Source organism: Clupea harengus, chromosome 8, assembly GCF_900700415.2.
Source record: "Clupea harengus chromosome 8, Ch_v2.0.2, whole genome shotgun sequence".
In the NCBI taxonomy this organism is placed as follows: Eukaryota; Metazoa; Chordata; class Actinopteri; order Clupeiformes; family Clupeidae; genus Clupea; species Clupea harengus.
Genome location: NC_045159.1, coordinates 2,002,325 through 2,146,503, shown reverse-complemented (window position 1 = coordinate 2,146,503; position 144,179 = coordinate 2,002,325). Strand labels below are relative to the sequence as shown.

At 42.4% G+C, this 144,179-nt stretch overlaps 2 protein-coding genes across 4 annotated transcripts; both read right to left on the bottom strand.

Annotated features, from left to right (window-relative positions):
- Window positions 1-17,738: 17,738 nt before the first annotated feature.
- Window positions 17,739-20,030, bottom strand: LOC105893207 (protein transport protein Sec16B-like). 2 transcript variants are annotated; one of them, XM_031572788.2, is made up of 9 exons: window positions 19,937-20,030; window positions 19,753-19,834; window positions 19,503-19,617; window positions 19,317-19,417; window positions 19,123-19,228; window positions 18,836-18,973; window positions 18,136-18,684; window positions 17,967-18,033; window positions 17,739-17,869 (listed from the first exon to the last, which is right to left on the bottom strand). In XM_031572788.2, exons 4-8 carry the CDS (start codon window positions 19,376-19,378, stop codon window positions 17,986-17,988), a joined length of 903 nt encoding a protein of 300 aa, XP_031428648.1. In that variant the 5' UTR covers window positions 19,379-19,417; window positions 19,503-19,617; window positions 19,753-19,834; window positions 19,937-20,030; the 3' UTR covers window positions 17,739-17,869; window positions 17,967-17,985. The 2 variants fall into 2 exon arrangements, with proteins under 2 accessions (XP_031428648.1, XP_031428650.1); XM_031572790.2 differs by lacking the exon at window positions 19,753-19,834 and having other exon boundaries at window positions 19,960-20,023.
- Window positions 20,031-24,426: 4,396 nt separating this feature from the next.
- Window positions 24,427-133,120, bottom strand: fstl4 (follistatin-like 4). Of its 2 annotated transcripts, none has more exons than XM_031571451.2 (16): window positions 132,878-133,120; window positions 128,385-128,520; window positions 123,226-123,259; window positions 88,393-88,635; window positions 58,009-58,199; window positions 57,594-57,714; window positions 41,239-41,405; window positions 38,692-38,812; window positions 37,678-37,839; window positions 35,873-36,007; window positions 34,872-34,898; window positions 33,898-34,016; window positions 32,941-33,090; window positions 32,096-32,203; window positions 29,736-29,845; window positions 24,427-29,569 (listed from the first exon to the last, which is right to left on the bottom strand). In XM_031571451.2, the coding sequence occupies exons 2-16, from the start codon at window positions 128,508-128,510 to the stop codon at window positions 28,864-28,866; spliced, it is 2,520 nt and encodes an 839-aa protein (XP_031427311.1). In that variant the 5' UTR covers window positions 128,511-128,520; window positions 132,878-133,120; the 3' UTR covers window positions 24,427-28,863. The 2 variants fall into 2 exon arrangements, with proteins under 2 accessions (XP_031427311.1, XP_031427312.1); XM_031571452.2 differs by having other exon boundaries at window positions 123,226-123,256.
- Between the last annotated feature and the right edge of the window lie 11,059 nt (window positions 133,121-144,179).

The following is a 144,179-nucleotide window of genomic DNA, read 5'->3' as shown; positions in this document are numbered from 1 at the left end:
TGAGCCCATGTTAGATATATAGAAAAGGATTGCCGAACACACAAGTATGAACCACATCTAATAGAAAAGTTTAGAGTGGCCGCGAAATTGAGACGCCATGAAGAACTTGTCTGGACAAGAGTGGGTCACTCTCCTCCATCTCCTCTCTGCCGAATGACATTTGCTTAATATCTAATCAATCTTGAGCCACGAGGCGCGAGTCCTCTCTCCCTATCTGCGAGGAGCCCTAACGCACTAAGAAGTTGTGTCAGAGGAAAATGCTTCAGTAATCGCCTCCAGAAACCATGATCAGTGGGCGACTGCCAGTCCCGCAATGATGATGCGTTCCGCTCTGAGCACAGCGCCACGTCTCCGTCCTCAATGAGCAGGATTCTGTTCCAGGCACGCAGGGCGGGGGATGACAGCAGATGTTGGCTGTCATGGAAAATATTAATCAAAGCAGTGAATTACTGTGGAAAGACTGTGTAATGATACCGTTGGATGGATCTTCAGCCAAGCCACATTCCCAATACTGATTTGCCACATAGTCAATGCTGTCAGTAGTTCACAGATAGATAAACAGCCCTGTGAAAAAGCACAAACCACAGACCAATTCTCACATTTCACCACACTGTCGGGCATCGCTTTCCAAGTGATATTGCACAGAGATAGTGAAATGGAGTGAATTGATGAGAATGGTAATTGAAACGTTCTAAGGAGGTTATAACTTCTCTGACAGGGTACAGTGATATATCACAAACATATTGGACCAGTTCTGCAATAGTAAAGTTTCTCACTGGTTTCATTACTTTCAAGTAAATGTAAGGTATGTGAAATTCTAAAATTAAATATCTAAATACAATATAATGCTGAAAATAAAACATCTTCCTGTAAAATTTTAAGAGTAAAAAGCTAAAGGGTAGTTGAGGTGGGAGATAGGGTGTTGTTATGGTAACCATAGTGGTCACTGCGTTGTTGCTATGGTAGTTGCTAGGGTAATAATGGTCACTGGTGATGGTAGTTGCTTGAAGTGGGGTTTGCTAGGGTGTTTGTATGATACTTGTGGGTATAGAGAGGTCATGAGTGAGAGTGAGGCTAGATGTGATGAAATAGTGGAGGGAGGACGCAGAAGAGAGAAGAAGTTTCAAGTCAGAGAAGGCTGGAATGAAAGTGATACAGTGTGGGGCTAGATGAATGGAGTAAGAGAAGAGTGCAAAGACAGGGGAAAGCAAACACCTAGACAGAGGGCAAGTGAAGATGCATATAGTGAAATAGAGAGAGTGGATGAACATAACGTCTGGGTGAAGAGTGAAAGATTAGAGTATGTAAAGTGCCTCTTACCAATATACGTTAGTTTTACAGTTGTATTAAGAGGGACACAGAGAGAGGAAGGAGCCCTTGACATTGGCACACATTGCAGTGCACACTATTTCATCTTCTTATACTGCAGAAGCCAAGCAAACCAATCATCTGTAAGTATGTTAAAGTAGTCTGTGTATGTGTTCAGTGACCCCAAATTGGGCGCCAACCTGATGTTGTTGTGGATGTAATATATGTAGGTGAAGGAAGGGTACACGGAGACAGAGAGAAGGTACGTCTATTTGCCGTTTACTTATGACTCGAATGCCGGTATACAGATAGTGAAGTGGCCCATACAGATACCGTAATTACCGTAATACTATGGCCAACATTACCGTAGTATATGTGAACTACTACACTCCTCCCTCCTAGATTATAACCTATATAGCCAGACTACATACTTCATTGCATTAGTCATTCCTTAAACTACATATGCAGGGTTCAATTAACAGTAACATACCCTAAACTTCATAATCATAACAGTAAGCAGTCCGAACATAATTACTGACTAAATAAGTCATTATCTCTACATGAACATTTAGAGATTCAGTCTTTCTGGTGCTGTTCGCTGTCTTTCAGGATAGCGGCGCTCAGGTTGAGCTTCCAGAGATGCATCAGCAGCTGTATCTTCTTGCTCCGTGCTTTCTGCTTGGTCCTCAGAGCTTGCTGTGTAGTCCAGGAAATCGATGTCATCCATTCTGCTTGGACGTGTTGAAGCTTTAGATGCACGAAGGTGATCCACATGCACCTTGACTTGGAGTTGACCTATTTGTACTACATAGGTCAGAGGTCCTTTTCTTTGCAGAATTTCCCCTGGAATCCACAGTTTCTTAGGATGTCTGAAATCTCGAACTAACACCCTCTCTCCCAGATTAAACATCCGGAGAGGTATTGCCCGCTTGTCATGAGCCTTTTTCTGTTGTAGCTGATGCTTGACCACCACTTCGGATATGTCCGGCTTCAGTAATGACAGGCGAGTGCGTGGTTGTCTTTTCAGGAACAATTCAGCCGGGGTGCGTTCAGTGACTGTGTGAGGAGTGTTTCGATATGTGAACAGGAACCGAGCAAGCCGTAGATGGGGTGACACAGACTGTGCTTCCAGTCGTGCCCAGGCTTTCTTGAAAGTCTGTACCGCTCGTTCCGCTGCTCCGTTAGACGCAGGATGGTAAGGTGGTGTGAGAACATGGCGTACTCCGCTATTCTTGAGAAACTGCTCAAACTCCGTCGATGTAAAGGGAGGGCCATTGTCTGACACGAGCACCTTTGGCAGACCATATGACGCAAAGAGGTTCCTGAGAAGATTTGCAGTCTTCTCTGCTGTTGTCAGTTGTGTAGGCAGGACTTCTAGCCATTTGGAATAGATATCTACTACCACCAGGTAGTGCTGCTTGTTGATTTCAGCGAAGTCCACATGTATCCTTTCCCACGGTGTTGTAGCCCATGACCAAGGATGAAGAGGTGCTGCAGCAGGTCTGTTCAGTGTAGTCTCACACGCTGCACACTGACTCACGTGATTCTCTATCTCTTGGTCTAGTGCAGGCCACCACAGGAAACTTCTGGCTAATGCCTTCATCCGTGTCATTCCTGGATGTCCCTCATGCACATCTGACAAAAGACGCTGCCTGAACTTCGGCGGTATAATTACCCTTGACCCCCAAAGAATACATCCCTGGTCTGTAGACAACTGGTCCTTCCTCAAGTAAAATGGCTTGAGCTCTGGATTAGGCACAAACTTTGGCCATCCTGACAATGTCAGATCCAGGACCTTAGAGAGGATTGGGTCAAGTCTAGTCTCTTCTGCTATGTCTTTGGCAGACACCGGCAACTGCTCAACATGGGACACACAGAAGGTTTCATTCTCATCTGTGCTTTCATCAGCGTCATGCTTGCATGGAAGACGTGACAACGCATCTGCATTGGCGTGGTCACTGGAACGTCTATACTGGATGTCATAGTCATATGCCAGTAGGATTAAGGCCCAGCGTTGCATGCGGAGTGCAGCAAGAGTTGGAACTGCTGATTTGGGGTCTAGTATGGTCAAAAGTGGCTTGTGGTCCGTCAAAAGCACAAACTTCCTTCCATACAGGTACTTATGGAATTTCTTGACACCGAATATTATGCTCAATGCTTCTTTTTCAATTTGAGCATAATTTCGCTCACTTGATGAAAGAGTCCTTGATGCAAAAGCAATTGGTTGCTCTTCACCAGAGGGTAGCACATGCGAAATTACTGCACCAACACCATATGGACTGGCGTCACATGCTAGCCTAAGAGGCTTCTCTGGGTCATAGTGTGCAAGACACTTACTGTTCAGGAGACGCTGTTTGCAGGCTTTGAATGCGTCTTCACATTTCTCTGACCATGTCCATGGTGTGTCTGTGTGTAGCAGCTGGTGAAGTGGATGCAGTAATGTAGATACATTTGCCAAGAACTTTCCATAATAATTAAGCAATCCCAGGAATGATCTTAGCTCTGTAACATTCTGTGGAGCTGGTGCGTTTACTATGGCTTCTACCTTGCTTGCTGTTGGGTGAAGTCCTTGTGCATCAATTCTGTATCCGAGGTACTCCACTGAATCTTGCAAGAACAGTGTTTCCCCTAGGTTTACAGCTTTTGGGGGGGGGGGGGGGGCGGCACGGTGTGCGGCGCGGCGTGGCTTGGCCACCGACACAAACGCTTAAAGGAATCATGGTGTTCATGTGTTTCTTTTAATGACAGCAGTCAATATAACAACTAAACATCGGAACATGTCTTTTTATGACAATTATCCACAAAGTATGCAGCTTTTGTCGCTGCAGTGGTGTATCTTTCTGGGCTTCTAGAAGAAAAAAATTGAGATATTTGCGGCCTAAAATTCCTGATTTCGCAGGAGCTTTTCCAAAAAGTTGCAATGACAGTTTTTATTTTTAGGTTTTTGTTGCAATGAAATTGGCAAAACAAGTGAAAGTTGCGATAAAAAGTTGTGAATTGTCCCCTTTGTAATTATAATTGAGTTATTTGTTGAAAAATAATTGATTAATTAGTAAGTTTTCTTGCTCTACCAGTTAACAGAAACACCACAGCGGTATTCACTGTAAAAGCTGCTACTTTAGCTCATTCAGAAATCTAGTCAACAGCTCCCTCATCTAGCTCTGACAACTTTTTTTCTAACAAAGTTCTGCTGAGAATGACAGCGTTCGGTTTGACAAAGTTTTGTATGAGGATGACGCCGTTTGGTTTGACAAAGTTTTGTGTGAGGATGACGCCGTTTGGTTTGACAAAGTTTTGTGTGAGGATGACGCCGTTTGGTTTGACAAAGTTTTGTGTGAGGATGACGGCGTTTGGTTTGACAAAGTTTTGTGTGAGGATGACGCCGTTTGGTTTGACAAAGTTTTGTGTGAGGATGACGGCGTTTGGTTTGACAAAGTTTTGTGTGAGGATGACAGGTTTTTCTGAGACTGAAGCCGTTTCGCCTGAGTCTGACTACTTTTGGTCTGAGACCTGACGCCTTTTCGTTTGAGTCTGACACTTGAGTCTGAGATCTGAGGATGTCCTAATATGAACACCGTACAGGGGACAATTCTTACGATTTACCGTCGAGGGGCACCATTGTGTCTCACATACATTCCTTGTATGACGGCGAGAGAGCACGAAAAAAATACAATTAAACAACAGTGTCTAAAATACACGCTGTCTGAAGTGATTACTCGTTAATTTATAAGATTTAGTCTTTAGAAGAAAACAAACTTTTAATCACGATGAATCTAGATGAATGAATTTCAAAATGTGAGATTAATTAGTTAAAGAGAAAAAAAAAGTTGTGTTTATGAGCACCGGCTTCTAGCTATCGGCTCCGCTGCTTAAGAGTACAGCAGCGCATATTTTCAAGTGTAACCATTGAACGGGTCCCGTTTAACTGCCACAAGAGTTGTCCATCTTGTAAGTTTAACTGCCACAAGAGTTGTTCATCTTGTAATAAAGATCTCAATGAGGAAACACGCTGTGTTTTTTCTATTTTCACTGCATTTTAATATAGCCTATAAATAGTGAATTTTAATATAAAAATATTAATGATTAATCGAAAATCGATCGTTGATTCTCCCGACGATCGATTAAGACAATTTAATCGAATGCCCATCCCTATTCCCCATACTTCACCGGCACCAGGACCTTCCCCAGCACAGGTATGATATCTCCTGTGTATGAAGACAGGTGAATGACAGCTGGTTTTAGTGGGCAATTCTTCAGTTGCTCCTGATAAAGGGACTCTGGAATCAAAGATACTGAAGCACCCGTATCCACTTGCATTTTCACTGGTTTCCCAGATAACTCCATGCTGACAAAAATGCCGTCTTTCTTTCCTTGTGCAGTGTATACTGTAAACAATTCCAGCTCATCGTCATCACCATCTTCTGAGTCATCCGTTTCCCTGGTTGCTATGACCATTTGCGCTTTGTCACTCTGTCTTATTTTCTTGCAGACTCTTTTTAAATGTCCAACCTTGCCGCATCCATGGCATGTTTCAGTGCGGTAGTGGCATTCAGTTGGTTGATGGTTATCTTTGCCACATCTATAGCACTGCCATTTCTCTGAAACCCGTTGTTTTCCTCTAGAATCATCCTGCCGGTCGTAACGTGAACTTTGACCTTTCATGTGATGTCGTCTTTCACTTGAAGTATTGAAGACTTTGTTAACTGCACCTTTTGGTTTCTCAGCATGTTCTCTCAATTCTTTCGTGTCCTTTTAGGCTAATTCTAGAGCAAGTGTAATTTCACAGGCCTTTTGGAAAGTGAGTTCTTTTTCAGAGAGTAGCCTTTTGTGATACCGCTCCCCTAAGAGGCCACATACAAACTTATCCCTGAGTGCATCATTGAGAAATTGTCCAAAGTCACAAGTGCTCGCTAGTTTCTTCAGTGCAAGGATATATTCAGAGACTGATTCATCTTGCTTTTGCTGTCGTTTGTAGAATCTGAAGCGTTCCGCTATCAAGATAGGCTTCGGCTTGAAATGCAGTGACATGGCTTTCGTGAGGTTATCGTAAGTCTCCTCACTGACTTTTTTCGGTGCAACCAAATTTTTTAGTAATCCATATTCGGTCGGACCCAAAACACTCACGAATACATCAGCATTCTTCCCTGCATCAATGTCATTTGCAGACAGCCATCTTTCAAACCTTTCCAAATATGAATCAAAATCTTCTTTCTTACGGTCAAATTGCGGAACCTTTCCGATATATGCCATTTCTGCAGTTGTAGTCTTATTTGAATGTCTCTGAAACTTTATAATTCCCCCTCTTTCAATAAATCCTTCAGTTGACTTCCCTTTCAGTTAATCTCCGTTTTTCTTTGTCAATTTAAACCACTTCCTTTTTGTCTTGACCACAATTTTCACTTTTTGTTAGTCACTCACCACAGGAGGGCGCTCTTGCGCTTTGAAATGTTGTGCCTTGCTTAGCATCGAAAACTATTTCAGCAGCTAGCACTTACGGTTTCTTCCGAACCAGAAAACATGCGAAATCTTGCATTTAGGATAAGGTGACCAGATTTCTGAGACTAAATCCGGGGACATTTTCAGTTCAGACACGTTAACACCTCCAAAACATGTCATGTTTTTGTCTTTATAATCGAAAAACGGGGACACTGACTGAGCCCTTATTCATAAAAGCAGTTGATCTTACCCTTGCTCTTGTAAATCGCAAGGGGAATGTCAAACAAAGAGTTTTCTTCTTAAAACTAATCACAAAGTGGCTGAAATGAAGAGTAGTAAAGGTAACAACCTTTTGCCAGATAATAAGAACCAATATCAGTGATAAAAACTTCGTTGACGTCATGCACAAGCTTCCTTGCAGTAGGCCTAACCTCTGTGTTTGGCTGATAAGTGGGCACGGATGGGTGACAGGTGTAGGTTTTTCCAGCATAGAAAATGTTAAGGCCATTGAGGCAACTGAATGCATTGTATTCCTATATTGTGTGTGAAAATCAGCTGAAACTATGAACATACAGATCATGCCCATTGACTCCAGGATCTTTGGAATTGTTTTTAGGTATTATTATACCAAAAGTGATTTAAGAAACAAACAAACAAAAAGATTCAAAATACAATTTCAGTAAAAACTGTAATTAAATCCAAGCAATGTCAAGGTGAGGGAGGGAGATCTGAATAATCTAAAAAATAACAAGTTCTGTGACACACTACCAGTTGACATATTTGTTGATAAAGAATATGTGAAGTTAAGGTGGGGAAAAGACATTTCATTAGTGTCTTTTAAGAGATTTTTAAGTAATGTAGGCCTACCATTATTCTAGGCTACCTGTAATTGTCTATCTATGTAGCCTAAGCACATGACTCATTTAAAGATTTTAGCACATTGAAACCCACTGCTTAAAATTGAACTGGTGAGACTGCTTCCACAGAACTATCAAAGTTCAAAGTACTTTATTGTCATTGTCACACAAACAAGCGGGAAGCGCAACTGGATGTACGGAAAGCGAGTTCAAGGAGTATTTTCTTGCTTTCAAGTGGTTTAATTTATTGACAAGTTGCCAACTACCTCTCAATAGCAACCCAGAATAATTAAACTGAAATGTCATAGTACTGTAGTTAGTATCACTGCTCATGTTAAAAAGTTAACAAAGTCAGTTAGCAAGTAGAGCTGTGGCTGACACCTGACCGACAGATAGCTGCTGCTTAACACTCACATTGTTGCAAATTGTAGATCATAGGCTACATACATACAGTGCCCTCCGCAATTATTGGCACCCCTAGTGAATATGAGCAAAACAGGCTATAAAAAAATATGTATTTGCTGTTTATCCTCTTGGTCTTTCACTCAAAATATTCACAAAAATCTTACCTTTTCATTGAAGTAAAACTATTGAAAGAAAAAAAAACTGTTGACATTAAATAAATATTTTTCCCCAAAACATGTGTGCCACAATTATTGGCACCCCTTAATTTAATGTTTTGTGCAGCCTCCCTTTGTCAAGATAACAGCTCTGAGTCTTCTCCTACAATGCGTGATGAGGTTGGTGAACACATGGCACGGGATCTGAGACCATTCCTACATGCAGTATCTCTTCAGATTCTGAGGTCAACGTTTGTAGACTCGGCTTCAGCTCATCCCACAGATTTTCTATGGGGTTTAGGTCAGGGGACTGTGATGGCCATGGCAAAACCTTTATTCTGCGGTCGGTGAACCATTTTTGTGTTGATTTTGAGGTGTGCTTCGGATCATTGACCTGCTGGAAGGTCCAACCACAGCCCATTTTAAGCTTACTGGAGGGGGCTGTTAGGTTTTCATTTAATATCTGCTGGTATTTGATGGAGTCCATGATACCATGTATCCTAACAAGATGTCCAGGGCCTTTGGAAGAAAAACAGCCCCACAGCATCAAAGATCCGCCACCATACTTCACATTGGGTATGGGGGTCTTTTCTGTATGGCTATGTTTCTGTCTACGCCAAAACCACCTTTGATGTTTGTTGCCAAAAAGCTTTATTTTGGTCTCATCTGACCACATAACTCGGCCCCATTGAAAGTCTGACTTACATTTGGCAAACTGTAGGCGCTTTAGTTTGTAGTTGATTGACAGCAGAGGCTTTTTTCTGGCAACCCTCCAAAACAACTTGTGGTGATGTAGGTGGCGTCTGATGGTAGTTTTGGAGACTTTCTGACCCGAAGACTCAACTCACCTCTACAATTCTCCAGCTGTGATCCTTGGAGATTTTTTTTCCAGTCGAACCATCCTCCTCACGGTGCGTGGGGTCAATGTACACACACGTCCGCTTCCAGGCTGATTCTTAAAATCTCCTGTCGCTTTAAACTTCTTAATTATTTCCATGATAGTGGAAATGGGTATTTTCAACTCTTTAGAGATTTTCTTGAGTCCATTTCTTGATTTGTGCAGCTCCACAACTTTCTGTCGCACATCGTCACTGTGTTCTTGGGTCTTTCCCATAGTGATGAATGACTAATGGAATTTGGCCTGTGTCACCTCATATTTGTACGCCAGTGGAACAGGAAGTCATGGTTGACCTCTTAAGAGTTCCTTATCAAACAGGTGAACTTAAAAATGTAAAACATGACTGGAAATATACTTCAGTTAGATTTTGATTATAAGATTTTTCTAGGGGTGCCAATAATTGTGGCACACATGTTTTGGGGAAAAATATTTATTTAATGTCAACCGTTTTTTTTTCTTTCAATAGTTTTACTTCAATGAAAAGGTAAGATTTTTGTGAATATTTTGAGTGAAAGACCAAGAGGATAAACAGCAAAGACATATTTTTTTATAGCCTGTTTTGCTCATATTCACTAGGGGTGCCAATAATTGCGGAGGGCACTGTACATATAATCGCCTATCCCAATGCTATCCTGTCTTGTACTCGATTTGCCAGAGCTAGCTGGCTGAATGAATGAATGGACGCGATCTCTCTGAACAAAAAAAGTAGAAGCTAAGGTCAAAGATTCTACCGCGCTGCATATTCCACCAATCAAAATACTACAAAGACGAACATTGTAGAACATCTTTGAGCTCTGAGCTAGAGCTTGTCCCACTGGCTGCTTCTTTTTTTTAAATTTGTATCCCGGGTCTGTTGTTGGTCACAGTGAAAACCGGGGACATTTCCGGGGACAGCTCCAGCCGGGGACAGGCCACCAAAAACGGGGACTGTCCCCTGAAACCGGGGACGTCTGGTCACCCTAATTTAGGAGAAGTTATACTCATCAAACATGTTTAGTTTTCATCACTGATGTGGATTCACTTCGTTACCTTGTCGCCACTGTAATATATGTAGGTGAAGGAAGGGTACACGGAGACAGAGAAAAGCTAGGTCTATTTGCCGTTTACTTATGACTCGAATGCCGGTATACAGATAGTGAAGTGGCCCATACAGATACCGTAATTACCGTAATACTATGGCCAACATTACCGCAGTATATGTGAACTACTACAGTGGAAAGGTTATTTTTTGAGTTTCTCGTTTCTCATAGCCTTTACAGAGATTTATACTATTCCCATCCTGTAGTTACATTTAAATTGTGCATACGGCGATCTAATGGGTAAGGCAAGTTATTGTGGTATACAGCTAAGTATTGTTGACATTGATCATTGGATAAAACCCCTTCTCTCCCCTTATGATGAATTTATTTGGATGCTAGCCAGAGACGGGAATGAGGTCAATGACTTTGGGCAGTAGGAAAAACTACAAACCAAACAGTCTACGTTGCATCCTTTACATTTTTTATTTATGATGAAAAACTAGTGAGTCAACAACTTTCCTAACAAAGCCAAACATCAAGCAAGTGCATCACAAGACATAAGACAGCTAATACGTTATTACTGACTAGTCCAACAGAGAGAAGGCCAGCTCAGCATCTGACTTGCATCCATCAACGAATAAAAGCCAGTCCGAGACTGACTCTTGTTCGGTTATTCTCTCTTTTTCTCTTCCTATCCTCCGACAATGTCTTCCTTTGTTCCTTCAATGCCTCTGCCATGATGTCCATACAGCGAGTACTGGGTCTAGTTGTTGTTGTGTGAAGGGGTGCCATAAAGCATTACGTAGTTCTCGCAAGATGTCTCGCACCCTGTATCCTATTTCAGGCCGCCAGACTTGACGTCTCTCACAATTTTTTTCTTTTTAAGAAAAATTAGCCAATCACTGTTGAGTGTTATACTGTGCTGACTAGACTGTGAATGAGAACAAATGTTCCAGTGGATGTGTACAGGAGGCCCGGGAATGTTTGTCTATGAAAATATACAGTAAATTGTCAGTGGGCGGGCAAGGGACTTCAACCAGATGCCAGATATTGCTTTAGTGCACAAAAACAGCAATGAAGTAAAAACTTTTTCTACCCAATCCTATGCTAAGACTGCATGGTAAAGTGTTGCTAGGTTTGCAGATTTACAGAGTTAGCAGTTGACAGACACAAGAAATCAAAGTCCCACATAACATCTAGTCTCAAATTAAAGTTATTCTGCAAAGTTAGGATTAACCGATCAAGTAGTTGTCATAAGTGTCCAAAAACACAATAGCCAGGTAACTAAAAACCGAGAGATAATGAAGAGGCTAATCAGTGTGGTGTTGTACATGGGAGAGCAAGAAGTGGCATTTCGTGGGCATGATGAATCTGCTCTTATTCTGAACAGGGGTAATTTGTAATTTTCTTGTAAATGCCAGATAGTCATAGATTGTTTCCCCTCATTGAAAAAGAGGAGAATGCTACTGTTTTACAAGTAAGTTGGGCTGTAGCTGTATAAATCTTTAAAGTAACACTATGGAACTATTTTACCTTAAATAACAGCTTCAAAATCATTTTGGTGGTACAATAACGTTTAATATGGAGAATGGCCTCTGTGCCACTGCCATACCAGGGTCCGTAGGCTTGGAACTGCGCTATGTAAGTTTGAAGAGCCGCCCGCTAGGGGGGCGTGAGAGCTACGTTTTGCTTTATGGCAGCACCTCGCAATAACAACTACACCCATCCCACGAGCTACAAGAGGAAGCTAGTGCAGTATTCTCAGTATGAACATCATGGCAGAGGCACCAAAGAAACAGAAGCAGACATTGTCAGATGAAGCAAGGAAGAGAAAAAGAGAGATCAACCGAGCAACATACCAGACTAGAGTCACTATCGGAGTAGCTTTTACTCGTCAGCAAGAGCAAAAAGAGACAAGAGGATGCAAGTCAGATGCAGAGCTGCCGGTCTTTCTGCTGGACTAGTAAGTAACTTATTTGCTGTTGTGGTGGGCCGACTGCACAGTGGTTAGGCCTCTCTCACCAGCCTGCTCTACACACCTGTGCAGCCCCACTCTAAAGCCAAGCTATGGCTTAACTAGTCATGTAATACAGGCCAGTCAACCGAATGACAGAGATGAGTTTCCAGAGAAGACAGAAACAAAAACACACAAGCACAGCAAATGAAATGATTCAACCCAAAATGATAAATAAATCAGTGCTGCCAAATCAAATCACCAAACACAATCCTTGGGTGTAAAACCAAAACATCAAACTATAATAATAATAATGGCAGGAAAACTCAGCAAGGCCCTAGCATACTTATCACTCCGGGATAACAACACAACAAAAATAAATAAACTAAAATTACTCCGACAGTGTGGTTAGTCAAACAGTACAGTGAATCATATAATCATACGAACAAGACAAGTTTATTGATGGTCGAAATCGCACACGCACTTACACACCACAAACATACAATACACAGAACGCACCGCAGACACGCCACAACTACACCATACAGCCTGCCTGGAGCACGTCAGATGTTTAGTTCGTCAGGTAGCTCCGTTGGATTAACCAGACGGTGACAGTCAAGCAGTGAAAGCAAGCAGTGAATCCAAGCAGTGTAGCAACAAGCAGCCCACAAATAAAGCAGCGTCGCGTAGTGAGAATGCAGCACAAGATGGTAGCAGACAAACGCAGCAAAGCAGCAGCCAACAAGCCTCTGTAACGCTGAATGTTAGTTCTAGTGCCAGGAGACCGTAACAGTCCATACACCTCCACCGGTCCCGGATAAGAGCTGGTTATGGAACGTGATGTATCCAAGATCCAACTCCAAGTCTCTTAATGACTTCCAAGAACCACAAACTAGAAACACGCCACACAAACAATCTTTCCCACGAGCTCAACCAGCAGACAACGGTCCAACCCTACTATGGGCTGCCAACCATGTAACTGCAAACACCTGCGTGTTTAAATAGGCCCAGGCTAGTAGGGACACGGCAATGGTGTGGGTGGAGCTGCTGATTAGCAGGGATCACCCTACCACACTGTCTTGCTTTGTCTTGTGTTGCACTTGCTTGATGTTTGGCTGTGCAAGAAAAGTTGTTGACTCTCTAGTTTGTCATAAACAAAGTAAGCTCATTTCAACAGCGCTAGGTTGAGCCGCAAGCAAGACATCTCGTTAGTGATGTTAGCAAGCTTGTTATAACACACTTTGTGACTCCCTCCCAAGCACAGTCAGACAGCAAATGGTTTCCTCTAGCGGTTTTTAATGAAGTCTTCATCTCCACATCAAACCGTGAAAACTAAGTAATGCACAGTATCAAACACATAACACATAACGTTAGCCAGTTAGCAAACACAGCATTAAAAATAACACAAAATGCAAGTAAATAACAGACAAAATACCTCGTTGGCTGCATGCTCTGAAAGGTGCTCTAATATCTCTCTTAACTAACGTACTCTTAGACATGTGTGTAACTAAGACCACATTTACACATAGCCGGGTATTTACAGAAACGAATATTTCTGCTTATTCAAAAATAACGTCGTACACACAACATCGTTTTCCAAAAAGTTTCTGTTTACATGAACCCGCATAAATACGCCCTTCTATGGAGGGATGCAGTAACTCCGAAAGAGACAGTAGTGATGAGCGCGACATTCGGAAGTTCTCATGCCATTCGTCCGGGAGGACGACTTCTTTCTCAAAGTTTTCCCACCAGACAGCAGTTTGCCCTAGTGGGATCCAAAACCGTCAACGGCAACGTTGGCAGGCAATGTAGCCTATGTCTTGGGAGTGAAAGCAGTAGAAAGACTACCTTAAGACTACCTTAACAGCATCCATGATCAGTAAGCAAACTAACTGTCAACATAGGACGCTCACATGATGTGATGCATTTTTAGTTGCATACTGTGACGTTTGAGAACCTAAAACTCCATTTGACCTAGTTCACACGCAAACACAAAAACGGAGTTTTCAGAAATCTCCACTTTGGAAAGTTTTTTAGAAATGATCGTTTTCCGTGATAAAACCTCCGTTTTCGTCTAAATGAAAGGCCAAAACGCATGAAAATATATGCGTTTTCCAATCGTGTAAACGGGGTATGAATCAGCTTGCTTCTCTGTGTCTCGCGCTCTAACCAGCAGCTCAGCTGAGGCTCCAAAATAAAAGTCTTATGTGTTATTACACAGTCATGCTACATAAAAATACAAAATATTATAACTATTATAGTGGCAACAGTTACACACTTGGACATCGATGCTGGTAAGAAGTGCTCTCCCGTCAGCTTCATTGTAATGTTATTGTGATAGCTATGTTGGCTAGCTTGCCACCCAAGCTCCACTAGTGTCAGGATATTCCAGGTTTTGTAAGGAATTTAGTTGACTAGCTATTCTTTGTCTGTTAGCATTCCCTTACAGCCAGGTGTTAGCAGCATACTGTGTCTGGTTCAGGTTTCGTTAGCTTAGCATGCTACTTGTGTGCCGTGATTGTGCAAACCTTTGTGCAGCAGTATGTGTGTATATATTGAGTATATATATACTGTATATATATATAAACAGCCTATTTACTTTTCGCCAGTTAACCGTATGATGGTAACAGACTTGTGTGATATTTCTGAAACTGGCTGCTCATTCTCATCCATATACACACAAGCAGTTTTTTTTTTATGTTTGAGGAGTGTGTATAGCCTATATATTTGGCATGTACACTAATATGTTTACTCCTTGACTGATACATGTATGAATTACCTGTTTGCTTCTGCTTCACCTCCCTTCCCTCCTGCCCGCCCGCCCCCCTCTTTCTACCTCTCTACTGAGCTGGCCTCAAGCAGATGGGTCTCCCCTTTCTGAGCTCTGCTCAAGGTTTCTTCCTGTGAAAAGGAAGTTTTCCTTGCCACCGTTCCCTATGTGGTATGTACTCTAGGGGGTTCAAGCCTTGGGCTCTATGAAGTGCCTAGAGACAATGTCAATTGTTACTAGTGGTATATAAATGAATAAAATGGAATTGAATTGAGGGTTATACTGGCCTCGGTAACAGTGTTTAATTACCTTAACCCTTCTATTGTCCTTAAGAAAAGTAATACCTATTACCTTTGGGTCATTATGACCTGGGATTTTAATTTATTTTATAACTCTCCTAAATGTTTAAGTACAGCTTTACAATTTGGCACAGTGTTGCAATTATTGAGTAGAATTCAACTAAGAAGATGTTTGCAAAGTCTGATTTTGTCTCGTATTTCAAATATGTGGGAAATGACCAAAGGTAACACTGTGATTCAGTTCCCCCAAAATAGCACTAATATTGTTTTTAGACAGTTCAGATGATGATATTCATGAAATGAAACCATCTTGTCATAAATCCAATCTATAGCGTTGTTGTTTGACTGAACCAATTATAGCATTTCAATGTTCAAAATTGGTTAGAGCAGAAGAAAACACTATTGAACATATTTGATCCATCCATGAACATATGGTCCTGGTTCTGTAACATCCACTTATATATGGACAAGCAGGGTAGAGTGATGGCTGACTGAATGATTGGGATTATACAGAAATAAAGTTTGTACAAGGGATTTGAGAAAGGGGGTGGGGGGTGTTCTTGACCAACTAGGGCATTTTGGAGCTATATGCACATTTACACCAGATAAAGTAGATTATGTAAGGAATAATCCACAATGGGGTGTCCATTTATGGGGAAATAACAAATACCCATTATAGGCAAATGGCACCCAATTAGAACCTGGGAAAGTGTCAATTGTTGTGACGTGAGGCTACATCATAGTTGTTTGCTTCAGTTTATAATTTTTTCAGCAAAGTCTTACCACCTCTGATTCTCTTTTAAGGTAGACAGACCGATGCATCCACTGGTCTCCCAATGCTATCTCTAAATTGAGTAAATTGAGTAGTGTCTTCTACTCTCATAATTGCAATGATAAACATCACTGGAAACATCAGACATGGATTGGTAAGAACTTCACATGCTAATATAATACAAATAGGCATAGGAGACAGAGTGGTATCACCAGCATGCTGGAGAGGTGGTCCATGGAGCATCTCTGCTAAACTCTCAGTGCACACATTTTTGTATACACTATAATTCCTGTCGTATTCACATTATGCTTTCCAATTGAAAACTAAACACTTATCAAAGTTAAGCCAATCAGAATATTCTGCTCACTTGTTCCAAGACAATGGTGGCTGTGTCCGTGTGTGTCTGAGACCCTTTTTACAACTTTTCAGAAGGTTTCACCTGTCCCTGACTGTCTGCATTCATCTCCCCTATGCAGAGACCCCTCCATTAATACTTGGCGGTCTTTGTCACCCTGCACCTGCAGATACGGACTGCACGTATGCCCTCTCTGCCTGACCTCACCTGACACTTGTCTCTGCACGTAGGCCTTCTCTGCCTGACCTTTATTGACACTTTGTTTCTGCAGAGTTGCTTCATGTTTACCACACCACTGTATCACAACCATTATATTTTCCTAAACTAGTAAGATAGCATGCTAAATTTGCTTTCCTGACATTGACCACACATTCCATCACCGATTTCTATCATTTTGCAAAGTTTCGGGTCACTATGACCCTGGGAAAATGGGAGGAGTAAATCAACGTTTGGTACTACACTGAAACAAACTGCCTCTGCGCCTCTGTAACTAGGCAACTAACCTTGCCATGGAGTCCCCCAATCAAGTCTTCACAAGACCAATCTAAAAGTGAAGGCAAGATGCAACTAATGCAGACAATTAAATTAATATTTAAATATGTCAATAGCTGGCAGTGGCTGTGAAAGCTCCACTAGAATATTCACTAGCAAACTTAAAATATAGCGTTAAAGGTATAGTCTGGTATTCTAATCCAATACCTTTGTTGTCAAACTGGTTCAGCAAATTGGTCATCACGGTTCTCTGGCTGCCCTTTCTTTGCGTGTGCTAAGAAAAACCCTCTGATGTTCCTTCACATCACTGGCTCTCTAAATGTGACACAAACATGATGGCTCGGACTGGGCTATAAACAATTACAGCCGATCTACACGATGCCTCAGGAGCATGGAAAGGAGGTGTGTCATTTGATTGGCTATTGAGCTTAAATATCGACAGTCTCCAGAATCACAAGCTCAACCGTTTAGCTATGAAACACATAATAGAGACTTGTGTTAGCAGAATATGTACTCATATCATGTCAATTGAAGGCAGCTTGCATTTCAACATGGCAGAAAAGACCTGTCATTTTCAGTGCGACGAGTCATTTCAATAGGCCATTACTTGAGATGAAGCCATTCTACTCTTCTAACAGACAGCCTCTTGTGCTTTAGTATGTAAAAAGTGGCAAATATAGATTTGACCTGGTCTTATCAGCGGCTGCCACTCAGCTTTAAGTGCCACCCTGTGAAATATTGTACATTGATCTTTTTTTTTTGAGTAGCTTTCAGTCACAAACCAAGTTCTTTTCCCTAAATCATCAAATACATTTTCCTACATAAAAAATCCTTAACTAGAAATGTTTTATTCATACCGTTCTTTGCTACACCAACACTAATCCTTCTGAGCATGATGCTAAACGCTAGGCTAACCTCTGTATCTAAACATTATGATTATTTGGGCCCTTTAGTCAGGCATGCATTTAGTCCATCAACTTCAAAAGAGAACAGAAAACTTGTATACATCTATAGGATTCAAAAGTATTATTTATTGTTTTTGTTTTATTTATTTTGAAGGTCAGATCTAAATGTGTCCTTCAAGAGTTGATTAAAAACAGCTGAGCTGGTTGGGTTTCCCAGGAGCCATAGGGAGAACCTGGTTAGAAACTGGAGGAAGCATGTTGCATTAACTTTATGTTCATTCATATATTTGAACCCTAAATCAATCTATAAAAAGAGTTATTGGGGGGAAAAAAATTCTTACCAGTGCTGGAAAAAGAAAGCTAATCCTCTGCCCTGCTCCGACAGCCAAAACAGGCAGTCAAGAATCGCTGCAACCAAACATAGCAATGAGTGTTAGGCATCTGTAGACACCTACAGACCCAATAAGACCAGCTAAAATCACTTTCACAGCTGTGGACATAAATGCAAACCTTCTTGGCAGATGACTTCTTATGAAGTCGCCTGTTGTTCCCTGGGTCGTTCGGGCAGGCTGAGCTGATGTCCTCTTCAGAGTGCCTGAGATTATCATGGACAACAGTGAGGATTGAGAAGCGGTCCTGTTTGTCTTCTATTTCCTGCTTTTCTTCCTTCAGATGGTCGATCTTCTGAGTTTCCAGCTTCACAGGAGAGACATGACTGGTTGAGGCTGCTGGACTGCTGACGACCTCTCTAGGCTCCACACTCTGGGCCTCAGGCTGGCCCTGGGGTAGAGCAGGAGGAATGTCCTTCTCAGCAGGAGACGCTCTGGGCACCTCCAGCCCACTGCTATGAGCTGTGCCCAGTGGCACCACCTCCACCCCCCCACTGCTATGAGCTGTGCCCAGTGCCTCCACATGCTGTGGCTGATTGGGTGACTCTAAACCTTGTTGAGGCTCAGTCGGGTCGTCGAGCCCTAAATCTTTTCCCAGCCTCTTGAGGCTCGTCATCCAGGGCGGTTCAGTCCATTCTCCCTGCATCTTTGGTGGTAGGATGGCACATAGCTGTAACATAGCATGAAACAACTCATTTGAAAAACCGTAACAAATGGAACAGCAAAGTGAGTTTCACAATCTCCTGAAATACAAGTATTCTATTGAGGAGTTGTTAAAAGCATCCCATTTCGCAGAATAAAAAACTGAAAGATGACCTTACCTTCAGGAGATTTGACAGCACTCGTTGATTGACGGATGCAGACACTAAGAAAGCTCTCCCAATGGCCTCCGCATATTTTAAGGCCTCTGCAAAATGTCCTGCTCCAAACAGTCTCCTCGCATACAAAATCTTGAACATCTTAAGGACAAGAAGAAAAAGCTCAGTACATTTAGGACATGATGTTACACCAAATTCTATTCATTATCTTATGGTATGAACATCAACTTTGGCTCAATAAGATGTTCATATGACTGACATAATGGATATACTGGGGTCGAAAAACTTACCTGGAAGTTTAATAGATAAAGTCCATTGCGACTGAGAGACAGACAATATTCGTACAATTCTGTTTGCTCAATTGCACGGTTGCACGCAAACTCCTCGAGCGGTAAGCTGTAGCATAACAAGGGGCAGATGTGGTTACTTTATAGAGCAACTCATGATCATGTTTGCATGTATGTGTATTTCATACATGACTTACCTGAGGTCTCCTCCAACAAGAACTAGCCTGGCATTTTTCCCTGGTTCCATTTGGAGAGTCATGTAGCAGGCATGTGCTGACTGAAGGTGTCCTTTTGGACGCTGGACAGGATAAAAATGAGGTCATGCCATCAAATAATATGCTTGAGGTGTGGTCTGACTGAGCTTAGTAAAAAAATTCACATACCAAAGGTGTCTCCCATCTTTATAACGACTTCTTTTAGAAAATCAGAATGGATTGAATTAGCCAAAATCATGGCCAAATGAGGGCGCCAGTCTCCAAAGGCCTCATTTCCACAGTTCTAGACAGAAGAAGCTCAAGTTAGGGTAATAAACTGTACCACTCATCATTACATACAACATACTAAATAAATAGTGTGCAACCTTATATTGCACACTCACACACACACACACGGTCCTGAATAGCAGAAACTCACAGTGGCAGCTGCTGGAAATTCACCTAATTGAACCTGGTAGAAGGTTTTCATCGGATCGTTATTATTTAGTCCGCTGATGAATCTAAAAACACAGATAAAGCAGACATTATGGAGAGCCTCTCCAAAACTGCACCAAATTGTTTCACTGTTTTTTCAGCTGATCAAAAGGCAATACTATCCTTACCCACTGATAGCCCTGCCACATACTGATTTATGAATTATGTTGTCAAGAATGAAGGCGTGCACCCAGTAGCCTCGCATGATGGCCAAGTCCAGAGCCGCCTACAAGACATTATAACCATACATCAGATAGTTTAAATAGCCATGTTCGTTGCAATGTGTATTGATCCGTCTATTCCAACTAAAATAAGATGTAAAGGAATAGCATGCCTTTCTCCTTCCAATGATGAGCAGATCTATGAGGGTGCAGATGCCTCTACTACAGTCCTGTGCCGCTAAAGGTCCAAGCTTGTTTCTGGGCAGCCATCTCTTTACAAGTCATCATGTGGATCTGAATGTTGTGGATAAGGACACATTCATGAAAATTTGTAAAGTTTTGGAAAAACATGACTATGTTTAGATCTTTCTGTCTCACATATATACACACACACCCAAACTAACCCCAACAACATTTTCACAGCCACGCTTCCTGCACAGCAGTGCCAGGAGGCTCCAGACCATCTCAGCTCCCACTTGGTCTTCACGAGAGGGATCTACAACGCATCGCCGCCATTCCATTAGAATGTAACGGTACATCTCCTTCCGGTCAGTCTCACCTCTGGAATGAATGAATGTGTGAAAACATTGTTAAGATTGTTAACATTGTTAAGATCAGAAAAATGTCTCAAAACGCACAATGAGTCGAAAGTAAAAACATGTTGGCAGAACTCACTTCACAAGTGGCCCAGGAAAAGCCACATTATCACAGTCGTTCAAGTCTTCACGCAGGATCTGTTGAAATGTCAGAAGCTGTCTAATTAATGACTGAATTTGTGTGCATTCCACCACACTTCATGAAGACCTATTGCGTTGTCAGGATTTTCAGGAAAGGACCCAATCGCAGACCAGATGCAGAGACAGTTCAGGGTTTATTCACAAAAAGGGAAAAGCACAGAAGATCCAACGGCAAAAACACAAAAATCCGAAATCACAGAAGACCCAAAATTATGAGTACAAAACAGGCAGAGCGAAAACACAAAAAACATGGAAGCAAGGCAGAGAAGGAATTCAGGAAAGCACACAGCTAAACAGGACAGAACTCTCACCATGCTAAAACTGACAAACACGCACGCGAAGCGCAAGACAGACTGAACTTAAATACATAAGGGGGAACTAGACAACAAGACTCAGGTGAAACAAATCAGGCAAACAAACAGGGTGAAGTTCGGGAACAGGTGAGGGTAAAAACCAGGAAGTGGCAGAGGGCAGGTGGGGGCGGAGTCTCAGGACAAAGACAGACAACACATGGCCTGACAACACAAACACAACAAGCACCTGACAATATAAACAAACAGGGGAAAGCACATGTCAGGAACAAGAAAACACAAAAGGAAGGCAGTACAGGATCCTGACAATTGCCTGGTCTAATCTCTTGGATATCATGCCTTCACAGATTAGCGATGAGAAAATGACGACTAATATGTATGACCTCTACATAGGATAATTTAGTCCACACACTGCCACTGTTCATTTCAACATTACTGGCGTCAGCACTTGCTAGCTCCCCATGAAGCTGGTCCTCTTCTTCATCATCTGATTCCTCAGATAGAGAGTCCAAGTCATAGGTCAAGTCATCTGAAAGATAATTATATGATTTAAAGATCAGTAACACCACCCATGGATTCTTTTGCTCGAGAAACATAGCACCAGGATATGCACCAAGGCAGTATATACTAGTATCCAGGGAAATGAACTAAGGAAATCATTCATCAAACATAAAGATATTGTAGACATGGGCAACCTCATCTGTGAGGATGTCAAGGTTTTGGATGTGTTCGAAGATATGTCCACATGTTTTGTTGTCCCACGACCACCAGACGAGATGGGACCTGAAAATAAAGAAGCACAGGACTATTAAATTCATTTTGCACACACTTGAGACAATGATTCTAAAGTTACTAGATATAACTGACACGATTAGTGTGAGATATCTGACGGGGAATTCTCACCCGTTACATTAGCCAGTCTGTAGACATGCTTACCCTGTGTCAAGTTCCTCCAGTCTTGAGGGGTGAATAGGTTCCTTTTGTTGAGAGGGGTCAAAACAAAGCTCAGTAGTCGACATTTAACTGTAGACCTGTTCAAACCTGTTCTATGAACATTATATTTACACTTGACGTGAGTCCACTACTTTTACTCATCATATATCACAGAGATAAACCTTCAAGCACTATTGTTCTTACCTGGTCACTGTGCTGGGTCTCAGTCTTGGACTCGGTGAGGATGTCTCCCTCAGTTTTTTACCTCAGAAGAGGCCTCCAGCAGGGCATTAGCTCCCTCTGCCCCACAATCCATGTTGAAGTTTCTCACCCCAGTAGGATTGATGATAATGCCACTCGCATTGACCTTATTTTCTGTGTTAGCCATCATAGGCTAATTAGCGATGTCGTTAATGTACACACCACAGAAATACGTGTTATTTTTCCAACAGAAATGAGGACAACCAGTTAGACGCCACTTTATATTGTTGTCCTCAAGTTCGAATAATCACCACCTGATAATGAATAAAGCTTGACATTTATAATGTGCTGTAGATAAAATGAAATAGTCATTTTAAGTAGGCTAACCACCTTACTCGTACATCATTAATGTATCGTTTTTGGTTGATCACTTAACTGATTTGCACTTAACATTGGATATTAAAATAACCTGTTTACATTTCCTCTTGCTCAAAACAAAACCAAAAATAATACCATAGACCAGTCCAACGCCAACCAGAATTGCCGAACCCAAAACCAAATTAAGACAGCCTACGTTGCCGAATGGCTGATTGTCATTGATGTTATTATTACTAATGTTTGAGTTGGCGTAATAGGTCGCGCAACTTATTTTAAACCACAACTTTGCGCGGAGTTCATTTTCAGCACCATGGACAGCAACACGTTGCTGAAGTTGGCAAAAAAAAGGTTTACATTTCTAACGAAAGAGAGAGGGGAGGTGGTTACCTGTAGTGTACGTCTAGCAAGAAACTGATAACATTGGTAGGAAGCGATTTACAGTCACAGCATGTAATAACATGCCCCCCCATCCACTAAAGTTGGTCCCTTTTAACTTATATAGCATCTAAAAGGGTGCTGGTTAGACAACAAATTACCCCAGCCAACCTCTGTTCTGTAAGTATAATGAGAAGATCAAACACAACATATTCCACACGAAACAAACATCAGTGACATCAGAGGTCAGACTGAACTCACTACTCTGAGCAGAAACAACCACGACCCAGTTCAGAGCTTTGCAAAGTTTTGCAGTTGTCTGTCACCTTATAAGCTCACCCAAACCAAATGGGACAACACAATTCTATCTCTCAGCAGATGAAAAAGGAAAATTTCATGTACACCCTCATAGGTTGCCGAAGTAACTCAAAGGGATCAATTAACTAGAATACAAATTTTAGGATTGTGTTGCTAAATTCTTGTAATAACATTCCCTGTTTGGGCAGAGGAGTGTATTTATTTAGTCTAGAAACAGGTGAATATTATGCAAATATTTAACTCATTATTGCCAAATTATTAGATATTTTCCGAATGGATTGCAATGGAGAGTGCCTTTGCAAGTACTGTCATAAAGCATTAACTGAAACCGAATTAGGTGTTGACATGTCACTGACTGACATGTTTGTTTTTCACTGTTCTTTGATTGGAAATGGGTTTGGTAAAGGTAGCGGCGATAAGGAATATAAACTCAAGGCACTCAGACCTCGATGAGCCCTGACAGTATGTGTCAGTCTGGCAGGAGGTAAAACAACACTGGCAGCTCTGGCCCATAATTCAATACAGCTCCCTGTTGTTTTGAGTAATGGCTATGAGTTCCTGACCATGTAAACAACAGCGGTGATGATTATGGATTATTTCCCCTGGGTGACACCAAAATATTCGCTTCAATGGTGTATGTCTCAGACTGATTTATGTCAGACTAGGTATTGTATGAAGTAGGTAGGTAGGTAGGTTAGAAATGGTATGACAACAAGTGGGGTTTTTAAAATGTAAAGCCTCTTGGGAACGCTTGCCACATTGAAATTTGAATGGTTTTAAGCACTAAAGATATGCATGTAACAAGTGACGCTTGTCATGAAGTCAGTTCCCCCATGTTTATAAAATAGTTGAAATGCCAGAGGCCTAGAAGAAGAAGAATCCCTCAGTAATCCTCCTATTTGGTTACATCAGCTAAGTGAAACCTAGTGATAAACTACACATCTTAAAGAGCTGTGAATTAAGTTCACCCTGAGGGCAGTCTATGCTGATAGGATATCACATATAATTATGCCAGTGGCTTCTGGTTATACGTAGGTATCAGCAGTACCATCATACTTATATTGTGTCTATATTTGCCTTCCCTATACTAGTGTTTATACTAAACCTTTTCAACCATTTCCAGTCTGGTCTGATGACATATTGCAGTATACTAGCTCTGTATAATCATGAGACTTCATTCAGTACAGATAGAAGAAAGAATGGACAGAGTCTATTTGATATTTTATTGTAAAACTTGAGGAGATAAAAGAAACATTCTGGGAAACACCATACCATACAATATAATTCTGTTTGGAACTTATCTGTACAATAAATGCTACAACACCAGGGGTGGTTCAGGTTCATTGGGTAGGAGGTAAAGACATTTGAGTGGGACTTATGAATATCCAAGCTTAATAGTCAGTAGGCAAGTAGTTTATTCTATTTTTGAAACACCAAAATTGTTTGTGTGATTTAGTTTAACTGTACAAGAAAAAAAGGCATGTGATAAAACTATAAAAGTCTTGAGGGAAATGGTATTCTTTCATAGCCAAGCACTGACAAGTAAGATACTGACCACGTCACGTTTCATAAATAATTTTTCTCATTCCTTGACTACAAAACAGCTTGACAATTCATTTCATGATTTGGTGAAGATTCTTCTAACTGCCCTTAACTGAGGTATCAACAACTACTTTGGGACTGAAACAAAAAACACTTTGTAGAAAAGGCTGATGCTACCCATGGAGTTCTCACATATAAACAGTTATTGCCTTAATGGTGACGATCTGTTGCATAGAGATAGATCAGTACACAAACAGCAAAAAGCCTTTAAAGGATACTTTTTACAAAGAAGCACTTGCTCATCAGTTAGGATGCCAGGGCCCCAGTTTGGATAGTGGCCATACTTGGTTTTGACACTGTTTGTCAAAAGTGAAAAACTGTACATGTCTACCTGTTTGATTATAGACCAAAGCATCTGCCTTCCACAGGTCTGTGTAAATCTCTGTGGAGATTACGGTTTTAAAAGTAACTGGAGAAACGATAAGATTGAAGTTAAAGAAGGTCCCTAATTCTCTGCCGCGTTAAACCAAGGAAGAATTTACAAAATCTCAGAACACAAGTAAGCCTAATAAAAGCTAATTGTGAATGCAGTTATTGCAGATGTTTTTGAAGTTTGAAGTCTTTTCAAATGTATGTTGCCCCTACATAGTCAAACCATGTGATGTTTCTTATGTCACACCCACTGACTGAGATAAGATTACGTGCTTTGAAGTGAAATGACCATTGAGATAAGCAGTTTGAAGAAATTATTTATTTTTTTTCCAGTTTCTGTTTTTCTATGAGCACTATGAGAACAGTAAGACTACAAAATAAAGTGTCCTCAAGTATGTGCAGTGAGTAATTGCAAATGCACTAGATCCTCTGTGAAAGTAGATAGAGTCATCCAGCGCATAAAGTCTTGCACATACTCAGGCGGGTGACTCAGAGGCCTGTTTACTTGTGTAGGCCTTGAGACTGCTCCTCTCAGTGTTGACGATATTCAGGTGTATTTTAAAACGAAGTGGAGCTATGAGCCATCAGTGGACGCAGTCATTCTTCATCCTGAAATGACTTCCACTGTGTCTCATTACACCAGAAAAAGCTTGGCCTTGAGAGAGACCCCAGTGGCGATGAAGACAAATGGCTGTACAGTCAAATGTGACTGAAAAGTATGCAAAACTGTCAGAAACAGCTCCCTCCCTCTCTCTCTCTCCCACTGTAGATGTTTTGTAAAATAACAGTTTGTGTTAAAGGGGCTGATACCTGTAGTATGCATGCAATGTTTAGTAAAACTGCACCCTAAATAACCAAGGATATGACTTAATAAGCGAAGGAGTATTTCAAGAACAGCTGATGGGATTTCATTCCATGGTTGGCTGGGTTTAGTATCCACATTCAATTTGATCTGGTTGGTAACACTTTCTACCTGAATATTCATGTGTCGTATTGAAAGTAATTTATGGTGTGACACAGCTGCACAATTAATGGAGTTTATTGTTGTTAACAAAACATTTCCCTCGTTAACCAGAACACACAAAACTCATGAATGAAATCTGTACATTTATCGTTTTTTTTATTGTGTTCTAACAAGAATAATTTATCTAAAACAGTGACTCTAATGTTTACACATGAACACATTCAGGTAAGCAGCGGACCCCTTGATCTGCCTGTCTCAAAAAGATGGAACATGGGAGATTGTTCTGAATGTAAAAATGGTCAGGGAGGCTTCCTGAAAAAGCAAATATATCAGATGCATATGCTAGTATGATCATCCCATTCTCATCACACCTCATATGAACATTTATTCTAGAATACTCTGTGTGCCCTGCATGGTGTCCCTGTCCCTCTCGGGGCATGCCCTTTCACCTCAGGCGTGAGCGTGTGCAGGCTAAAAGCTAAGGCTCTGAATGCCTCTACAGGGATCAGGGAGTGAGACTAACAGTAATCCACATAGCACTTTTAACAGCTTGGCTCTGTCATGTTTCGACGTACTGTATTATGGATCTCTGTCTAATTAGAGTGGTCTCTCCATTAGATGAAGGAGATGCGAGGTTTGACCGTAATACCTGTCTTTTGGGTTTCCTAACTCTGATTAAGGTCTGTCTCAGGACTGACTGACTGACTGCTCACTCTGCATTCAAACTGTATGGTATTAATAGCTGTTCTTTCAGTGAAAGGAGGAATTTCATACTTTCATACTGTGACTTTTAACAGCATTTGCTTTTGTCTTCAAACATGCTAATGTTGGATTTCTGAAGATAAATGCTATCTCATTATAATGTTGCAACAGAGATCCCTCTACCTGTGGTGCTTGCCTAAGCTGATTACAATAATCTAACTTTTGTCTGATTTCATAATAGGCTTCCTCAAAGCTTATCCCACTTATCCTTTTTGATTTGGTACATTAGCTGAGATAAGATGGGAAGAAAAATATCTTTCATTTACTGAAACATAATTATTGTTATTGTATGGCATTCTTCGGAATCCATAGGTCAACAGGTACTTAGGTGTACATTTAGACTCGGAGAGCCTGTCAGATTAGAGAGAAAGCACTCAGCCTGTGGGTTGACCATTTTAAATGATTGATTTCATGCAGTAACACTGAATGTTCTTCACGCAGGGGCTGGACAATAGAGAATGACTGCGTTACAGGTTTCCCAATGTGTGATCTATAAGGAGGGGCTGAGTCACACAGGCAGGAAGTGTGTTTGAGCATATTACATACCTTGAAAATGTCCTTTTACTTTAGATGATAAATCAAAGAAACCTTAAGGTTTTCTGGGTTCATCAACCTCAACAAAATAAACCTTCAGTATACCCCAACAGAAACAAATTCTGTATGATCTTGCTAGGCTTCCATACATTTCCATTCACATGAGTAGGGACTGTGCAGTTGTTATTTTTACAGTATCTGCTGCTGAAGAGAGAAGATTGTGAAAGGAGTGAAGGTGGAAAGGAGTAACACAAACACTTCATTCATTAAGTTACTCATTCATCATTCATTCATTCATTCATTCATTCACTCATACTACAGGGAATGGGTATTCTGTGTCAAGCGTTCCATTCCTAGCTCAAATCTGCAATGCCTTGACCCTGGGGGTCAGCACACTGCTAATGAGGCTTAAACCCATGGCTGCTAGCTCTGTTGCTAATGCCACTGGAGGGTTTCAGCGACGAGGTGTACACCATGCAGCTCTTTAAGGAGCTTGGCTCCGATACATACGCACAAACTAAACTACTTCAGACTAAGTGGATTCGGAATTACACAGTCACTCTGGATCCGACAGAATACCTTTGATCACTTAGGGGATTACTGGATCATACAAGTTTTGTGTGAAGTACAATCTCCCAAAGCGAGATCACAGAGGGTGAAAAAAACAAAAACATGTTTACATCTTGTTCATTTGGTGCTCCTATAGCGTACTAATGACGACGGGGAGTGCAGTCTTTGGAATGTCAATGGAACTAATAGAGCACAAAACTGGAGACAGGAGACACTCAGAGAAACCGGTCACTACCATGAACATGTGCAAAAGGCGTACCAACTGAAGGCCATGACTTTAAAATAATGGACTGCAGACTTGTGTGGCTGACCGACAGGTTTCTTATGCAGTAGTGACTAGTTGCAGCACAGGGTGAGCGACAGACATCTGGAAACCAAACAGCTTTAAGACAAAAAAGTGAGCATTGTGCATAGTTAATTTTTCGAAAAAATGTCACCGACGACGTTAGCTACCCTCTCTCTTGCAACAAACGGTTTCTGCTGTGTCACGAGGAAGTGCAATAATGAACATTTCTTGTTATTGGAGTGCGCATGGATCACTGTTGCACTGTAGAGCACTGGCTCACCCTCTCCCAGTAGAAAGATCGTTACAGGACTTCTTAATGCTTGTTTTTTTCGTTTTGATTACTCTAAATTATTTTATGTTTGTGTACTTTTACAACAGTAACACACACACACACACACACACACACACACACACACACACACACACACACAAACACTCTCACAACACACACGCACACACACACGTGGTCTTTCCTCGCGCTCAGTCCAGGGGGTTGAGTCCTCTTGTTACAGTTTTCAGTAGTTCAGCCTGATCGCAGGTCGCCTGGGGTCTCATACCTCACCCACCCACACCACTGTGTTGCCCCGCTTGACGTCTGACACCTCGCAGTGCAGGCTGTTCAGCTTGCCGTTCAGCACGAACAGGGACTCGGCCGACGGCGTGACCAGGTACGGTCCGAACAGCCCGCTGGACGCCACCACGCGGTTGGCTCTGCTCCAGGGCCAGCTGTGGGGGGGCAGCGGCTCCTTCAGCCCCCCCAGCACCACGCTCCCGCCGGCGGACAGGTCGGAGAACAGCAGGCCCGTGCCGGAGGTGGACGTGGCCACCGCCGCGTACTGGTTGGACTCCACGAAGGACGGCTGGAACACCAGGTCGGACACCTGTGGCGAGGCGTCCAGCTCCGGGCTGAGACGCAGCTCGCCCTGGAAGGACACCGTCTGGACCCGGATCTTCCCGCTGCGCTCGTCCGGGGTGACCACGTAGCGGCCGTCGGGGGAGACGTAGGGCTTGCCGGTGATGTCCAGGTTGTGGCCGATGACCGTGTCCGTCACGCTGTCAATGAGCAGCTGAGGCATGGCGGCGGCGCTCCGGTTCCGGCCCTGACACTGGATGAAGTAGTAGCCGCTCAGGTGGGTGTAGGCCATGCTGACTGGTATGCAGCTGTAGTTCTTCAGGCTGATGCTCTTGACGCGATGGAAGGTCTCCAGGTCAATTTTATGCACGGCAGGTTCAGATTTTAAGAAGACAAAGCCAAATCTGGAATGATAAAGGTCAACAGGAAAGGTTAATTGCTTTTCCTGTCATTAAAGTACATTAAGATTTTCATTATGACCGTAATTTGTTCATTTCCACTCCAAGGCGGGATTTGGCCGACGCGGGTAGGCGGAGGTCATTATCGGCGGAGGTGAGTGACACCTCATACCTGACGTGTGTGATGATGAGGTTGGTAGGAGGCAGGAAGAAGTCATCCACCCTCTGGAACGGCGTCCGGAAGACACGATGCACTTCTCCCACACTCGCTTGGGTAATAACCTACATAAGCCCAGAAACAAACAGAAAATCAGCAGTGAGACCCAAAGTCAAAGACTGCAAGTCAAACGAATGGCACAGTCAATGTGAGCTCCACAGCCTGTCCTAAAATTCACAGGTGACCCTAACCAAGACAAGCACCCATTAATTTACATATTAGCTCCATATTAGCTTCAGATAAGGTCAGATTAATGGTCACACGCAATAACTCTACCTCAGTCTTTGCGAGAGGCTAATACGCTGTGGTGTCCATGAAATGTGGACGTTATGAGCAAAATGACGTAGTCTCAGGAGCTTCCGTCCGTCTCAGATTTATCTTGGCCCGGCGCATCCGAGGGCTTGACAGGGGCCTTCTCCCGCAGTGGCGTGGCAGGCGCTCCATCACACACACCTGACATTGTTTAGGCACTGCCAAGGACTGCTGCGCTGTTTATGTGGCCACTGTGAGGCTCATTCATCACACAACCTCGGAAACACGGAGAGGTCCATCGCTTTCGGCTCATTGCTCATTAATGCCACAACGAGGGGAGACAGAGGATCAGAAGCTCAAAAAAACCCAAGAGCCATTAGGGCACGGCATTTATATCTGCATTTAAATGTTTATAGATGAGAAATCTTAAAAGCACGGCGGCCTCTTGGTGGTCCCTCGCTCTATGGAAACTGTTCTCTTTTGATGAATCTTTTCGCAGCGTCTCCTTCATGATTCTACCCCAAACAGCTCTGCTTAACTGCTTAAGAGCCCTACTGTAATGGCAGCCTTGCTACACGCTGTAAGACACCAGGCACTCCTAATACCATCTCAGCAAGTCATTTGGGGTCCCTCCAGTGGTACATACACTTATAATCTGTCAAGTTAAGCTTTTTGAATTTAAGCTAAGCTTCTGCAGACATTAAATCTGGCAGCAGGCTTGTCTAAGAGCAGACCGTTGTAGCGTGTGCTATACAACAGTGGTATCAATAACACGATTTGTGGGGGCCAAGTGTTGTGGTGAAGAGCCTCTCTTGAACCTAGCAGTGCCGCCTGCCCTGCACCGCTCCAATGCATTAGTCATAGCATGGGGACGATAGTCAGCGCACGGTAAAGAGATTGCTGCTTGCCCGATTTTCAGACCTGTCATTTAGTCTCCCGGGGTCTCATCTCTTGAAATAACAAACGGATGTTGTTTGGTGTGCTGGCGATAAGGAGAGTAAACTTTCCCTCCTCGCCTTCTTATCCAAACAGTAAAGGCCGCTCGCTTACCAAACCTGCAGTGAGGAGAGAGCAGGCTATCTTTAGCCCGAGTTCATTTTCCCCCTTTTCATTTGTTTAATCTAATGAATTGACAATCACATTCCGAACGTTTAAACATGGAGCTATTAAACTGAAGAGGTGTTTGATATGGCGCACCTTGAGTCTCCCGCTGCCTGTGGTGCAGATGAATCTCCGACGAACAGGTCAATTACTGCCTTTCCAAATGATAATGGCATTATCAAGCCATTTATTTGTGGTGTGATCCATACGCCCTCTGGTCTAATATGTGGCTTTCCCCTAAAATTGCTTTCTTGCATTTTTTAAGCGAATGGTGCCCTGCGCCGTAATTATTCATTACTATCGAGTATTCCCAGAAATGAGACGTGTTAAGAGCCGCTGAACGGAACCGTCTTAACGTGCCAAAAGGTATGCGGCCCGAACTCTTACCACTGTTTCAGAGAGGAATTTAAAGCGAGTAGTATAATCTCTTCTCTTCTTCGACGACATGGCTGGCGCCTTCTCACTCGCTGCTTGCTTCTCACGCTTGAGCGGGCCAGAGCGAACACATTGGTATGACACAGGGAACAGATACCTGACGGTGGCTGCAAAACATTCCCCTGCTAATAGGATGGTCTCCATCACAATGAGCTTTGCAGGATGCGCACCTCACACAAACCCTAATGGGATTCTCTCCTCTGAAAGGAGTGGATAATGAATGTTGTGTCTGTCGACAATTTTGCCATTACGCGATGAGGCTGAGTGTCCTCTCTCCTGTGCCTGTTTTTGCGGGGGGTGCGAGTGGTGGTATCATACCTCCTCCCCATGCTTACCCACCAGTCAGGGGTATTAGTCCCTGGACAGAGTAAAACCCATCCACACCTCCACAGTCTTTCCTCACCTATCTGGAGACATTTCCATCCTGTCTATTTCGAAAACATATTTTTCACGCACACACATCTACATGCTCACACTGACTCACACACACACACACATGCACACACACACACACACTCATCATGTACCTGCAATGTGGGATGGGATTTCTGTAGGTCGCCCCAACTTAATACCCACACTTGGTCATGGGACTTGTCGTAGAATAGCTTGACAGGCACAGGGTCTGTCTCCACTGCCTAAGAGGGGATAGAGAAGGACACGCACGCACACACACACACACACATGAACACACACACACACACACACACACACACACACACACACACACACACACACACACACACACACGCATCAACACACACAGAAATAAGAGACAGTGGGTCAAACTGAGCTTGTGCCCAGGGCACAGTCATAGTCAATAGACAGCACAGAACACAGTAATCACTGGCTAGCTGCTGTGGACAGGGCCTAGCACAGACAGAGTTCCTGTGGCGTTTAACAGAGGAGCCAGTGCAGTAATGGGAAGATAGCCCTCCGTTTTACACAGATCAGCCATTGCCTGTGACAGGCTTTCCTTAAAGACGCACAGTATGGTTGGCCTCTGACCTTGTATCTGTCAATCAAGTATCTGTCAGAATATTTAAAAAAAACATTCAGTCAGGCATGTGAATGACTGCTGCCACCCTCTGCACCTAAAAGCAAGGTGACAAAACACATATTGAAATAAAATAATAAATCATGAATAAGATGGAGAGAGACAGAGAGAGCGTAAGAGAGAGAGAGAGACACAGACATCACAGCCAAGTACATCCCTTTTTTACAGTTTTTTTCCTTGCCTAACTAACCCATTTTTTTCCTCTTTCACTTTTCTCTCTTATTTGCTAAAAGGCTTTCACTTGCTCATGACTGACTCAAGTGTGAACTGACATCTCTGAGGGTAAGACCGTGCTTGAGGAACAGGATTAATCCCCACCTGAACGACTTTCTGGGCTTGCGTGTCAATAATCAGCAGGCGGTTCTGGAGAGGCTGCGTGACGTAGACGTACTTGTGGCGGACGTTGAGAGCAGAGGCCCACACGCAGTGCTGGGGGGAAATGCCTTCACTTTTGGGACACATCTCTTCCTGTCAGAGGGAACCACCAGAGGAGTATTACGTGTCTTGCTGCATACAGTATCAGTAATGACACATGCAACTGTACAATGAAGGATAGCCTTTCGATTAAAATATATAAAAAATCAGGTTGACTTGCAGGTATTAGAATTTTTATTTATTGTTTTAAATAAACCATTTTTGTGGGTCAATTCAAGTATTAAGATGTCCTTGGGGCAGGACAGCGGTATTCACTTTTTTTTTTCAGTGTATCTCAAGTCAGTTTACACCTTTGAGACAACGTTTAGATGCCACATGGATCAGAGCAAATGCACCTCACAGCATTTACAGACTAACACATGGCTTATTGAGTTTCTATCGATCCCTAATTCACTTACAAAAGCTTGTGAGACGTAAAACCTCCAAGAGATCATCCAAAAGGGTGATATCCTCCATTGTATTACACCTGACACAATACACCAGGGCATAATACTGCACCAGGTTTCTTAACACTCCATAATATCTCTTGTGAATACTGCTGAATAAAAAGGCAGTGCTCATTGTTCAAGATTATATATGGATAAGCTGAAATGAATTGAATTTTATCAAGCGTAATTACACTGAATTGAATTTTGTAATGAAAATGAATGGATTCAAATAGATTCCATTCAGGAGTGATGCATATGTCTTTGAGAAGAGAGACCCACATAATGAACTGCACATCCCTACATTATTTCTGCTTCTCAGCCTGTCATGTCTCCACATATATAACTCTGGTGTTAATTATGTTTTCAGCATACTATTGAATGCTAGCACGGACATCATGTCAGACACACTTACATAACTGGCCACAATCCTCTCGGAGCGCTTTATGCGCCTACGGATCTCGCACTCGCCCGGCTGCAGTATGGTGACCCCTTCATCGGAGAACACGTAGAACATGTTCCCCACACTCAACCCTGTCAGAGAGAACCGGCACAGGTATCAGCCCCCCCCGTCAAGCAAACTCAAAACACAGCACTCAAAAAGCACAACGGCATCAGATAACAACCTGAGACTGAGCCAGAGTAAAACAAGAACACTTGTCTATCACCTCTCTGAGGAGGACAGCTAATTAGAACACACGCCAAATCTCACCATGACAAGAGGGCAGCGGAGTTGCCACATTGTCAAAAAGCACAAGCAGGCAGCCAATCAGGCACCGTAATTATATATATGGCGATATACTGTATATGTGTGTGCTTGTCTTCAGTGGTGTGCTTAGTGAAGTATTGCAACACCCTCCCCACACAGATGTCTTCATCAGCTGTCAGAAACTAAAGCTTGCAGATGTCGGTTCAGATTTCTTTGAAGCGTGTAAAGCAGAATAACGGGCCAAAACAAAACAAAAAGTTTGAAAGAATAGAAATGATGCCCAGAGCTCAATAAAACTTTGTTTTTGCAGCCCTCTCCTTCTGTGTAATTACCCTCTAAGTTTTAAGATTCTTTTTTTATTGCTTGTACTAAGGATCCCCAGGCTTGTTTTTGGAAAGGGTGTGATAAAACGACACCCTTTTTTTGCTAAATGTTCCAGCCGAAAGAATTTCATTTACTTCCTCTTTTCAAGCAATTGCCCCTGAACTCCAACTCATAGAATATATTAAAAGGCAATCCCCGTAAGTGAAGGTGGGCGCAACAGAAAGAGAGAGAGAGAGAGGGAGGAGAGAGAGAGAGAGGGAGCACTTAAGTTACAGTAATACCATGAGAATAATCAACAGACGTTGAAGCAATGCAGTCATTAATTATACCAATGACACTGGATCATTTATCCGTACCTTCCTCTCGCCAGAGTATATTTGCAACTGCAGCAATGTCAGCATACCAAGAAAGAGCACAAGAGAGAAATACAGCCATTTTTAGAGAACAAACAAGAACATTATGTTTACATGCATGCTTTTTAGAGATCCGAAGTTTGTACAGGACACAGAAAAGAGGGAATATAGTTAAGCAATCAAACAAACTGTGTTCCCTCACTGGAATGCAGAGGTAGTAGGAAAATATACTATTCTCAGTCTATTAATACAGATATACTATTATACTAATAATACAAGTACAGAGCACACTGAAAAGCACTGCCCCCTATTCTCAATCGCTATATTAAATATGTGGAAGGCATCCAGCTGAATCCAAATGGCACATGATGTAATATTCAAAACTTTGACAAAAGGGGTAGCATATTTAAACTTCCTGAGTCTCACATAATATACTCTCTGTCTTCACAAACCTCTTGCTCTCTTGCAATCATTCCTTGCAGCTTGACTGAATGCATTTTTGAATGGTCAATGACTTAACATAGATGTTGCCAAGAACGGATAAAAAGTTGTTGCCAGAATCACTTGGCGTGATCCTGAGCTTCCCTTGTCAGCGACTAGATTAAACAGATCATAGATGTAGCCTGAAGGTGACCAACCTTGAGACGCCTTTATAACCTGCTGTAAAATCCCATGAAATACTGAAGGGGTTAAAGGTGCAGTCTGGCAAATGTTGTTGATATTTGAACTCAAATAAAAAAAAATACAATTAAAACCGCCAATTCAATTACACCCCTCTATTCTGAGCTCCTAAAGCAACACTTGGAATTGTTTATGGCTCAGTCCGAGCCACTATGTTTGTTTCCCCTTTACAGAGCCAGGCTGTCTTTGAGAGCGCACACTCAATGGACTGCTACTGGACCGTGAGGAGCAATTTGCTGAATTTTGACAAAAAGGTATTGGAATTAGAATCACAGACTGCGCCTTTAACACATTTTGAGAGGCATACAGAGCCTTCCACATACGTGTCTTTCGAGCAGAATCCTCCACGAATAGGGAGGAGATGTCTTCGTCCACGCCGACTTCATTCTTGGCAATGCAGGTGTAGGCCCCTGTGTCCTCGTAACGCACGCTCCCAATGTGAAGCTCACTGCCATTTGCTGGAGTAGGGTAGAGTAGAATATAACAAAACAGTATGTTTAAAATGAATTATTCACTCTCGAATCAAGATGACTACGATGCTGAAGTTATACCCAGAGTAGTTGGTGAGGTAGTTTTGCCAAAAGTTTCTTGTGTATATCACAACCCCAGGCTGTCTTCAGAAATGACACTTCCTGTGCTGTGTTTGGGAAAGGGTCCATGTATCAGATTTAGTCTGACATGGAGGGGTGGTGGTGGTGGTGGGGGTGTGGGGGTGGGGGTGTGAGGGGCGATGCTGAGACAGGAAATAATCAAAGCCCTGGTGCCTGCGCCCTTTTGTGATGTACGGCATGCCCTCAGATCCACTCCACAGCCTGTGTTACCTTGATCATAACACCACAACCTTCACAACACATCCACATCGGAGGACACCCTCTATCCGACTGCACTTTCACATGTGATGTCAAAGATCACGCTCAGGTCCCTATCTTTCTCTCCCTCTTTCCCTCTCTCCCCCTCTCTCCCTCTCTTTCCATCTCTTGTGCTTCACCTTCATCCTCTCATATCTATCTCACCCTATCAGTCTGCTGCCTTTGATCCCTCTTCTTGATCACGATCTACACTATCTACTCCAGGAATGCTGACTGGGAGCTGATGGATGGCTTCCAAGTTCTTGGATAGACTCGACTGAGCCTGGGCTCACACACTAATCAAACATTCCCTAGCTCATTACCTGTGGTCACAGTGATGGATAGATTATTTTTTTTGCAAAATGTAATCAGTTACTGATTGCAAATGACATGGATTCATCAAAGGTAAAAGAATTCACAGGATTACTCTAAGGAGCGTATTTATCTGATTACTTTAAAATAGGTTGTTTGATTGATTGATTGTTGCCCAAGGAAACCAAAACTGTCTCTCTTAGATTACATTATTCAATTTTTTAAGATAGAATAAAGTGTTGGCACTGTGTATAGGCACATGCATAGACAAGTAATGATCAGAACACAATAGAATCATTTTTTTCAATAAATGTAATATACTCTATTTGTGATTATTATAATCTTAGTTTCACTTATATTAGTATTTTTGTGTAAAACATTATCAGATGATTTGTAAGCGAACTTTTCCAAATGTTTATCTCTGTTCTCTATACATTTGTTTTCCCAGTGACAGAATCACATCATGAAAAATGTTTTCATCTTGGATAGGTTTTCTGATTGAGTAAATTGGGGAGGGAAAATAACATTGGAAATCCTAGTGCAACATACACATTCTATTCGTATTCGTGAACACATGCTTCCAAATACACCTCCAATCAGGGGTTTGATGTGAAAAGGCTCCTAAAATTGAAATTCCCTGATAAATGTTTGCATGACTGCTTACACCAAATTTGACCTCGCTGTCAGCATATGTATTCCCAAAACATTAGTGGTGTCTCATCAGTATGTTCCGATATTCTGAGAGATTGCAATCAGCTGGCAAAACCACAGCACAAAAAAGGGCCATCATTTACGATACCTCAACATGAGGGGTCACAAAGGACAAACGGTGCTTTAACCATACCTCTTTGCTGTGACATAATTACCCAATCAGATGGTCTGAGATGGTTCCCAGGAAGAAAACTCCCCCTTGGCACATCATGCAATCAAGTGGGAAAGCAGTTCAGAGGAAGAGCGTTCTGACATACCGACAAGGGAGAGCTGCTTGGAGGCCCGTGGCTGGAGGTCCATGCCGTTCTTCAGCCAGGTGATCTTGGGGTTGGGGATGCCCTCCGCATGGCAGTAGAGACTGGCAGCCACCCCGGGCTCCTGGGCCTGAGTCTCGGGGTACACCAGAATCACTGGGGGCACTGAAAGAGAGTGAACAGGGTGGGGGGGATGGGGGGGGGGGGAAACAGGGAACATGTGCAGCTTAGAATTCTGTTAAAAGTGAAAAAAAAAACATAACCTGAATATGAACGATTGTCAAGATTTCATGAGAATATAGTAAGGCACGACAGGTGGCCTTTGTTTCCTCATCTTCCAGGTGTGTCAGTCGATGTGAGCCTAACGTGGCTGGCTGTTAATTGTGTGGGAAGATAACCTGTTTCCTGGCGACATTACTGCTAGCGCTCGCCTCAGAGCTACCAGGTCCTTGCTGCAGCTGTATCGCTTTTCAATTAGCCACAATCCCCCGTGAAAAAGCATAACAATCATGTATATTGTTCTAGTTAATTGAAAATGTTTTCCTCTATTTTTCCTCTGCCTATCTGACAGCAGAGAAACAAAGCTCTGAAATTGGATTATTATCTTTGATTCAGTGGAGCACTGGTGGTTCTGCTGAGGTCCTTATTGAAGAGCAAGCATTGGTAATCACACCGTTCAGCAAAGGGAAAAAAAATCTTATGCAAATGACTTTGTGAAGCTATACGCTTTGATAACTGTAGACAACATGCCCCCTATTTTACAGCCACTGGTTATTTGATGTCGCTATTGGATTGAAATAAACAGCTTATAGATTGACTGAACTCAAATTTCTTGTCGATTCCCTGAGCTATGCACTTTGCATATTTTAAGATGCATGTGGGTTTAGAAATGGGCCTCCAGTGACGTGTGCTGCTTTTGTCATGTAACCTACAAGGACAAGTGGCATATGTAGTTTTGACTCCAGACAACAATGGTGCTCGGTTCACAGGAAGTGTTAAATACGCGTCTGTACTAACCATTCACCTGGAGCACATGGGCCTGACTCAGATCTTCGTAGCCGTATGCGTGGCAGCTGTAGTTGCCCATGTGGATGGTCGTCACCTTGGTGATGTAGAGGGAGCCGTCATCGCCAAAGTCCTAATTGAAGAAGAGAGGAGGGAGAGAGGGAGGGAGGGAGGGGTGTGATGAGAACAGCACTGTGGGGAGTCACAGGGAGCAGAGCCCCGCGTGCATCACCGGCCTGATAAATAGGAGGGGTTAAAAATATACCGAACATTACGGTGATGAATGAGGTGAGTTGTTGTTTTTCAGGATACGCAGCTCACTCGGGCTTTCAACTCTAGCTTTCAGCGCTGGCTTAGAGGGATTAAGACACTAAATAGCACTGTCCCACTAGGAGAGGTGCCGCTGAAGAGGAGTGTATCTGCAGCGCTGCGTCCGCTAATGTCAAATGGATAGCAGGCTTGTTGCTCTTGCTGCCCTTTTGCAGAATCAATATAAGGCCTACGGTGACGACTTCATTTTCATCAAGTGACTGATTCAAGTTCACTGAGAGCAAACCAACAGGTTGGGTTTCTATGCCAACGATACAACAACAATCTGATTCTGTTATACAACAATCTGATTGTTAAGGAACATTTGTTTTCAATTGTTGCCTTGCAGATATGCAGAAGAAAATGCAGATAAAAACACAGCTATTTTACACCATTTGTATTAATAACTTAGTTTGAAAACATCACTCAGGATGGAACAGAGTGAATCACAGGCATGCATTTGTATCTTTCACATGACACATGACCTACCATACATAACTAACAACCAAGAAACATCATACAAGTAAACCAAAGAATGTTTTTTTGTCTTCCCTGTTTTTCCTTCCTGTTTTATTGTAGAAGTGGGTCGAAATTCACTACTATTTGCAGTGATGGTTGGCACCCGAAACACTGGCATGGTAATTAAAAGCGTTATGGTTGTTAAAGCTGTTTTAAAAAAGTATTGAAATGTTATGAAGGCAATACGTTTTACAAATGAGTGTTCACAGCTCATGAATTATTGGTTCTGAGTTGGGATTTATTTGCATTTGATGATGTAACTTTTGATCTAATCTTTTGACCTGAAAAACCTGCCGGAAATTCAGTGCAGCATCTGTTGTGCGTCTAACTCCTATTCTGTTTCATCTCCCTGAAGTGCTACCCAGAGTGCAATCAAACTAAAAAAAAAACACACACACACACACACACAAAACAATTACCTTTGGGGAGAATGCTATTCAATATGTAAAATGCCCCAATTTAGCTGTAGACAAATAGGTCTGCTTAAAAAGAGGCGCTTGGCTGTACATGAGGTTAAAATAGAACATGGTTCTATTACACCTCCCGGCGCTGAAATTCTATCACTCTTTAATGTACTCATTGATTTTTAAAACAAGACCATTTTCATACAAAACGGGTCATTTCAGTGGGTAAATACAACTTATCCGGGGCAGCAAATGGTGATTGAAGGGTTGTAAACTCATTCTACCAAACGAGCTCTTACTGAATGCTCGTTCTACCAAACCCTACTCCTGTATGAAGCAGTGATAGTGGAGGTTCATACACTGTGCTGGTGACATGCATCACAGATTTGTTTATATAATGAGAGTTGCTACTCAAATTGCTTCGAAGAGGCTGTTAGATGTTTCACTGCCACTAATATGCTTGTTTGTACTGACCGCAAGAATTAGTTTAGTTTTCTGTTATTGTGAGTTAGTCTGTTGTTGCAAGACTTCACAGGCATTTCATTAACATGCAATTAGGGGATTCTAATCAGTTGCTGGATAAACAAATCTACACTCTGTGTCAGTATCGCAGGTGAAGTAAATACAAGCGCTCCATAGTTCATTAACTTCAGCCCATTCCCAACCATGCCATGCTGGGATTTACAAATCATTCGTTCTCTTTTTTTGATTTTTTTTTACATGGTTTGTGGTTTTTGAAAACAGCATGAGTGCTGGCTGAACTCCTGAGACCAAAATCATTTCATTATTTCCAATTACAACAAATGATCCACACCAGACGGGGAAACAAGGCTGGCTGTTAATTGGAAAATGAAAGTGTGCAGGAGAATATGATACAAACAGTTTGTTCGTGATTGCCACCATTTGTATAATTTTTTTTGTTGAGGTTTTTTTTTGGTGCACCTTTATCTCGCTGTATTGTTTATTTGTTTAAAATCAATGACTCAGAACTCCAGCTGAGACTCACGTTCCAGTGTATTATCAAATATTCAACAGCCATCAAATGAAAAAGAAAAGCCATTTCTGAATTACCTTACTTCAAAGTTTGCATGTTTAAAAACTGATCCTGAACATTTCACCTTGAGAAAATAACCTCAAGCTCAAAACAAACACACAAACCAATAAAAAACCACCATCAACTTTCCATTTAGGTACTTTCCAAAACAACCTTCATGTGTTAACATTCAATCATGTCCTTGAATGATTTATTATGTGTCTGAACACTGGCACTACATACTCTGTCTAGAATATGAACAGCTTAAAAGAGCAAGCTTAAATTGGAACTCACATTAATATCTTCCAGATCCAGGAAGTTAAGAATGATCCCGTTTCTTTTCCAGATGATTGGCGGGCGCAGCGTGCCTTGAATGGCACACGAGAGGACTGTGCTCAGGCCCACTGTTACCGTGGTGATGCTTAATCTCTTATCCTCTGGAAGACTGAGCTGAATGACCTCTGTTGACAAAAAAAGAAAGCGGAGACGAGTTTGAGCAAGCCACAATATTGCAAATTTCCCATAATCTTGTATAAAAACCTGAGCTATGACAGTAACACACAAAAGACCTCTACTAACTCTACTGATGCTGACACACAAATTATGCCACTATGATCTAAGATGTGCCGAAAGGACCTTTAAAAGCAATTTAGGGATACAAACACTGTCATATAATACCTTATGACACTGAAAGAGGTTTCTGTCATCTGAATTTATCTATAATAGGTCACCTTAATATATCTGCAATTGGTGCAGAGAGGAAAAACCCCTGTCAAATAACCTCTCCCATGTTGAAGAGACATATATCATTAGGATCAGCAGTATTTCAATATTTCAATTCATTATTAATTTGTTCACTTTTGTAATGCACGTCAACAACCAATATCCCAATGAGCTTCGCAGTGCCCATAATAAATGTGATGGGGAACAAGGGGAGGTGGGTAAAGACGTCATAAATACGTCTTCGTGGTCCAGGGTCAATACCAGCTGGGCGCTCTGAAAATACCATAACTGGTTCAATAAATAATGATCTCCGCCATCTGACAACACTCTAAATGGGGCCACCTCGGTGTGCAGCAGTGTGGAAATTCCATTCAATCATAAACATGGACGAGCCTAATACTGTGGACGCCAATGACATGAGTTTCGAGGGTTTTTTGTTTTTCCTCTGTTGCCGTTCTGGGTTGTACATTATTGTGACAAAAGGCTCAGTCTTCTAAGTGCCATTAGAACAAGCACCGAGCACAAGCAACATGGTTTGGATGGCAGACAGAAGATATCTCATTTGCGAATGCTCTGTATTGTACATGGAATGGAAGAATGGATGAAATGAATACGGTCTGCTCTACAAGATATTCCTCTTGTATAACGTCTCTTTCTGTGACACGGAGGAGACAATCCTCAATTGAACAACTCCGACAAAAGCACCTATTCAGATTTAGTCGAAGCTTGAACAGCATTACATTACATTACTTCTTCTTTTTTTTAGCAGCCATCCCTTTGTTATAACTGAAGAACTGATGTGTTTTTTTTTTCACTAAATACTTTCAGGAATACTTTGAGACAGCCTACTTCTGCTGCTTGAAATCTGTGCTCTATCAAGCTCATCTAATCGTACTGTGAAGAGAACCATAACAGTGGTGACAGTCTACTCAGAGACGCAGACAGCAGGTAGAAGCATAACACATGAATGTGTGAGATGTTACAGATTAGTAGTGCTGTTAAATGCTGTAATGTTCGTTTCTCCCCTGAATCTAAACTGAGGCATTGCTGATGGGCTTCTTTGTGTGTAAAAGTGTATTCTGCATATGGATTCCTCTGAACACTGAGACAGACTAAAATATGCAGGAAACCGGTGAGAATTTGCTATAGTCGCTGGCAATGGTGGCAACTGGCTGGACGTTTAAACGTGTGCCAGAACTGAGATAGAAGATAAAGGAAAAGACACAGATATACTCTCACTGTGTAACATTATGGTCTACACCACTGGCAATCAGACAGACCTGATCTCAAATCTACATCTACAATGGCTTGTAAACACATTTATCCGGAGGCAGTTTGAGAACCAACTGTCCCTCACTATATAAAGACAAAAACAATATCTAATACCTCTCTGTTTTGTAAAAATACCCCGAGGTGAGCGCAGTGCAGCATAGACTAATGTCCCTCAGTGCTTTGAGATGGCACCAGGCCGAAAAGCAACCACTGTGATTGTTTACCAGCCCACTACACTTGCCATGGCCTCCTTCGCCGAGAAGCGCCAACAAATTACAAATCCTCTGACGGGCTTGGTTCCCCTTGTTGGGTAAGCTTGACACGGCATTATCTACTTAATGACTCTCACATCCCCCCTCGCTCTTTCCAAAAATAGCCCTGTGTACCCCGTAATTGACTTTTCTAGGTTTTTTTTTTCTCTCTTCTGTCTGCCATAGCAAGACAGGGCAACGGAGTCACGTCTGGGCAGAAAGGAACAAATACGAATGCCGAGCACGGGCGCTCCCTCAGCAGGGAAAGCTAACAGTAGCTTCTGACTGTGCCTCAGAGCTGAGCCCCCTCCACCCCAACACCAAACCCACCCCCCCTCATTACGCAGCCCCAGACGTGCTTAAATAAGACATCCCTCAGAACAAAAGGAGGAGGAAAGAGGTGGATGGCTGTAGGCAGAGGACCAGGGATGAGAGCGCGGGGAGACGCACAAGGTGCATTTCTGATTCCGTCTCCTTGCACATCCCTCCCACCCAGATGCTAATGACACGGTGATGAAGTTTTCAGTGTGTTGCCTGAGACACGCTGGCACTCTGCATTATATCAGCTGGCATGGGCGTGAATGATCTAGGAAAACGGAGCACGGAAGGAGACAGCTCTAGCTCGTCCTCTCGTCTTCATGCGCTGTGTTATATATATATGTAATGGGGTCCACGTCTGTCTTAATTACATCCTACGCCAGCTCCACCTACAGACTGAAATAGTTCCCTAAGGCACTATGTGTATGGCAATACGTATGTGTTTGGTTTTAATTCCACAGGACCGAAAATGAGCACAGATAATCTCAACCCTTAGCGTAAAACTGGAAGACGGTAAGATTATGTAAATATAGTCATAATATACATGACATACTGTATTATACGTCTATATAAACGGCTCATGACTGATAGGCAGAATATGTTCCTGTGAAAATTCCCGTAGCAGTCAGAGAAAGGTCAATAGCATCTGCGTTATGTACACTTGTGATTGTTAGAGTCCTGACAACCAGTGGCCTGCATAATTAAGACCATTTCTTCTCAGGGAGCCTCCTTCCCAGCTGTTAAGACAATGTAGCGTAATGAGAGAGGCGCCACAGATGCAGCACTTGCTGCTGTGGTGCAGAGCAAAACAGACCAGAGTCATTTTTACTAATACGCCCACTCTATTTTTAGATTAACTTCTGTTTTAATACCCAGAGAGAAACACTTTGAACAATGTACACCCCCAGCCAAGTGCACAAATACTGAAAGGGGTTTTTTGTCAGTAATTTCAAAGTGCCATGTTGTTCTGCAGAATGAATATGGGAAGTTGTATATATTTGTCTGACTGCATTTTTTTAAAGGTCAGTTCGGGTTGGGAAGAAGGTGTGAATACAATATTTAATCTCACCCAGTCTCACCCCATCACCCAATCTCACCCTTCTTTTTGCACCCAAATACCATAAATCCGAAATTCTGAGGCGCATTTGAAAACACTTCTTCTCTCCTGTTGGTATTTCCTCGCTATGCAATAGACAGACAAGGCCACAAAGCGAAAGATGTCCAAGAACTCGAGATGAAATTAAAAATCAAAGGCCAGAAAAAAAAAAACAGCTCGTCTCCATGTTATTACCTTTGGATGCTATGTGAGGAATATGACTGTCGTCAAGCTAGATTGGAAGCAATTCAGAGTGTGCGAAGGGAGATGGGCAATCAGCAAGGCCCTCATTAATCACACTGAAAAGAGCCCCCTAATCTTCACCAAAGGTGTGGGAGAACCGCACAGTTATTCTAAATAGACAGACTGGCTCCACCGACAAAATGATGTTGAAACACTGGTCACTGTGAGGAATAAGAATAAGGGCTGAAGTGCTTGGTAAAAGGGAAGAATACCTGGAAGAAAAAATTAAAATAATGACCCAAAATCATATAAATCACTATTTGAACAAATATCTATGCTAAACAGGAAGCTGTGAGTCTGAAATGACACCTTTTACATGCTACTTTCCTGGTTAATTTGCATGGCTTTGTAATTGCGATCACACAAAAAATAAAACACCTAACTTTAGTTCCACTATTTAAGGAACGTGTCATTTCTCTCCCGGTGGATCACATTAACCTGCTGGGAGACAGAGGAAAACTACATGATTAATTCTCTGCCTCAGGGTTGAGGGAATGTTTACTAAAACAGGTGCAGTCTGGAGCCCTGGCCATATTTAACCTGTGAATTATTTTAATATGACATGAAAGTCATATCTGTTTGTTTAAGCCACAGTATTAATGTTGGAAATGAAAGGTCAAGTGACCCATTATAAATCCAGTCAGCCATAAACAACAGTTTAGGCACGTGCAGTATGCTGTTCTATTTAATTATGGTTTCAAAAATTAACCATAAAAACATGGCAATGGCTACTGACCCCGATGCAGGTTATGTAATAAATAAATAAATAAATAAATAATGCTGTTTTACCAGACAGTGGGGAAATTGGCATGGTGTGATGTTCTGTTGAACAAGGGATGGGGACATGGGAACACATGTACTGTAATCATAAACAACACAATACATAACAACAGCAAATTGCAGAGAAGTTACACTTATAGCCCAGTATAATGCTTACAGACAACATATGGGTTCTTGTTGATGTTGGCCAACTTAAAAAGGCAGTGATGTGGTATTTTTTCCAACCACCAGATCATTCATTCATAATAATCCATTCATGAGCATGCACAGTCAAACTCAAATATCTCATTAGGTTAATAGCTATGCTATCATTCTTTTTTTTTGGCACTCTGGCTCCTGGAATGCATGATTCATACCTAAAATAACTGTAAAAACAAACGGTTATTCAACTATATATATATACTGTAGGTGTGTGTATATAAGCGAAGTTATGAGGCACAGGTTTTTTGGTGCCATAAATTAGCAAGATAGCAATATTTGATTGGTGCATTAGATGTTGATGTAGTCTGATGTTACCTAAATTAGTCAGCTTGCTAGTTTTAGATAAACTATGAGATTGATCAGGAATAGAATAGAATCAGGAATAAAGAAAATGTGTTCTTTGTTAAATAAAGTTAATTGAAGTACCTGTTGTTAGCCATTCATTTGTGGTGAATATCACACTGTCAAGGCGTATTTACTTCACGTCAATGGCAAATCTGGCAGATTTTTTAAATGCTTTAAATGCAAATTGATATGTGTTTAATTTAAATTAATGAATCATAAAGCATGTGATTAATTAGCTTGAAATGTAATCGCTTGACAGCCCTAATTTTAACATATATTATGATAGATATTTCTATATCTATTTCTATAATTTTACAACATATTTGTCTTGTACTGATACACCGTCTATTGAATAAATCACTTGTAGCAAGAACATCATTAGTTCAAGATAAATTATGTGTAACATCACAATTTATTGTTCAACCCTCTGCCGTTGAGAAAATGCTGTCTAGACACCTACTGCAGTTGTTTTTGATATTCAGACAGTAGTTGAAGATGAATTAAACCAGCACATGAACAGAAATGCAGTACTTGTCAAAAGTGGTTTCTATGACTGGGGCTTATCAATACCTGTATTAGGAGTAGAATATTTAAGTAACAGAATATTGGAATATTTCATGTGCCCCATGCTGGGTGAGTCAGTTATTTCAAGTTTTTTGATCATCCTCAGAGTTAAGCTCCCCAAAGGGAAATTATTCAAAGTTTGTACATTTAAAATTTTCGCTTTGTTTTAAGGTGTATGCATTATTGACACACTAGTTCACTAAACTTGTGCAGTTATCGACTGTGAAGGGTCTGGGTCTGTGAGGAGGCCTGATGTTATCCAATACCAGGAGTTGAGCAAGATTAGATTGCTGTGGCGCTATTTTTAATGACAGCTATTTTCTGGAGCTGTCTTCTCCTCTAGTCAGTGACAGCTCTTTAAATTGGTGTGTTCAGCTGTTTGGGAGGCCAGTCTCCAAAGTACCCGTGCCAAGAGAAGATTCTGTTTGCCCCCTTTCTTTTGCTTTCTGAAATAAACGGTTGTTGGTTCCATGTGGTGATGCTGTGAGTACCAATACTGACCCCTCACAAACCAAACTAAAGCTTCCCAGTTTTTGGCGTGGTTCTCTCTTTAATTATGTTCAGAGAAGATGGGTATCTAAGTCACATTGAATTTGAATGATTTTTTTAAGAGGATGACAGGGCACTATATCTGTAAACTAGCTGGGCATGGGGTTGCGGTTCTGGTATTTTGCTCTCTGTTCCTGATCTCCGAGAGGATTGCCCTCTCCTGTGCCCTTTGCCTGGGCAGAATGTTGTGCTGCCTGTAACACAGGGGAGACCCTCAGGGAGGAGGAGGGAGACTCTGTGGGGATGAGGTGTTGCTGCTGCACTCATTTGTCAGTGGGGCCTTGGATGCTGCTGTGGGATGCAAGTGGTGTGGGATGTGACACGTCAAGACTTGCTGACCTGAGGCTGGTACTCTGTGGATATTCTGCCCATCCTTCTACCCACATCTACCACAAATGAGCTTCACGCTGTGATATTGTTGGGTCACAACAGCTGGCCTAGTCAGCTATAGTGTCTACTCAGTGTTAGGAAGCAACATCATGTTCTGTTAAACATTCTGTATAATAACTGCTATGCCATGTAAAGGTGCCTAACATGATCATGATCATTGTAACCACTTAGTCAAGGGAGCTGAACTTGGTCACTAATATCAGTAATTACATTACTTTGCCATTCCTAAAACATCCTCAATTTCCCTCAACAATTGGTATCTCAGCAAGCCTTAAATTGTATTGTTAGAATGTGAGAGGATGATCTTTTTGAATCCATCATAGGGTGCAAGGACTACACTTACAATTCCCAGTGTTGATACAGCAACAGGACATTAAAAAAACCAATTACTGTAAATACAATTTATATTCAGGATGCTCAAAGATGCAGCATTTCATCACAAATTTTCATTACTCAATCGGACAACCTTCTGAGGATTCCCCACACTCACAGGCCATATACAGAACATGCAAAGGTATAACATAATCTATAAATAGGGTTGCGTAATAGTAAGTGCTCCCATAGATATAAATCCTTCAATTGGGTCCACTCTCACTATAGCAATGGACCTAAAATGTCATACATAATGACCTTGTTGGAATCTATTTACATATTTTGACCTTGTTTATTTATGGCTGGGAGGTCACCCTGCACATCTTCAGGGAAGTGAAGGCACTCAATGATAGGACACCTATTTCCTTTTCAGATGATAAGCAAGCCCTGTAAGAGGGGGAGATAAACCGTAATGACAGCTTTAGGGCGTTCCATTGACTTTGGTCTAATTCCTCTCGACCTGTTTCACTTCATCATCATAATGACTCAGTGTGAACTTTATGGTGCTAATCATTTTTAAGTTGTCCTCTGTCTCCCAAGGGTCAATAAATGACTGATTTATACATGGCCAGAGTAGACTTTGTTATAAATATGTCATTAATTAAGATTGACGTAACCTTGCATGCAAGTTATGTGGACACGTCGAGAGCTTTCCCACCTGTCTAAAGATGTGAGTGGTCAGTGTGCTTTTCATTTTGAATGAGCCTGAATGAGCCATCAATGAATTATTATTTAAAATATTACAGATTACAAAAGTTAGAAACAACATTGATCGGATTCTGGGTGTCTTTCTACTAAAGCAAGTATACTATCTTTGTAATAACAGCTTGCATCAGGCAGAACCTGACACAGATGTCAACCCTTCAGCCAAGCCATGGATCCAAATGTCTAGACAACTCTGCAGAGGCACATGGTTGCCGGGCCTTGGGCGTTGTGACTGCCGGGTCACGTGTGGCCCCTTGCGCCACGCTCCCAGCTCCCTGGGTGCAGATGGCAGAGCCGAGGCCCAGACGGGCGAGCCACCGCCGCAGCGCCAGGCGCGGGGGCCAATGGCCGAGGACAAAAGACAGAAAGGGGAGAAAACAAGCGTACATTCGTGCTGGCACGGCCAGGCTGCTGGAGCGTGTCTGATGTCTTTAGTCACAGGCCTGCGTGAGGAGAGGAGCTCAGGCGGAGGGAGCCGTGGGTGTCAGACTGATGGAAATGTTGAGGGGAGTTCAAGACGTTCAGCACGGAAAGGGAAGGGAAGGGGAGGGGGATTGGGGGGGAGAAGAGTGAGGTGATGGATATGAAGAGAAATCCCATTTCCTTCTTTCTGTATCCCACAACCATGTTTAAAAAAACAGCCAGGGAAACATACAGAACATGGCACAGCCTTTCAACAGAGGGATTTTTCATCTTCAAACAAGAAGCAAGAGGAATATTTTAGACTGTAATTTATAACCTTCAGAATCGTGACAGAGATTGTAAATTTTCTCATGGAATCTTGACAATCACTATGTGGCTTTACTAAAATAACAAGAAAGACATCAATAAAACTTGATCGGACACAATTGGGTTGTTGTAAAATTTCAGTACACTTTCACATTAAAAACTACAATCTATTTTTTTCTTACCTGTCTGTCATGATGCGAAATATGCAACCTACTGTCACAGATGCAGCCCTGTTACACGATTCATTTTCCTCTGCCCCCAGAGCAGTTTAATCAACGGTAACAAGCCTAGCCTCTAGACATCCAGACACAGACACTCTGCTGACCTCTAGCCAGAGGAGTTTAACAGAACCTCGAACCAGCTTTAATGTCCCTCTCTAGGGAACAATCAGCCCTTCATCTTTTGCAACAAGGAAAAATTGGCAGTTACATTGTACGTTCTCAGCCGCAAAGGAGCAATGGCGCAAATGTGTGCGAGTTAAGTCGAGAACAACAGTCATCTAGCAGCACGACGTGTCGACACCTGGAGCAAAAATTATGGGTTTTACAATTAACGAATCCACAAGGGTGCAGTACAACACCCAGCCATGAGGAAAATTAAAATAAAATGGCTCTTAAAGTGTTCCCGAGGACAAGTTGATTAACTCGATGAGAGCCTTGCCTCGAAGACATAAGTGATATATTAAAATTACAGACGAGATTCTGTGAAGCTTTTGGACGGTTTTCAGTGTGGGAGCCATACTTTACCCAGGTCATTTGTGAGACTGCATAAGAACCACTGAGAACCAGCTTCAGTGTAAACACAGACATACACTACTATAACAGACCAGTTATAAGAAGTCTGAAACAAATGCATGCCTGCTCAGTCAAATTAAATAATCATATAATAATATAATAATACATATAATATAATATAGAATTAATAAACAAAAAGAAGAGAAAAAGAGGAATCGTGTCAGACCTTCAACAAATAACTTACTAAAACTATACAGACATTGTTTAGTTTGTATAATCACCCATTTTGCCTGAAATGTGACTGAGTTGGTAGTAACGTATTGCCATTGTTGTACCTGACCTTGAATCCACATATACTTGGGAAAGAAATGCTTTCGGAATTTCTGTTTAACCATCCAAGCAAAATCTTACTTTACACAAGTACGCATCACACTTACAGTTACCATACGTAATGTAATTAATGCAGGCACCTTTATCAGTCACAGCATGCCCCCAGAGTGCACCCCGCAGCTTCACCTAAAAGCATTGTGAGTCACATGTGCACACGCAGCACAAACCTGAAGCTCATTCTCTTGCTGTGTAGACAGTAACTTTTCCCAAGGAACCAGTTTTATCAGCCCCAAGAGAGAGCTATGCTTTCACTCTTCTCCCTCACTACCATCCTCCCAAATTCATTCAAGTGGCTGGATATTCTAATACGCTGCACAGGACTATTCAGCGAGACCTGAACTCTCGCCTTTGCTTTGCAGCATTGGCCACCACAGCACACACACTACAACATATACAAACAGATTAACTCATAGCCTCTCATAGATCACAGAAGTATTCTACAGCACAAGATTGCTCATTAGACAGTAATAAGGCCACACATTCTGCTTCTGTTACAGTGGATGAAGTGGATTTTGACCAGGGCAGAACCAAGCCATCCTTCCCCACTGTGACGCCTCTCTTCAAATCAAACTGCGGCTTTATGAGCCACCTGTTGTGCGCCGCTTTTTCATTTAACAGCATTGCTCTTTGTAGTGTAACACCAGACCACACAACCTTCAACACTCCCACTCAAAGGCTTTGCATGAAAGCAATGCATTATAAATGAATATGCATGTAATTTTCAGGAGACTTTAAAAAGATTTAATAGACGTGCTTAAGTCTGCAGCATGCTGTTCAAAGATGTAACAGACCCCTCCTGATTTGTATCCATTATTTATATCACTTTTTAAAATCTATTTATGTTCCTGATTTACAGCTCACTCATTTACAGTAACACATAAATAATAATCAGTTACCATCATTATCAGCATGACATCAGTCATCCAAATACAAGCAAGATCATGTCTTGTCTCAGTCGGGTGCTTAATTCATCTGACTATAGCCATGCTCTTTTTAGCAGCTCTAGAATGTTCTCTGAGTAGAAAGACCATTTTCTGTTTGGTCATAAAAATATTGACCATATTGGAGACCCGTCCAGCACAGCTGTCAGAAGCACAGGGGCACATCAAAGGCCATCTGTTTGTCAAAAAAAACCACACCGTACTTCAGTTGTGCTCCATCTGATCTCTGAGCGGGTAAAGGCCTGAGGTACACTTCTGCAGACTCGGCTTTGCGCAACACAGATACGCACATGCGCAGTCAATACGGACACAACAGATGATGACATTTGCGCTATCCGCACCACACGGAGACCATATTCAGGCTGTGTCCGCAGAAGTATACCAAACTGTGTGTGATCCATGCGATGCAGGTCTGTGAAAATGACCGTGACAAACCAATTTATTCCCAAGTAAACAACTCCCTCCCAAATTGAGCAAACACATTTATTTTTCCCCTTGTTGAGGGTCACACCGAAAGGATGACACTGGAAAGATGACATATTTTGACTGACACATGAGACGAACACATGTGCACTTTATGTACAGAGGGACAGATCATACATCACCGTTTCGCCTATGAGGATAGTCACAACACAAATGGACAGGATACACCAGCATGTACGATGACTTGTCCACAAATGTATGGGTCTTTCACCACTAGTGAAATGGACTGTGGTCCATCTGTTGTACAGCTCATTAGACCAGTGCTCTGCCTTTGGATACTCTGTGGGCTATAGATCAATCACCATATACACAGGACACTGTTTAGCTTGTGAAGCCCAGCAGCCTGGAGAGCTCGCTAATAACACTGGCAGCTACCATTCATAGCTAAAAAGCAATACTGGCACTCTGTCACAAACATATGGATAAGTGACAGAAAGAGAGAGGAAGGTAAGGGAGAAATAGAGAGAGAGAGAGAGAGAGAGAGAGAGAGAGAGTTCACCCCTCTATGTTATCTTAGAGCTGAAGTCTGTAGCACACAGGGGGGGGCGGGGGGGATCACTTTTCTTGAAATCTGCCATTTAAGATGTTTATAGATGTTGATCATGATTACTGTACTTGATGAGGTCTGAATGGAGTAGACAAGTACTCAGTATTTCAAAAAGAGAGGACGTCCCTACATTACTATTTAAATATTGGAGCGTTGCTCTCCTGGTCTGATACCACCAACCTACCAGCTCAATTTCTACTGTACTTATAGTCAATTAATATGTAAAGCAGCACTGATTCATAAGTCACCGTTCAGGATTCACCAGTCACTGACCAGTGGGGTGTGATTCAGGCGAATTAACGGTTTGGTTATGGCAACGTCAAAACTGCATGTCCTTTAAATAAAAGCCCAGCACCATCTAACGATCTGAGAATCATTCCTACTGAATGTCAAGTGGCAAGCAGAAAGTAGTTTACTTTGGAAATGCTGATAAAATTTCATTCATCAAGCCATTCACTGACTCAATTAAATGTGTCCTTTTTTCCTTTAATTCTTTTTTTTAGAGCACTGTCTATTATTGACTCAGTGTAATAACAGTGTATTGACATTTTCCGTTGCTCGGTAACAAGACTTGTGTGTAAGAGGGCCTATGGCAATGTAACAACACTGGATGATTATAATGAGGCCTAGTGTTCATCTAAGTATCTGTGCTAGTTTGGAAAAGTACAACGCCATCGAGTCACACGAAATGCAGTGAAAATTAAGGGAGAAATAAACGGCAAGGCTGAGAAAAACAACATAATAGGTAAATTAATTCTTTACAGCCCTGACACAAAACAGATTTAGGTTCAGCAACATACTGAAGCCCAAGGGGCGAATACTTTTATCTTAATGCAAAAATCACACCACACCACCTTCTGCTGCAGTTTTATGATCTGGTAAATCGACATTAAAGGTAAATCGACATTAAATTTCAAATTTCTCTCTATTCTTATTTTGACTAGCATATCGCCATCAAGGACCTATTATCAGTGACTTAATTTCACTGGTTACTTATTATTTAGTAAGAACTATGAAATTACAATTGAGTTTATGAATGAGTACAACTTCCTACAACTCTATTTCCATGCCATTACACAGTTATTACTGATCTGACAAGTCTTTCCAGTGAGGTGTTTACAGTTGGTGATATCGGCACATTTTCACGCCGATTTCCCTGCGTCTGCTGCCTGCGTCACACCGACGCGTATTTATCCTGGCCTTGGCGTGAAGAGGAGGGTAAAGCACTGATCTCTCTCTGGGGCGGTTTTTCGCCGATCAGACGAGCGTTTTCATTGCGGCCCCGTTGCGCTCCCCTCTGATGAAGGTGAGGATGAGGAGGACTCGGCTCCCTCTCCCGCTCCCCACATACACGCACTCACGTTTGAAGTCGGAGAGGAGCAGGGTTCCGCAGAAGACCCGAATCAATGGAGGCATGGTAATGAATTATTTCCTCGTTTCAGATAGAGTCTCGAGGAAAGATAAAAGACGACCACATGCTGCCGTGCTAACAGCTGGGGGCCTCAGTGTGGGTAATAGTGCGCCGGAGCTCAAGGACTTGTGCCGTTTGGTGTGGAAGGAGCTGCGAGAGGGTGGTGCGCCATGCCGATGGTTCACCAGATTCATCAATAGAGCAAACAGGAATTCTGTTAATTAGATACAGCATGAAACAGGAACAACTCAAGATTAAAAGATACCTAAGGTACGTAGATAACTAAGAAGCAATTAAAATACGTTACGACTGACATCTACTATGTGACATTTGTTTCGTTTACACTGCTATGTTCTAAAACGAATACTGGTATACTGTTTGACTAAGTTGTAAAACATAAACCAGATATTAATGACTTCAGCACACTTTCACTGGAAAAGATCACTGTACAGATCAGGATCATCTGAAGTGGATCTGAATTCATATTTGGGGTACTGAGTCAGAAGTGAGCAGGTGACGGTTAGGGGGTTTATGTATTCACTGGTGCTCTATCTCTATAAAAACACACTGCTTTGAGAAGTGTCTCACGGAAAAAAGAGATTATGGCAAGATTGCAGTGGCTCCTCGTTGCCATGGAGACAGTCCTCGCCAGCCTTGCCATCATATGCAGAAGTGAGTAAATCTTTGGCTTTATACTGTGTGACAGCGGGCCATATGCAGGAGCCACAGAGGACATGTGTATGCTTGCATGTGTTCACAAATAAGGATGCTTTCTCTCTCGCTCTCCCTCTCTCTCTCTCACTCTCTCACACACACTCACAAACACTCAATAATGAAGACAAATGAAGCACGAGTCCTCGATGTGGTTCTTTGCCAATTGTAAATAGCTGACATGCAGAATTACCATATAGGCCGTAAAACCTAGAGGAAATTCCAAGAGCAGTTCAGATTACCAATGGGAAAGAAAAGGCACACCAGGCTCCAGTCTCTGGACAGAGAGAAGAAGTTTCTTGAGGAGACTTTAATTTGAGCAATGAAGGTGTCTCTATTCATCACAGAGTGTGTATGTATGGAATGAAGTAAAGCCCAAGTGTGCTGTTATTCTCAACCACGTCATTTCAATTGGCAAAAACACAGAAAGGCAATGACTTTGGGTGACAGACAGAACCATTGTCTTCAGAGCGTGGGTGTAATTGACTCCACCATGGCTAATGTAGTAATTTGCATCCCTGGGAGACCTGTGATCTCCTTGTGATAAGCATACCCTTCTGCTGCCCCGCGTTATCTGCCCCTATGGAGGAGATCCATCATGGCGCGACAAGGACTGGCACGCAGCGGACCCCCCCCGCAGTGCCCTTCAGAGCCACGGCCAGCCACAGACCACCGATTCTAATCCCCCCCCCCCCCCATCACCACACACACACACACACACACACACTACCTCTCTCTCCTCTGTGGCCCCCCCGCCCACCCCTGGCGCATCTCGCTCAGCAGACCTTTCCTCCCCAGGCCATTGCATTCATCCCCCCGCCCCCCCCCGTTCCCCTATTCTCTTGTCTTCTCCCCTGACCTGTTCTCCACCACCGTCGCTGTTTCTGCCACTTGATTAATTAAGCCGATCTGCTGACGGTGCTTGTCAGTGCAGCACACCATGTCCTTATAATTCCGCCATTAACGTATGCCGTGAAAAACAAATAGACCCTCGCGAATAAGAGACTGGCCGACATGTCACCCTGCCGTGCACCTGCTCTTCTACTCTCCTCTTTCAATTTCCCTTTCTTTTTCTCTTTCCCGCTCTCTTTCTCCTCTCTATACCTTTCTCTCTTTCACGGTCCCTCTCTATCGTATTCCCTCTCTCTCCCTCATCCTCTGTCTCTCTCCCTCACCCTCTGTCTCTTACTCTACTTCACTCTCTCTCTTTCTCTCTCACTCTCTATCTCTCTTTCTCTGTCTCTTCTCGCTTACAGATAAATGCAGCATCCACCTTTACAGCCATCTCTGCTACAGTACAAAGACTCCCAAATGTAATGGGTGCTCGCGGCATTTGCAGCAGGCACTCAAACCCACACCACATCCCCGCACACACAGACACACACACACACACACACACATCCAGCCCCAAGTCTTTTTCAGGCCGCTGATATACATGTGAGCTTTGCGGAAACTCTTCCCCCCTTCTGATAACAGAAATCATATTAATGCAGCACAATCTAATCCACAGCCCTGGCCTGGCCTGGAATGCTGCGGCTGTGCATGTGTGTTATCAGCACAGGCCTGAGAGGGAGTTCAGCTTTATCTCTGAGCATCCGCTGGCCTCACAGCAGGGACGGCCTGAGTGTGCATCTTTTTTAAGCGCCGTTCCTTCCACAAGAGCTACGAAGAGGGTGTTCCAGCCTTTTATTTCTGGCCCGCTAAATCAAGCTATTAATATGAATTGACATTAAATAAATGTCACACGCTTGCGTCAGAGCTGAAGGTGAGTAAAACAAATTCCATTTCCGTATTGATCCCTTAGCTTTCTGATGGCAGAGGCTAGTGTGACGTCTTCTGTCAGATTCTTACAAATGCTAGTCATCCCATCAGAGCTTCAGTGCTTCTGCAGGAAATTAAATGAATGATTATCATAATCTATAAAACTACTTCTACTGTGCAGGACTGAACAAAGCTCTCCTCTGGAACCCAGTCGAAGTGGAGCATTTTGAGAGCCACATACGCATTACTGCACACCACAAAAGAGACACCTGAGCTTTTTTTTGTATTGGATCTGCGGTCCCTGGAGTGAATATTACACATTTCATCTCCCAGGATCATAATGTTCTGACATTCACACATGATGAGGTCCTCCAAAACCCTACAAAAAACAATGCCCCCCCCCCCCTCTCTCTACAGTCCAGCCTCTAACCTTGAATGGGGAGCAGTACTGTTTTATGAGTCCCTGCCCACTCCTTCACCTCTCGCATTACCACCTTGTGGCGCTCTGTGTGTATGAGATGATAGCAGAATCACGGCGGCCCATCTGGCCGGTGGAGGAGGAGGAACTGTGTAATGACAATGGCGATTCCACTAAAACCAGTCATTACGGCAGTTAATGACCGCCAGGCTTAATGGACCTGTGTTCTTTTTTTTTTTGCTCCTATTGCTGAAGCTTTGAGAATGGGCGCACATACCAGCACTAATGGAATGATTTATCTACTCCGTCGAACTGGACATGCACGGTAATTGCTGGCGTGCTTTCGATTTGGAGGATGAAATTGTTTACGTTGCTCTGAACTTGGTGCCAGAGGTGCAAGACACTAAGAGGGCATCAGGATTTTGGTAATGTTCAGGGCAAAGTCTGATCACAAACCATCAGATCCCATCACATCTCACGGTGGAGCCGTGATTTGGCTGCATTAACCCAAACGGCCAGGTGCTTAGAGGGACAGCACAGGTGTCTGGAGATAATGAGAACTGGCATGGCGGACTGGCATGGCGGACCTCCGCTCAGCCTGGGTGGGATTCATACCAGGCCTGACCAGGGCCTCAATGACGGTGAGGGGATGGACAGAGAGAAGAGAGAGAGAGAGAGAGAGAGAGAGAGAGAGAAGGAAAACAGCGAGACTCACGGAAGGCGGTGTAGAACTCGTGTAGCGTGAGGTGGCTGTCGTTGTTGTAGTCGTCATAGCGGATCAGGTCCTGCATGGTGCACTCCAGGAGGCTGTCCTCCAAGTGCTCCTTTGTGGATATCTGTACGGACACATAGCAGCACTCTGTGACAAGGGTACATGCAGAGCAGGTACTATGACACTGGAAAAAAAATACCCTCTTAGTATTATTCCATTCCCATCATTCCTATCATTCACATGATATCCTCAATAGCAGCTGCACAGTGCAGTGCAGTCTGCCCTTCAGTGCAGTATCTGGCCTATTGTTGTGCATTTTGGCTCCATTGAATGAGGTCAGCCTTGGCATGGCGTTCACACCCCCTAAATGCTCTGAACTACCCGCGGTAATCCAATTCTCACTTCAGCCCGTGCCCACCTGTGCCAGCTCCTCGCTGCCAAGGCGCCCATCCCCGTTCAGATCCAGGTATTTGAACATGGCGTCCACCAGGGCCCTCTTCTCATCCATGCTATTCCCGTAGCCTTTGTCCTTGCGCTTGACGCCCTTGAGCTGCATGTCCAGAAGCATACTCTTCAGCTTGTTATACTCTGTCATTGTGCATGATTCACCTGGAAGGAAAGAAAGGCAAAGGACTTTAAAGGGACAGTATGCAACAATTTGCGACTTTTTGAAACAAGCAACCAGTGCTGGGATCATCTTGTAATTCATTTTCATGGTAAATAATCATAGAAACAGATCATAAGAACAGATAAAACAATGCCCGATGCAGTCCTGTGGTCCGGGTTGGACCACCCAGGGTAAATCTGCAACATCTACATCGTACCAACTATATTGCCAAAAGACATGAGTTGTCATGCTAGCAAGCCTTTTATCAGTGCCAACTGTGCTGCTGCTGGTGTTTGTAAGGGTTTTGCATGCCTTTTCAGTAGTTAGATTTTGCTAGTTTTCGACCAAAACTCTTTATTGCTGCTCTAAATAGATGCAGTTAAACTGCATGTGACCTTCAGGGCCTCCAGCCAGGTAGCTGCCTGTGGCTGCGGCCTCCTCGTGCGGCAGCTTGTTGAGCCTACAAAAGCTTTGCCTTTGAATTTGTATCTGCAAGACACTGACTCAATGCAGGGGGTCCAATTAATTACCTGTAATCCCCCGATTCACGTGAAGACACAAAGCAAACATTCTCATTTCCAGACACACGCCTTTGTTGTTTTGTTTTGGATTATTATTTTTTCCCCTCCCTCCCGGATCTCTTCCTCCCACTTATGGCGGCTGGACGATTATCATTCAAGCACCGCCTGTAATCCCACATTACTACACAAGACTGTCTGTGATAAGTACACGGAGAGGGGGGATGCAGCCATGATTAATCAAGTGCAACCGGAGAGTTTATTCCGTACGCGAAATAAAATTATGCAAACATGGGCCACCCGCTGGGAGGCCCTTTAGGGCTGCATGAACGCGGGAGATCGGTGTACAGCGCCGGAGTGATGGTGCTGAGAAAGACAGATAGAGAGAGAGAGAGAGAGAGAGAGAGAGAGAGAGAGAGAAACACAGGAAGTGGGAGGCGTTCTTGTGTATTTCCATGAAGTGATAGGCATAGACAGCATGAAAGACCCGGCTGGTATGAATAAGTCATTAGAGCTGTCCCCCATTCGTTCTGAAGAGCGCCGTGTCCTCCCACTGTGAGGAGCGGTCCGGATCGCAACGTCTAATTCTGCTAGATTTCAACACTGATTACAACTAATGAATACAAAAAAGGGAGCACATGTGCCGGAGCTACCGAACCTCAGTAGAAATCTATCATCCCCATAATACATTCTAACATTTAACACACCCATCAAACAGTTGTGAGCTCTAAAAAAAAAGAGCTTAATATTGGATAGTGATATCCACATAGACGTTTGATGATCTGCATGACCCCTGGTTAATGTCAGAATCTGGTCTTCAGTGCAAGTTAATCTGCTAACGTTTATACGCCATATTCATACACAGACTAGAGCCCTCTTCTTTACTCTATTACATGACACTGTTCATTTCAGTGTATTTGGATGTTCAGTTTCTGATCTCATAGTGATCCATCACTGATAAACATGCCAAGTCAAGGGACATAGAAGGGCATTCAATGTTCAAGTTTTCAAATATGATCAGGAGGCGTATACATCAAGTCAGTGCCCCTGTGGAAGATGTCAGTAGTTAAAGGACTTGAGTTACTCTGACAAAACATGAGTCAAGTGTCTCAATTATCCTCCTCTTTTTCTCTTTTCTAAAAACTCTAGTAACACCATACCTTAACTAGCCACCCCCCCCCCGCCACCCCTCTCGCTTTCTCTCTCTCACACACTCTCACACACACACACACACACACACACACACACACACACACACACACACATACACATGTTCTGTTTTTAATACACAATGGATAGCTCAACAGGGTCTATAAAAAATACTGTTTCAATGCTGTTTCTTCAGGGGAGCCAAGGAAAGAGTGTGTCGCTGATGGACTGTGATGAATCACTGTACAGAAGATGATGCATTGAGGCACTTTATTTAGAGTGTGAACATGCCAAGGACTCAGTCCTTTATGATAAGACTCTTTAGAGATTCAACGTTTTTTGTCTTCTTGTCTCATTGTTGCCACACAATCACTGTAGTTTTCAGCTCGAAGAAAATGTAAAAAAAAACTCATAGGTTGTTATCTAATATATGGCGTCCCATGTTGGCTGTCAGCATCTCAAATCTTGTCTATCATTCTGTATTCAACCCCTTCACAACAAGTGAAGTAGTATAGTGTTTTAGTAGTATACTCACACATCGTTAAAACAGTTTAAGCCACTTGGGAGATTTCCCTAGACAATTTGACATTCAATTTCCATATAGTCCATTGTTAAACCACTGCAATAGGGATAAATAAGGATTTAGCATGAGATCTTACACAGTTTAACTTAATGTTGTGGGTTAGTAACCACTTCTTTGTGGTGACAAATGACATAAGGTCATAGACCACCCAGTGCAAGGCAATAGTAGATCACTCTCTTCTCAATACATCTAAACATAAGGTGAATCAATGGGACTCTGAACCTGTTCTTTCCCAGTGACGAAAAGCTCTGGAATCCTTCCAGGTGTTAATGAACACTATTTGCAAGGGGGTTTACCTGTAGAATTTGGCAGGCTCGTTTTGCCAAATGACTGGAGCCTGATGAAACACATTGTGAAATTGTCAGTAACATTGGCACGATCTACACTCATTTAAGCTTAAAACCATTCAGTAATTGCTCCAGGCATCTGTTCAGAGGGGCCTGCCTTGTATGATACCGTAGGAGGTGGTACCTTATGCTTCCAAACGAGAAGCAGCGAGAAAACGAAACCTCTAAACCTATTTCTTTATCTCAGGTTATACAAAACATAAAATGGCATTTGCTGGCTATTGAATGTGTATGTGTTCTTCAAAATACTGTTCCATGCAGCAGTTTTTGTGTAGACATCTTACATCAAATTGAACCCAATAAGAAAGACTTTTTTTTGCATGTTATTCTATTTTCCGTCTCTGTGTCACCCTGCCCAGGGTATTCCTGTTTTTGTTTTCCTCTCTTTGCCCCCCCCCCCCCGACAAGAAGTAATAGAGTGGTATTCTTTCGGTCTTTGCCACTCTGTTCTGTAGCCTCTGGCTGTGGTTGTATTCTGTGCCAACCGAATCAGATTAATGGGCAGCAAATTGTTTGGATTCAAAGAGCCCCACACACACACACACACTCACACACACACACACACACACACACACACACACACACACACACACACACACACACACACACACACACACAGCATGGGTGAAGCAAACTGGGTGAAAGTCAGGGGAAACGATTCTGGCTCATCTGAGGGCTCGAGCCACTCCACTCATTCAAGCGAGGAGAAGACAATCGCGATAAATACACTCTCGAAGAAAGCAGACTTCCCCGATCGCTCGCGCGCCCTCTTCGTGTGTCTGAATCTCATTATGGTACTGGACAGGAGAGAACGAGGAATAGTGCTGAGGTAGGAGCACAGAGACAGTCATTAGCCACATGCTCTGCCTCCAGCACCTCGGGAGGGTGTAAATGAGACCATAGTGGGAGATGAGGAGACGCTGGCAGAGCAAGGGAGGTGCAACGGCTTAGAGGGCTGCTTTTAACCCCCCCCCCCCCCCTTATTTCTCCTGCACCTCCATTGCCACTGCGAATCATCTGCTGAGCTGTCTTGACAAGGCGCAGGTTTGAGATTACCACAGCGCTTCCTGTCTTTATGGTGGAAGCTGAGCGATGCTTATGGCAGGATGTCAGGACAGGAAATTCTATTAATCTGTGTGCGCACAGTGGACATGTCCTCTTTATCGGTTTGATGATCCTACAGTTCATGCACTTGATCCGGCAAAGGAAAACTAAACTTGAGTTCATAATCTTACCAAGTAATAATGACTTTTCACACCCAGTCAAAAAAATAAAAAAAAACCAAGACAGCAACAGTGGAGAAAAGTAATAAGAGAAGAACAAACAAAAAAGTAAACCCCATATAGAGATCAGAAGATCACTTACCCTAAACCCCATATAGTATCAGAGATCAGAAGCAGCACTAACAATATTATCGGGATTGAAGACTTGACAAATATCTGGGCCACAGGTCTATGAAACAGTCTCATACTACTGGAGTAATACAATTAGGTGTGCTAAATCACAGTTATCAACCCATAACTACCACTACTGTACCTCCTGAGTCACACTTATTCTCCTGATGACAGTCACGTGGTAACTACACCTCTCCTGCAGAAAGGATCCCAACCCAAAACATTCCTGACGCCGGCGCCCAGCTAATAGATTACGAGCACAAGTCCAGGCGCTGATTACATTCTTAGCATCAATTTCTCCCAGCCCTGCAGGGTACTGTAATATGCGGTACTCTCCTTACCTCTGGCGCTGGCTCCCAGAGCCGGTCCTGCAGTCTCTGGGGAAGAGCTGTTTAAATTGCCTGGGTAGCAGCTTTGGCAGCCACCGCGCCGTTCCAATCTAAAGCAGCCCTTCTCTAAACAAACTGCCATCATTAGCCTCTGCTGTGTAAGTGGTGACCTTGTCCCGCACGTGTGCCTCCGAGAGGACAATGCAGGTGAGGGCAGAGATGGCTTTTAAAGAATCACCACTGCGAAAGTGAAACATGGCCATGTTTGGATACGTTGTGTCCTGGGGCGTTTTACATCGGAAGAGTGACAACGCTACACGTCGGTTATGGCACTGGTCTGGCAGCGAGTCAAAGTCACACGGTCGTTTTTGAAGTAATGGTCTGCAAAGGTTTTCAAAATAAATCATGAAAAGATGAAACATAACTCTTACCGGCTAATGGCAGTGTGTTCCTGAAGAGGTATTCTAAATTAGCTTTATGGATTTTAAGCATTATGTAAATCAATACTCAACAAGGAAAAACAGGTGTTTTTCTTATTTCATGGGGCAGGTTTGCTTTCATTCATAATTATGCAGCAATGCTGTTATTGAGTAAGAGTAATTAGCCATAGATTAGTTTGACATGATATCTCATGTTTAAGGCTGCTGTGACTAATGCTGGCACTTTCTGCTCATTTCTAACAGATTCTGCCTGTAGACGCTTTGCAGCATAATTTATGCAAAAGTAGGGGCAGGGAGTGACCCATGTCTCTTTGGAAGTTCCTGATTAGGTAATAGTGTCAGATGATGTTGAACTGTGGTTGCTGCTTAAAAAACTAAGACATCCCAGAGACGTTTTGATTTGTCAGAGAATCTATTTTCACACTAGCTCAAATATTCCCAAAGTATTACTTATGTCGATTTAATTATAGTATTTAACATTTTCAATATATAAAATGGTAGTGGAATCATTTCCACACAATGATCTATTATCTTTCGATCAATTTATCTCCAACATAATTCCAACCATGGCACAGTCTTTGGTATTCATTAAATAAAAACAGTGCAAAAAACAATATGAAGCCTCAATCTGCAATTAATGGCTGAATGAAAACCATTAACCAGAGTGCACAGGAAATAACCGGTTGACAAACGGGGGTGGGGGGGGGGCGGGGGGGGGGGGGGGTGTATGGTCAAAGACATTTTGGAACTTTTGGCAAAAAGCAGCCCTTGTTTAGTAATTTGTCCCTGTGCACTTTTACACAATTACCAAGGGCAGGGGTGTTGGTAAGGGGCAAAATGGTAAATGGTGTTGCACGAGACAAAGTTTGATTTTTTTTGTGAAAATTAAAGCTTCAAGCACGGCGAAAAACTAAACCTGACTGTTAGTCAGGCATTTATAGCCATACATACCAGCCATACATATCACAACTTCACTGCATTTACATTTAGCAGACGCTTTTATCCAAAGCGACTTACATATGTGCGACTTACAATGTATACTCATTTTACATTTACACTGATGGCACACTGCACATCAGGAGCAATTAGGGGTTCAGTGCCTTGCTCAAGGACGCTTCGACAGGGAATCGAACTAGCAACCTTCTGATTACTAAACGACTTCTTTACCTCCTGTACCACTGTCACCTATTTGGCATGGAATCAGGCCAATCACTACCACATGTGAGCCCAAACCATATTGAAAGCTGCTAAATTGCCCTGAGCGTGATATCTCTCATTGAAAAAACCACCTCACAAGATTTTATCTAGCAGTGCTTGGCTGGACGTAGCTTATTAAAAAAAAAAAAAACTCTGATTCTAACCTCCTACATTATCATCCATTTACATTTCATTTACATTTAGTCATTTAGCAGACGCTTTTGTCCAAAGCGACGTACAAGGGAGAGAACAGTCAAGCTAAGAGCAATAAAAAGCATGGTGTAACAATAAATACTACTTTACATAAGAATTAGAAAACAACGACCTAGAAAAAAGGAAAAAGAAGTGCAGGAATGTAACTGCTGAAGTGCAAGTTAAGCGCTAGTCAGGTGCCAGTTAGGAAGGGAGGTGCTCTCTGAAGAGTTGGGTCTTCAAAAGCTTCTTGAAGGTAGAGAGGGACGCCCCTGCTCTGGTAGTACTAGGCAGTTCGTTCCACCAACGTGGAACTACAAATGAGATCATCCAAAACTATTCCTCCCAGGTTGCCGTCTGAGCTGTTTAGACCGGGTTTATCCCAATCCTCTAACCTTGCAATGATATCTGTGTACTTTGTACTCAGATTAAATCAGCAGTAAGGGGTTTTGGTCAAAAGCTAGCAATCTAACTACTGAAAAGGCATCAACAGCACAGTAAAATGATAAAATGCTTGCTAGCATGCTAATTCGTGTCTTTTGGCAATATAGTTGGTGATGTCATGCAGTGAAAGCTTTTTTTTACATTTTCGGAGGGTGGTGTGACCACAGAACTGATCAGTGCATTGTTGGAATGACAGGTGTGTTTATCTGGCCTTCACAAGAATATATACCATGAAAATTACTTTGAAGATGATACTAGTTGCTTGTTTGCAAAGACGGCAAATTGTTGCATACTGTCTCTTTAGAGTCGACACATGTGACAGCAAATGTTTTCATTAAAGTCACACTTATTATGAATAAACATATGATGATCATAGACATATTACCATAAGGTGATATGACAGATATTGATGTTCAGTTGATAGTGACACATTTTCCTGCAGTGCAGTTCACTTGCTAACAGAAGCGACACTTCTCACACCACTCTGACAAAATTAGCAACCCCTCTTCACAGAAATGCACACTGGGGTCTCTTTATACACCATACGTGTCACTCATAGTGCTGAATCATACTATTATGGTCTCAGAGGTCCAACATATTGACTTTAAAATGAATGTATTCCTTCTTTCTTCTTCGCCAATTGCCTATGCCTCCTGATTACCATTGGGCTCTACTCACTATATTAACAAGCACTGGAGAGAGAAATGCACTCCAAAAGATAATCTATTAAAAAGAAAAACAGCAGCATCATCATCATCATCAGCAGCAGCAGCAGCAGCAGCAGCAGCAGCAGCAGGGACAGTTGAGATCCCTCTAGAGCTGGAGCTGCTTCTGCAGCCCTCCTGATCACTCAGGTGACTAATTTGAGCACAGTGGAGAAGTAGAGTCCATTTACAAAAGCTCATAATTAAAACCCATAGAAAAAAAAACGTCTCTCTTTCTCTCTTCACGTTCCCTGTTGGTGTCAGGGGGGAAGACATGGCAGGAACAGGGAAACAATGACCCTTTGCAGACAGCTCTCGAGGATAGATGAGAGGGAGTGTTGTAAGTACACATGTATAATTATCAAACCTTGTACTGTATTAGACCACAGGGGATGGGACTTACACTGCAGTACTGTATGTGAGTTTAAATCTTTTCATATGGGCCGACCCATATTCTGTTCTGTCCTGCTCTTAACACAATACTGGGCACAGATTTTAATAATCCTTTAGCGATATCATGCAGACAATCTGAAGGAATTATATATTCCTCTAAGAACAATGTCTGCCATACCTGATGTAATTAAAATGTCACAAAATGGCCTCTTTGTTATATTAGGAGTGAGAGGTCCGCACCTTTAGCATCGCGTTTAGTCTTGGGTCAGGCAGTGGCTGAATCATTAGTGGAGTGGACTGTAAAATAATTGTCTCAAAAAAGACAAAGAGACACTTCTGCAAAGGGTGACTACATTTTCATAACAATACTGATAGAAGCTTTCAACATTCTCCATTTCCATCGAAACCATAGTTTAATTTACAGTAACTGCAGCAAGGTGTGGTTCTGACTGCATATACTGCTGAATTTTCAGATGTTCAGGGCTCAGTCTGACAACTGACTCTATTTTTTCAGTGATTTGTTCTGTTTTTATTAAGATAACGGCATACGTTTTGCCTCGAGCACAAGACAAGTCCCGTTTCCATGCGATATAAAATGGCGATGCAGATATCAACTACCAGTATCTACATAATCATGTCACGCTTCTCCCCTGTGTACTTGAGTTTCAAGGGAGGCTGTCACTGCATCTCTCTCTCTCCCTCTCGCTGGCACTATGGCGTCCCCTCTCTCAGGCCTTCTGAACGATCAGTATAATTAATCACCAGGGAAACAGACAGTCTAAAAATATAGCCAATTACCACACCAAACAGAAAATTAAGAATGTAGTATCACTTAGGTCCTCTTGGGGAATGAAAATGGACAGAAATTAATAATTGTCATATTAATAATTCATCATGCCACGCATAGCAATCCAAAGAGTAACTAATTACATGCGACTCAGTGGCACAACAACATGTAGTACGCTTCTACATTTTCATCAACTTTAAAAAAAGGTCTTCCATCAGTACACACTAAAATGGGTTTAAAAACGATGTTTTAAACACAAAATCTATTTTTAAATATGCCAGTAAAAAGACTACTTTCTACAATTGCCTTCAGCTCACAAATACTCTGCCCCCGTCAAATGTTTTCAGTTGTCTGAAATATCTCTGTCAAAGTCAGGCTACTAGCACTCAGAACTCCCTCATTTAAACTTTGTTAAGGTGTTTGCTAAAGGCAAAACAAGCGCAGACACTGCCCTTCTAGGATGTCAAGCCTAGCTAAAGAAAACAGGTAGTGATATATACAGCCCTGTGCTATGTAATCAATTCTCTGGAGAGGCTCTATGATACCCGAGTTATGTGCAGTAATTCATCCATTCACACTTATCAGCAGGGCACAGAGCACAGCCTAAGAGCAGAGAGGTCTATTTTATGACCTTCAGTTGGGTGGGCAGTATGTGATCCTCACATGCCCTGTTAACCTCATCAGTAGTAGAAGTAACCTTTGTAGTTCACCACTCTAATAAACTAAACCTAATAAAGGCTACTAAAATGAGAAAAAAAATACTTCCTGAAAATTGTTACCATATAAAAAGCAAACTGTGAATGTAATCTTACTTAGTTATATGGTCAGGTGACTACACCCTACACACTGTTTCTTTGAGAGTGTGATTCAACTTGGCGCGGTATAGTGTGAAAATAACGTATTAAACTAACTATATTGCCGACCATCTTATCAAAGACATAATAGAATGGGGGAACAAGGCAAATTGAGGAGAAGACCATCACTTGAGACTGCTTAAAATCTAGCTGACACTGCTAAAATTTAATTGGCAGTATCTCTAGCAATATTTTACATGAAATGCTGTGTTAGATGGCTAATTTATCTGTGCAGTCTCATTGGTTTTCCTCTCATCTGCTGAAGGAAGTGATGTAACACATTAGAGGCTAAAATTAAAGAACTGTAAAAATAATTGGAGTTTTAGCTCAGGCTGCCCTCACAAGACCCGGCATATGGGGCCTGGAGATCAAAGAGTTTAATCTGGTCGCTGCCAGGAGAACAGGTGTGTCTGCCAAGGGTCGGCTCATTCACACTAACGTCTTTGTTCCCACGGCACGGGAAAACACTGCTGGACCACCGGTATTATGGGAATACACCATCAGGAGACATGGCCATTCAGAAGCCTAATTAAAGAGTCATTGTTCAAGTGCAATACTGATCGACACATCCTTAAACCTTCAGTCTGCGACTTTGCTCAACTGATGGTCTGAGTTGGTGTGCCTCTCTCATTGGTTCACATGGAATGATGGAAAGATGAATGATGGATGATGGAATACTGGGTTGAAAATACAAAGACTAAAGCAAAGATTTCAGAATAGTAACCAAGATGACAAAAGTGTGACAGTTCAGCGAGACAGACGGGAGTGGGAATGTCACCTTACGTTACAACATAAACTTTTAAATAAACAATAATTCTCTTAATAAACAATTACAGAAGAAAAAGAACAGAACACATGTCCATCCCTGGAGGAAGGACGGCCCAGGATGGGAAAAGGCAGAGAATAAATTCACCGCAACCTCAGGCCTGCGTGTGTGTGTGTGTGTTTGTGTGTGTGTGTGTGTCCTGTGTCGCCTCCATATATGCACGTGTGTGTTCCAGTGTTTCGTGTGTGCCATTAAAACCTGACAATTATTACAATTATTATCATGAGAAGATTAACATAATTGTATGCACTGTATTATAATCGATGATTGTGTACGATAACAATGAGTCACTCTTGATATGTAATTAATAATTGAATAGGTCGGTTAACCTAGCTAGCCAGCTAGTTAATGCTAGCTTATGAAGCTGCATAAACAGATGGCAGTATCTATGGCAACATGGCTTATGTGTGCTAACCCTAACCCTAAGGACTATTTGTTATTTTCAATACACGTCACAAATCAGTCAGTTTTAACAAAGGACTGTGCTCTGTTTATACATATTAGAGGAAACTAAGAGCTGTGATCTAAACTCACCGTTCTCATCTCACTTGTGCGAGTTCTCCCTTCTGCTCAGGCAGCTGCACCTTTCAAACCGGCACAAACTGCGCAACAGAGCCACTGCCAGTAACCAGTCACTTTATGATTTAATAAGGGGGTGACTCTTTGACTTTGCCTTTGTTTTTTTTTGTTTTTTTTTTTGCTGTATGCCTTCCGATCCAAAATTTCAATGGCGTGTGTCTGGGCTGTCGGCTTGCCAGAGATTTTTACCCCAGCCAGTAAATAATGTAGCTCTCTTGGAGCCTTGCTTTGACCCACAGGGAATTCCCCAGATGTCTATGCACCTGGTAATACATTTTAAATGCTGCCAGTTGTCATGCTTGCTTGCTTTAATTTACAATGGAAGTAAACAGGTTTAAACTGCACCTTGTTTGGTGCAGTGTTATCAATCCTGGGGTAATAGTTGCCTGTTACCGAAGGGTAACTGGTGACTTTGGAAACTATATATAAAATATATAGACTTTATATATATATATTATCCCTGTCTAAACAAAAACAAATCTGAAAAATGTATTGAAAATGTATGAATTGTCATGATAAAAACTGGACGTTTCCTCACATCTTGATTCCGAAATGAGTGCTTCAAAGTAAGCACTGAATGAAATAATAGACTTGCCTCACATCAGACAGGCCACACAGGGCCCCTGAGTGTCATCATGAATTATCGCTAATCAGATCTCAAATTTTCATCAAGAGTGAGAACGTGACACTAATAGAAAGTTTATTCAAAACCATTAAATATATATTTTCTGCTATCATATGAGCATTTTAATTCACCTCTTATCTCTTCAAATTGGACAACATTAATTACAAGTAAAGTGATTAAGTTGTTCTTTGTGCAGTATTCTTAATATGTAAAATCTTGATTATGATAATTATTTTTAATAGGTATTAAACAGTTCAAATTAATTTCCTTGGTTTGGGGCCCTTTTGTCTATCCTTTTTTAAATGTTCCCCTGGGTTCGTCTTCATTAAAGAAAGACATGAGTTAAGAAAAAATGGATGAAAGTTGGAAGGGCCATCCCCATCTGCAGAAAGCAGCCCATCAATCTCTGGCTAAGTACACTTGTCTAGAGCACACACACAGCACCAATTAAATTCAAAACAATAGATGTGTCCATGCACACACACACACACACACACACACACACACACACACACACACACACACACACACACACACACACACACACACACATACACACACACATATACAAACACACACACACACACACCTTGGAGCGCACCTACATACTGTATAAGCACACACAAACAAGCACAGCACCACATCCACTACTAATTAAGTACCTCCACAGATCTCAATCCTTAACACTTTGGCAATTCTTTTTTTTTTTTTATTCAGGACTTTCAAAATGATTGCATGTGTATTCACTGAAAGAGGAACATTAATGATGGAAGACATATTTCCGAGCGCTGCTTATTTATGGTCTAACTGTATTGTCAGGTGTTGGACGTGTGGTGCCAAACACCCTAATCGGTGAAGAGGACGGATGACCTAGGCTTCAACACCACCTCTGAGTCACTGACATGAAGCCACACCTGGAGGGCGTCTGGAAATCAGAGCATTCCTGACTGTTTGGCATGGACGGCTGCAGCTCTGCCGGAAACAACCAGGTATCACAGCACCTGTCTCCCTGGCTGCTGTGGAACCAGATGCTTCTGTGTATTGCCATCGTGTGAAAACAGGACACTCTGATTGTGACCTTGATTCAGTGATTAACAGCTCAACTGGGAGCCATTGCTGTGGGTTGTTGAGAGTTGTGACTAAGCTGATAGGTCAGATAGACAACTAAACAAAAAGGTCAACAAAAGGATGATGATATAGTGGTTATATAGCGACTCAACATAGGACTACAGCTCAATCAGATCCTTCAGGCGAAGCTGTAGAATGCTGTTTCGCTATAACCACCACGACTTTCACAAAACACAATACAAGCTCCATTGGTGTCTGAAGCACTTGCAAATAAAGCCACAGACGGGCAGCGGAATGCTGTCAGCGTTTTGATGGATCGCTTTTCCGCATGCATTGTAATTCATTCAGCTACCTGCAAATGCTCTGTTTCTCCCACGGCTACCGCTGCTCTTTTGAAGGATCATCATGCGCTCTCTAGCATACTGTCCTCGGGCTCCTGTGCGGAATCCTATTCATCAGAGCCCCTAATGAGCAAAGCCTACCCCTGCCCATAGCCAGCTGAAGAATTGGGAGATAATCCTTAAAATCCACTGAAATATGCTACAAGATCCCAATTACCCACCTGGAAGGTTATGGTTAATAAATATCTGTCACGTTAAATTAACTTAGCAAACATTTGTTCGAACAAGAAATTAAGATATAATACGGCTGCTGAAATATTAAGTACTGTATTATACCATACTAATATTAGACACTATACTGTAAATTGCTGGGGTGGGCTAGCGGAACCTCCACGTGGGACTGTTGTGTCCCTTCACTCGTCAAAACAGGACATATGCCTGCAAGAATGACGCTAACACAGGGTGCTTCATTGCATTGTCTTCGAAAACAGGGACAGAGACAGTAACAGGAAACTAAAGGATACATTTGGTTGCTGTTTTGGGCAGCACATCCCAAGTCAAAAGTCTCCATAACAGAATCTCAACAACCACATCTCTCATCCATGGAATGTTTCAGTACAGAGAAACACACATACTAACTTTAACATTCACACAAAGAGGTGTTTTGTGTGAACATAAAACATTAAAACACTAACTTCCCATTGCAATACTACTGTGCAATATATAATGCATTAAAAACTGTGATAATTTGAAATTGATGGTGAATAAACTACTGATTTCCCCAGTCAGATCAGCCTTGGCACCCAGTTTAGCATTTAGCCTGTAATCATCGCTGCTCGCCTGCCCTCCTTACGGAGCCCCGTCCTCCTAGTGTGACAGGTTGCCACATGTTCACACAGCAGCTACACACAAGGCTCCAGAGTGCAGAAACTGCTTTCCTGCCTCTAGACAAGGCTGCAGGGAACACGCCAGCTTTCTCTCCTCCTCTCTCGTTTCAAACGGCTCCTGTCTGGCAGCCATCTTTGTTCTGGGAGGCCGAGAGGCTCTCGGGTGATGAGCCACCTGCTTTCTCTTTCTGCCCATGGAACTGGACAGGAGGGCCAGAGGGAAGAAGGGAAGGAGATAAAGAGGAGTGCAGAGTAGTCCTTCTTTGGATCATTTATCATTTATTGGCCAAGTGGCACACATGGCATGACCTGGGGTATTTCCAAATGCACGTTTTAAAAACCTAAATGGAGGCTTGAACTGACCAACTGGACTGATCCTGCTATTTACTCTTGTTATTAGTATGAATCTCATCTCCAAATGATCACCATATCTGGCAAGGAACAGCAGCTTTACAATATCAAGACAAATAATGAAATTCTGGAAAGTTCAAATGGAATGAAACGTCACTGTAGTGTATTTAGTGATATATTTGGAGACTTTATTTAAAATTCTATAAATCCTAAATAAAAATAAATAAAGACTAACCTAAAAACAATTTCTCCAATTCAATTCCACACAAATAATGTCTCACTTTAACTGGATTAACATGAGCCATTTTAGGTCACACATTATTTGGATGGTCCCCTATAGACAATCGACAGATGCTCAGATTGCAAACAAACCATCTGGTGAAACTGTTAACTACAATGTATGGTTAATGTTAGGGATGGGTTAGGGATTGGGTTTGGTTAAGGTGATGTTCAGTGAACAATTAGAAAGATTGAACTTGAATTTCAACAAACCATCTATTAAGTCCCTGTAGGCGGACTATCCAAAGGAAGTGTTACCCATTTTTTATTTTTGTCGACCTATAGCCAAGGGAGTATGAGACAATATGAACAAGACAAATGCATACAACACAAGTTCAGGAAGTGTGCCATCAATTGAAACCTTAGCAGTGTGCCTAACTCAAACAGACAACAAAATGTGGGGTCCTAAAAAAGTGGTCTTGTGGCTCAGCTTGTCCTATGTTAGGGAAAGGTTGAGACATCTGAGAACAGTTACTAACTACTGTTATCATCAGATTTAAATGTATAATTCTAATAATATAATTTTAATACTTCAATCTCCCATTCTGCTGATTTTATTGGTGATCATTAAATTAATATTATTACTAATTTGTCGACAGTTTTGAAACCTGAAGATGGTTTGACCAAGTCTCTAGGGTTATGAAATAGACATGCAGATCTTAAATTGAAAGAAACTTTTATTCTTTTGAGGAACATCCACAGATTACTTGTTTTTCACTGCCAGTTTAGACTTTTAACTGAGTGTTTGGCATAAACTTTTTAGCCTATAAGCATAACGTAACAAACAAAAACTAGGGCTACAAGCACATAACTATGGGGCCCCTATCTGTTTTTCTTCTGTACATGGTATGAAAGGTGAAAATAGGAAATATAATGTCAGCTGTTCTTTGATGCAACACTTATTTAAACACCAACTTTTTGACTTAACTTCATGTAAACATGAGGGGGTAAGAGGAACCACCGGTCAACTGAGCCCCAAAGCTCAGGCTCTTGGGGAAAAGTGCTTAGTCTAGCAACCCAGAGCTACACTTCTGCTAATTCACACACATGTTTGTACACACTGCCAGTTCATCAACAAATCTGATACAACTTTTTAAACTGAGATAAATTACTTTTGATGTGACACTGACTGTACCGTTGGACAGGTAAAGAACTGCTTTTTGTAAAAAATAAAAATGCTTACTGTACCACTTCATCCACATGGTCCTTTCTTCCACAGCGAGATGAAAATGGACAATGCAGACTAAATTTAGGGTCACATGACAAAAATGGTGTAAGTTTGCCCAGACACGTGGGGCTCATCTGGCTCATCTTATCCCACTCTTCCCTACGTCATATCATAAATGGTAATTAAGGCTACAGGTAATCATTAAGTCAGTGACAAGTGATTGTCAAGAAATACACAATGGTGCACTTCATGTTTAATAATCATTCAAAATGAAGGTGAGTGCTAAAGCACCTATGCGTAGTTGAGAACCGTGAGCGAGCATGTTTGAGTGCTTCCCTGCCTCTTTCTAAATGTAGTCCATTTGATCTGCTGTGATTAACATGTTGCGTTTGCAAGTCTTTCATGCACTTGCCTTCAATTCCTCTGATAGCCCTGATAAATCAGCATTTTAAATGCAATGCTTCATACAATCATTTTCAGTTTCAGAAGGGAAATTAAAATTCCTAACGTAATGGCAAGGTTGGCCTTTCACAGTAATTGAGGCTTCAGGGAGGGTAATGGAAAAGAAAGAGTCTCCATAGACCTTTAAAAAGAGCATTTACAGAACTTCATTTTCTGTGGACAATTTTTTTTCCTAATCTAAGACGCTTGAAAACAAATGAATGTCATGAAATTGATTTCTCACAAGGCTTGTTTTTGTACAGTAATGTTAGGGACATTTCAACACACATCATGTACTCATAAAGAGCAGACATTTTCTTTTCAGACACCGGATATTGTACACTGAGCTTTTTTTTTTCTTCTACGCCCTTTGTTTGAGAAACCATCTGGACGGTCTCCGCTCTTCAGCCCGTAATACTTCTGGTCGGCTACATGTCTTTAGCCTTATGGCAAAACCAACAGGCTCGTGCAGGCTTGTTTTCCAGCAGGTGGATGCTTCACTTTGTCAATTTCCCTCTCGGCGGGTTCTAAGTACCGCTTGTCATTACGGTGGTTTATTACAGCGATTAGTGCCATAGCAGAGGGGCTGTGAATTTAGGATATGAAATATTTTAAGGACTCAGCTTTAGACTTTACTCAGCACATTAGAACGCCACTTGGGTGCCCATTGACTGAGAGCTAATTACCCATATTTGTATTATTTGATATAATCACAGGAAAGAGGGAGGCGGTTGTCTTTGTCTATTGCCAACCAAAGGAAAAATAAATCTCACCAAATAGCCTTGAAAAGTGTAATGGCTGACTCAAACACCTAGCATACTTAAATTCTTTGAGAATGAAAAGGGCTTACACTGAAGCCTTTGTGTTTCATGCGGTATTTTTTTCACCTACTTTCAAGGGGTTTGTGTCATACTTCACTGCTTCAAGTAAAAGGTGTCAACACACAATAATATAATTTAAGTAAATTAAAAACATCTCAGTTTTTTCTCACTACCAGAAAGAAACCTTGGCAACCTCACAAAGTGTAATGTTCCAGGCACAAAACCAACAGCTGAAATTCTCACCCATTTTAAAGCCTTAACCTTTACCGTTTTAATTTTCACCAAAAATAATAATAATAAAAAACAATATATATATATATATCCGTCAGGGGAGCAAAGTTGTGTGCCCAATCTAAAGCAAAACAAGGTCAAAATCTATCTAACAAATACAAAACCGTATTAGAAATATAGATTCAGCATTAATCAGGTACTCATCACGTAAATATTCTGTGGCTTTGCTGGGGTTTTATCAACCATAAATGGCAATCATGCTTGGAGTGGGAACGGGCGGAGTGGGAGAATGCATGCGAGTCTCAGGTAGCAATGCGCCTGCCTGAGAGCACGCCTCGGGTTCCCACCAGCAGGGGCCCCGTCATGTGACCCCCGACCCAGCAGGGGGCTCAGCGCAGGATTCAGGGCCTCTCCCCGGGCATCGCAAGCTGATCAAAGACGCACCGCAACACACAACCCAGCCGCTCTACCAGCCGCTCTACCTGCAGCTTTGGGTTAAAAGGAAACCTGGTGCGGAAAGACCCTGTTTTGAGACAGAACGGCATGTACACCTTCTCAACAGGCCAGTCACTTACTTAGGATGCACTAAGTGTCTGGCGGACTGACTGCAATGCAGACTGTTTTCTGAGTTTCTAGCACGATATTCTCATTGCATCATGTGGTTGTTACGAAATGCCTTAATTGCCCCTACACAGCCCCTGATTGGTTATTTGGCATTTCAACTGTGAATTGTGGTCTATTGCTCTTTAATCGCCCCGGCTGAGGGGCAGATTTGAGTGGTCACTTGTCTGCGCTCAAGAGACACACATGCAGCAAGACTGACCAGAGATTGGAATATTATTAGAATATTGGTGATCATTGTAAGGCGGAATACACTCTGCTCATGATAAAATCTACAAAATGGATACCGAAAATTTCCAAAGTCTGTCAAGAGGGTCAAATGGCTGATCTCACTGATCTCATTCCTTCTGTATGTCTTCCTCATCTCATCTTTATCTCATTCATCTCAAGTTTGGGTTTATCTCATGTATACAGGTCCAATGTATGTGGTCATTTAAGTACATTTGGTCTAACTAACACCCAACCTGTTTATTCAATTGTTATTATTTGCAGTTGCTATTTACTCTTCTTCTCATAATTTTTTTACCTTAAATTCAGTTTGACTGATATTACAATATTTAAACTTAACGTTTATTGTATTAATAAACTGTCCATTCATTAATCATCCATGTAACTCCTCGTGTGCCATGCCATTACATTGTGCTACTAGTTTATATACTACTTGGTAATACTTGAGGTCAATTAATAATTTCATGGAGTCAGACTTATCATGGATTTCTGCAATATTTACCACTCTAATGCGTTCTACAGTCCCATAATGTTCAGACCATAAACCTTACAGCCTGGTGTGCTTTTCCATCTTCAGGAACATTTTGGCCATTTATTTACATTCTTAACCAAAAGGGTTGTTTGCATTTAAAGAAAGGTTGTTCAAAGGTTACTATCTTCTAGCCTCCACTTTAATTGGTTTCGAAAATGAGTTTGTCCACGCGTCGGGTGTAATTGGAATTAAACACAAGCATAATACAGTGTGAAAGGTGCCATTCCTGCTGTTTGATTAATTGTGGCCTAGAACATCTGTGGTGTTTCATTAGATTTTATACTTTCATGCATAAATGGGTTTGTTTGCATATGTGTTGTGTGTGTGTGTGCGTGTGGTGGAAGGTGTGTTTGAGAAAGAGAGAGAGAGAGAGAGAGAGGGAGGAAGAGAGGTGTAATATCTCCATGTAAGTGTTATATTATTCATAAGAGATTTATGGAGCGCTAGCTTGAGAGTAACTAAGGACACAGTTCTCTCTTATCTTCATATCAATTTACAAGTTATATCCCTGTCCTGAGAGCTCCCCAGAGGGCCATAAAGCACATTATGGCGTAATATGATATGAATTACCTTAAACCGATCATTTAGAGCTAGACGACAGCTGTAATGACACAGTGTCCTACGGAGCTGGTCAGGATGAGAAATATGTTAGTCTTACCTGCTGTTGACATTTACTTCTGATGCCCTTACCTGCTTGTAAATCTGTAATTAACATTGTTGATCCTGGTTTGCCTCTTAATTAAATCACTGGGATCTGCAGGACAACTCGGAGCAGCTATTGATAATGGCTCCCAATTAATTGCACTCTTGTACCATCGGTCTAGTTTTTGCCACAACGCACCTGTTAGAGTAATTAAGCACTGAGCCGATGTGCAGTCAGTCACATAATTGTCTGACTGACTCAGTCCAGGGAGGAAATCATGTTTATTCTGTTCCTGCTGTAGTTTGTTTCAGCCTTGGTCAAATGTGAGGCCAGTCTCCACCAATCAGCGCTAAGTTCCATCAAGCCTGAGCGTGGAAAGCATATCTGTGTGAGAGGCAGTTTTATTATGATGTTACCGGCTAAAAGCCATTTCTCATGCCTCAGAAAAAAACTCTTTGTGTGTGTGTGTGTGTGTGTGTGTGTGTGTGTGTGTGCATATTCTTTGCAGCACTGCACCACCAGGCAAGTTGTGCAATGGCCTGTTTCAATGAGTCTGCTGCCCGGCACAGAAAATGACTAACTGTATTTTCACAGATTATTGCAGACCCACTGAAGCCTGGTTTGGGGGGGGCACCTCTGGGATAAGGATTCAGGTTAGCGGGTGTAGCATCGATGCAGAGTCAGCGTGGGTGGAGGGGGGCAGGCCTGCCCCGGGGGTGTGGGCAGAGCAGAGGAGAGCCGAGTTCAGGCCTCGGGGCGGCCAGGAGAAGTGGTTCAGAAAGAGGCTCCCGGTGAAGCGCGGTCCAATTCTTTTTTTGTGCGCTATTAGCAGGAGGCCGAGCAGAAAAGATGGCCCTGTCCTCTTTCGGTTTTGATGTTGCAGCGGGGAGGGGAGGGCTGATTTTCCTGTCATTGGTTCTGCTTTTTCACAGTCAGGTCAGCCTTGTACTGACTTGTGCCCAAACTACAAAAGTGAAACTCTTTTTGTTGTTGTCCGCTTTGATGTTGTGTTCTGCTTTGGTAATTCATATTCATTTCATCCCTGATTTATGTAAGTGTATGTAAAATGAAAGTAAACAACAGCAAGAACAACAATTACAGCCATAGTCAATGGTCTCATTTTAAAACCTAATTTTGTTTTGATCTAGAGGAACACCTGATGTTGTAATTATCGCTTACATAAAAACATTTAGCTGTTTCTCAGCAATCAGCATTAATATTATAACTACTGCAGAATGTGTGAGGTTTACCTGAGTGTCCAAACCATGAAGGTAAGGTAACTAGGAAAGACTTACAGTATCTGTTGCGTTCAACAACCATGTTCAACACTAAACATTTCAGCAGTTCCAGGTGGAGTTTGCCCCTTATAATTAAAACCACCAAATATTATTTATCTATCATGGCACTACAAGGACTACGTTGGAAACATATTCCAAGTTCTTCACATTTCTTTGCAGCCTACAAAAGTCCGCTTTTTCACCTGGGAAATTACATTTGGTCAGGCCCTTATATACTAAATTGAACATTCACTTTTTAATAGGCAAATAAATCACAAATGTACTCCCTATGTGGTGCAAATAATCTAGTGATGGCGGTGAGTAATTTCTTATTCACCACATATACCATAGCTATTAAACATGACAAGCAAAAACTGTGTCTATGTGTGCAAAAGGTTGTAAAAAGTCAATATTGTGCACAGATATGTACATTAGTGTTAGTATGTGTGTGTGAGAGAGAGAGAGAGAGAGAGCAAAAGAGAGAGTGTGATAGAGTGATAGAGAGAGAGAACAGTGTGCGTGTGCCTCCGAGGAAATCCATCACTGGCATAAAAACAATAACATGCGTGGATAACTCCCTAAGGCAGTGTGGCGTCCCCCCAGGGGTGTGTGCGCATGCCAGCTGAGCAGCTCTGGGTGTTTTTTGCGCACGCTACGTCTCTCGAGCCACGATGCCAGGGCTCTCTAATGAGACCAAAGGCCATGACGCCACTAGATATTAGCGTCGATTTTTCTCCCGGCTCCCGTGGGGACAAGCAGGGGAGGCCGAGGGAGAGGGAGAAGGTCTTCTCGCCCCGCGGGTAACGTTAAAATAATCCCTCTCGAGTCTCCGTTCAGGAGAGCCGTGGCCTCATGCCGGAAAAAAAAACGGGGAAGTGAAAGATCGAGAGAGCCAAGAACACGATGAAGCGGTTCTCCGGCGCGATAGATAAATGCAGCTGGACCCGCAAGCCGCTGTCGAGCTGGAACTTGTTTTATCTTAATGGACACCACTGAGTCATTCATTAAGCCGTGCGCAGCTCCAAATAGGAGCTGGCGCCCAGGACCTGGGCCTGATCTGGGCCTGATCTGGGCCGGAGTCTGGGGGTCCTTGAGGGACGTGCCCTTTGTATTTCATTCAACACCACTCCCGCTGGGTTGCAGCAAAACTCCAGGAGAGAAAGTCATCAGCCGAAGTTGCCAAAGGGGTCAGAGAAGGTCATCATGAAATCTCTCTTTTTAACTTCAGATCCACGTATGTACTCTCAGCCCTCATATACGCATAGTCAAAAAACTGTAAAATACAACAACAAAAAAACACAAAGCTTTCAGTGCAAAGTGAATATTCCATGGCAGTGATGATCAGCTTTTGTAAATTTGACTTTCAAATAGCAATTACGTTCAATCTCTCTATTTAGATTTTCTGGCTTGCGTTAGGCCTACTGGGAGCACGATGACAAGGGACTCATCTGCAACCACCCACAAAAGACAGCCATGTTAAATAGGACACAGAGCCACTGAGGCTGGGGAGACTGATCAATTAGTCCCTCTGAAAACATCTCCCAGACATCTACCTGGCCAACAGATACCAGGGGTGAGTTTGGGGTCACAGGGAGGGGTACCTGAGCACCATGACAGCTCAATCACGCCACCACTGGTGCGCACACACGCGGCGGGCGCCCCTGGACATGCGTCCAAACCGACGGAGTGGAAAGATTCCGTCTGACAGGCCACATTTCTCGGTCAGACGGAAGGCTCTTCTCCCCACAAGGTCAGGGGAAAGGCAGACAGACAGACAGAAAGAGGGAGAGAGGCAGACAGACAGACAGAAAGAGGGAGAGAGGCAGACAGACAGACAGAAAGAGGGAGAGAGGCAGACAGACAGACAGAAAGAGGGAGAGAGGCAGACAGACAGACAGAAAGAAGGAGAGATGCTCTGACCTCTCCAATCTGCGCAAGACATCTTTACGAACGCCATCAAACATCAGTCCGCGCGTCACGCATTGGTAACGTGGCGCGACCGCATGGCTTGGCCCCTTTGCCAGGACAATACACTGTCAGAGGCTCGACTTCACTTCCTTTATCATGTCATCATGGTCACAGTTCAGCGCTCTCGAGACTGCATCATATCACACACACACACACACACACACACACACACACACACACACACACACACAGTGAAAACGATCTAAATAAATAACACACCTCGAGGATGGCTCTGGTTACTTGAGCCACAAGGCTGTGCGTGAAATTGAATCCCTGGGCGTAGTTTGAGAAGATGGTGGTTTTGGTTATGGTTTTTAATCCAGCACAGGATATGCATGAGTACATATACGGCTCAGGAGATGCTAGTCTAGATATAGATAAATTGCTTGTGTTTTTCCGTGTGTTTCAAGGCTATAGGGTATTTCCATACACGGCACGAGACCACACTGAATAATAAAAGCCTTTTCTTCTTTTCTTCTAACAACAGAAGACTGATAGCCTTTGGCCTTCCTCAGCTCCAGCTATCTTACAGAATCCTATCTGCTTAAACGTAAGCTACACCCTGGGGCCACTGAGATGCTCACCTCGCCCCTGCTGCTGGATAAATAAAGTGTTATGTCTTTTAACACACACACACACACACACACACATAGATATATATATACATACATACATGCATACACATACTCACAGACACACACACTGAGAGAGACATTATCTCTCTCACACAGACACTTTTTCTGTCCCCATTTCTTTTTTTCATGTGTGATGCACATGACTACAAAGCGCTCACACATACACACTGCATTAAAAATATGCTCCCAGACATTTTTCACTCAGGACGTTTGTGTGAGTATGTGTGTCTGTGTCGGTGTGTCGGTGTGTGTGTGTGTGTGCCCGCATGTGTGTGTGTGTGTGTGTGTGTGTGTGTGTGTGTGTGTGCGTGTGTGTGTGTGAGAGAGAGAGTGATTTTTCCTTCTGGTCAGCTTCTTTGCCAGTAGATACTGCTTAGAGCTACAGTCAACTTTCAACTGATTTTACACAGGCCAGGGAATTTAGCAGCAAGCCTTCAGCATCGCTCTGTATATACCTCCAGAAAGAGATGGATAGAGACAGGACAGAGAGAGAGAGACTAAGTGAATGGGTGAGAACGAGTGAGTGAGTGAGTGAGAGAGAAAGAGAAGGGTGGGGGGGGCCTAACAATGACTCTTACCGAATGCTGGCACACAGTGACTTCATTACTGGATTGCAGTTGAGAACGCAACTGAGTCCTGGATGTTAATTACTTTTCTCCTCTATTCATAATTGAATTGAAGGTCTGACAGGAATGTAATATGTTTAAATGGCAAAGTTTTCCAAGTTGCACCCAGCTGCTGCATTGGCCATATGTTTTAACACAACCATTAAAGTGATGAACAGAAGGAATTCAACGGGCCAAATGAATTCATTCGTCACCTGAAACCCTCCCCTTGTTCTTGACCACTGCCAAGGGCTTTCAAAAGTTTGATTGCATGAGCCGTAATAAAACTGGATAGCTGCATTGCAACAGATTCTAAAGTTCTCCGAGAGGCTCTATTAAACTCACATGGGAAAGGAACGAAAAACACATAGTGTTGTTGTTGTTGTTGTGGCTGTTCTGCTTGATTGCATTTGTGTACAAGGTAAACTTGCCTTGCCTTCTACAAATACAGTTCATGTATAGTGAATGAAGCTGAGTAGTTTTCTACTTCGTGTCTGTTGATGTTAACAAATACTGTTTATATACGGTGTATACTGCAAGCCATTGTGATGAAGAGGGAAGCATTGCTGGCTGTTACTTAGTGTTGGATACTCTGGGAACATCACAAGATTCACTGTGAAAAAAAAAATAAGCTCAGCTTGCGGTACTTTAGATCTTTAGAGAAGCTCACTTTTCTACCTGGGAAAGCAAAAGGTGGTGTTATGACTTTAAAAGGATGCCTCTGGTGAAAAGCAGACTAAAAAAACATTGTGTTTTTTAGTGCTGTCTGGAGAGAAATAGCCCTCAAGGATTTTTGTGTGATAAAAATGTGTGGTGATGATTTCTAAATATTTGGATATATTCTCTTTGAGCCTCACTTAAATGCCACATATACTAGAAAACAAAGGAATGAGATGTAAAAAAAAATCAGATTATTTAGTATTTTTAATATTTTAATATTTTTTGTAATAGTATTTTAATATTTCTTGTTTTTGTGTATTCTTATGTCTAGATTTATACTAAAAGAGAATTTTTACGACCATACTTTAATCCACACTAGAATGTTATTGAAATAAATTGTCATGCCTTGGTTTGAACCTTTGAACTCTATTCCAAAATTACAAGTTCTTGTTAATATTCAGAACGTTAAATCGTGAGTAATTCTGTACTATTGCTTAAAGCTGAAAAGAAAACATTAAAAATGTGTTTACCATTCCTGCCTGCACACACCGATATTCTACTCCCTCAAATTGCCCTTCAACAGGCCTATGCATGAATTTAGACACAGGCTTTCATTTAGAAATGCCATCTCTGGGCAAAACGAACGGCTGATCAAACAATTGGGCGCAACAATATAGGCCTACCTGAGGTTTAATATCATGTTCAAACACTATTTCAAACTGAGTGCAAGGCAGAATAGCATAATGTGTAAGTAGTTCACTTAACTTTTAAAGAGATAACAGTTACAGATCTATCTATGCTGTGAATATAAAGCGAATGTCTAATACCAAGCTAACTTCACCATGGCCGTCAGTCCAAACGTGACCAAACGACTGGGACATTGAGCAGTGGTTGAGGCAGACTGTGCATAACATTAAAGCACCATCAGGACGCCAGAAAAAGCAAAAATAAGTTGCAATTTAACATCAAGGCTTATTTTCTGCAATTATATGTACATTTATGTAGAAAATATGCAGTGTTGCAGGAGAATGCGGTAAATTGCTTATTTTATGATGAATTCGGAAATCGCTGAAAACTGGAGGGACCGAATAACAACATTATGACCGGCATGCCAAAGTCTCTTAGCCATGAATAGGCATCTCCTTTCTGAGGAGATTATTTGGTTTGTTGCTGATTGGGGGCGTGTTTGCCTGTGACAGGGAGAGGATGAGCCTGTTTGTGTACAGGCCTTCAGGGGTCTCTGGCTGGAGGGAGGTGACGGCAGCCTGCCTCTGAACAAACGCGAGCATGAGGCGGAGGAGGAGGAGGCGAGCAAACAAGGGCCAGTTGGATTGTCATGCCTCTGAGGGATCCCGTCACAGGAGGGGCACACAACACTAAGCCCACTCTAACGCTCTTTAAAAAAAGCGGATTGTGAGAAGTTTGCCTTGTTTTGTCTCTGATTAGCACGGAGGCATGGGAAGTGACAGCTATTTGATCTGAATAGGAAGCTCAGAAACACTCCCCACCACAGAAATCACTATTGGGGACGAGAGGCCTCCAATATGAGTTACTTCACTCCAGCCACACTTTATTTAGAGTGCACTGGTTTCCCTGGAAATTCACCAATAAGTAGACTGTAGCATATATTGAGTAACGACGAGTAATGGCATACTGATACTGTTAGTGTGATTTGGGTTAGTGTGCATGTGAGCATGCAGTTGTGGTGAAGCCTTGGTCATAACTAGGTTATGGCTACTGTATTTAATGTGTATGACATGCATAATAAGTGTGCTTAATAGTATAAGTGCAACAAGGGTACTCTACTAAAAAGTGTTACCAAACTCCTTGTGCCATATGGTGGCCAACAGAAGTTTTCCGCTTTTCCTGCAAGAGAGTGATGTTCATGAGGCAGGGGACCGGGACGGGACCAGGGGACATTTCTAACTGGGACAGAGCGTCCGATTCCAACAAATTCCAGCAAATACTCTGTTATAATGAATCTGTGGGGACGAATCAAGCTAATGAGGTGACCATGTGACCACTGGGACCAGGAGACTGTGCATATTCTGGATGGCTAAGAGCGATGGGAGTCATTTGGAGGCTCGTTAATAACAAAACAATAACAAATAAAGCGCTGTCGAGAGAGTCACGGTCGTGTCACACCTGGCCCCACGCTTCACAATCAGACCCTGAGTGATAAATGGACAAGCGGGAGGCTTTTATCAAAGGTGGGCAAATTTATGGTCTCTATTTTAGCAGCTCCTTGTCCTTGTATAGTAGTGACTCAAAAGGTATGAACAGGAAGACGCTAACAAACACTAACATCAATGTTATTTGCATCTCCAAGTACTATGTGAAGATTAAGTCTTCAAGGTTTAGATTTAGCCTTTCCTAACAGCTTCAATGGGAGACTGATTGGCTGAATACTGAAAACGGATGTACACTTCCCTTTGCCATAGCAGGCACTTCATGTTTAGCTCATTATGCTTCTGTTTTGCAGCTTGATCTAAGTGCTTCGGACACCTCAGGGTGCAAGGTGTTGATGATGTGCGTCAGGTGGAGGGCGTAGGCCATGACAAGGCAAGGGCTCGAGCCGGTGGAAGCTCCGATGCCTAATGCAATAACTAGGCCCTACATCATCGGAAGCAAGTGAAAGGATAAGAGCAATCAAACGCCATAAGCCAGCACACACCTCAGGGGAGAGGGTGGGGAGAGCGTCTGCGGAATGTCAGCAAACGTCTCCGTCAGGCCCGGAGACTGATCATTATCCGGAGTGTCACGGCGAGGGCCCTCTGTGTCTGGGGCTTGGGATCTAAACTCGTCATGACCCCGGCGTGATTAATTTGCGCGTCGGTGTCAGAGTGGACTCTGGCAGTGGCACTGGGCGGGCGGAGAGGTTGGGCGCCAGGTTCAGCCTGGAGGGCCGGATGAAGCGGTCAGCGCCGCGGTTTCTCTGGACCCCCGCTGTGCAGCCCGCCTAAGAAAAACAGCCTGGTGCTTTGTTGTGCGCTGCCCGCCACTTTAGCTCTCACTGAGATGAAAGCTATTCAAACAGCCAGCACTGTTGCCTCGTTTTACATTGTTTCAGCGAGCGCGGTTTTAATCAAAGAGAGGTCACGGAAAAGGGCGACCTAAAGTGCCAGAACTCTTTAATTATCAGCAAAGACAGAGAGGCCTCTTCTTCGCAACAGTTCGAAAACAGGAAAAAGCTGTTGTGTTGTAGAGTTTATAATGGAGTGGATGTTTTTAATTACGTGGCACTGTGTGGGAGTAAAAGCGCTATCTGCACTTATCTAAATGAACCCACAGAGATTGGACTGGTTGTATTAATCCGTCTGAATATTAAGTTGGTGGAAATGTGTGCTGTAAATAGTCATGTATGCATGACTGTGTGTATTGGTACACGTTTGTGCGTTTGTGCATTTGTGTGAGTGTGTATGTGTGTATGTGTGTATGTGTATAGGTGTGTATGCTTGTGTGGTTTTGAATCTTCAGTGGGGAAAAATAGATCCAGATCTTTGTTTTATCTATGAAATCATGGAACCATCTGTGGTTCCTGCAGGGATTTTGATGGAAGTCTACAACGTATAGTAGCCAAGGATCATAGAAGGACCTAGAACCTCAACTGTGATCCGCACATGGATTTGGCTCACCAAACTCAAATATATCTATGGCCTGTCAGAGTCACTAAGGGCTGCCCAACCATCACTGTGAAATTCACAGGCCTTCACGGAGACGGCCACAATCATATCTGTAGCCTGTCAGAGGTTACAAGGCAGAAGCCAAAGGCTTACATCAATACTATTGAATGCTTGGGAGACTGCAGTCTCCCTCTATTGGCGTCAAAAAAGGCATGTTGAAAGAGTGCCTGTGTTTAAGGGGAAAGAGCACAGGGATGTGCTGGAGGTAGACAGGTTGGGAGCTGGCAAAGAGATGGTGGGGGGGGGATCAATAGCCCCAGGCCTAGCCTCTTCCCCACTCCGTTCTCCTCTCCAATGTTCACCTCGCCCCAATCTATATCTATTACAGCTGAGGCTGGCATGCCATCGTGAAAGGCCCAGTGGTGATGCCAGAATAAACAATCAGTCCAATAGATAATGCCAGGCTGGTACAGAATTGCTGTGCAAGTGGACAGGCTTTGAGATCAATGACAGACAAAAAAAAAATATTTGATTAAAAATTCCTTTGCAAATAGTTGTGTGCGGCAGATGTCTAATGTCAGATTCAAGTAACAACTGGGAACCATTGTGGAAAGAGATCAAATATATGTTTTAAAGAGTACAACTTTTGAGTTGTACATTTTCATTATGGATGACCATTAAACATTAGCTCCATTGTGATAGCTCTGTCAGCAGTCAGACAATAACTTCTGCTTAAAATCACAGGGAAGTGTGGGTGCAGTCAGAAATAATGTCTCTCAAAGAATATAATCCGCTTGTTGCCCGCACCATTGCTATGGTTACATTAGGGCACTCTAGCAGTCTAAAGGCCTTACGGTACCTGCTCTCACATACACAAGTATTCTGGAATGCTAAATGAATCTGAGAGTCTGTCATTTAGAATTTACTCAGAGAAAATCTGTGGGCTGACTTATAGCCTGTGTGTTTGCAGACAGGAAAAAAAAAGCTCTGACACAGCATGTCTTTCAAATCTCTTTACAAACAACCTTGCATTCCTCCATGCTTGGCCTATGCATTCATCACCTGCTCTGCCTCCACCTTTCCCTCCTCTGCCTCCTCCCTATCTCGAGACAAGACACAGAGGGGGAACAAAATCAGCCCTGACATTTATGTGCTGCTGCTTATTTGAATGCTTGTATGGAGTCGGCCTGCTGGTGGAGCAGTGATAGTGTGTAATGTGGCGACTGAACACCTGCCTAATTTGGATTAAGCATGCATGGCATAATCAGCTGGGGATCTTTTTCCCTCTAATTTGAAATGACTGAGGGTTTTTTTTTTCTCTCTCCCTCCCCGGCGTGTTTTTCACGTTTCTCATGTGAGCACAGCCACCCCACTAGTAATCCCACGCTCGTTTCTTGCGACACATCGGTAAACGCCAGGGTTTTGCCGAACGCCTCTGATCATGGGGAGGCTTTATCGAGACGCGGTGCAAATGACCTTGATTGGCGCATAGACCCCACACTGCTCCGCCACACATTCAGTGTAACTAATTTCAATCGAGTACAGAATGTCTTTGCAATTGCCAGTCCGTATACGGTCAACAAAATATGACATAGAGCTACTTGTAAAAGATGACATTTAAAATATCATCAGGAGGAGAGGTGATAGTGGTTTTTATTGCCCTTTGTGATTTATGAGGTGTAGAAACTGAGGTTAGAGAATGGAACAATGCTGGTCAGTCGTCTATGGATGAGAGTGCGTTGGATGGAAACTACGCCACATTCCAGAGTTCCCCGCAGACATGAATCCACAGGCCACGCACGGACACAGTGGCGTATAATTACAGCATGTTTATACCAACACTAAAGAACGGCTTTGTTCTCGTAATAATTCATGGCCACAGAAATGTAGTAAAACAGAAAATAAATCACTGTTTATGGGTAATTTTAATAAGGTGAATATTTTTATTTAAACTCGCCATTAATCGTAACTCTACGACTCATGTCCACCCTGCTGGGAAAAAGCCCTGTTTTTATGAGAGGTTTTAACTGCCTCCTGCTTCAAGCAGTTTGCTGAAGTATGTTAATCTACATGCTAACCTGAGGTCATGCTGCTTATCGTGTTTCCTGTTTTCTTCATGGGATTTTATGGTGTTCTGCTCTAATTAGAATCAGTAAGGCACTTAAAATACAGTTGGTGCCCAGCATTCAATTGAAGCCATTAACATAGGCAAACAACTCCTTAGGAGATAATTGTAATTAGCAAGTAAATAGACAAGTAAGTCATTCCTACGTAATGGACTAAATCCAAAACTGATCAATAGCAACCTCCCACAATCAACAAACTGCAGACGATTTATTATTGTATGGCTGAGTGAAAAAGCAATGCATTTTTTTTCAAGCCATTTAGATGGTCAAGAACATCACAAAAGAAATACCAGCAAAAGCCTCCGTTTCAAGGTCACAGAGAGCCTTACCTTTGAAGAAGCAATCCTTGCTGTGAACAACGTATATTCTTTTCTTCTGGTGGCACGAGGTGCGATACACTTCGCAGTGGTTCTCATAGAACCGGCCATCGGAGCCGCACACGGGCACAAATGTGGGGTGGCATTTATCCTGGCACACACACTCAGCCTGACCCGTCTGCGATGCCACCACACACTGGCGTCCCCTGCCACAGAACTTCCTTCGACAGGGTCCTCCATCTGCCTCATGGGTCACTAGAAAAGAGAGTGCGCTGTGTTAGTGCCCTGGTCAGTGTAAAGTTGAATGGCACACACGACAAATAGTAACTGAAGGCTCATCTGGTCATTGGGAAAACATGCACATGAACTTTGGGTCACACACTCAATTAAATAATTTCACCTAATGCATGTTTCTTTTATTTTCATGGGGTCACATATTTTTTTCTGTTTTCCATGGCAACCATCCAATTAAACCATTTACACATTACACGGTACATTTAAATGAGGAGGATTCTAATGAGATCTTTTAAAGTCTTGTACTGTTGGCATATCGAAAAGCGAGCAAAAGGATTTACGCTAAAAAAGGGACAACATCAAACATGGCACCATCTGATCTCACACCTTGCCTCCTTTCCCATGCAGGTCAGAACAATAGCTCCCCCCCCCAGCACCACCTTGCTCCTGACACTCCCCCTGCACGGCCACCACCTCCGCGGCTCTGCATGCAGAACCTCCCGCTCCCCGCTGATTTAATCTATTTGCACTTAAAGCAGCACAAAAGCTGCTGAGGCTTGCAGCCACTCCACCTTGGACTGATCTTGCCAGACCCTGGAGCCCCGAGGCGACCACGCCTGCTGGGATCTGAGCGTGGATTTATGAGCCGAGGAGCGGGAAGCAGTGGGCTGTGCCACACTGTGTCTGGGGAGCAACCAGGGCAAAGCTCGGCCCCTGCCATCCCCCTGCTTGCTCTCCCTCCCTACACAAACCCAGAGGTAAATGACAAAACCAGCTGTCATCCAGCACACTCACTGCTGTTCCATAAAGAAATGAGAGATGCACCCAGCTGTTGCACTGAAATTGATAAAGATGGCTTTATACTTCTCTTCTCTTTGTGTCAAATCATAAGACAAGGGAGATTAAGTTCCCATGCAGGTGTGCACTGCAGACAAGGCATCTGACTTGAGTGCACAGGAACGGATCAGAACCAAGGCAAACACACGCACACACACACACACACACACACACTCAGACACATACACGTTTATACCCACAGACAATGTCTGCTTATCCAGTTCACTAATTGTTCTCTGAAAATCATTTGCCAGAATGCAAATACTGCGTCTCCCGCGTGACCTTGTTGTCAATGTCAAGGTCAGAGACGATTACTGGATCGTTTGTATTCTCCAAGCAGTGCAGATTAAATGCTTAGCTGGGTCCAGCAGGCCTGTAGATTTTTTTTCTTCTGTTTCAATCTTCCCCTCTTTCTCATCTGGTTTTTCGCGCCCCCCCCCCCCCCTCATTTTTCTCTCCACATATTGAAGTGCAGAGTACAAAAAAAGGCTGCTGCTCAAATCTGCATGAATTGGTAATTGCCCAGTAGACACTCTGACAGCAACAAGAGCTCTTTCTTCCCTCCCGCAGGCCGTGTTCACACCAACGGCTCCAATTGTTGATTGCCCAGCAAGTGAAGGAATCATTCAGTAATCCTTTGTCTAAGCAGCTCTACAATGGTGATGCACATTCACCGAAAAGCTTTGGACCAATTTGAAGATGACCAGCTGAGGAGCTGACATTTTCCCTCCCAGCTCCTTGCCTTTTGTCAAGCTGTCTATTGTAATTCCCTGGTCCAAGACTTTGTTGGTTATTCACAGTCTTTGCAAAATTGGCCAGAATATAATGAGGAGCGTTTAGACGCTCTAATATGCCGTCTCTGGGGTGTACACAAAGCCATTTACAAAAAAATAACTTTTATTCCACATAAATGCTTTTGATCACTAGGTAATGTGCCTAATTGAATCTTTTCTGGTTAGTCACCATTCAATAATGAGTGTGTGTCTGTTGTTTCTGAGACGTTATATTACATTTTTAATAAACATCTCTCAAGACATTTTTTCCCCTTAAGATGCTAACGCATGAACACATCCAGGTTTTTAAAGCTGTGATGAAGTGTCTCTTTTTTCACCTATCACTTCTTGCAGCTACGTTCTTGTCACTTTCTGTTAGCTTGATTTCGTCAGTCAGTGCATAACCTGCCCATATTCAGTACCACTGGGTCATTTTTTCATATCTAAGTGAACAGTATGTCAGTCAAGTCCTACGGCATGATGTTCAAGGACATGTTTGGCACCAACAGCCAAACTCCTTTTGTGTACCCAGGGCAACACTGTGAGATTGACAGAATCTGTTTAACATTTAAAAGGAAATTCATATAAACTTTCCAGGTTTACAGCACCACAGAGAGAGAGAGAGAGAGAGAGAGAGAGAGAGATTCTCCTCAGCACAACAGGACCCTGCCAGACAACTTCAATTAATCACACAAAAATTGTAGGACTGTTTCCCCTGGTCTATGGCTCCCTGATGTTCACCATAAGAAATGTGTGGAAATTAAAGCCTCAGCCCATTATTTTCCCTTCTGCTATCAAGCTGATGTCCGGCTCTGACATTTGCGGACATAGTGAGGATGTTTCGGTCACCTTTTAAGGGCTGCCTCAAAAGGACCACGGACAAATGAACGAGAGACCTAGCAGTCTTATGTCCACTAATCTCCCAGATTATTCTATTTGCTTTGAAACAAATCAATGTAATTACATTCAGAGACATCACGTCAAGCACTCAGGCTTTCTCCGCTCGCCGTGACAAAGGCTGGCAAATTGTATCTGTCAGGCACACTGCGTTTGAATATCAATTGAGAGCAGTCTGTGGTCTAAAAGGATCTACTTTCCCCAAAAGTTCAGTTCTTTACAGATCTTGAGGAATGATGAAGATAAGAAACCTTTAAAAAATGTCTCATTATGTGAACTTCTTTCAGGCGTTTTATTAGGTTCTGTTTTGCTTGTGTGATTTCTTGCCAACCTAATTACTAGTGTCACTTAAAAGGTTACTATGCTATCCAGGGGATGGAAAAGTTAACATACAAACTGAAATTGAAAGAAGAGTTATTTGCTAGGAACTGGGGAAAATGGATACAAAATGAAACATATGTAGACATGACTGGATAATAAAATAAAATATAAATATAAATTATATTATATATTAAAGGACCCATATAATCATAATATGGCTACTGTAAAGTCTCCTCCTGTTAAAGGCCAGGTTCACCCCACCCCCTTGTATTTCTTTCTTTTTTTTTATTAATTTCTTTCTGTTAACTTATTTCCCCATGTATGTTTTTACCATATTCCTGTTACTTTATGTACAATTTGTTTGTGTGTCTTACTTCCAATAAAGACAAAGTTAAAAAAGAAAAAAAAAGTTACTATGCTACTATGGTTACCAAGCTACTATTATCTTTGCCTATAATAAGCCAAAGTTATTTTGTGTTCTGTTCATAACCTTCTGTGGTAGAAAATGCAGTTTGAAAAAATAATGAATCTGACAACAGAAGCTGACTGGATGAATATGTGGTGCACCCTAAGTTTGTACACCCCATTGTCTTTAACAAATGGCGTTAGGAGGCTGAGATTTCTTCAGTGATAGTAGCTATCAGTAACTGTTGAATACTGAATAATGCTGCATATTCAGCAATAAGAGGAATGATTTCTTCCATGCAAAACAAATCTTTCGCCCAGTCTCAAACTAAACAATCTAAGAAAGAAAAGAAAGGACAGTACCATAAAGTGTCATGTTGGCCCCAATACACAAGCATAAAGTATGCAAAAGTCCCAAATGGTTTAATCCACAAAATCATCTGATTTCATTTTAAATTAGGCGAGAGAATAGGGGAGCTGTGGGTGAGTCCGTGCACATGGGATTCATTTCTGCTCCTTCTAAGGATGCTGTCTGCTATCACTGGCAGGTCCTACCAAACCTATACAAATTCATGTTCTTAGAACTCTACTCACATAAAAATGAAGCTGAACTGAGCATGAAGTGTGATCGTTAAGAGGGAAATATTTGTCAATAAATACATTCTTACACTGACAAGCTGTTTTATTACACGGCAGCAGTATCCCAAACCAATGTTAATGTCTGCAAATGATCTTTGCCTGTCTTGGTTTTCTTCATTTTTCTTATTAATCTACTGTGAAGACCGCTAGTTAACAGTAATTTTAACACTTAGTTCAGAGTTTGTGAACCTAAATTAATTTGTAAACGATTGTGATGCATAGACCTCAGGCATACCCTGAAAGACCACTGAACTTCTTGAACTTGCTGTTCAGTGAATGATGTTATACAATAAAGTCCCAGAGGGAAAATAAATCTCAAGGCCATTGACCTACACAAGTACCATCTCAATATCTTCAGTGAGTTAGTAAAAGTGAATGGCTTTCCTCTCCCGCAAGAATTATAAAGGATGGTAATGGAGAAGGTAATCAAGTGAAACTATGAGCTAACTGCCTGCTCTGTTTATGACCTTCTGCCATGCTGTGTGAGACTGATATAATGGTACTAATTTATTAGTCATGAATAAAAAGCCATTTACTCTGCAAGGGAAGTGATCATTGGTCAAAATAAAATGAGCCCAACACTAATTGATTTCGGTGCAAAGCGGACACTAAAACGTTAACAAAAAAGACAGAAAGATAAGAAAGAAAGAGCGACAGAGTGTTTCTAAAAGCAGACAACGAGTGGAAGCATTGTGTGGGGATGACAGATTTAAGTAGGAGTACTCCAACTCCACTCATGTTTAGAGATAAAAACAATATCTAAACGGGAAGAGGAGATAGGTCAGCCTAGGTAGAAAAAGAGAGAGAGGGAGAGAGATGAAAGAATGCTGTCAGTGTATGTGTGAGAGAGAGAGCGGGGGATTGCAGAGAGGGACAGGCACAAGTAGGGAGACTGACAAAGGTAGAAAGGGAGAGAAAGAGGGAACGGCAGAGAAAAAGAGAAAGTGGGCAGGCTTCCCTCATCACACATAAGCCTGTAGGCAGGACCACACAAACACACACACACACATACACACACACAAACACACAAACACACACACACACACACACACACACACACACACACACACACACACACACACACGCTCAACACGACTCGCCTGTCTGGCTGCTCTGCCTGATAGCATTTTATTGATCCACGGATCCCCATCCATCTGTCGGCTCTCAGGGCTCAGAGCTCCCCCTGAACAGAGGTGTGTGGGTGCTGCTGAGGAGCGCCTCTGGCCCCCGCAAACGCCTGCCCTGCCAGCCTCTGGCCCGCCTCTGTCCCGGCACCCTCTGGCCCGCCTCTGGCCCGGCACCCGCTGGGACGGCCAGGCTGCACTGGAGTGCCCACATGTCAGTGGAAACCGCTCCTCCCGGCCAGCGCTCTCCAGCAACCCAGCTACCTCTCCCTCTCGCACACTCCCCGCCGCCGAGCCCCCTCCACTCAAAGGGCCTGATTTGATATGCATCATCCAGAGCCTCGTCGGGGCTTTGGCACATCAGCATCCCTCATGCAAATAGACCCCACACAATATCTAAACCGTAAAGCGCAGCTCACTAACCACCGGGGCTGCGGCTGCTGCTAAAGAGAGAGTGGTTTACTGTAATGTGAAATGAGCAGATGTTGTGTATAAAGACCTGTAATGGGGTGAGCTGGGATGCCCTAAACTGAGGATGAATGTTCATTTGGCTGCGATTCAGGGAGCATCCAGAGTGTGCTTTTTCTGCTGTTAGTAAAGGCTACAGAGAAGTCAAATAGTGACTCAGCGCCGCACGGTAGGGAGCAGAAACAGCACAGCGAAGTATTCTACCCTGTGATACCCACTCCTCCGTGGACCATTTGGCCTGTGGAGCCTGTGCTGGCGAATAAGATGTTTTTTTATCAAATAGTAAACATTGACAAATACAAATAAATGTTTTGGCAATTTAAAGGATAGATTTCTGGAGAAAAATGCATACAAAAGGAATCTTTTTTTGCTATTGAGCACTGGTGTGAATGAGTGTGTGTATGTGTGTGTGTGTGTGTGTGTGTGTGTGTGTGTGTGTGTGTGTGTGTGTGTGTGTGTGTGTGTGTGAGAGAGAGAGAAGGGGTAGGGAAGAAGAGAAAAGGGACATATGCAGTTTGTGTTTCTATGTCTATGTGAAAGGGAACTAGAGATGATGGAGAGACTCAGAGAAAGAGAATGAGAGAGAAAGAGAGAGAGTGTGTGTGTGTGTGTGTGTGTGTGTGTGCGCGCGTGCCTGTGTGTGAGTGTGTGTGTCTGCATGTGCACTCGCGTGTGTGCATTATTTGTCTTTATGTATCGATCTCTCCCGCAGACCCACTGAGTTCCCAGCTCCACACCCAGACGGTCATGCTGACAAAGCTCCTGTTCAGCCCCAGCTTTAGGGGCCTGCCACCACCCTCCCCCCCCTCCTACCTCCCTACCCCCTGGCGCCACGGCACCGGCCTCTCATCACGCCCTCCAGGGGAGCAGGGCCTCTGGACCCCTCCCAGAGACCTGGGCATTAGCTAATGGACTACCGGAGCCAACCAGGGCAGCTGCATCTCCATCAAACGCAAAGGGGCTCTGGAAGGACCTCGGTGTGTGCCAGCAGCCGGGTGAAGCTAATCAATAAGGTGTAATTACAAAGAGATTCTAATTGCAGTTATGCTTCTTGTCAATGCCATCATCTAAAAGTCAAATATTCCATTGGCTAGCAGAGGTGAGTTCTTTTCATATTCTCAAGAAGATCTTTGCCTTATCTATACATGACCATATACAATACAAGACAGAGAGAGAGAGAAAGAGAGAGAGAGAGAGAGACTGCAGTGTACAGAGATACTGTACATACAGTACAATATGAAAACATGGTTAAAATGTCAACAAATGACACATTTTCCTGACGAGGTTTGAGGGATGAGTGATTAAACTGCATGAGGTTAGAGTGTGATGAGAGAGCCACTCGGAAACTGGGATAAAAAGGAGGAGAGTGTTTTGCTTTAATTAGCCAGAATTCTGAATCCAGTTTCAAGTAGTTATTAGGCAATATGCAAGTCCAGGCCCCTATTTATTTTTTAACATCATTATCTGTTGTAAAAAAAAGTAAGGGGCCCTGGTGTCAGTAGCTTTACAACTAACAAATAATAGTTTTAGTTTTAAGTTGGTAAATGGAAGATGCAGCACAGTTTGGAACTTCACACTCGCACACCATCTGTCACAGCCATGGCAAGACAAAAAGACCAAAAAAAACTGTCAATTAAAATTCATTATTATCTAAGGATAGAGTAGCGTTCTCTTTCTCAGACTGACCTACCAAAGAACAGTAGGGCACACTTTATATCTCTCTTGTATTTCTTGCCCAGAATAGGAAGAATTTGTCTCTCTCTCTTTATATATATAGTGGCCTTACTAATAAACACTAATAAAAACTCCATGTGAAAAGAAGTGTTTGGCAGTCCCTCCAGTATTTAGCAGTCTTGCGTTTTCACAAATTCATACAAATTCATAGTTCCCCATGATGTTCATGAAGTTTCTGCATTATTTGCAATTCCTTTTACTCTTAAAAGCTCTGCAATTTTAACCACAATGTCAGAATGTCTGCAGCAAATTCAGTCACTTTTTGCCCGCAACGATCACAACAAACCCCTGAAGGGACTGGTTTGGTATCACTCAGGAGAGGGTAGAACATCAGCCACCAGGTCAAATATCAGCCTTTGCAACCCTTAGTGAAATACAGACAGATGTGTTAAATATACTTCACAGTGACAAAAACAAAGTAAAATAGGATTCTAGTTCATTGAAGCACATACAATCAGTAGAAAAAAAATAATGAAAAGATATTTAAGGATAGTTCCGCAAGGGATGCATGGTTCTGCAATTAAAACATTTACTTTTGCAAGGCTGGCAATCTCTGGGAGTGCATAAGGAGGGAGTCTTTGTAATGGTGCAAATCTATTGTTTGGGAGTTAAAGAGTGCTGTTCTGCTGACTTTCACAAGAGCACAGGAGACACGAGAAACAGCTATCCACCTCTGGGAGCTTACAGGAGGGGGGAAGGGGGGGCTTAAAAGCTTCAGAGCCTGTTCAGAGACAGGGCGATTTTGAAAATGGATTTAAAAAAAGGTGACTCTGGACAGAGCTGCCCTGGCCCAATTAAACACTTCTGCTGGTCACCCACCATAGAACAAGGAAGGACAAGGGCAGACACACACCACTTTTTTGAACTTTTCCTTTTTCTTTTTGTCTCTAATGTCACTGTGGCCTGGCTGTCACTGAAGTCAAGGTTTTTATGATGGTAGCGATGTACAAAGTTACTGATCTGGGTTTACACAGCAGACGTTTAACACACATGTTTCTGTCGGGATGTACCGAAACGTTCTAGGAGTAATTCCCTTGTCCGAATGTATGCTAAGAATACTACACATGAACCCTTTGCCTTTAGAGGGGTGAATAAAACATCGTCTTGTCTATTTTAAACGCCTGGTTTTATGTCCCTGATGTTTAAATGATGATTTGCCTGAAGCTCCCTGGCAGCAAAGTGACAATCACAAGAAAGCTTGCCAATATTTATATATGACTAACGAAACCAAATGGTAGAGGGAGAAAAAATGAATGAAAGCGATGAAAAAAAAAATACTTCAGTAGCCCCAACTTCACCGACAAGTCAGATGAGATCCTATCATTATTTCCCATCAGGCCAGGTGTGTCTGTGCTACAGTTGAGATCATGTTGACAGTTCAGGAGCCAGAGTGTGTGAGGGATTTGGGAGGGCTGTGTGAAGCAGGTGGGCTGTGTGTGTGTGTGTGTGTGTGTGTGTGTGTGTGTGTGTGTGTGTGTGTGTGTGTGTGTGTGTGTGTGTGTGTGTGTGTGTGCTCTGAATATCAGGGGGACCATCACTCAGAGTTCACCAGAGGGGGAACAGACTATTCTGGTACACGGTCTTTGTGCTCTCATGCATGTGCACGTCTGTGTAGACAGAAGCCAATGTGGAGAGAATCACTATCGTCGGACCTGCTGCTAGAATCACCTTAAATACCACCAATCTAATGCATTTCTTCAGTTGCTTGTTCTCCATCACTAATACGCTACATCAAGTTTCTATAAGTGAAAGTATCAGTTCATATGTGAAGGTTCAGTGTATGTGTGCACATGTACAAGTTGTGATACTGGTATGAGTAAAGCCTTTTTATTTTTATATTTAGTTTGAGAGAGCTATTTTGAGACAGGAGCATCAGGGTTGGGTCTGAACAGCATGTGCTGCAAATATAAAATGGAGGTTCACCAAGAGGCCGAAACAGAGTAGACTCAATCTCAATCAGATCACTATACATAATGGATACTGTCATTAATAAATCATCAGAGATCACCATGAGATGACAAAAAAAGAAGCCAAATGCTTTTGTCAGATCTCTGTTATGAGGAGAAACCTGCCCTGAAAAATGGTTTACCTCAGACCATCCTCTGTATTTGGAATTAACCATGGGCATTTTTTTCATAGAATGTCGTTTTAAACCATACACTGAGTATATGCACCTTTCTCAACGATTTTGCAGTTGAGTTAAATATTCAACATGTTGGGCATTTGCTATGCATGAGTATACAGCAGATTGCTTTTAAGCTTCTCTTTCAAGCATTCGTTTTGTGGGTTCTCCAGAAGCCATATTCCGCTGCGCCAGCCCATCATTGGCTGAGCGTCTGACATTTGAAGTGTTACTTCCTTCTACCTTATTTGCTCATGACGCCACATCATCAAATCAGTCTTAAACCTCCTCCCGGCCCCAGACGCTTGATCTAAGACAGGCGTTGTGGCTAGGTGGCTAAACTGTTCACAGAGCGAGGTAGCAACTCGATCGCCGAATGCTTTCTTGCTTTTGATGGGCATTAGGTTTGGATTTGACCAGCCTGCTCCAAACAGTAGCCTCCCTTAAGCTAGTCTGTGTCTAAACAGTAGCTAGGCTAGTCTGTCTCCAAACAATAGCCTCTCAAACTAGCCTGTCACAGTAGTTTCTAGCTAGCTAGCTTAACAGAGGACGACGGAGTTGCCAGCCAACACCGATGGAGTCAGCTGGGGTGACCAGCTCAACACTAATTCCCCCTTAGTGACACCGATGCCAGCCCCACCACGGCTACACCAGGCAGAACACACAATGTTGAACTCAACGAGGAAGACCTACGTTGACCTACGGTCCGAGGGTGACGAGGAAGGTGACGAGGAAGGTGACGAGTTATTTCTCTCTGCCACTCATGCTACACAGCCAGGGGGCTGGGAAGTGATGCGCCATGGACGGGAAGTGATGCGGCATGGACGGGAAGTGATGCGCCATGGACGGGAAGTGATGCGCCATGGACGGGAAGTGATGCGCCATGGACGGGAAGTGATGCGCCATGGACGGGAAGTGATGCGCCATGGACGGGAAGTGATGCGCCATGGACGGGCCACCAAACGGGCCCAGCCATGAATGTGGACCTACAGCAGAACAGCTGCGAAGATTGTGTGTTCCATGGCCTGAGGTCCAGAGAGAGACCACCATGTCTTGCTACGGGGGCAAAAGGCTCCCAAAAGCCAAATGTACTGCCACACAATGGCTGCCCGTCTTTTCAGAGTGCCTGAAAGAAGCTACCCGCTCGTGGAACAATCCATTTTCAGCCAAGAACCCAGCCCAAAAGGGGTCTGCCAGAACCCAGCCCAAAGGGGGTAGAACCCAGCCCAAAGGGGGTCTGCGCTGGATTGGACTGACATGAAGAGCAGCAGATTCTCCTGTCTGCCCCCTGTTCAGCTGCTTGTGGGCTCTCTCCTCCACCCTGCACAGAGGTGTGTGATGACTTCATCGGTCCATACCTTCAAACTCCAAAGTAGACGGCTTTCAGTCCTACATGATTGAGCAGTGTTACAAAGCGGCATTGTCTGTGAGATCCCTCAATGCTTTAACACTGCTGATGAGCTACCAAGCCAAATTGGAAGAAGACATGACATCCACTCCGTGGGACTAAATCTGCATGGTCATAGACCTCTGCTTATGTCTGGGTTTCGGAATAAACTGGGAGAAAAGCGCTGTGCACCGACGTCAGAACATCTCATAGGGCTGTCCCTGGACTCTGTGGGAAGGTGCACCTGTCGGAAGAACAAGGGGAGCACATATGAGATCAATGCCCATAAACTGCCTAAGATATGTTCTGCCCTTTGGGTCACCTGGTCTTGGTAGGAACAGTCAATACCACTGTTGTGGCTTATGTCAAGCAAGGAGAGCTGTGGTCACATCATATGCACACATTGTTACACAAACTGATTGGGTGGAGCAGCACACCTGTCATGTTAAATTCAGGGGGTGGATTTATTGTCCATGGGGCAATCCTTGCTATCCTGGAGACTGGAAACTCCAAAGCGACGTGGTGGCTGTGGGTCGGACGAGTGGAGATAACTGTATTGGCCTCCGGGGAGAACGCACAATGCCCGCTGTTCTACACGCTGCATGATCCGAACACTCCATTGGGGGTAGACGCATTAGTGCACGAGTGACCGCGGGTTCTACTCTATGCTTTTCCTCCATTGGGGATAAAACGACAGGCCAGCACGCTGTCATATGTGAGTTCATGAAAGGGGCTCGCTGCCTTCAACCAGTATATAAACCTTTGTCCCCTTTGTCCTCTGATGGTGCTGGATGTCAAGTCTTGCTTTCACATCAAACCGTTACAGCAGCTGGATCTTAAAGTGCTCTCACTTCAGACAGTGTTGTTACATTTACGTTTACATTTAGTCACTTTTGTCCAAAGCGACGTACAAGGGAGAGTGGCGTGTTAGTGGCATGAGCTACAGCAAATGTCTCAATATTTTTATAATTGCAGCCTATCAGCTACCTTCACATGCGCAGTAGGCTCCATGGTAAGAAGATGCGTTTCTCAAAGGCGTCGTTGTCACCGTGGTTCAATGGTTCACTCAAGATGAATGAGTGTTAATTTAAAATGGTATGCTAAGTAAAATTCTCAATTGGTGGGTGTAGGTAGGGAACGGCATACAGCCAGAGTTCACAGATAACGCATACACAAAATAAAACATACACTCATTATGAGTTAGTTCTTCATTCTAAACAACTATTAAGTATGAAACCACTCCATCAGCTGCTCCAGTAAATGTGTAGGACTCTTGATTCTCTATATTCTGCATTACGTCATTAACAACGTTGTTGGAGCTATGGTGGTTTGAACGATGGCAGTGGCTATTCCCAATGCAGCTACTACAGTTTTGAGACACAGTCGTGAGTAGGTTGATATTTCAGCCAACGCTCCAGCATAACACCGCTGTTCGGAAAGAACTTCCATTGTTGTTATTCTTGAAACACACCCCTAATCAGCTGTTTGTGTCTTGTGTTTATCATATTGGATTGTGGCAGCTATATGCCTGGTCTACACCACTGACGGCCGCTGGCACATACAGTGTTACGTGTGACCATGTCAGAAGGCGTGACTGATTGACTGGGTTGGATCAGTCTATGAGACAAGTTTGTCTTGCAATCCGGGAGGCACTACATCCCATAGTGAGATACCAAAACGAATGCTTGAAAGAGAACTTTTGGTTTCTCAAGTAACTTCTCTTCTCTGATAGCATGAGTGATATATATCGCGCGAGACCACCCTCCTTGCCGATGGCGAGTGAAGGCTGGTTTGATGATGTTGCATTGTAGGTATATAAGGGAGGAGGAAGTACCTCCTCTGCGACTCATACAGCCAATTATGGCCGGTGTAGTGGAATATGGTTTCTGAGGAACCCGAAACGAGGAGTGTCAGATAGTGAGATACCTCACTCAGGTCTATCAGAGAACAGGGGTTACATGAGTAATCTAAAGTTATTGGAGCTGTTACTGTTTGAAGCAAAAGCTCCAGGTCAAAGGGAAGACACCTCAAGCAGAACTCAACAAAGGAGGAACCAATCTGTGGCCCAGAACTTTAGAAAGTCAGTGTCGCACACTGGGCCCTAATTTCATAGGGTAGCGAGCACCGCGAACAAGCGGTTTACACCAGAGGAGATGGAGGTTCTGGTACGGGAGGTCTGCCAGACATTTACACGGAAAGGTTTCACCGGAAAAAGGAGTTGCTTTGAAGGGATTCGTTTATACATGCAACTCCCATGTCTGTGCACGGACACACCCCAGCATTGCGCTGACCCACCCATGTTTGCGCTTAGAATATTGCTCATGTCATTAAATTATTATTAAATTAGCTTTAGGTTAGCACTGGACTTTGAGTGTTTCCAGCTGCGTTGCCCATCAATGAAATTAGGGCCCACTATGCAGCAGTCCAATCACCAAAAGGAACAACAATGGATCAAAAATAATGGCAAGAATGTGACAGGACAAGTTTAAATGGAAACCGTCATTAAAGTGATCAGGTCAAATCGATATTACTCAAATGATGCAAGGCCAATTATCCACAGCTGTCTTAACCAACCATCTCCGTTTAGCTGAGGCACACAGTTGCTCATTAATTGTTTACGTGCATGAAAGGGTGCGCGTCTAAGGGCTGCTTGAGAAAAGCGACTAACTCTGTTAGAAATGAACTGATTAGTTGGTCCTCCACAGTGGGGGAGCTCATCATTCGGCTTTGTGAGGGGAAATTGAAATGCATTGAAAAATGAATAGTGAAAAAATATAACAATGTATGGTGTATTTCACGAGGTATGACCTTGAAGACAATTCCACTGGCCAAGAGGGATTCTTGAAAGCAGTATGATTGTCTTAAAATGATGGTAATTGCCTCACAGACACACAGAGAGAACGAAGAAAAAAACTGCTAAATTACTCTCATGGTAAAATGTACTGTTTGATACGAGCTGAAGAGTCTGAGTAAGAACGGCTTGTTTTGCGGTGCAGTAAACACATCATCAGCTTCCTTCACAAACCATTTTCCAAAGAGGAGCATGGGAGAGCAAGAGCGCCTGTATGAATGCATAGGCTATTTTCTGTACTCCACACACGCTCACACAAAGATGCACATATGCGCACACACACACACACACACACACACACACACACACACACACAGAGACACACTCAGTCACACGCAGTCACACACGCACACACTCACTCAGAAATGCATTACTTGCTTGAAAGTTGTTTAGCAACAGCTGAGTCTATTCTGTGCGAGTGATGATATTATGAGTGCACATGCGGTGCATTGCCCCAGAGGCCTCCACAGGGGAACACTAAAAGCAAATTCTGACCCTGTTGATCATTAATAATGCAGAGGAAATCAGGGTTAAAATAAGTGCACCGTCGAGCGACACATAATTTATACGCTGGGTAGGGAGACGGCGGTTTCCAGCATCATAAAGTTTGAATAGGGTGCAGGCGTACTCCGCCCCGGCCCTGTTAGCTGTCCGCACGCGTTACAACATTAGCTCCATTACCGGGCCACTGAGTGACTCGTTCTCCATTGGGCCGTGCCAGCCAATCTGGGTGAAAATGGAGTGCATCACAACCACGAGAGAAGGGAGAGGAGAGGAGACCTGTCATCACAGACCTATAATCCCCATAGCCTTGGGCCAGGGCCAGCTGCCAGGCTGTGCTCTCCAAGAGACTGGCTACCGGCAACAACCAGTACAGACCATGCAACTGACCACTCACAGCCATCAACAGAGACTACAGACACTGCACAACGCTACCAGTGAGTACCATGACTGTATAGAATCGTAGTATCATAATAGTGTGGAATCGACCACCACCAACAGTGACTACAAAGACTACACATTTGACCACTTTGAACACAGACTGCCCTACTAACACAAGTCAGAGTGACAATAAACTACACAATACAAACTAGACTTGTCTGTATATTTTTGGATGCAGAAGATATCTCTATTTTTGTTAAGATATAAAACAGAAGCACATTAAATTCAAAATATAAATTACTTTAAAAAGAAATCCATTCCTTCTCATGTACAGTTACATGTAAATCTATCCAGACTTCATTACAACACACAATATAACGCAAACGTTTTTTTTTTTTTATCACCTTATATGCTGTACCTTACATAAAATCCCCATCACTTTATCAACATGGTCTGCACACCTCACCAGTCTCCCTAGACAATGTTCGGTAACTGAAAAATCACACAGACTTCATTGTATAGTTCTTAACATGACCCATTTTCTCCGTATCTGTCATCTTGCTGCAAGTGTGACAGCTAGAGTAGCCTCAGCTATAAGAAGTAGAAGAAACGACTCCACAGCACAAGGTCAAGAGTTCACTTGTAATGCCACTCAGACACAACACTAGCAGCTTCAAAGACCTGTATTTGTAAACATACTTTATACTCTGCGTTGTTTGTTCAACAGAGACACTTTCATCCCACCTTCTCCTAACCCTTTTTCTCTTTTAACAGGGTGAGAGTGCTAAACTAAGTGGAAACTTTCTGCACAGAGTACAGAGTTCAGTTTTCATATCCAGCCATATGTCTGGGTAGCAGGTGTGAAGTACTGTTAGTATTCATGAAAAGTGTAGCCATCCTCAGTAGGAGACTTAATAGTAGCCATAATTAATGCTTTATACTACTAGAAAAAGGAATAACATCATGTAGACATAAAATTAACGTATGAAACCTTTAACAATGAGTTGCAATGGGTTGTTTTAATGAATAACAACATGTCACTGTACTCAATAGTGCTGTTTGGAAATGTCCAACACTTAAGAGTTTTCTCAACCGTTGACAAGCAGGAGTCAATCTTTTGTACATATTTCAAAGTCATCATTCGTGCAATGAAACATACAGTATATGTATAGTAAGCCCCCCCCCTTGTCCATGATTTAAACTGTGCGGGGGGGAGATTAATGCAATGCAATGACACAAGAAACAGATATGTATAGTAAGCCCACCCCCCCACAAGCCCAGGATCAGTAAAAATCAGAGAGATTTGCCTGTCATGATCCCAGAGCAACCAAAACCTTCAGTGGAGACCTGTCACCCTTAAACTTAAACATGTTATTCTTGGGCAAGGAGAGTCAGAAGTGTCAAAAGCAGAGGCAAGTTTGAGGAGGGTTTAACTCAAACAGGATTTAAGAGCACACTGAAGAAGCTTTGAATTAAACAGGCTGTAAAGATTTGCATTTTTATGCTACTTAGTCTCGTCTTGACCAGAACTACATTAAATGGGCTTGGTATGATTTAAGAAAATTATAAGTCTGAAATGTCCTTTCAAATTTTCATAGAATCTTTCTTTACTAACATTTTTTATACACAACAAAAATTTAGCAGAGCAAAATGTTAAACATTGAATGTGTTTATGTTCAGAGGCTGAGAAACATATCTTGGGTGGTAACTACAAGTAGTGAAACTAAAACATGTACCAGTTTCCTTTTTCACATTGATGGTACTTCTTTTAACAGTCTAATTAATATTCATGACATATTTCCTGTTACCAGGCCTAAACCCTGTCAGCGTGGGGCCTATTTCAACTTCCTCTTCCTCGAGATCCTTTGTACTCATCAACAGTGGTTTTTATGTGATTTTTTTCTCCTACAATTTCAAAAGGAAGGACTGTCTAATGATTCAAATGACGAAGAGGTGATGCCTGCCATATCCGCAGGCTCCAGCAGTATTTGCATTCTTTAAAAGCTGTCAGATTTTCCAGGTAGCTTGTATCTTCCAGGAATCCCTTTAATATGTTTTTGTACCCCCCTCTGAGCCTGAAGATTTGCTGAAAAATGAACAAGTGACATATTAGGTTTATTTCACTCTGACGCGGGAAATGCAGCTTTATTACGAAAGGGTAAATACAGGACAGAAGTGCCTTAAATCTGCTGGGATGGCTCAGAGGAAGGTGGCCTTCTGTTGGTGGTGGAAGCCTGGCTTCTCACCCATCTGTGTCACACCACCCCTAACGCTCCTCCCAGGAGGTTGCAGCCTGCCCAGGAACGGGGTAAATAAAGGCATAACCGCATCAGTCTCTTGAAATGTCTTCCTGCCACCAATCTCATTACTCTATTCAGGCAGTCGGAGAGGGGTTGCTGGGAAACGATGGAGGCATTGGAGGGGAAAATAAACTGCCCTGAAGGAGAAACAGGTTCTCTGCCGGGTGGGAAGGCTCACCTCCCAAACCTCGGGGACCTGAAAGGGGTCCCAGTGTCCCATATCTACTCAGACATTGCAAGGTGTTGTTGGAGACCAGGGGACAATGTGGCGAGGTCAGAGATGATACATAAAAGGAGGCAGGACTTGGTCACCAGACACAGACCTCCTCATTTCTGAGAGCCTCTCACACACACACACACACACACACACACACACACACACACACACACATTCTCATTCACTGTGCTCATATCTAAATTTGAATGACAGAAATGAATGAAAAAGTTAGTGAATCCAAAGCGCGGTGTTCCAGTATAACGCTTCTAAAATCCACCCCACGGACCTTTCTGTAGTTAATTTCTGGAAATTGAATGCAACACCAGTTGCAGAAAATGAGAGCCCTCACATTCCGTGACCATCTGTTTCCAAATGAGGAAACCGAGAGACGTTCCCATATTAAACCTTTTATTATTCCAAAAGAATGTGATAGTAAATCAATTTCACACCTACCTTAAAATTCAGATTAAAAGATTAGACATGTAAAATGGATGGATCTTAGAATAACCTTGAATGCTTTCCCAAGTCCTTTCCCTGTGGTGCAAAAACATTTATCACTGCAGCGCACAGACACACATATTTTAGGCTTGGCCTTCTCTGACAGATACAGCTCATAACTTCTCATACTATTGTGATGACCCCTCCACCCTCCCCATGCATTTTACAATGCCCAGTGTGGGGAATAATTAAGTGACACCGACCACTTTTACTCCACATAATAGCTAATCTAAAGGTCATTAGTGACTGCAAACGCTTGACTTGTGTTATTTATTGTACTGTTCTGTTTCCTATTAAAACCTCAGGTTTTGTTTGATTTATGCTGAGGTTCCTTGATGCATGTATCAAGGCACCACTAATAGATGTGATATCCTGCATGTGAATGATCTCAGCGGTGGATGAAATTGCTTTCGAGTGCTGGCTAGCCATCATCAACATGTCAAAATTCAAGGTTGACTTCAACCTTGAGGTAGCAGACTTAACAACTCTGTTTTTTATGTAACAGAATGTTTGTGTTAGGAGTCTACAATGTATGTTACCTTTTCACCACAGTGGCTAATCTAAGTGTTTACGATAATTAACACCCATGCATAATTGCTTGATAATCTGTCGGTGTCCTGATGTACATCATAGTGCCCAACAAAGTGGATATTCAAACATGAATGTTGCTAATACATGCACTGTGTCAATAATCTTCCCCTCTAATCTTCCCCTCCAAGCTCAACTAAAATAACTGATCATAAACACTTAGACACATGTAGACATGTATGATACAGTATATAAAATGAGTCAATGCTATATACTGTAATAGACATGGTATACAAAGTGATGTGTATTTTTGAGAAAAAGTTAATCCTGTAATATTATTTCTTATGCTTATCTCTGGTCCCTCGGTTGCTTCAACGGGCAGTGTGTAATAGACTGTGTCCATATCACTGCCTTAGAACTTCAAAGATGATAAATTATGGTTGATAATTCACCACAAACAGCCTCTAAACACTGCCTTTCATAGTAACTTCATCTAATCTCACCTAAATGCACATGCAATGACGCAAAACCACAAAAAAGTTGGGACCGGCTCATCTCTACCATTGTATGTGGTAAATACCAGTTGTATTCTAAATCAATAGCTGCGAGAAGCGGTTTTGCAGTGGTGTGAATCATCAATAGGAATGGCTCATATGCCAGTGCTTCCACCATTAGGTTTACATGATGAAGTTATTACCATTTATCCTGACAACTATCAATAGGTGTAATCAAAAAAAGCAATTTCTCTGATAAGAATATCTGTCTGGTGGAACTACATCACCATAAAAAATGAGACATCCCTCAGAAATCACCAATTTATGAACAGATATTTGAAACATCGTTGCAGCTTTCTACTTTTACTCGTCTGCATATCTTTGTTGGTGTGTTACGGTGGAAACCCATGACACTGTTATGAGCGATGCGATATTTAAATCCCATGCATTTCAATGGGAGCCAAGCCATTGTGACGTAGACCACCGTTTTGGGGCGAAGCGACCGATAAAAGTTGGGAAATGTTGAATCCTATGCAAATGAAGAGCGATTTTTCCCGGCAGCGGCCAATCAGATTGTTTGGTGTCGTCTCTGACGGTTTGAAAATGATATTTCCACACGCTACAACACGCCCACTCAAAGCGATGGAAGCATATCGTGTCGCTGTCATGCGTTTGCACCGTTACACCACAGCTTTCAGTTGTACAAAACTCAATAAATAGGCAGTCACATTTATTGACAATATGATTGGTAGCAGTCTTTGGAAAATGAGGTATCACTTTAATGTTGATTGCTATCACAGGTTGTGGTTTCATCAGAATTGAATATGCTCTGTGCCCTCTAATGTAAGCATATCTCCTCCCAATGTGTAATGAGTAACACTTTAAATTACAGCCTGCTAATTTCAGGGTAGGTACCTGTTAGGTAAGGTGTAAGAAAAAATCAGTAAAGATTAAATGAAGGCTATTAGAGGGAAGTGGTTATTAGTGCATAATTTACAATCATTTTACAAATAAATAATATATAACTATGAATTTTAATTAATTGTAATTCTAAACGTAATTATAGGTTAGTTAAGATTCATGTCAATGAACATCCTGGTAATGACATGGTCTAATCTACTTTATTTAAAGGCAATGTAACAGGATAAGTACTGTGAAGTAAAGGGTATGATTGTTAAGGTAAGTAGCAAATATTTTACAAATAAGTAATGTATATATGTTTTTGATTTAATCTTTTATCTACAAGTAATTATATGTTACTTAAAATGACTTACAAGGGGCATCGTTTGCATTGTTTGAAAGAACCCCTGAAGTGACATATGACATGTGGTGGTAGATTAATGTCCTATAATTTTGCTGCAGTGGCTAATGACATGATTTACATCCAGATTGATCACAGGTAATATAACCAGTGCTATTTGATGATGATTGCTTAATTTCAATTTTAAGTAGTATGCCTTAGATAGATTCACATATACATACACAAATTGCCCAATTATTTGTTAAGAAACTGGATCCTGAAAAACAACACTTGTGTAAAGCAGATCACCATGACATTCCCCCCTGATAGTCGTGTCCGTGATCCATATCTTCTTGTATTGAGGAGAATAGAGATGGATGGGCAGCCTGCCCTCGCACAATGAGCTGCAGTCAACCATACAACTGGTGATAAAAGCAGATGTTATCAGCCTCCTGCTGGTCCCAACGGGGTAGCCCCCTACCACTCCCCACTCCCTCCCCGGCCACTGCCCCCCCCCCCCCCCCATCCAACAGGAGCGCAGAGATCCCTGACCTTCATTTGGGGAGAACACGGGCCTCCATGCCCACCCTGAGAATTCTCCAGCGCTGGCATCTGTCGCTGTCCCCCCCACCCCCTCTCTTCATTTTCTGCTATCGAGCGCTGTCACTTTCTGCGCACTGAAATATATCGCCGGTGTTACCGGTACGGTCTGACCTCAAGACTCAGTCACCACGGCAGACATCTGGGCTGCAGGCAGAATGCATCTGCTCTACAACACCGGCGTGACACAAAGCAGTGAGCGTGACAGGCATGCACCGGGGAGGCGACTGACATCACACTCACACACAACTCAACCCAAACGGGTCTCTCTAATGAGTTGTCTGCCTATGTTTTTGGGCGAACTTTGTAGTCAGTATCGAGAGAGGCCGTTATTTAATAACACAGCAATTCTGTGTACTCAACAGTATATTAGAGAATTCAGACAGTAAGAACTCTGTGTCCCTCTGCTACCACTACAGAAGCACCTACTCCATATTCTCTATTATGTCTGACTCATACTCCCACAATTAGTCACATTAAGCCAAGGCTCGTTCCCAGCAGGAGAGGGATCTGGGAGAGTGCCTCAGTCGCCATCTCGTTACGGTGAGCAGGATGAGTAAACGTCTGACCGCAGCACTGCAGTGAGGAAGGCAGATGCACTGCAGGTGGGGGTGGAGGCATCACTTTGGATGATCTCTCTTTCGCTTTTTCTCTCCCCCATTGTCTCTCTCTCTTTTTCTCTCTCTCACACACTCACACACATACTGACACACCTGCACGCACACACGCACACACACACACTCTCTCACTGAAATAGCAGCCATTCCTCACAGAGGCTTTTGATAATGTACAATGCCAGAGAGGACCAGGAGAAAATGAAACCAATCCCAGTGTTTACATTCCTCTAGCCTCCTGTCTTCAGATATGGTGAGTTGCACACCTGATATTAAGCACACTATTCAAAGTGCTGTGTAAGCAGGAGGGGGTGGAAAACAAATATTAACGGAACTCCAACTGATTACAAAAAAGAAAATCGCACTATTCTCCAATGCTCCAGTGAAGCCAAACATTGCTACCAGGATTGAGCTGAATTATGGGGTTTTACACAGATAGATAATGTCATTATGAGGATGAACTGCAGAAAGTGCATACCAGACAAGAGACCAGTTTTGAATAACATCTGTTTGAGAAAAAAAAAATGTATGTGAACATATTCATGTCGATCTGGTGCATAAAATATTAAGAAATATAAAAACGAAAATATTTCGACATATTGTCCTCACCATATGTTTGACTCAACTGCTATCCAGTGAATAAGATTGCGTATTTTTTTTCTGCAAAGCTAAAAGCAGATTGGCCTCTATGGCCTTTTGGGTAATATGCGTCAAACAGCCCCCTCTGCCCAGCACAGATTGAATCCAGGTATTTATCATTAGTTGGCCTGTTGCACCTAAGTGCTCCATCATTTTCCTTTCGACCAGAATCAGACCCATTTGTGCCAATCAGCTTGAGTACTGATGCTCTCTGCTCCTTCCATCCGGTCTCTACTCAGTCAGGCCATGTCATCATCTGCCTCTGTGTTTGTGAAGACACCCGCTTCAAAACAGCCTCTCAATTTAGCAGAAAAGATTACATTAGGCTCAAGAATAACTACATATTCAACATTACAATTATGGCGAAAAGAGTTGGAATAACGAAAGAAAAAAAAAACAACCTCCAACGTCCACATTCTTCTTGGTGCTTGATCTGTGAACTGTCAGTATTTATCTTATCTGTAAATGGCATCTGTCACTTCAACTGACCACCCAGGTAGCATCGTTTAGACAATTTGTTTATCAGGTCACTATGGCATATATTCCTTCACTATTTGACTGCAGAAGAACATTCCCTTTCTTCTTCCCTCTATCCGTATTGATGTATGCTGGCCAGGGGAGTGTTTTTCTCTGTGTTCACCTAGATGGGGTTCCATTGTCTCAAGGTAAGAGAAAAACTCTTAGTAATTCTGTGTCCACTTTGCTTGTTTCCGGCGGGAAATCTTTCAAACCCAAAAGAAGGTAAACTTTGGCACATAAATCCAGCCTTGCTCTCACTCAACGGGGTTTCAAACACCGTTTGAAAGTTTTCCTTTGACCGCCTACATGCTTGTCTGAGACCCTGAAGTTGCAGCAGTTGTGCTCACTTAAAATTCAACAATGTGTTCAACTCTCTTTTCAGGCTCACGACACCCTGCTATCACCAAATCCCCATTTCAGGATCTGAAATATTCACATTCTGTGTGTTTGTGTTTGTTTGTGTTTACTCTCCTTTGTACCTTTTTACGTCTATTTTATAATACAATAAATAGTCTAATAGAAATACCTCTTTTTAGTCAAATCATGTGAAAGCTTAGCTGACAACCTCCAGTGAATGCACTTGTTCTAAAGACATTTCTAATCACACAGCACAGACCAAATCCAGCTGACTGCTAAGTGACAAACTTCACTTCTGACTCTATTGTGTGGAAGGTGAGCTAAGCAGTGTGCTTTGCATAACAGAAGCTTTGGTGGCATCAGAAATAACACCAGGTGTCTTTTTCTGAACTACTGCAAACTTTTGTCTCCAGGCACATTTTACATCACATTAAAGCTGGAGTTTGCAAAGTTTTAAGTCATGTGGTGAACAAATCAGCAAATTCCAACAACCAACACCTGAGCTATTCTTAATTTTTGGAACTTTTTATCAACCTTATGTTTTTTTTCCTCCACATTAGCAAAGCAAATATTCTTACAAATGTCCGATCTCCTGTCTAAGTAAGGAGCAACATTGGCAGCCTTTGTAATGCTACTTAATATTTGCATGACAGTTTTGTATTTGTGGAGATGCAAATGCTCCTGAGAGAGCGCATTCTTACAAACTCTATACACACATTATATAGGAAAGACCTCAGATGCAACTCTGAAGCCCCAGTTGTTTCCATCAAGTGACCACATCTGACCCTCCTGCATTCTGAACTTACTGTGAACTCGACAGGGACATTAAACTTCACACAAGGCTGACCATGCACACGTAGCAGAAACAGCACGAGGCTGTGATGCTACATGCGGAATGCCACACCCAACCACTGGGTGGGCTCACAACAAAGCTACCACACACGTCTGTTAAGATCTGTGCAGACAGTATCTAATGCCTCACATCAGTGGGGGAAGAGTGACAGTGAGATATCTGCAAAATGCCCATGTCCCGTACTTGGCTGCAGAAGATAATCATAGAGACAGGAAACTACCACTTCCACGCGAATGCATGCAGATGACAAATGCAATGCCATCATCTCCCTGAATCCCCATGTCTGGACAAATCTTTAAAATATTAATACTTCAGAGAAAAAATGATGTGCGTGAATCATGCGAGATAGCATGTCCAGATAGCTCAACATATCTCATATGCTCCTGACTAAATAATATTGATATATAATATTAATTATACATGAATGCCATTACGTTGGGGATATTCATCAATGTAATAAGGCAAAATGGTTGAAGCAGGCGGGAGGAAGCCATCATTTTCACCCTCAGAGCCAGGCGTAACTTATTCCATGAAATATTATTACTATAAAGCAACATTATAACTTCCGTGATATTAGAGATCATCAAAGGCCATAATGTCCTTCATTTCAGAATAGAAGTCTCCTAGATGTGCTTGTTTAGAAAGAGGAATCTCAATGGAAAATCTCTCCGTCTTAGATTCAACCTCAAGGCATGCAATACGTTCTGATGAAGTAAATTGAAAAGCAACCATTTTTTTTTTAAGCCATTAAGGTGCATCGTGACTGAAAACACATCTACAGATACTAAAATGGAGATTGATATAAAGGTAGGAGACATTAAATTGGAAGATATGACTGAAATAATATAGGCATGATGTGTGCGTACACTGTGTGTTCCAGCAAATGGGGCACTCCCCATCAAAACCAATATGGCAAAAAGACATTTACCCCGGCATGGCTGCGGTAAGTACCAAATGAAACGGCCAAATGAACATTGAGGACAAAGAAGCATTGAAATATGCAGGAGTCTGAGGATCACATGATCCCAAATGCTTCGTCTATCTTCCCTCCCCCTCAAGTTGCAATACTTCACTCATTGGGACCATTTCATCCCAGTGAGGCATATTTTAAGATGTTAATGTATATTTCATCGATTATTTCGTATCTACACACACACACACACACTCACACACATATACCTACACATGCATACACACACACACACACACACACACACACACATACACATACACATACAATAACAACCACCACACCTCCCACGGAATATTCCTCTCATGCTTCGCTTGTGCATCTCCACCCATGGAAGGGGATGAAGCTACTGCAACAGAGATAACTCCGGTCTTAAAATATTCAAAGACACTGCCATTAATATTTGATGTTATACTAAATCCGCTTTTATTGTTACCAAGCTAAGCAGTGCATAAATCAGGTGCTCTCCGCAGCCCAAGGAAATGACCAAGAGGGGCTGGTCCGCAAACAGTAGCTAGCTTGTTTATAAGTGCATGTGTTGCTATCACTGTCACACGCATAAACAGCTATTAAAGTGAGGGAGCTGTGCTGTGGACAGTAAACACTTGATAGCCATCACTCGTCTGTCTTTAAAACATTTTGTTTACAGTTTTTCTCAATTGCTAACACACATTTTTTGAAAGCATGCCTCGTTTCCTCAAAACTCTAAACACAAATCCCAAAACCACTCACACAAAATGCAAAACCCTTTATACATCCTGCAAAAGCCAACTTTGCTTTCAAAACAGTGTTATGTCACCTCAAAAGGGTACTTTGTTTTCTAATGACAAACACAGCCCATTATATGAGTAGACATTCTAAGCATCGATTGAACACTGATGTGCTCAATGGAAAACACTACTATGAAATGGGAAAACACCAGTATGAAGGCCTTATCAGGAACATTATGTTACTATACGCTTACTCCTGTAGTAAAATATAACTGTATAATGTTTTTACGCAAATATAAAACAACACACAAATATACAGTAACAACTAAAATATTTCTTTATTTTATCCAAAAGTGCTGTAGCCTATACATCACAGCAAACACAAATGAATGTGTAAATGATTTGCACAGAACAAACAATAGGATATAGGCCAGTACAGTCAACAAAAAAAAGAAAGAAAAATGTAAAATAAAAAAGGACAAAAAACTACTGCATCCTGTTCTAGCTCAAGACAATATTGACAATGTGCTATCAGAAATAGACCTACACAGTGTTGTGAATGTTGTTGCATTTTGTGTGAGTGGTTTAGGGATTTGTGTTTAGAGTTTTGAGAAAACGAGGCATGCTTCATGTGTGTAAGCAATCGAGAAAAACTGTAACATTGGATTGGATTACAATACAGTACAGTAATGTGTCAGTGCTGATAGGACACAATCAGTTGTGAAAATGTATATGACTTACTTGCACATAGTCATAGCATAACTGTTTGACTGTCGGAGTTTCTGACAAAAGGCACTCTGTACACCTGCTTTATTCTCAAGGTGTTCCGCCTTAGAACACAGTCCACTGTGGCTAGGCTCACTGTATTGATGTTTAGGAATATGTCTTGGTCATCAATGGTTGCACTTTGTATTTGTTTACGTAATTTTACAGATACAGTACAATGGAAAATACAAGAATACTATGCTCCTGATAAGGCATTCAAACTAGTCTTTTCCTGTCATAGTAGTGCTTCTTACCTATTCCCTCTTCTGAATGTCCAGAGAATGGATGCAACTGAGAAGCGGCTTATATTTGGTTGAACCCTCTGGCCAGCCTCCTGCATGGTCAAACCATGGTTGACCATATGGTTGACCACAGTGGCCCGAATCTCATCAGAGATAATGGCTCTCCTTCTTGCTCTTTCTCCTCATCCTCTTCCTCCTCCTCCTCCTCTTACTCTCACTCCTCTGCCTTTCTGATCACCTCTCACTTCAATGTTGCCATCAATTGTTCTCCAAACCAGGAGCTAACCTGTGGCCATCATATTGCTAAAGCTTTGATTTCAAATTGCACAACAGCCTTTGAAATGGAAGTTTTGCCAATTGAATAGCAGTGTGTTCTGTCTGAACACAAGGAGGTTTTGGCATTGATGAAGTGTGCAAAGTAGAGAGGATGGTGTTTAGTGTTTTGAAGAAAGTGTGGTTAACAATTGAAATTTGTGTCTAAAGCACATAATTGTGTGTTGTGTTTTGAAGAAAGTGCGGTTAACAATTGAAATTTGTGTCTAAAGCACATAATTGTGCTTATAGTTTAGCAGAATTGGTTTAGGGAGTTGGCACATGAGTTACAGGTTGTGGTCATTGTGCCATAAGTTCCAGTTTTTGAATGTAATCAATCGAGAAAAACTGTAAACAGAGACATTACCTTTTCAAGTTTCACCAATCCCTTCCCAGTGGAAATGCATGTTTCCTCGAGGATGTAAAAATGTCTCTGGATGAGATTTCCAGATGAGAGGGAATGCTGTGCTTGAGGAGAGTTCATTTTTTTTGCTTGTTAGTTTTTTTTTTCAAACAGTGTCATCCTCCCGTATGAGCATTAAGATAGACATCCAAAAAAAAAAAAACGAATGCCAAATATGACATCAAAAAGCACAGCCAGACTGAGGGGGTGGTGCTGTATTCAAATAAAGCGCATCATAACTATGTGTGGCTGATTTCAAATTCCCCGAGTGTGCAGTTCTGACTGACTTCACACTGTGTTTAAAACAATACAAAAATGAAATGTGCATTCACCAAGGAAACGCAAGGTCAAGAAGAGTGTGTACAGAATCCATGAAAATACCAAATACACATGATTATAACTGAAGTAGCCAGATGAAAGACATTCCCTGTAAAAAGCTATTGCAAAAGGGTTTGGCTCTTTCATTTTCACTGCTATTTCTTCCCCAAAAACCCTTATATCGTATATCAATAATCAGATTTTAAATTATTATGCATACAACACTTCTTAATCAAGAACAATATTACACTTTAAAGACAAGGAGGCAAAAAGGAAGGAGGCAGATATGGATGGCTGTATATATGCAAAACCCTGCTTCCAGTGACTGCCCTTATTCAGGGACAGACACCCGGAATTCATTCCTCGACCCACTTACTCTACTGAATTGTTAAGTGATGCAGAAAGGGTGGGGAGCCTCTCTCTAGCGTCCAGTGTCAGTCCCACACCTGCCGTCCTGCCCACCATTACACATGCAGTTTGCCCCATTTGTGTTTGAATATGAAACTCATTTAGAGAGAGCACTCCAGGTACTCTCCGATGACTTAATGCCAGGTGAATCCAACCCCTCGCCTCCCTTTTCCTTACACTTCAGACAAGCATCCTCCAGTCAGCAACCTCAATAAAAACAATCATCTGCTTTGTCCCTAATTTTGCTATACTGTATTAAAATGGGGCACTGTTTTGCACCTGTTTTGCACCTGAAGACTGACAGAGGGGAAACATCTACAGATAAGGAAGCTCTAATAATGCACATTAAGTTCAGTCATGAAATACATTTTTATGACTCCGGAACTGTGGCATGGGAGTGATGGCTTGGGCAATTGAAGCAGGGAAGATTGCCCTAACCTTAAGGGAACTATCTGAAGGCAGCCTGTTGTGTCGAATGAAGTTATTTCTTTATCATCTTCGACAGTGCGCTACCCTGTCTGACGAAAGATGGCAGCCCTGGGAATAGATGTCTTCAACAGAACTGTTTAAAGTGCAAATAAACTAGAAAAAAAGCCACTGTTTTAGCCTAATCATATGGCTGAATAAAAATATGGGGAATAAATGATCAAAAGAGCCTGTTATTGTTGGAGTGTATGAACAGTAGAAGCCAAAGACAGAGAAATATCTTCTGACTAGTGAGGTTTAAAGATGCGGAGGATAGGTTCAGTGACAAAGCATCTGAGTGGGAGGAAAGGCTGGGATAGAGTGCTTAACTGAGGGAGTGGGCAGAAAATCTCTCTGTAACATCTATAAAACCTTTGACCACCGAAGACACAGATTGGCCACACAGTTCTCGTCTTTTAGACGGCTCAGCCCACACACCTTAGTTCAGAAATGGTGCAAAATGAAGAGTCCACAAAAGAGGGGGAAAAAACTGGGCGTAGGTGCACATTGTGCGTCTGTGCGATTCTTTTTCTGAAGTGTCAGATTATGACAAGAATCAGGCGTGCCTGTTACAGGCAAAAGCATACACCGCACATACCCTATAAGGTGTCTTTCACAAAACCAATTTGGTCTAGTCTGCTGTTTTGTATCATCTCTAGATCCTAAAGAGAGAAACCACAATCGATAAAAACAATAGTTTTCAAAAAATAGAGGGTAGTATAAAAACTATTCATAAGCCTGCTGCTTTCCTAAACGGAAACATTTTGTCGAACGCGTTCATCAAATATCTGTCTGTGTTCCCATGCATACGGCACATCATGACCACAAAGGAAGTGGGCAGTTTTAAAGTGCCTCATGAACGAACAAATTGTAGATTGGATTTTAAAAGACTACCTTCAAAGCTGGAATCTTGGCAGGGCCATTCTGTTCAGGATGCCAGAAGAAGTGCGACTAGTAATTGCCTGTCAAATGTAAAAATGATGCTGAAAATGCAAATACCACATTAAAAGCTCCGTAAAGCTGAGCTGTATTTCATAGTGGAGTGGAGGAGGGTGGATATTCTGCAGACATCCCTATTTTTGGAATATTTACAGCCTTTAAGGACGACTACACATACATTCACATATACTGTACATACAAATAGGGATGTATTAATACAGCCTTTTACCCACCAAATAATAACCAACAGGTTGGTATAGGATTCAAAACAAAAAAATGTACAATGTGCATTTTGGTTGTGCTTGTTTTTTTGCTACCATTTACCTGCCATCAAGGAGCCTGAGGTACGTTTACTCATATGATTTAAGTGTCATGACTAAGCATGCTGTCAGTAGCAGGGTGTCAAGATAAGGATAGGCTATACATGTTGATAATGTCTGAAAATGACTGCTACCATGCACAGTAACAATACTGCTGAAACCAGCTCCATTTGGTCATTCTCGCTCTGGAAAGCACACAGCAACCAATATTTCATTCTGAATAATCAATGAAGAGCACTAATTAATAATAAAAGCAAGGCACGGTAGTCATGTACAGCTAAACCCCTGCTCACCCCAATCTGGGCCCTCTGCCAGAATACCAGCAAGCAGGAGGTCAGCTATCTATTCTGTTATATTTCAACCATAGCATTCTGGCTCACGGGCCAAAATGCTATGCTTGAAATATAACAGTTCATTCTATGCACCACCATACACAAAGAAAAATAAAACGAAGATACCTAACGATACTTCGGACTATTTAACAGACACCAACATGCTGGTAAGATCCCTAAATTCACACTGGATGCACAACAGTTTTGATTGTATATGATGGATCTCTAAAATAACTCATAGCTATGTTCAATATCCTTCAAGAAGATACATGACCCTCATTTCATTGACGGGGAACTTGCAACGAGCAACAACATACAAGCAAAGTCTGCTAAAACTAAAGCTAATTTAATAACTTGGCAAAAATATTTGCTAATTTAATACCATGAGGAAAATACTAAGCATTAACGCGGGTGCGTCCGTGCAATGCCACACAATAGCTTTGTGACTATTTCACAACAGACTTTTCTTGTTGCTCGTTGCCCGTCAATGAAATTAGGACCCAAAATCTATCAGAAAAACAAACCCTCATACCCTCAATTCCGTGTCCGTCTGACACATATGGCATATGCAGGAATTTTTCCTAGTGTTTACTGACACATGTAACCTGACCTGACAGCATCTGATGAATATTTCCACTTTCCCCGGAGATATGCAAATAACACTTTGTCCTTTATAGAGTGAAGATCTCACAAGATGAGATTCCCATCTCTATAACTTATTTTCAAACTCCGGCTGGCGAGAGAAAGGAACACATCATATGAATTCAGCTCTATCGTTTATTTTTTCACCCCATAAACCTGGGCCCGGCTGATGCCAGGCAATAAAAGCTCTTGATGTAGATAGAGAGTGAATCTGGAGGGCAATACACGCCTGTCAAGAGTGTACTTTCTGGATCGTAGCATGAAAGGCAATACAGGGTTATTCTCCCTAACATCAACAGAATAACGCAATTAGTCCACAAAATGTCAAACTTGAGGTCAATAATAAAATGTTAACAAGCTCATTTCTATCTATAAGCATTGCCAGCATTATTTAGTTGACATATTGTTATATCTTGGCATAACAATCAGTCAGTGATTCAGATGTCACCTGCCCCGTCTTGTTTATGTCCATTACTTGTGAATTAAGTGCGACACACTTAGTACACTAAGTAGAAAAAGTGACCACTGAATTTAATATGACACGCTTAGCAATCGAAATAGGGAAAGTGATCACTGTTCTGTTTGCATCTGCTATGGGCATATGGACTAAATTGACTGTGTATTATGACATGCATAGCTGCCACATACTTAATGGCACCAGATGGCTTTTCAGCCCTTTCATAAAGTCTTGCCACTATAAGTGAATTGTAGTGTTGACTACAGATAAGCAGGTAGTCTCACTGATACAACCTAATATTTGAATTCCACCAATAATTGTGGGGAGAAGTGAATACTGCACATATTTTAGTGAAAGACTTGGTCCTATGATAACGTATGCCACATGTAGTGTGAACAGTGATGTTTTCAAGATGTATATTAGAAGTGCTGTGTCGTGTAATGGGGTTTGTTTCATATATTTCTTGCTTTTATGCAGCTGAGAGTTGATTCCCCTAGCTCCAGAGACCTATGCACCTCACTCAGTCAGAGGCAAGTGCTATTCATTGTGTGTGAGTAAGGTTCCCGAAGTCCCTGGAGAATATGATGTGCCCTCTTTAAGTCCTTCAACTGCATCTCTGAGCACGCTCAATATGGGGCTTAAGTTTTGGCACAACTTCCTTCTGCTATGACTTTGGTCTCTAACCCTGCATACTCCTGAGTGCAAATCAAAGCCTGGAAAGCAGAAATCCTTTGATAATAAGGACGTTCGTGTACAGTGTTTCCATCGTGAGTTCGGAAACCTCCCGACAGAGGTTTATGATGCACAGAACCACTGTCCATGACTCTCATTAATCTGAGGGCATCTGCCCCAGTGTGCAGTTTTCTGTGACATAGGAGCTCACGTCTGAAGACAGCTGTGGCTCACTGACATTTTCCATATCTTTTACGGGTGTTAAGCTGGGACACTCTTTAAATGTTGTACATCTTAATTAAATACAGTGTCAGCAGACATCACCACCCTATCATCCAAGAGCGACTTACAACCAGTTCCATTGTAGTTCTTAATCACTCTGAATGACTTCTCTTTTATCTAAAGCGGCATGTCGGGATAACTACCAGATCTTGCCAAGTTTATAACGACATGGTGATTTCCCGTCCTGCACTGCAGGGCACTTTCTTGTTTTCCTCACATACATGGATATTGCTCTGGTCGACACAGCAGCGGAATTACAACTACTACTGATAGGGATCATTTGGATATTTCTGGGCCCATGTTTTTGTTACATTAAAGTATGGAGTTATTGCTGTGTTCATGTTCAGTCGGTGCTTTACATGTTGGTTCAAAGTGTTTTAAGATTCATGCTCCTGGTGGTTTCCAAACCTGGAGGTAATCCAAGGCTGGTGCCAACAGTCTATCTGAGGATTTAAAAGCCAAAAAGACAGCTCAGTGGGGACATATGCTTGGTTCATCTCACGCAGACCCATTTTGCACGAGCTCCAGGGCACTGCCGTGAGTAACACCTGTTTTATATTTTCTGAAAAGTACCGACTAGAAAACTCATTAATTTGCCTTTTGCTGTTTTGTGTTATTTTTACATTTTCCTCTAGATTGTCTTGTTGTCTTTAGTTTTGTATTTATTTCACTTTTCAAAATGAACAGTGGTATTGTACACCTTATTGAAAAAAATATTTTTTAGTCTTTGCACATTTTGCTGGACTCTATCCTGTTATCTCGCTAGGAAAGGCTGAAGACTCTGACGTGAGTACTGTCTAAGGTGCCGTGTTTGCAAGCTGGGAAGGATTGTGAAACGGGGCCAACCGAGTATTTGGAGAACAAAAAAAAACTGCCACACACTCTGAAGTGCTTGCAAATGAGGTGAGGAATCCTGCTTGTTCAAAGTGATGACGCACGTCATTCGCACCTGTTAACAACACTTCCTCTGCTGACTACTGACAGAAACCTCTGACAGTCCACCGTTTCAGCAATGCACGTTTATTTCCACTGTTCACTGTTTGATTATGAGGGCCAGCCCACTGTTTGTAGCGCTCGGTTTGGCTTTCTGTATGGTACACATAAGAATATGCTTGGATGAGTTAGAGACCAGTATCATACAAGCTCCAATCAACCCTATAAAGAGCTGTTCACACTTCTCATCAAAGCTGGGGGGGGGGCAGTGGTGTGAGGCTTTTCATGTGAATGTCATTGTACATGGATACTAATATAGAGCATTTATCCTGGGCTTTATCCTCATTGAAGTTGTTGTTATACTGTTAGTCATTATTATATGTTCATATTTATTCCATGACCTAAGGAGAGCTTTCCCATTCTGTTCCTGCACTATCTAACACCACCCTTTGTTTTCTCCACTGACAGTTTCTCCCATTCTAGTCTTCGTCAGTCAGCCCCTTCTCATCATCTCCCTCGTGCTGATGCTGCTCCAGCCACTTAGAGCTGGTTAAAGGGTTCCTCTGTCTGTGTTACCCCATCTAATTCCCACCCAATTACTGCCTAAATGAACCACGGGCCTGGTTAACTGGGTCTGCCTCTGCTCATTGTTTAATTTGAGACAGTAACGAACCCTGATTAAAGCTCTGTGCGGGCTCATAAATTAAGCACTCAAGGCCATATTAGTAGTCTCTTTCCAGAAGATAATCAAATCTATTCAATTGTGTGTTTTTTGGTGAGAACGAACAAAACATTATATTCTTCGCTACATTTCTGAGCTGATCACTTATTTATTGGCCATGTGACCTTTGCAACTAAATGTGGTGTGCCGCCCGTGCAGTATCATTTATTTATGACTTCTGTCTGAGCCGGTTGAGTGGTGCCGTGCCACGCTTGCAACGCGGTGGCTTCAGCAGGTAGCGCTGTGTCTCTCAAGTGAAAACTGGGGCATTTTGATTAATGCTGGCATCTGGAAGTGAGGCAGTAACACACTACAATACAATCCCTCTCATATCAGCAGAGAGAGAGAGAGAGAGAGAGAGAGAGAGAGAGAGAGAGGGGCATCCGTAGGCTGTAAGATGATACTGACAAACACAAAGAATTGCTATAAGTCCCGTGTAAAAGCCAAAAATAAAGAAAAAATAATAGGCGACACAACTGCAGGAGGAAGCATTCAGAATGTAAAAAAATTCAGTGAATAATGAGTCCCTTGAGAGAAATCATTAAAATTTGAGCAAATATTCAAACTTACCGGTGTTGTTCTGCCATCCCATCTAAAATGCTCTTGGCCCACCTGACACAGATATATGTTTTTGTTTTTTAAACTGAGGACTAAATGCTTTGACGTGGGTGAATTTTTCTTCTCTGAAGGAAATTATAGGAGCCCATGTTGGTGTGGAGGATTTCTTTGATAATTGTGCGTGCAAAAGAACGATGTTTCAATAAAAAAAACTAAAAAATGCTCCCCTAACAAACTGGCATAGATTGAAATACATGTGAAGGGCCAAGCAGAGGGAGTGCAACATCTCAACACCATGGAGACATGACTGTGAATACAACGCAGTGATTTTCTCTTCATAACTTTGAACATCCTGAAATTCCAGCGTAGCTGACTGGCCCAAATGATTCCAATGGCAGGGCAAAGGTACTGGAAATGATAATACAGCGCTCTCTTAGCTAGTGTAATGTACAACACACGCCCACACATCTATGTGTCAACTGAATCATTTTCATGTCTTTCGGTCGATGGCTTCCAAGCAGTAAATGGTGAAAAACAATAATTTGACCACATCAGGAGAGTGCTTTAAGCACAATATAAAAGCTGAGAGCTAGAAAACAACCTTGGGCTGAAGATGCAACACAAACGCAAGGGAGCTTATGTAACACAATTGTAGAGTTACAAATATGAGTCAGGTCAGGGGCGAACCAAGACTCAAACCTCTTCAGATCACAGTACTTTATGCATACAACACTAGTTACTATTTCATTCAATAAATGAAAGGAAAGTCATTGTTAGGGAGTGGGACAAATCTAAGAGCAGAATGAAATCAGCACGATAACTTTTCATATCAAAGCTTGGAGGAAAGCAGAAGATGTACTCACACTCAGGGCCTTCTCCATCCGCCTCTCTCTTCTGCTGGGAGGAAACAGAGGAGACAGACATAATTAAAACCTGGACTGTGTTTGAGTTTAATTTTCACCTGTAACGAGGTATAATGCAAACAGTGAATCTCAGCTCACTCTAAGTGCAAGAAATGTCAACTCATCAGATCATCCTAATGGAAAAAATGGCAAATAATTGCAGGCTAAACACGTAAAACTGATTCAACATAATGTTTTATATGTGTCAGAATAGCAATGGATTTTAAGTGTTCATATTTTCATTTGATGGTGCTCTTTGAAATAAAGACTTTCAAAGAGCAAAATTCCTTAGATCTTCACGATGGAATTGTATGCAGCAGGCTTTGTCTGCTACAATAGGACATAGATTGCAAGCTGTCTAAAAGAGTATGTGACAAATACACTGTGGTGATTGTGGCAATCGGACCATAGTCAATTCTCTGCAATGATGCTACTGAAAACACCATTGGAAAGAGGACTATGCAACACACCCAGGCTACATATTTTCTATTTCTAATACATCGTTTCTGTTTTTCAATGTACAGTTCAAACTATGTAACAGTTCCACAAACCAGGACTCCTGTCACTCCAAACCATTTCAGAAAACTCAAGCACAACATTGCATTTTGACTGTACCCCTAACCACCTGGCAGAACAGCAGCACCACCGGTGTCCATGGGAGACCGTTCGCCACACCAAGTAGTCTTTTTGATCTGCCTGTTTTTAATGGCCCTCCTGGCTCTCCAAGTTTACAAGTGGTATCTTTGATTGTCTAGATATAACAAGTAGAAGCAGTCTCTGTGTTGGACTTGGCCACTGAAGTGGTTCAGTGGAAAAGCATATGTGTGCGGTAGCCTTTGGCAGTCAGTTCACAGAGCTGCTTCATCCTCAGGGGCTTTAAAATCACATTGAGGCTTCTGTGTGATTACAGTCATTGCTCAGGCCAAGTTGAATCCGCCATTCTCCGGCCATCTGTCCATCTTAATTGCTGGGGTATGGCTTTCATATTTTTCCTGTCTAGAATCCTCTGTTTCTTCCACATTTTGCACTTAGTAAAAAGATAGTTTCATCTGCATTTCAGCTTTACCTCAAAATAAATACACTCATACTATTCCAGTGGTATCTGTCAAACTAGTTTCTATAATATCATCCTTATCCTTATAGTTGCCAGCAAAATGTTTCAGTATTATTTCCTCTTAATAATCTTAACATTGACAAAAATCTTTCTTTTCTTCTTTCTGTTGTAGAGGCTGTTGTTAATTCCAATAACAGTGCAAGGCCACTCAGAGTAAAAATCAATTCAAAGTGAATCAATCGACAACTCTAACCAGCATGACATTTAAAAGGCCACTATGACATGCACAATGAGGGAATCAGACCCAACAATTCAATTACTTCACATCTCTCAGTAAATTGAACTGCTGTGAAATTACTTTTTCCAACATTAAAAAATGTCTCGTGTGCCTGTGATCGTTCGACACAGAGACGAGTACAACCCTAGAAATGGATTTCTGACACAAATCCAAACAAACAGTTGTTTTTCTTCCTTTGCCCAAAAATGTATCTGTAATAATGGGGCCTGAGGAAATCCTTTTAGTGAACACAAAGACAAACTGGGCTCCTCAAGTGACTTTTCTTCAAAAGAGAGCCGCTGGAAGTAGCACATCTGAAGCAGCAAATTATGGCAATCCATGATAAATTACTTTTCCTCAGCATTAAATTTGTGTCATTAGCTGGATCAGCTCCGTACATGCTAACTGTGATATTTACAGGCATGATTTGTCCCATAAGTGTTTCTATTAATTGTAATTACTCTCTGGCAGAGGTCCTGGAGATGGCGAGGACAAAGAAGTTTGATTGCAGAGTCTGGAAAAAGCTTTTAATGTGGTGATATTTCTGTAATAGAAATACTACTAGAGCAACAATGTTACAGAATGCAACCCAGGCAGTTTCTCAAAGAATCTTTTGCTCTCGCATTCCAACCAAACAGCAAGTAATGCAAGGTTTTGTGAATTATATTATTATAATTATTATATTTTCTATATGCCTTCATTTCCATCCTTGAGATTTAGAATTACTCTTGGCATGGCGCCCAATAAGTGTGTGTTCATGTTAGAACGTAACACTGCATCTTTTACATGTGGCCTTACAAGAACGCTCATTTGTTACCATGGGGATGATGAGATGTGAAACATTTATTGTCAACCGCTAATTGACTGAAACAAATCTGTTAATCTGCTCTTGAATGAAATCTATGCCTTGGACACAAACCAACTGTTCGCCTGGTGGAGCATGTCTGTGGTCAAGAAGGTGAATATGGAATACCTTTAGCAATGCCTTTCTATTGGGTCTGATACTTTATTCAAGAAACCTCTTATTGAAATAACCTAATAACTAGTAGAATAGAATAGAATATATTATGTTCTAGAATAGAATAGAATAGAATAGCATACAGCATTGCATAGCATAGTTTATATCCTGCCATAAGTAGTGAATGAAACATGAATGGGTACTGATAGGATATGTTAACATGGTTATGGCCTGGTTAGGTCGGTCTTAAGTTTTAAGGGTTTTAGGGTTTAAGTAAAGTGTTAGCCATGTCTCTGTTCCAAATAATTTTTTGTCTTTTTTCAGTAATACGAGAAAACCCAAACTTCCCAAATTCTCTGTTGAATCGGCAACAATAAAGCATGGTGGGTACATCAGCGCTGTGTACAGGAACAAAACTAGTCTTATCATGCCCACACGCTAGGGGCTATTATGACCTCGGCCATTCAATCAGCTGGACTGGACTGCATTCAATTACTCCTGGTGCATGCACATGTTGATGATATTGCCTCCCTGGGTCAATTTGCTTAGAAAATCACAAAGAACAGGTGAAGTGTTCAAGTGACCTCAGTCTTAAGGCCGCTGCAGGCTCGTGTTTAAATGAGCAGCCACACAATGTTCATCCACTCTGAATCCCTTGTGCTTTTAAAAATGCATTTCCTTTTACATTCTAATGTTTCTCCTACACCTTCCTCTCCACACTGTCTGCTTTCCCATTTCTACCCCTTCTCCTCTTGTTGTTTGTTCTCTCTGGCGAATTACCATGATAATCCAAAAGGCAAAGTTTCACTGCAAGGTGAATTGAATGTAGGCACACACCTTTACACAGCTGAACTGTGTGCTGTGAGGGTTGAGGTGACTCCTTGATGGAGGTGTTTTTCTTAGGATAACGCCTGTGAAGACTTCATCTCAGAAAGAAAGTGAAATAGGTATTTGCAACTATGTAGCTCTAATAAAAACACTATTGAACTTATCTCGGCATCATCCATGCAAGAGTATCTATTTTAAGCTCTAACAGCCCTTAGTGATGGCTTTGAATTGAAATGACAGATTTCGACCTTGACGGGCCACTCTCCTGAAAGTATGGATCCATGTTGTTCAAATTCATAATGAGTGTGTGAAATGCAGACCATTTGCAGCTCTTCAGGTCAAAATAAACATCCCTAAAAGTACAGGCAGCACAGTGACCTCTGTTTTTATGACGCCATTCTTTTATCTGTCCTGCCATTATGACTCTGGCAACATCCCTCTATGTGGTTCTTAGATATAAGTGCTCTGTGGTTCTAAAAGGGAGTGTGAACTGTTGTGAACTGTTATGACTTGAAACAGTGTTCCAAAGGAAATTAAATGTAAAAAAAATGAATACATCATCTAGGAAGATCTTTGCACACACCACCTCTTTTGAAATTGCATTGTACTGGTCTGTAGTGGATGTACTGTGAATCTCCCCTATGGTTTGTGGTTGAAGAAGTTTCAGAGCTGATGGTCAGCTAAATGTCTTGAATGGAAAATCTATCTATCAGCTTTGTTAAGAGCATGCTTTCTCTGGGCACTGTCCACGATCACTGACTTTATCTATTTGGTTGTCTGTTTTGACCACCACCTCAGAGGACTTTGAAGAGCTTTGAGGTTTGCTGCCTCCATTAAAATACAGAGCTCCAGCTTTTGGGAGACACATTTGTTTGTTTGTTCCTGCTGAAGCGTAAAGCTGCCATGGATTATTCTCTCCTGGAGGTACCTCCATACTTATTCACTGCAATTCACCACAGGGTTTGGAATCCAACACCAGACCAGCCACAATTTTGTGTCTCTCCTGTTCCCTGAGAGTGATAGAGGAGGGTGGGGGTGGGGGTGGGGGGGGGGTGTACCAGGGTTTGGTGAGTACTGTGGGATTGCGGAGGACCCAGCAGCTTTGGAAAGCAATGACATTTTCCCCCTGCCCGCTGCCAACCCGCAGCACCCCATGGGCACTACAGACTCAAAACAGACCAGAGGGGTTTATGCTTAATTGCACAAAGAATTGGGAAAACAACTGCGGGGGAAATGTTCTCTGTTCCCCTCACTGGCAGCTCCACGGGACAATTGATTAAGGGGCGAGAAAAGGGGGAATGGAAGTGGTGGTGGGCTTTCATATGTGCAACAAATAATGAAATACTTGCAAAAGACAGAGAGTGTTTACGTATTTGTCGTAGCTAGGCAGAGAGCCGGCACTCTTCTTTTCCAAGCAATGTTAAAATGAATAAAAGCACTTATTAAATGAGGGGGGGAAAGCATTTGCAGATGGTATCCGCAAAAGCATTTGCTTAGAGAGAGGGAGGCAACAAATCTACAAAGGCTTTGCAGACAACAAGAACGTATTGTAATGCAAATGTGGTCGAAGAAAACAAAACATCACAAGAGCGGAATCTAGGAGTGAAGAACGCTAGCATTTTTCATGGTCTGCCTACATGGGTGATTTTACTCAGTAACTTATGAGCAGAATATTCAGCTCACAGTAACAGCCCTTACAATAACCACACCATTAATCTTCCTTTGAGGCCTTAGTCACATCACTTAATGGAATTGAGGAAGGTATCACAATTTGAAGAGTGACTTAGAGAAAAAAAAGTATCTTAAATGGCTCCCTGTTTTATATGCTACATTCATAACTTCAGTATTTGATACCATGCATGCTATTTCAGAGGCTTATTCAGTTCTGATGTGCTGCCAGAATAAACTGTTTTCCTGTCGCGTTGAAGGGTGGGTGAGAGAGAGAGATAGAGATAGAGAGAGAGAGAGAGAGAGAGAGAGAGAGAGAGAGAGAGAGTACTTACCGGGGGCTGCGGTCCCTTGGAGGCATCCTCTGCTCTCTTTGCTGTATCAGTGCTCTTCCGTCCCTCGGCCAGACACAGCGCCGCCCCAAGTAGGACCGCCAGAGCACAAACAGCCAGCCGTCCCATCACTGTCCACCTGTCAGGAGGAAACATGACAAGTGTCACCTGGGGAGAGGGCCCCACTCATGCTGCAACCGCACCCCACCAAAGGCCAGAGCCTCTCCATCAGAACCATCACGCAGTGTCACCTCCGAGCCCTGACAGGCCACGTCCACTGGGCCTCTCATGCGCCTCTGTGCTGTGCTTGTGTTGTGCCCCAGACAGTCATGAAATGCCAAGTAATGCAATCCCGTTTTACAACCTCCATACTAAAGCACATCATGCACTGCACTGCACTGGTTTGTTTAAGGAATGTTTTCTGAAAGGCAGTGGATGACAAAACTCTCAATTCTGGTTATACATCAGTTACCAGAACTGATAGACTATAGCCACTAAGACAAAGCCAGCAAGATTTCTGACTGCCTATTGCTTTCCTATGAAAAAAAGAGCAGCGCTGAAAAGTGGATCAGGTAAACTGACCCTTTCTGCACACAACTGTCATGCTACATTTGAAAAATACAGTATTTAGGCTGCTGTATGATCATGCCAGCGAGCATTCTGTCTGATAACAGCGTGGCCTTTCCAAGCTGACAGCAGCCAGCCCTGCGAGCCAGAGTGCAACACCTAGCAGTGGGAGCTCAGCTCCCTTCATTCATATGCTCCTGTCACCACCTATCTCCACGCAAGCCTGAGGCTGCAGGGTCTACTCCAGTGGCCAGAGGCTGGCAGCCAGGCAACAGAGCAAACGCTGGTGATCACTCCCACCAGAGTCACCTGAATTATCACTCGCCGTGGCTCTGTAGGGTCGCGGTGAGAGATATAATTTGCAACAGTTGTTTGCAGCAAATACAAAAGTGAGGGACATTACAGCTATGCCTACTTTTGAATGGTATGAGAGTACAGCAGTATGCTGGTCTTGTTTTGTTGAAAAGGAAACAGTTTTGAGGGGAAACACTCTGGGAACATTTCAGAAACCTGTTCCACTGAACAATGCCGCCATGCTATAAAGGAGCAGCATCAGGGGATTGGCTGTCTGTGCGGTGTACCACTCGGACAGCTCCTGCACTCACTTCTTGTTCCATATGGTCAGAGCAGATATGAAGGGGGGGAGGGCACAGGAATGAAACCGCCTGTCATCTGCAAAGGATCTCATATTTTACCTGCTATCACTTTGACACAGGGTTAACGAGACAAATTCTTTCAGAAATTTTATATGACAGAGCAGTGCGATAAATCTAAGTCAGACTGAGGCGTAACTCAAGAGGATTTATTTGAGCTGGACTGCTAGGAGATAAGGTTATGAACCACTACTTACACTAATGTTGGATTTTACAACCACAATCTCAGCACTGACAAAAACAAGAGGGAGGGGATTAGGGGTGCCGACTGCCGCCTTTATGACTAGGTCTGACAAGCCCGGAATATCTCTAGAAGAAATGTGTAACGTAAAGGGAAGGCTACGCCCAAGGTGTTTACGATGTTTACGCTGCTGAGCGATGCCGTTTGGGTGGGCTGCTTATATCAAACAGGATAGGGGCTAGGTATTGTACAGAAAATATCAGACATACTGTCACAAACAATATAACTGTTTACCTGAATCAACTAGAGGTGAACAAAAGGTTTCAAGTTCAGCTCCTCTGCAATCCCCTGGCTAGTAGTCAGGCAGAGAAGCCATGTCATTAGCAGTCAGTTACTTCTTGTTTCAGTGGGTCAAAAGCAATGCAATCGCAAAGCTTGCCTTTAGTGGTTCAGGCCTTGGTTTCTGTAAAGCGTGAGACAGTGACAACTGTACATGATGCTATAAATACCTTAAACTGAATTAAATTAAATGAGTAAATCTTCCTTTATCCTGTGTTTATGTGTCTCTTTTCCACAGGATGGCTAAGAATTGTCTTGACCAGCTGCAAGTGCCTGTGTTTAGCATAAAAAACCATCTCCTAGCTGGAGAGACCACTGAGAGTCTGTCTGACAGGCCACTTTAATAAGTACTGCATCGTATTCCTCCTCTGTCCTGTATCTGTTGAGGTAAAGCTCCAGGGTCCAGGAGCCAGTAATAAGCCTCAGCTCTACGGCTTCCCACTCTCCAGCCATGGAGAAGAAGGGGAAAAAAACTCGCCCTTAGCTGATATTAGTTTCCTTCTGACAGGATTTCTTTGACCATGCCAGTAGCATGAGGTATTTTCAAACTCAGACCTTACATGTGAGGTAAAAAGGAACCACTCTCTAGGGCTTGTTGAGCCAAACAGCCTTTAAGATTTTTAACAGACAAAAAACAACCTAAGGCTGTATGGGAGCTGTTTGGAGTACAACACAGGTATATAGGCAGTTTAGGCACATTACATGGCAAAGCCATTCTCTGTACATAAATGCTGCGCCTGATTGGTGTGATAGTACACAGATAGGTACATGAAATAAGGCTCAAAAACATAAATAATACAAATAATAGAATTATACAGAACAATCACTGTAAATATGATCTTCAAGAATTTCAGATCTGAATAAAGGGATAATGACAACAGTCATATGCTCGGGTCCTTATACACGACAAGCATAAATCATTCCAGTCTTTCTGTGACATTTCACTTACACAAATATAAAAACAATGCATTAAATGAAAAACGCTGTGTATTAAAAATAGGATTGACATTATTTTTAGTCCATCACAATTAAATGTATCACATGCTTAATGTTATTGTGCATTAACAACACCTGAGTGTTAGAGCAGATAAGTGTTGTTTTACAACATAGTCTTGCAGTGTGAAGGCTGGTTGACTTATTTCAGCAAGATTAGCAGAGTTTCAAGTTGGAGGCTTTGTGTAAGCACAGTTAAAATACAAATGAGAAACATAAAATGCAACAAAATACAACTTCCCTAAAATCACCGAAAATGGAACCTTCCAAGCCTAAGATGCCTTAATAACAATAGTTTTCATATGAACACAACACAATCTCAGCGGAGCTATGACCCCCAAGGAAAAATATCTGAAAGTATAATTCCCCCCCATATTGCGATGCGGGTGAGTCATCATACCAGCTAAAGGTATTGTTAGTCTAGGCCTATGAGATTAAAATACTTCTATATCGCACCATAAATGAGAAAATCCATACTTTGATCAGAGGATAAAATGGGCGTTAACAACCGAAACCTGTTATGATTCGAGAACATGTGAGAGAGCGACAAGCACGTTGAAGGCATCGGAAATAACCATTATCTCAGCTGGAGAAGCCTGTACACATCGGTTATAAGACCGCGGAAGGGAGAATACCGATTTCAGCACTATGGACAGCTCTATTGTTAGCGCAACATGGTGCGCTGAAAGATTCTCCTTGGCCACCATTCACGGTCATTCTCGGTCTCAGCCTGTATCGTGTAAGAAACTAAAAGTAGGCGAAATATTTTGAGTGGCCAGTGTTGAGATGGTGTGTGAACGTGCATCGACTGTTGTCTGATGTAGTTAATCTAGATTCATAACTATGCAACAATTCTTCCTAGTCTCCAGAACATTTTATTACAAAGTTATCCAGCACCATTGAGCTAAGTAAGCTATGCCCAGTGTTATCTTGGCTTCCGACTGGCTATATCTGAGAGCATCGAAGCAATTTTATAATCGCATCTCAGATTAAAGTTTGAGAGCACTGTTTCGGGGATCGCATTTTTCACGGGAAGAAATTTAGCATTAATGTTTAATTTATTCCCCTTGTTTCAGACTAAATTTATTGAGGCTTCTTTCTGTCTATGGGTAGCCCCCAATGTCCTGCCAAAGAGTCAAACAACCAACGTTAGACTCGCCAGCGCGGTAATGGGAGACTGTACGGGTTTTGTCATCTATTTTCTAACCCCCTGTTGTCTAAAAGTAATGCACCACCAAACGTGGAAGCATTGGACAAACACCGGATGCTGCCATAGAATATAAACTTCTGTTTCATCACATGTAAATTAACGCATGCACAAAATATGTTAATGCAGACATAAAATTGGTATGTGAACTAGCAGACCACGGTAATAGATCGCGGACAGGCTGACACTAATTAACAATTATCTTCAAGGTCTGCCGGGCCCATGAATACAATCTCTATAAATAAGTAATATTATTTTCACCATTCGGCAACGACGGTAGTAGGTTTACTGCAACAAGGAATATTTAAATGCATAAGACTTGTCGTCCCGTTGCACTGGAACAACAACCACGAATATAGTGAACAATTTACTTAAGATCGTTTATTTACAAACTATTTGATCCTGACAAACCATAGCCACATTTCAACATATAACGTCTGTAAACATGACAGAAGTCTCCCAACCATCGTCACTAACCCCAAACACGTAAAGCATGAAATAACACAGATAGGTATGTCAGATACTTCTTCCTTCGACTAAGATACTGCACCCTTACCTGCGTATTCCACTTGAGAGAGAGAAATTTGTAATCGCCGGTTAGACAATTTGCCAAAGAGGTGTAGTTGCCACACACTTCCTTAGTTCCACCTCCCGCTTGTCTGCAGATTATCGTCCTCAATTGCCTGCGTTATTCAGTTAAGCCTACGAGGCGGCATGCGTTTGATGTTCCAAGCACAAGCTACCGAGGTCCGTTCCTCGGTTCTCAGTGGCTCTCACTGTTACAGCTTGCCCTATTTCAACGGCTCCTAACTACACTCCTTTTGACGTCACGGCTACATATAAAATAGCCGCAGATCGCACTCCCAAACTGGCACCTATGTCTATATGACAGCATTCCATATTGATTTTGACAAAAAATGAAAGGTGGATATGGTGTCATTTAGAAAAAGAGGAAATGTCAAAATACTTGTTTCACGTAAATTATCTATTATAGACAACCACAGGTATGGTCATTAGTTCGGAAATCAAACAGGTAACCGAGGCTGATTGGAATAAACATGTCTTCAAATAAAACTAATTAGACTTAATGAGAAGCAAAATATGTTGTTTATTGGACAGGCAAGATTTAAGCATTTTAATTTGTATTTTATTTGTATTCTCATCTTTCTTTCTTTCACAGTTTTTTGACACCAGGTGAACATGAAGAATTACATTTTAGGATTCTTGCAGGAAACATAAAAATGGAGTTACTATCAAAGTTGCATGTGTCTTTGAAATATTCATGCTGAATGTAACATTTATCACAAAGTGAAATGGCACCACACCTCTTTTGATTCAGTGTGCAAGGGCAATGTCTTTAAAACAGCAGTGCAGGAAAAAGGTTAATCTTTTACCGATACCAGCTAGGTGCAGAGACAGCCCTCCCTGACTGGTATTATTCAGATCGGCCCTCAAGTCTGCACCACATATAGCTAACTCTAAAATCACCTCACAGTCTATGTCCATAGGAACACAACAGGATGTACTAGACTACCAAGGAAAGTACTTCTGTGATTCATTTCTTTCCTTTTTCTTTCCTGCAAAGATTTGTGTGATGTGGTTCCAGTTCCGCTTCTGGTCGCCAGTCGCGATTGGGAGAGGGCTTATCGCGCCAACATTTAAATTCTTGATTATTTTCACACAGGGTTTATTACTCTATAGTTATCATCTATGAGATAGTTTTTCTGATTCTTGAGATGCCGTGTAATAACTGCCGACAACTTGACATTGCCAGACACCATTGGCTCTCAGCAGAACTGCAAAGGAAAGACGCACTTTTAACTGGCTACATTACAACAGTCAGAGTGCAATCAAGGACAATGCTTTAGACTCTGCTCTGTCTGACACAATAGCTTGGGAACCTAGTCACCCGTGCTCATGCTCCACTCCTGAAAATATGTCTACCTGGATGGAGGTAGTGGTGCGGGGGGGCCACAAGCATCATGTTCCCCGTCCGGTTTCTCCCCTACGGCTGGATCTCTCAAACCGCTTCAAATCATCTGTGACCCTGAGCTTGCCTGGTGGCAGAACCAGTCATGCTAAGGCGCGTGGACATGCAGCAATGTCAGCTGGTACTCCCTTGGGTGCTGGGACTTATTCATTGGCAGCAGGCAGTTGTCCAGTGGACTGGTATTCCTCCTCTCCTTCAAGGCGCTGCCCTGTTCCTGCTACTAGCCAGCTCCCACTCCAGGTCAGGCTCATCTTCTACCGGGACATCAGAAATGTCAGATGCTGTCTCCACGAGAACTAAAGGGTGCACTCCACCAGCCCGACGCACAACTTTGGACCAATCTTACTGCTCTCCTTTCGGCTCACTGTCCCTCTTCACGGCGGCACCTCTCTCAACCTGCACAAAGGTTGCACTGAGACAGGGGTCTCACCCACCGCTGCTGGTGCTCCATCTCCCGCAATGTTGATCATTGGAGACTCGATCATCAGGCATGTGAGAGCGAGATCCGGCCAGATCTTCTGCTTTCCTGGAGCCAAGATCTATGGTATTCTAGATCCAATTCCAAATCTGCTAGCTGAATTTCAATCAGCCACAAACCTTGTTGTGCATGTGGGTGTAAACACTGTCTCTCATAGGGAATCGGAGATGTTGAAGTGCAAATGCATTAGCTTTTTTACTGTCCTAATGGACTCTAAAAGGAGCAGCTTTATCTCTGGGCCAATTCCCACGTTAGGTGTGGAGATTACATTTTTAGCCGTCTTCCCTGGTTAAATTTGTGGTTGAAAGCGCAATGCACAGCCTGTGGCTTTATCTTCATTGACAACTTTCGATCTGTTGTGGCTGCATTGCTCCTTTAACAACAAAGGCGGTTTTCATCCAAGTTGTGTGGGTTCTATGATGTTGTGTTCCAACAGTTTTATTCTCTCGAATTTGCCTGAATGACTCTCACCAGAGCCAAGCCTAGGCAAGCAAGACAAAATTGAACTGCAGTCTAAGTCTACTCTTCATAGTGTACACTGTGTTAGTTCCCTCTGCAGGCCATAGACTTTCCACTATTACTGGCCTTTCACAGAAGGCGCTTTTCCACTGCGGGAACTCGGGGCACCTTCCAGGTGGCGCAAATGTTTACAGGAATGGTCTAATAATCAGCCCTGTCAGCCTTACTGTCTCTATTGAGGTACAGGAACTATGAGCTCCATATATCATATAATGATATTAGAATGCAGAGCAAAACAAAATGTAGAAGCAGGTTTCTTTGGCATCCAGCCGCTAATTGATGTCACACACAAGAGGCAGAAAACACAAATTCTGAACAGCAGAAACAGAGGTCTAATCTAGACTTATCAAAGACAGTAACGGTGGGCAAATACGCTAACTAACACAGGACTAACATGCTACATGAGACACAGAAGAGAAACACAATCTACCTTGTAAAATGGATTTATGCACCTCAGAGAGTGTTTTCGAAAAATATCGTTTTCTGTATCGGAAAATGCTGTTTTAGTGTGGACAGGAGGGCTAAACAGAGAAATTATACGTGTTTTTAGATTTACCCAGATATGTGTGGACAGGACCTAAACATTTACATTTTCTCAGAGCACTCACACAGCATTCTGGGAAAAAACTGACACCACACTGATATGGTAGTGCACTATCCCCACGCTAGGCCCAAAGCAACCCAGATGAAATCTAAATATCTGACAATGACTAATTGTTTTTAATGTTCCTCTGCCGCACCCAATCATCAGACACATGCCCTCTGATGTTAAGCGACAGATAGAGCTCTAGGGCCAGACACTTTTGTGCTTCCTACATACCTTTTTCTGACTCGAATTCTCAGCCAGACGTTGATGACTAGGCTAGTTGCCCCTTTCAACTCAGCGTGTACCTCAGTACTTGGTACCATTGCGTCTAGGAGGGAGTATGTACCCCAATTTCATTTTCAGCCCAGGTTTAATGACAATTCTCCAACATTGACAATTATGGAGAAGAGCTGAACGCAAATGAACCACCATAGGCCTAGGGTTTAAAACTATCAATCATTTTTTTAACCCTCCTGCTGGTTGCACAACTTCCTCTTCACTCTACAGCAATGATTTTTTTAATTATTTTCTCGAGCAAATGAATGGGATAAGATCGTCAATATCAGCTTCAGTCACTGGTTGCCAATATCTGTAATGTCTTCTCTACTCTGGAACATTTTAATGTCTTGTCACACTCCTGCTCACTGACCTGGTGTCTCACATTAAACCCGCAACATGCCCTACAGATTGTATTCCCTCTTGTCTTTTAAAAGCAGTGTTTCATGTTGTGGGTAAAAACTGTCCTTGACATTGACATCCTAAGCAAATCATTGGTCTCAAGAGTTGTACCATCATTTAAACATGCGGTGTGCAGCCTTTGCTAAAAAAGCCCAACCTGGTTCCTGATTGCCCTTCTAATTTTAAACTTCTCTAAAGTCTCTAAACTTCTTATCGAAAATACTTGACAAACCTGTTTTTTTAATTAATTTGCAAGGTTATCTGACCGAGAATAGGATCCATGATACTGCATGTACCAATGTGGGTTCCGTGCATTGCACAGCACTGAGTCTGCACTCCTGGAAGTTACAAATTATCTGTTGCTCATTGCTGACTCAAAGGGCTGTTCAGTTTTAGTCCTCTTAGATCTGCCTTCAATACAGTGGAGTGTTGCTTGAGCAGTTGGAGTATTGTGTTAGGGTAAGGGGAAAAACACTTCAGTGATTATCTGGTAGGCACTTTGTGGTCAGTACTGATGGAGTCCACTGGAATGTTGCCCCCCTTCCATTTGGGGTTCCCCAGGGTTTGATTTTAGGTCCACTTCTGTTCTCACTCTATTCATTGCCCTTTGGACAGATATTCAGGAAACATGGGATTTCCTTATTATTGCTATGCTGATGATACCCAGATTTATTTCCCTCTTAAGGCTGGACATGACAGTGAAGTTATTTGTGCTTTTTGTTCAGTCTGAGGTTTTATGGCTTAAGTCTACTCTTATTTCTTACTTGTTGGTCTTTTATTGGATTTTACTCTATTAGTGCTTTTATTTGTTTAACTTATCTATTTTTATGGTTGTATTTCTGATTTGATCTCATTCTAACATGCTGGTATTTTATTGGGTTTTTCATTTAGTTTTTATTTTTATATTTTCTTCTTTCTACTTTTATTCCTTTTATTTGAATTAGTTGCTTATTTCCTTTAATTTCTTTTCATCCCTGTTTACATTTATTATCAATCTATTTATCTCAACTGGAAAGTACTTTGTTACAAATCCTCTTTTTTTTTTTTTTACTTGACTTAATGGAGCAAAATCCAATCAGAGTGTGAGATTCTTTTAGGATCTCCAAGACGAGACGAATCAGCCGTGATTATCCTCTGGCGTGGCGCTTTCTCAGATGAAGGACTACATTGCTTTATTTGTCAACTGCTGTTCATGAGGCACTTCTTAAAATCCTTTGATATGCCATTCAAGTCGGAAACAATTTTTGGGAGTGCGTGCAGAAGCCTCTCTGTGTGTTACACCTGCCTTCTCTGGCACGCGGCACACATATTCTGATTTGACAGGGCTTTTTAATTCATCTCCCACCTACTTCAAGTCTGCTTGCTCTAAACTTTGTGGCAAAAAACTTTCTGAAGTGTTTGAAGCTCGTCTGAAGGAGAGTGTTCAACGTTGCATTGATTTGCTGTAAACCAAGTGTCTTTGGTTTCATGAAGAATGAAGGCTAGGCTGGCTCTGGAAACTGCCTTGACAGTATTTTGAGACTGACACAGGGGTTACAGAAAACAGCTCTATACAGCCTAAAACAACACTATGAAGCAAGGGGAAAGTTAGACTTACTGCACAGTGTCTTCTATGCAAGTTTAATATCCATGGCACCAAAGATGGCTGCATCCTCTTTCCCTGCTGAAAATACAAAACTGCATGGAGGATGCATGTCGAGTGAAAACATATGGAGGGACTATAAAAATCAATTGTCTAAAACTGATGGTCTGTCTATCTAAGATACTGGAAGACATCAAACATCTATTTTACCAGGTTGTCTTCAGTTGAGGGAAATACTAAATGTATCAGATCTGAGTTTAAAGTGTGGTCCTGATGGGACAGTGGTTGGAATGGTAGTCTCTGGATCCTGGGGCTAAATGTTTAAATCTAGGTCTCTCAGGATATATAGCCAATTTTCTTTCCAGATTCTGTTGTACTTTTGCCAGGATAGATACAGACCTATTTTAGGAGGCAGAGCTTTTAGTAGGAGTATTATATAGAAGAGATGAGAAGTGTAGTGGTGAAACTAATAAAACATTTCACGCTGTCACTGATTTTAATTTAGGCCAACATTAACAAGAACACCTAGCCTAGATGTTATTGCACATTCCAGAGTGCCTATCCTGTCAGTTAGCCCTACTGCTAACCTTTGTATTTCTCTATGCCAACATGGTCAGTCTGTGGTGTGGAGAAATAACTGTGAAAAGTTGAAAGTTGGCAAAAGTGAGACCTTAAAGTTGGCCCTCCAACTGATCTAATACAGCACTGTATATGTAACAAGGAATAAAGCCCTGATACGTTACATACACAAGGCCAACCTACAACCTGCCATTCGGATTTTTTCCACCCCCTAACACATAGATATGCTTTTTTATTTAAATACACAAAGAGATAAGATCTAATATACACATATTGAGGCACTATGTTCATTCCATTGCAGTCACTCGTTTTAAAGCTTAATTATTGACAAATGCAGAGAAAATCTACCTAAGTCCACCGAGAGAGAGGTGGACTATAGCAGCTTGAGCTTATGGAAGTCAGATCAATCACTGCTAAATGGCTCACATATAAATCAATCTGAAGGTGACTGAGAATCCAGCCACTGATGAAAAATGCGCACTAGTCCCAAAGTCCAACAACCTGACAAAGCACATATATGTATATGTATACATTTATATATGGATAATGTATTTATTTTTAAAGACATTCTGTAAAATAATCACCTTATCTGCATTTTGAACAGTAGCTGCAGACATGGACACCCAATGTGTGTGAAAGGGACGATGGCTTGTTATGTTTTCCATGTGGGTGATTGTGTCCGAGGCGTGCAGCACCTGTGCCGACAGAACACAGAGCACAAATGCTCTCTCGGCTTCCTTTTCATCTTCATGCCCTCCACGCTCCCCCCACCAGCCCCGCGCTGCATTCTGCATGGCGGAGAGGGCCATGCAGAACATGGGTCATTTTCCGTATCGCTGTCAAAATGACCCCCCCTGGCAGGTGATGGAGTCAGGGTGCGAAGCGGAGCCTTTGTTCCTGCAGGATACACGGCTCGCGGAAGGAACCCGCCATTCTCATTTGTTTCACAGCTGCGTCTTTCCCTTGATATTGGTAATTTGCTTTGTCTCGTCCACCGCCAATTTGATGGCGCACCCAAGATGGCAATGCAATGGGGGTAACAGATGAAAGTGGTGGTGTAGCCACAGAAATAAGGCCCCTCTGACTCCTATGTTACTCTTCTGGGAGCGCTGTCTTGTGTCTGCGGCTGACCCGCAAATAAAACCACAAACAAACTATGCCCCAGCTTGAGCTTGTGGGGTATATGTTTTATTCACCACTTCTTCATCTCGATAAAAAATAATGAAATAATACAAAACAGAACTACTGCTGCGGAGCTAAAAATGAAATAAAAATAAAAAATCAAGTCAAAATAATACTAGGTTATTGTGTAGGAAGTTAATCCCAGCATAAAACATTTTTAAGGTATAGCATACATTTTTAACGCGCATAGAGTGTGATGCTGTGTGACCAGAGATACTGTAACCCCACCACACACACACACACACACACACACACACACACACACACACACACACACATCCACACACACACACACCACCACCACCATAAACCACCGCTGTACTCTGCTGGAATTGGACCATGCTGCCATTAAAACAGTATCTCACGTAGAGACACCCACCCACATACAGTAAGTAAGGGAATTTCAATACACAGCACTCCATAGAGCTCAGCACTGTGAGGATTACAATTTACAATTGCCTCAGACTTGCCTTATATTATTAATAGACATAATTCTGTGACAGACCAGATCTGCCCTAGGGTATAAGCATATGAAGTGCGAGATTCCATGTAATATCAAATGAAGCCTCAAGTTGACAGCTTCGTAAATTATCATATTTACTTATTTATTTCTGTAGGGGTCTTGACAACTCCATGTTCATATGGATGGCTGTGTCATAAAATGTTCAAAGGGCCTATAAAGAAAGTGTAATCAAATTGTTCAGGAAAATGCTAGCCTAAGAGCTGTCTGCTTTGGTTGATGCTACAACAATAGACTCAGCAAAGCAGTTCAGATGTATTCAGATCCATTTCTTTTTTGTGAATTGTATCACACCCATGTCAGGGCTGCTGCAATTGGACAGATTAGAAAGTAGTTTCCAGATTACAGTATGAAATCTGGAAACCTGTCAGAACCTTGCCAGAAACACAGCAAGAACAGTTTGACAGTTATTCATTATCGTCGCTCAGCTCCAGAGAGGATTTCAGAGACAAACTACTCTGAAGAAGTGAAATATCAATGTAGCTAAATGGAAATGGATTGCATTTGTCTGGTGCTTTTCTACTCTTTTAGCACTTTCCATAACATACCTCTTATCTACCAACCAACAGCAATGTTGGCCACGCAAGACCGGGAACCTACCGATCTCTGGACATCTGGCATACCTCCAGCATACACACCAACACCACAGCCACAAGGTTATCCCTGATGAAACTGTAAATTATGCCTTGGAATATACAGATGCAGAGAAAGCAAAAACACTGAACATCTACCGCACATCAATGGCCTAAGTCTGAGAGAAAACTGAGCATGGGTTTCATTAGGTTGGGCGGTGTAAGCCAAAACCCTAATAGACAACAGGCAGGTTTGTAAATGACTGCAGCTCCCCCCAAAGCACAAAGAGCGATCAATGAATGTGAACTGTCGTCATTAGGGCTGACTCAAAGTCAGGATGACAAACAGGGATCTTCTAAGGCAAATAATTCCATCATTAGTCTCTGACATACTCTGTTTTTTTTATTAGACAGAGAGAATTTATCTGGTGTGAGAACTCATGTGCACTCGGAATTAAAAAATAGCAGGACGATGTTTAACCTTGCCAGTTCTGTTACAGTGCTCTAGGCTGCTTCTGTTCTAATGCTGATGAATAAATGTGTCCAGTCGCCTGATAAAAATCAGCCGACAGGTTATGTCACATCCTGTGGCACCTGTGCCTGCAATGAGCATGGCATGACTTGGCTCATAAACATAGTCCAAACTAATGAGAATGCACTGGCCCAGATTACAAGGACAAAAGCTCTGAGGGGCTAAACACAAAATAAAACCTGACCAGTGCAGGGACACACCAACCCGCACTGGACAAATCAACCCGCACTGGACAAATCGATCTAGGAGGCACGTGACTTCCCCTGCTGCCCAGTTCACTCTGGACAGATAGATGAGAGCCCATTCCCTGGATCACGAGACTCTCCATCACTTGGAGTGCTCCAGTCTATCAAACCCAGGCAGCACACACACACACACACACACAGACACACACACACAGAGACACATACACACACACAGACAGACACATACACACACACACACATCAGCAGGGTCAATACAAGTAAAGCGGAGAGTCAACCATGACACCTGCTTCCTACTTGCTCCGTCTGTGAGGTGCCCCTTGATTTGCAGACCATCCTTGTGGTTTTACCATGCTGGGCTTTCATTAGACAGGGAATAGATTACACCGTATGTCTTAGACACGATAGGTCAACATGTGCACGACTCCAAGACAAGTTTTTCAATTGGTTCCATCTACAGATGCAGAAAAACACCCTGCCCTCATGATTTGGCCTCAAGTTATTTTTGATACTGCTACTCCACAGCAGACTATACCGCTGCCGCTTTGATCAAGTCATTTTTTCTCAGCTTGTTAAGCTAAAAAACATATACTCATCATTTCATATTCAACCAATTAAAAGGTAAAAATGTTCACAGGTATATTCCCAAAACACCAGTAAACAGTTAGGCACAGGAGATCATTGCTCCTTTGAAGTATTTTACAAACACATAGTTCATCACTGAAGGAATGGTCAAATAAAAATAAACATCAGGCAGAAACAAATCAAAATGATCACATGTGTATTCAGAATCTGATGAAGAATGAAAGTGGAAATACATCTTCACACTGATGTGAAACATAATGGCATAACAAATATGAAAACAAGAAAACAATGAGGCAGGGTAAAAAGCAGGCATGAACAGTGAACTGGAGGTCCTTTCTTTGAGAGCGCACACCCTCTGATACAGTCACATAGACAGTGACAGGCTCGGAGATCGATTCATATTCATGCTCAGCGGTACATACAGCTCGAATGCTAATGCTAAAGGTCACTGGCCAAAAACCGCGCCGAGGCATCACCGGAGACATCTGAGCCGGCCGCACTTGGGGCTGGACGCCCAGCAGCACCCGGGGGCCAGCTGAGGTTCCTCTGCCGCAGAGTGAGTTTGTGCAAATCTTCCCTTTTTTTCCCCCTCCCGGTCAGAAGCAGCGTAGCATGGAATGACCTTGGGATGGCGAGCAGCGCTTCATTTCCTTGCCCAGTGTGAGAGGCTGATGTCTGCCGAATCGCCGCCATCCAGCCCCCTTTCCCAGCAGCATCAGCTCTGCATCCTCCGCTAAACCACCGCCCCCAACCTCCACTGCTCTGATTAATGGGGTTTTGGTGGGAATTACTTCTGATTGTGTTAAGGAGACTCTGCTGCAGAGTGAGGGCCGACACTCAGAGGTCATTCGATGGACACGGCCCGGGCTGTTGATGGGCCACTGGCTTGTGTGTTTAAACTGGAGGCTTTTTTTCCTCTCTGATTACTTTCTTTCAATGAAAACTTGCTGCCTAATTACTGCGATCCTGCAGAGGGGGCAATCTCCAGCAAAGGTTAATTGCTTGATCTCTGCCATATGTAGCACACTCGCTTATGATCTGAGTTCTTCGACAGTGTAAATAACACGGAGCAGGCTAGCGTAAATAATACAGCACTGGTCGTGACTTCGATTCTACCTAATTAATTGGTCTTTCTTATTGTCAGAGCAAGACTGCAGGTGTTACTGTAGGTTAAGTTTGTTTTCAAGATCGTATTTTTGTGCCATTATCATCAGGACTTTGAGTTTTTGCTAAGGGTCATTCATGTTTGGGTGCGCAGCTCGTGCCAAATAGCCTTTCATCGGAAGGAAAATGGCACATCCGTGGGGGAAAGGAGAGACATTACACGCATCATTACCTCAGAATATAAGGGAGTGCACCGTCTGGCTTAATGACGCTTTGATAAGCTGTTTTCTGGAAGTAAACATAATCTGTTAACTTTCAATTTTTTTGTCACCCACCTGATTATATTTGGAGCAGAAGGAAACAATTGCTATGTTCAGCTGTTCACTTTAACGGAAGATTCCGTCTGAAATGGCTGCCCATCTTCTTGCTTACTCTTCTGTAGCTACTGCTTGGAACATGACCCTAAAACATCAGACGACAATAGCATTTTAACATTTTTATCCAACACTGAAACAGAAACTATTATTGGGAAAGTAGCACACTCCACATCTGGTTTACAGGATACACTTCCTTGCTGCAAATGTCTAAGGTAACCATTCCACCTACAGTAAAAAAAAAAAAAAACTGTAGTGTATAGTTCCTGTTAGGGTATGATCATGTTGGAATATATAAAGATGAACTGTGAACTGTGGGGACACTAAAAAACACTATATTATATAGTCTATCAACTGTTGGTGAAATCTGTACG

Coding starts and splice junctions, on each gene's coding strand:
- LOC105893207 (XM_031572788.2), bottom strand. CDS start 19,378: ATGACTCTCCAAATGGAACCAGGGAAAAATGCCAGGCTAGTTCTTGTT. Junction 18,974..19,122: donor TTTATCTATTAAACTTCCAG/GTAAGTTTTTCG, acceptor CTTGTCCTTAAG/ATGTTCAAGATTTTGTATGC. Junction 18,034..18,135: donor AGAAGTCATCTGCCAAGAAG/GTTTGCATTTAT, acceptor GTTTGGTTGCAG/CGATTCTTGACTGCCTGTTT.
- fstl4 (XM_031571451.2), bottom strand. CDS start 128,510: ATGGGACGGCTGGCTGTTTGTGCTCTGGCGGTCCTACTTGGGGCGGCG. Junction 41,406..57,593: donor CGAGTTCTACACCGCCTTCC/GTGAGTCTCGCT, acceptor TTTTGTCAACAG/AGGTCATTCAGCTCAGTCTT. Junction 32,204..32,940: donor AAGCCCAGAAAGTCGTTCAG/GTGGGGATTAAT, acceptor ATCCCCTCTTAG/GCAGTGGAGACAGACCCTGT.